Source organism: Calidris pugnax, unplaced genomic scaffold (assembly GCF_001431845.1).
Source record: "Calidris pugnax isolate Ruff unplaced genomic scaffold, ASM143184v1 scaffold806, whole genome shotgun sequence".
Classification (NCBI taxonomy): domain Eukaryota; kingdom Metazoa; phylum Chordata; class Aves; order Charadriiformes; family Scolopacidae; genus Calidris; species Calidris pugnax.
This window is the reverse complement of record NW_015092240.1, coordinates 960,358-1,104,536: the sequence shown is the minus strand read 5'-3', so window position 1 is coordinate 1,104,536 and position 144,179 is coordinate 960,358. Positions and strand designations below refer to the sequence as shown.

The window sequence follows — 144,179 nt, the reverse complement described above, 5'->3', positions numbered from 1 at the left end:
ACTTATGTTTATCTTTGTCAATGAATCTGTTACTCCAGTGGGTTTCTGACTCTTATTTTTCTTATTAGGGGAAGTACTTAAGAATACTGGAAGTAAAAAAATGCTCAACCCAATAGTAGAGAAATAAAGTAGAAGACTTCCTTGCAACTTGCAGAGGTCTCATGACTTCCTTAACAGCCTGAGGCATGAGAAAGGAAGAGATAGCGATGAAGATTTCAGAAAGCTATGGCTTGAACTGGCATGCAAAAAAGGTATGGTTTTAAAAATTATTCCATTAACTTCTAATTAGTCTGGCATTGAGTTGAAAAATTGGTCAGAGGGCTGTTCTTAAAATTCGCATTCCTTATCTGACATTTTTCTGCTTGTTCCATTGACTGAAGCTGCCTCTTTCCATGTGCAGCCTTACATAGGCAGACATAGAAGCCCTTTGTCCTGGAGTCCCTCTGTTTCCTGCATTCTTCTGTTTTCCTGTTAGCATCCCTAGTGTATTTACAAAGGTGTCTAAACATAATTAATAAAGTTCACAAAAGCAAGTTGACTTACCCTCTTCTCTCCACCACCTTTCCACTAAACAAATGTAATGACTCTCTCCATTAAGTAAATAGAATTCAAACTACTCATTCGGTTTAATCTGCAAGAACAAATAGGTAGAGAGACCTAATGTGATGACCTAAATGAATTCTTCACCAGCAGGAAAGTTACTTCATTCTTTCTGCTGATGTGGTTGCATTCCTGTCTTAGAAGTTTTCTTTGTTTCATTTTCCTTAACAATTTATTTTGTGGCACTAGAAATGTCAGGGTAACTCCAAATTTAGGAGTCTCTCCCCTCTCCTTATTTAAAATAAAGAAATACATAAATAAGTGTCACCTTGAAGCTGGTTAATTACTTAGGACATTCATGGCTAGGACATGATAACCCTGGTTTCTTCTGAGTTCGAAACTTTCCAACCAAAGTGCACTCAATATCTTCTTTGTCTTAAAAAGTGTTTAGTAGTATTAGAAACTAATTAAGGCTGAATTCATCATTATGCTTAAGCACGTTCCTCAGCTGGGGGACACAAGCAGTTCTACTGACTCCATGTTCTTATTTATAGGCTTAAATTTTAGTACCTTCCTGAATCAGAACAAATTACGAAGACGGTAAATGGGAAAAAAAAGTTCATTTGCTCTAAATGAAAAAAATATACAACACACATTTTGATTTCAGAAAATATATGCAGTTATCTCCCATTCCTCTGAAAAAAAACCCAGCATGTTACACTTGCCAGGTACCAAAGTGATATTAAGGACATATTACTTTCAAATTTAAAATCTACTTTTGATTTATCTTAGTTCAAAGCCTTAGAGCTGTAATAAATTGTTGAATGCTCTTATCTGGCTTCTGATATGTCCTTGGCAAGGGTACATATAGCAGGGAAATTAAAATCTTGGACTTTTGTAGGAGAACACTTATCCTGGGCTTCTGTAAATGAGAATCTTGTCTAGGAATTTAAACTAGCCTATAATGATGTATCAACCTGCTCGTATGCCAGATCTGACAAAATGTTGAGCATATGAAGCTTCCCAGAAACTAACTGAAATTACCGGTGTTTGATACACCAGGGATCACAACCCACATTTTTCTGTACAAGCTGTGATACATAATTTTGCAGTAAATGCCCAAGGTTCAGTATTATAAAGCAGAAGCAGAACCTCCCCACCCAAAGAAATCACACAAAATAATCAGATGATTTTGGCATTTCCCCCCACGCTCCATCTGCTGCAACATAACACTGTTTTTTACCTGCACTCCTCCCCTTTTTTCCATTCAAGAGTATCCTGTATCGTAGAAGGGCAGTCATCATCTGCCTCCCAGCAGTGAAGAATGCAAAGCAGATGGAAGCCAGTAAGTTAACAAGACCAGCAAGCATTGGCCTGGGTGAAAATAGGCATGTTATCTCATTTACTACACACTAAGATGGCTGTACCAAGGAAGTACTAATAATAGATGTGCAAGATTGAAAGATCTGTGTCTTTCATGTATTTTGGAAGTCCTATGCTTTGCCTTGATCTGACCACTCTCCTCCCAGACCCACAGTCTTAATGACTCACACAAGACCCTGAAATTAAGCTTTCAAGTTCTTCTGTAGTTCTTCCATGAATGCTTTAAAATTGCCCTCTATGTACAATTTTACTGCTCTCAGATCATCTTGTTTGAGTGTGGACGTGGTTCTCTTGTGGTAGGCTAGATCAAAAGAGCATGCAATTCACAGTTCTTCAAAAAAAAATTTAAGCTACAGGTTTAATGGCAGCTCTGGGATCTCTGGCTAAATTAGTTTTTCAGTAGGAACCTTCATGGATTCCGATCATGTTTATATATATTAGCAGAGGTGAAGGATGTTGGATAAAGATTTTAGCATTGTGAATTTGAATTGCTACATTATTTTTGAGTTCACAGTTTAAGCCTGTGCCCTTATGCAAATTTATTAAAGATTATTCCATTGCTTTTGAAAAGCACTCCAAGGGGGTGGTCTGTTCCCTGTACATCTAAGGGCATTTGGGACCAGCTAAGGTTATTCAAGACCTGCCATTTCTAAGAAATTCTGGGAAGGATCACCAGTCTAGACTGGGGTGGTGGAAGAAAGGAAATATAGGATTCTTAATGGTGAGCCATGAAAAATACATATTTTTACAACAGAAGGTAGTTCAAGACAAGGAGAAAACTTGTGATGATTTTCCCTTTAAAGTACTTCATGCATAAGCTACAGCAAAGATGAGGTCATAGATCATGAATTATCTGGATTCTACCTAGTGTAGTTTTTTGTTGTTTTTTTTTAAAGTTTTACAAGTTTTGGTATTAGAAACTTCTTTTCCTGTCAGTCTTTATGACTTACTCATCACAGTGGTTCACTAACTGATGACAACGATCGTATGTCATCCTTCAGGCACTGAGTCACTCCGGAAACGTGGATCTCCTGGCTTCTTCTCAAGAGAACAATATATTAAAAAGGCCAAATAGAGAAAATGGCGTAATGGCTTTTAACACTATATTTCTTAGGATATCAGTAGGAGAGAAATTATGATTGTAGGACTTAGGGTTGGCAACCCAAATACCTTTGTCCTTACAAAGTACACACTTAGTCTCTGAACTTCCCTCTGGGGCGGTAATGACTTGCATTAGAAGTCTTAGATACTTCCGTCAGATCCAGTCTGATAGCTGTAACAACCCCAGAGAACTCATTTGTTGGCATTAACATGGAAGTGCAGAAAGATTACACGTGATTAAGCTAAAAATTCCTAAAAGCAAGCAAAAAATTTCAGATGGCTGATGCTTTTGAATAAATTATAAAGAAAGACTGTTGACTGTGGTGGGTAGGCTATGGTCCAACTATTTACAAAGTCTACAAAAAGTGGATGTCATGGTATGCCCGGGGCACACAATCCCTTCTGGAAAATGGATGGGTTTGCTCTTGGGTATGCTGGAAGGATTCTATCCTATGGCTTTTCTTGAGGCAACAGAAAAAATAAGCCCTTACTACTCATGTTGTTCTTTTTCCTGGCTGTTGTGTAAGAATGGGTTTGCTGCCTGTATCTTGATGTACAACTTTCCTCAGTCTTGGACTCCATTCACAAATGTGTTCCTTGGGCCCTATAAATTAAGCATAGGATAAACAAAGCCAGCAAATCACACAATCAGATTATGAATGAATTCTGTTTCTGCAAGGTATGGAGTCCTTTCCTCAAGCTGCCAGAAGTATGTGAGTCAGTGGAAATGTAAGATCTTCCTAGGTGAGATTCTGTACTGAAAGCTGGCTCTAATTTATCATTCTCAAGAGAAAGTTCACTGTGGCTAGCAATCAGTTAATGAGAAACAAATTCTCCACATAAAAAGTAAAAAATATGACTTGATAGGTATGTTCCTTTTCACACAGCAGTTTGTGAATACATAATTAAACACTTATTCGACTGTGGGCTTGATTTATGGCAGACCAACTTGGGGATATAGAATCAAGTTCCAGTCTTGCCTGTTTAATTGATCGATGGGAAAGTAACTTGCTGTAATTTAATAAAACTGAAAGCATCAAAGGCTTTCAGAGTGTTGTTATTTTTCTTGGGAGACTGATCAGAACATATGCAAGAGGGCCCTCACGATTTGCTGGATCCAAAGGTCCAAGCTGCCTTTTATGCTTGGCTGTCTTTTTTTTTTTTTCCCCATAGCACATCTAAAAGCCTTGCATTTCTCTTTTTCAACATAGAGACTTAACATTTTCAGACCTGAAGTCACACGTTGTAAGCACTCAAACTGCGTTACTGTTTGGTTTTGGTTTTGGTTTTTGAGGGGTTATTTTTGGAGTGTTTTTTATGTTGCTGCTAATGTCATGTCCCTGCTTTGTCTCCATGAATCTATTAGTATTACTCCTTCTTGAAATCCTTATATCCACTGATCTCCATACCACCATTCATAGCAATTTTTAATGGAAAAAGAAATCATTACTGTTCTTCATTTCTTGAGATATTTGTAAGCCTTAACGTAAATCGTTTGTGCAAGCATTTTATTTTACTGTGTATGTAAGTTAGGCTATGACTAATGAAGAAGTCATTCAGTCAAAAGAAGTCTCAGAGCAGAAACCGTGCATTCTCTGGTGACACAAAACTCATTGTGTTTTTTAAGTGAACGTAGCACAATATCATTAGGGCTTTATTGCAAAATATTGCTGTGTATTGTTCAGTTATAAAGAAGGAACATAAATATTGTAGCTAAAGAGAAATAGCCAAAGGACATGCTCTACTTATTCTTGCTCTTAGAGAAATACGTTTGCCACTTATTACCTTTTGAAAGGGATTTGGTGCTGAGGTATTTTTTTATTTTGACTATTTCCTCCTTAGAATGAATTTCATTGTTAAAAAAACATGGTAACAGAGGACAGCCCTCATGCTAACAAATTTCCCAAATGAAAATGGCTGAGTACTCCTCATATATCTTGGTGGTGAGGACACCCTGCAGGACACGCTAGCACTCAGTGGAAAATTAGCAGCAGCAGCATCTATGGTGGGAGGTTGTAGAAGTGGGAAGGCACAACTACGGAATGCAACAACCCAATTTCCAGATGAACTGAAAAGACTTTTTAGGGAAAGATCCAAAGAAGGGTGACAATAAAATCTCCCCCATGACAGCAGCAAGGATTAGCATTGCCTAGCAGCTATTTATTTTGGTATTACAGAGATATAGGAATTATAGCTGTGTGTCAAACCATGCACAAAGAGTAATTAGTGCTAAAGGATAAAAATAACACAAATCCAAGAAAGGTGGTTGGAATCCAATCTTACTTTAGAAAGTGTTCCTCCTCTAACTAGCTAAATTTAATCAGATACTAATAATGCAGTGACCTTCTGAGGAATTCATCCCATAGATGTGATTTACTCTCAATGTGTCCAGAAAGCAATGTTCTAAAAATGATAAGCAAAAGTTTCAGACCACAGATAAACAAAAGTTACTGACATTGCTACTTATATACTTACAGATCCTTTACTGGAAGGGAGGAGCAGGCCTGTGATCTTACTTTGATATGAGATTCAAGGTAAGCCTGGATATACATCAGATCCTGTCAAGTAGAATATGCTCCAGCTTCAAATTGACCCATGTGTCTGAATCTATTTATTAGTTGTATTTTTAGGTCGTAAGGAATTAATACTGCGTCCCCCTACAGGAAAAAAATAAAATGCATCTATTCCTGCTTGTGTCATGATGTATGTAATAGCAGACATTGTTAGGTCCAACAAAACTATGTTGAATAAGTATCTTCTTTGCTGGGAGTATGTCTAGAAGTACAGCTGAGCCTGTCAAATAGCTGATACATCTGACACAAAGGCCAGTCCTTCTCTTTCTGCCTTCCAGTTAAGGTCATTTCTTTTTGGATTCCAGTACAGACTCATCAAGATGGTGTCCCATTCAATGGTGAATTTTTTCAGGGAGCTGAGCCAACGGAGGTTAGGCTACAGTTGTGCTAGTTTAGTGTTTGTGACTGGTTCACTGCAAATGGGATGAATGTTAAGGAAATAGCATATGGAAAATGGTGGGAGCACTTGGCTGCAGCTAAGGGTTAGTTTTCCTTAGCTGCAGTATGAAACTGCATCTCTAATGGCATATAAACGTATATGCATATATGTAACTACAAAACTAACAGAGTTTAAGGAAATGGCTGTATCAGTAGAACAGGACATTAGATGGACATAACTTCTCTGCCTTTATGTTTCTGACATCTGTTGTCATTTCTCTTCTGCTGTTTTCTTCCTCTTCTCCCCTGTGACTGGCACTTTTCCCAGTGGTATGACCCAAATGTCAGATTGATGTTCTAAGCCAACTGATTTCTGAACAGTTTGGGGAAAAAGAGGGAATCCCGTGCCATCCACAGCAGACGTGGCCGTGGCAGAAAGGCAGGCTTTTGACTTTAGCCATGGTCCTGTGCAGTGGGTGTACCAGGACAATCCTATTTTGCTAAAAAACAAGCCCAGGGACTGAGATCCAATATTGATCTCCTGACTGTCTGCATTACTTAACAGCAAGCTTGCTAACTGGCTCTGGTTTGGACCATCCCATCTCACTTTCTAAGGCTATGTCAGAGTGTCCTTAGTCATGTGGACACATGCCAGTCTGGCTTCTATTTAGCAATATAGACAGAGCTAGTATAATTTAGAGAAAAATCTCCAGGAAATATTGCTCTACATATCCTGCAGCAGTAATTTAATCTCAGCCCTTTTAAGCAATAATTACTTTTCATACTCCCACTGATGAGTCAACTACTTAGCTCAGCATGCAGGACTAGGGTGAAGTAGGTCCCGCTCCTGCATAAAGAGGCTGGGTTCTTGGGTGAAGACCCAAGTCACCCCCAAACCCATTTTATGTATGCAGAGAAAGAGAATGTTGCTCAGCAATTAGTTGGTACTCCTGATCTTGCCATTCAAATTATATTTACTATCCCGTTTGGGAATCTGGCAGAAGTTTGGGATAAAATCATGGAGTGTGTTTCCATGATGGTTTTTCCTCAGTCAAACCAGCTACTGAAAGAAACAGGGGTTTTATCTCGGTCACTGCTGAATAAGCCCTTAGGTCATGTTCTGGCACCCCTGCATACTAGGTACTTCTGTGCTGGTCCAGCAATCTCTTGCAGTTAGGTTAGTAATCACCCCAGGAAAACTAAAAACATCTGGGGCCTCATCAGCCTTTGGAAGGACAGTTTTCTAAGAGAAAAATAGCAATAGCAGAAAGTACTGGAGTAGTAATTTCAGCAGGTGCATCGGCAGTAATAAAAAGTCTAATTCTTCCTTATCATTGTCAAATGGGGGGGAAATTGTTCCTTCAGCCCTTCACTGTGAATCACCAGATTATCACAAATCAGTCCTTAAGTGCTATTCAAATAGCGTGAATTTGGGACACCACCAGTTTTCTGATGTACCCTCTATCTGTTCATTTAAAAATGGCTTTTTCCAGTGGATAATATGGGAAATTAACTTCCTACGTCCTCCTGGTGGCACCACAGCCACATTATTTGTGGGGAGCAATACCTCCCTGACATAAACAGTGCAGGGATGTTCAACCACTACATGTGACCATGAAGAGTATAACGCTAGCCGTACTAATTCCTGAGGGAACAAGAAACTTGAGATGGATCTAGAGGTCAGAAATGTATATTAATCATCCCGTTAAAAGGATGTTCATTTAGAATGGATGCTAATTGTAGCTGATTGATAGATGTATGAAAGGACAGCATTTCTTTAAAAGTAATTTGTTTATCCATTTTCTTTAGGAGAGCATTCCCTATGTCAGAGGTGTCTAAAATATATTTGAAGAAACATTGTTATCAGTTAGAGAGCCTTTATTTTTTTAAAGTATATTTTAAAGTCTTTTAGCAACTACAGTATCTAGCAAGCTCTCTAAGCACTGGGATCCACTGAAATGAAAGGTTTTATCAGAAGTTTCTTTCTTTTTGAGACAAACCAGTTTCAAGGAAAAAAAAAAAAAAAAAAAGTGGGACAAGGAGAGTGAGCAAGCTATTGACGAATTTCATAGAACAGCTGATATTGCTGAAAAAGACAAACTCTTGCTCATTCATGAATTCCTGGTACCCAAATATTTAACTGACTTAGCTCTGGCTATTGTGAAGTGTCAATCAAAAATATTAAAATGAGATTATTGGGAATGTTCTTTTAAATTTCTTGAATAACCCAAGCTACAATTTTTATAACATACCAGAATGTTAAAATTGGTTTACATGTAATTCAGATTTCTCTAACCTGTATAACTAATCCTATCTCTGCACAAAAAGCAGTGATTTATTTGTTCAGTCGTGTCTGTGGGATAGAAGTAAATATCACATACCAGGACTGAAATGTGCCTGTATCATAAGAGTTCACTGGCAAAGATACCCATGAGATGGAATAGCTGCCATTTCTCTTGAAATCAAAGAGATAAGATTGCTGTTGAGATGGCTGAATTTAATAAATGACTTTCCAGTCTACTTAAATAACTTAATACTAATGTTACCTTTAAATATTGAGAAAGGCCCCAAAGGAACACAATTTACTAACGTAGCTGGTTTCAAATAAAATCTGACATATTAGTGTCCCCAGCTTGATGAAATTTAAGAGTTGTTTAAACTCTAGCTGTCTGTTTAAGCCTTTATTTGGATTGGAATACTTCTTATCTCTTTTTCCCTGCCTTAAAATTCTGTATCACAAATGCAGCATAAAAAATTTAGAGGTTAGCAGCAGAACTATATATATAATGTCAGAGCAAGAGGAACACAGCAATTGCTTAGTTTGTCTCTTCCCACACTTATTTTAAAAACTGATTATTTAACACACTAGTTCAACCTTATTAGGCATATAAAAGCCTTACATAAAATCATATGCATAGCATCTTAATATATTGAAATAACAGGAGACTACATCTGTTTGAAATGGCTGGGGAGACATTTGCTTTATATTTTAAAATGAGTTTTTATGAAACTCCTACATGGGAATGAGAAGTTGGGTTAACAGCTCTTTTAAGTACTCTAGTGAACTAGTTTTAAAAACTAGTGCTTACTTTGCAATCACCTCTGCGTAGCACAGCTTGCATTTTCATGCAACACTTTCCTGTGTCATGTTGCATAAGTCATTGGATTTTGCACTTTTTCTCCAAAAAATATTTTGTGTGACTTGGTATTGGACACCTTTGGTGATAGTGAGCAAATTGCATTTCCCTGCAGCACAAGAGATTCATACACAAATGTCTTTATAGTGCATATTAATTTGAGGCAATGCATTGATTAAAAGCATTTGCATCAATGGGGCATGGAGTCTGTCACCTAGAGACAGAAGCTTGGAAGTTAAGTTCAAGTAAGCATTTATAGATTTTGATGTTTCTACTTTGCCAAAAATGGAATAGATGCTGAACTTTTATGTACAGTTGGAGCAACTGTACTTGAAAATGCACAAAAAACACCCACCACTCTTCATCCAAATTAGACAGTTCTGAAGCATATGGGGAAAAAGAAACAGCAACTTAACTTTTCTCTTTTTTTTTTTTTATTTTATTTTATTTAAAGCAATTTCTTCAGGAATGTGGGTGAAAATTATAGACAATAAAACCTTTTTCTTCCCCAGAACACATAGGTTCTGGAAATAACCTCTACAAACTTTCTGCAGGCTGACTTCCGAACCTGTCTTGATTGCAATAATCAGGAATCTTCTCGTGATCTCCATCCATGTTTGGTCATTCCTGTTGTTTCTACATAATAGCGTGTGTTCCCATAGTTGAGATGGGGTTGGTTCTGCTGTGACAGACAAATTTCCCTAGTGTCACACAGAAATAGGACAGTGACTGGGTGGCACTGGGGTGTCATCATGGGAGAGGTGGGTCAGACACCTTTGGCAGATAAATATCTGGCTAGAGTGTAAGAACCAAGTGTCTTGGTATTGTCTAAAAATAGATCCCAGCTTGATTGTTAAAGTAGTTGTAAGCTCAGCAGAAGATGTGCGTAACTGGCTGTTCTGGACCTTGTTTGAGCTCTCCCTTTCTGCATGCCCTATGTAACGTGGGGTATCTAACGTGGGGTATAGATTCTGCTTACATCCTATTTTGGTTGGAGCCTCAACTGCCTGTCTCGGCACAGTGTTTCTAGGACCTGGTGACTGCACACACACCAATAAGGGGAATAATGAGAGACAGGCTGGACCACGGCAGGTCCATTTTCCTCCCAGCTGCTGTATCTGAGATGCCAACTGCATGTGCAGAGGGGGAGTTTGCTCTCCAGAATACTACTTCTCTGGCCCTAACGAACATGCATGGAGTAAAACAGACTTCTTGAGTTTGTCAATATGTTTTCTCTTTCCTGATAGGAATAAAGAGACTCTAGCTGACTGAAGGAAAAATTTCGAATAGGTATATCCCTTTAAAATGAATCAACATTGGCAAAACTCTAATGATGAAATACACAATTCTGTTCAATATATGTAAGCCAATTTTCATGAATTTAATGTTGTTTTAATGGGAATTATATCCTTCTACCTTCAGGCAAACCTGTAAAATCAAATGGGACACATTCACTGGTTGGTTGCAATCGAGATAAGGCTTGGACACTATGGTGGTTTTTAATTTGTAAAGTCTATGGATTCCTCCCCTAAGGGTCTGAGAAATGGAACCATGAAAGTATTTTGTTAGTAGGCTTAATTTCACTCTATGTCTCCACTGGGAGGTTTTTAGAGGTCTGCAAATTGAAAAAAGTTGAAACCAAACTGCATTAGGTCATTATATAAAAGGAGGGACAGAAGGATGATAAAAAAGCGTATTTCAAATCTTTGTTTGGAAATCTGGGCCCTTTGTTGGAAACATAAAAGTGTACAAGTTAGAATGAGGAACATTGTGCTTTCATAGGTATGAGAAGAACTAGTGGTCCAGTCTGCATTTGTTTGTAGAATGTCTAAAGGGGGCCAAAGGCTTGCCTGGTGGGTTAGGGAGGAAGAGGAAGGCTGGCCACTGGCAGAATGCTTGTATCAGCCTACTTACAAACAACTTGAATGATTTTGAGATCTAATTGTATTGTAATTGCTGTATAATTAACTCATTTAAGTCGAGAGAAGTAGCTTTGTCATTTAAAATCTAAACAAACCTCTTCATCCATTAGGGGAAAAATACAGTATTTTGGGGTGTGTGTGCACTGTTGGAAAGCTTGGGCGTTTAACTGAACCTCCAGGTGGGCAGCTTTCATGCTGCCGGTTTTAGTGTCAAAACCCAACCCTTCAACCGGAGCATCGCTGCCCTGGAGGTGACTTTTCTGCAGAGCTAAGGCAGCTTCTGCTGGGCAGAGCATGACTCAGCCTTCAGCAGTCCCTCTCCTGGCCGAGTGTGTGAACAACCATTCCTTGAGCTCCACGAGACGCTTCTTTTTTTTTTTTTCTTTTTAAATCCTGATAATTGCTTTATTTTCCTGCAGAAAGGCATAGATTCTAGCTCCAAGCCTTATGAACGCCCTACTGCATTTATCACTGCGTATTCCGCCTTAAGATTAGGGTATTGTGTTTCAGAAAATCCGAGAATAACGTTTTGCACAAAGTTTTCTGTCTTTTCGGTACTTAAATTCCGGTTAAGGAACTGGAAGTGAGTACTATCAAATCACTTACAAGCTGTGCTGTTAACTGTATCCCATATAAATAACAGCCCATAGTAATTGCAAGCCTTTTTTTCCTCTGTATTTAGTCTTACCTGTTTCTCTTAACTAATCATGATTGAAAAGGCTCTAGATATAATATAGCGTAATATATCCCCTTGAAAGAAAGGAAGAGGGGAGGATTCCTGACCATCGAGAAGGGCTTTGTCAAATGATCCCACTGTAAGAAAACTGCTAATTTAAATCCAGCTTTAATGTAGCAAAAAACCAGAATCCAGTCTAGCTAGTAAAGAAGCTTTTTCAAGGAAGGAAATACTTTTGTCCCTCTTCCACCTCTGTAAAACTGATTTCTGCTAAAAAGTATTTGTGTTCTACATATTCCTGTTTCAATGACATACAATGCATGTCCAGGTATCGCTGAACCTCCAGTTTCTACTTTTAGCCTTTGATATCAAAGTTCCTAATTGAATTTGTGAGATAATTTTCTTTCCTTATTATGATCTTCCATTAACCTTTCTCATTTCTCTGAGATTTATTATCTATTCTTTGCTTGCCAGTGGCTGGAATACATTTGCCATTTGCTCTTGAAAGATCTGGGTACGGTAAGAGGATTATGGAGTCTGATCACATTAATACTTAAATAACTTTGCTAACCTTTTTCATTCATTTTTTACTTTCCTGATCCCTTTTGGGACGGAGATGAACAATGCATACCTGCTTAATCAAAATCAGGCCTAATCAATCACAGTTTTGTTAGAATCATCAAATCATAGAATGGTTAGAGTTGGAAGGGACCTTAAAGATCATCAAGTTCCAACTCCTCTGCCATGGGCAGGGACACCTCCACTAGAGCAGGTTGCTCAAAGCCCCATCCAGCCTGGCCTTAAACACTTCCAGGGATGGAAGTGAATCAAAATCAAGCCTGCTTAATCAAAGTCAGGCCAAATCAATCACAGATTTGTTTTATATATATATATCTCTAAATATATATATAAAAATCATGACTCACTGATGGAGAAAAAACAAATTTGAGGGAGTAGTACCTAAAACAAATTGAAGTTATGTTTTAGGACCAGCAATTCTTTCTATACAGTAAAATTATAGTAAGATGAAAATTATTAAAATATTGTTTTAAAAATACTTTTGCACTTTCATGAAAATACTCTCCTATTTGTCAGAAAATCCCTACATTTGATCTTCACCCATGCATACATTTTCATGAAACTTGAGAAACCTCACTTCTGATTTACGTAAGCACTTATTTTACCCTTCTGAGGAATTCAGAATACATATTTTTAGAAAATACACAACTGTGATGTCACTGAATACATTTTGAGCATTAAGGAGAATATCCTAAACTTATTAAACAAGGGAATAAACTGTACTCTGTTCCTTATGTCCTTTGAAAGAGGGTAGAGATTGTCTCAACCAGCTAAGAAATCTTTAAGCAAAAAAGAAGTCACTCTATGTTAAAAACTCTGGAGTAGACATGGTAAATATTTAGCATAATAAAAATGCTTATCCAACATATTTTAATAGTATATCGTTTCCTTAACCATAACCATCTGATGCAGTGAGGTTGCTTGGATAAGCCCAGGTTTCATGTCTATGCTTGAGATGGAATCAATATACATTATTTGTTCTACTAAAATATATTATTTAAATACCTGTGCAATAGAAGTTATCATTATTGGCAGACTGAGATTCATCCAAAGGGTCTGTGGGCCCTTATGATAAAGTGTGCTCCTCGATTTTGTATTGTTTTTATTATAAAGTTATTGATATCATTAATTCGTTTTTATTTTTCTTCTACCACCAAGCAACAGCGAAACATTCAAGATGTATAGAGGCACAACACTTTACTATGCTCCTGCCTAAAGCTTTTGCAGTCAACAGTGTCTTTCTGTAGACCATGCTGTTCAGGATGGTGAAAGAGGGTTTTCGAGTCAATTCTTTGAAGTTTAAACAAAGAATGAGAAACACGTCCCAAAATAGCCAAAATCCAGGAAAGGGAGATCTCTGTTCAAACTGCTGCTTTGCTCCCTTTTGCTTACTAACTGTTGTGTTTGTCCCTCTCACAGTCTCCTGCTGCAGCTCTCCCACTTTATTAGAAACCCTCTAATGTCTTGAGTACATCTATTCAGAACCTGTGGATACCCACTCCTTTTGTCCTTCAGTGGCAAGATCTCTTTTTTACTTTGGTGTTTCCTAGAGACACCCCATCAGAGTTTCCTTTCTCTGTTTGCTCCTCCTTCTTCAGCCTTCACTATAGTAGACACAAGAACTCAAGTCTCAACTTCTGCAATACGTGTAGCCCTGCCATTTTAGTGGCCCTTTTGGACACATTTTCCAGGTTTCAATTCGTCTTTCCAAAACACCAATTAAAAAACTGATCCTTATTATTCCTGACACAGTCACAAAAGCATCTTATACAGAGGTACTAATGCTTTATTTCTCCTGCAAAACCCTCCTGGTGTGTCCATTTGCTTTATGGTGCTACTTCACATCGGTGATTCAGAACCACCTTTCTTCTCTGTTTCTGATTAATGAACACCGAATTTAGCAACACTATAAAAGGAGCTACGTACAGATGTGGGACACGGTGTACACTGAAGAGACCCTGCCCCAGTGGAACAGCCATCAGGCACACCAGCTTAGGGGAACTGGGCATTCCTGGACCCCTGCACGTGTCCCTTCAATGGTCTCACCGCATCCATGGCCCTGTTCATACTGCAGTAGTAGTGGTCACTATCTCCTGAGTAGACTTTGAGGATCTCAAGGAATCTTGCCCTTCTATGAATACAATGAGAGCTTGTCCTTTATCTTTCCTATCACTTTGTACACACAGATTTATTATTATTCCTCTTGCCTTTGACGTTTTATGCCTTCTGAAAAGAATATAGCAATTCAGAAGGTCTTAAATACTCAAGGCCATAAATGCTGCATTTTGAACTGTTACCCTTGAAGTCTTTGAACTACCTCCAATTCAACATTAATTTTCCTGGGTTACTTGCTTTGAGTTAATTAGTTCTCTGTACTGTCTGCCCACATCTTTGATTTGTTTTAGAGGTTTCCTTACTTGCACGGAAAAAGATTTCTTCTTTCTGCATGTGAGTGAAGTGAAATAATGGTCTTCAGTATTCTGCTAGATTATTAATTCACGAAGTTGAAAATCATATTGTCATTCTCTATGGGGAAACCTATTATTATAGCACCATTAAGTACTGATTAAATATACATTGTCCTTGTATAAATATATTATGCTAATAATCCTTCCATGATCTTATAATACTTAAGGATTATTCCAAAACCAATACATGTAGAAAAATTCCATTTTTTTGAATTGATATTGTATTAATTTTCCTGTACATAGTCCATCAGAATACAGGTATAGGATTGAGATTGTGGAGCCCAGGCAAAACTTTGGCTTTAAAATATGTTTCATAAACACCGTATGAGCATCATAAAGTTTTTAGGCAGAGTCATCTTGAGATAGCCAGTATAGCATAATCTGCAGACAAACCCAAATTAATAGCGCTACAGCCACGGTTAGCTCAAGTTACCTCCCATTATGTGTTCAACCTGTCATATCAGAAGTGCCAATTTTATTTAGCAATTTTTGTAACTCATACTGCCAAATTCTGCACTGTTAACAGAATCTGAGCTATGTCAAAGCCTTCCCACATTTCTCTCCCAAATAACTGCAGTATAGGGATGCTCTCAAGCATAACTTCATTCAAATATGGCACAAGTATTTGGGTGGAATAATGTGCTAGTTCCTGCCATTCGTCTGTGAAAGATATCCAAAGGACTCACCTTCAAATCAGTCCCTGAAGTGAAAAACCTTGGAAAGAATTATGGGCTCTGTGGAAGACAAGAGCATTGATTTCAACGTGATTGGGATTTTAACACTACAGCTTGGTTTGCCAGATGACTGGAATGCAGAGATACGTAAGAGCTTGAGGAGATGTAGTAACAATGTGCAATTGGATGCATATGATTAAGATTAACATTTTACAAGGTGCGTTTATGAAAGAGTTGAAGTACAAGACATACAAAGTAATGAAAATTGCAAACACGCAGAGTTTGTTTAATAATGTGTTGCAATTGTATCCAGGATTAACTTACATTTACTCTGTCATTTTCATCCCAATAAATCATGTTGTGTCATTTGCGGAGAGTTACATGGCTTTACAAGTACTGTTCATGCCTTTTGAGACATATGTTTCAGCACTGTTGGTGTATTAGTGAAGTAAAAAATTCTTCATTGCAAGAATATTTTTTCAGTTTCTTTTAAGTGACGGAAAACCAAAGACTCATTTTCCATTTAAAAATATGTCCACAAAATTAGATGAAAAACATTGAATAATATTTAACTTTGAAATATTCTTTTTTCCAAAGTATTTATGATGTAACAGAGGAGAAACCTGAAGGCTGTGATTTCTTTCTTAAGATGGAACAGGATGGTAGAAAATGCAGGAAGCTCCAAAGAAAAATACCCTGAAGAAGGAAGGCAGTTGGGTAAGAGAGATGTATTTAAAGAAAAAGTTCCTTATGGTCACTTTGGGTACCTCAATCCATTGATTTGTTTTGGGGGGAGGGGGATGTTGTTTGTTTTTGTTGATTTTTTTTTTTTTTCTTCTTTTTACAGAATAAGAATGAATTTGAGGAAACACTGTGTTTATACCTGAATGAGAGACCTGCTGCTGCGCAGAAAAAATGAATTTAATATCCCACATTTCCTGAATGTGCTCAGGAAGATTAAGTGACACAAAACCAGGGAAGCACTCTGTTCTCTGCAACCCAAACTACTCCAGACTCCAGTGCAGTGCAGTGAAAATGCACAAAAGCTACAAGTGTGCCAAATTGGGCTACAGGTACATCTCTGAGTCGTTTAAACAGTGCACAAAGACTACTTTGTATATTACTTTATAATTTTTTGTACATAGGCTGTTGGTGTTTTTTGGTAGACTGATCTCTTAGTTGAATACTTACTATAATGTAGTCTTTAGGCTTGGTGCAATAGAAAGGTCTTTATGCAAACACAGCCCCCTGCTAGTCCTTTAAAATTTCAAAAATTAAATAAGATTCTATTCAGCTACAATTTTTTTTTCTTGAAGAGGAGCTGTGATTGGGAATCATAAAAAAGCCTTCTACACTTCTCTGTGGAAGTAATCCTGCTGGGAAAATACATAATTCAAAAACCCCACAAATAGTCAAGGATATGATGATATGAGGTTCCTGTTAAACCATTGCCTGTAATAAATGGGAAGTGAAAGAGAGGAGTGGGAATTTTGTGAAGAGTGTGGAACTGAAAGTTGAAGATACATGACTTAGCAAATTAGATTTAAAAATACTTTTTTTTTTTCCCCTGTCTGTGCTCATGTCTGCTTTTTGATACAGCAGCAATTTGGGGTTAGCCAAAAGCTTCCTTTGTCACATGTGGTACCACACTCCCCAGGCAGGTGGGAGGAGGAGTTGCCACTGTGCCCCCACAGCATCCCTCAGAGCTTCCCAGGAAAAAAAGGGACTTGTAATGCACCACATCAAGCCTATGAAGCTAGACAGTGCAGTGAGAAAATTGCATGGAGGACCACCAATGAATAGGGGAAAGCCTGTCACCAAGTTCCCAAAATGTGTCATGCAACTTTGTCCACCCATACCAGGGACTGGCCAAGCCAAGATGAGGACCTGTCCGAGTTCTTAGTTAGACATTAGGGACCATCAGCAAGAGCTCAGAACACAAAGCCAGGTACCACAGAATCAATTAGAAAGGACATAACAAGTTCTCTCTTTTCAAATAATCTTGGTGATGTTTCATAGAATTATAGAATGGTTTGAGTTAGAAGGGACCTTAAAGCATATTTGGTTCCAACCCTTCTGCCAGGGGCAGTGACATCTCCCACTAGACCAGGTTGCTCAAAGCCCCATCCAACCCCATCTTGAACACTTCCAGGGATGGGATATCCACAACTTCCCTGGGCAACCTGGGCCAGTGTCTCACCACCCTCACAGTAAAGAATTTCTTCATAATATCTAATCTAAGTCATCTATCTTTCAATTTAAAACCATTACGCCTCGTCCCATCACTATCCAGGCTGAACAACCCCAACTCTCTCAGCCTGTCCTCATAGGAGAGGTGCTCCAACCCTCTGAACATCTTTGTGATGCTTCTCCGGACTCACTCCAACAGGTCCATGTCCATTTTATGTTGGGGGTTCCAGAACTGGATGAGTACTCCAGGTGGGGTCTCACCAGAGCAGAGGGGTAGAATCACCTCCTTTGACCTGCTGGCCACACTTCTTTTGATGCAGCCCAGGATGTAGTTGCACAAATTGCTGGGTCATGTTGAGCTTCTGGAGCTTCTCATCCACCAACACCCCCAAGTCCTTCTCCTCAGGGCTGCTCTCATCCCATTCTCCACCCAGTCTCTTGCCCTGGGCACTCCTTTTTGTGTGGCAGATTTGAATAGTACCATACTTACCAGAGCTTTTGGGTAACACAGTGCTTACTTTGTAGACAGCAGGAAAATATTTTGCTAGCAGCCGCTTTGTTGCTCTCTGGTGTCAAGCAGTTGCTACCCAGATGCTCAATACAATATTGTACAATACTGTGTTGGCTCAAACTATCTGCCACATGCAACTATTTGTACATTATCACTATGTTAGTGACAGATGAGGGCAGCTCTGTTATTCCTTTAAAATCCCTTTGCACTTACAGACAGTTTTAACTCAGTGTCGTGGAAGTTAATATTAAAATGCATGCTAGTTTTCTCCCCCTTTAGAGCATGGACATCTACTGCGGCCTCACATGTGAAAGAGAAAGCATGCTTTGGATTCCCTTAGTGAGTCACCTCTATTTCACTGGTGATTCATTGCTTGAAAGGTGAGGAAGGCAAATCAGGCCTGTTTACACCAATTGTCACCCATTTATCTGGTTATTTATTTATTTTAGCCCAGGGCATTCTCAAAGCAATGGTGCAGCAAGGGGCAATTTAGGAAAGAGCAATACATGGAGCAAGTACTGAAATTTAGCCATTTGTTTATGCAAATGTCTTTACCATGATTTAATTTTCCTCCTGCATAATATGTCATCCGCATGGTGCAGAAAAGCTAAATTCTTCTTTTAAATATTTTAAAATACTATAATGGCAATTACTTAACCCAGATATGTTTATAAATAGCTCAATGTTTTTGCAAGATGTGAGCAAACTGTCACAGGCTACAGCTACATCCATAAGCAATTATGTGGTTTATGTTTTTTTCTAACAAACATGGGACACAGCACAACACTCGTCCTCCTAAATCCTACCATCCAGACTCCATAGACAAAGAAGCTACATTTGTGTTGACTCTGTAGGGAGCAATGTGATTTTCCTGTTGTTCTTGTTGAATCCAGGCAAGACATTTCATGTTAGAACTGTCTTTGGATTATTTGTTGTTAGTGATAGAAGAACACCTTCGCATGTGTTTTAGCTAACATTAGTCACAGACAGGAAGAAACTCTTTGAAGTCCCGGGAGGCAGAATCATTTTTAAAATGCAGATTTTTTTGCCACCCAAGATAAGGTAATCTTGGATCAGCAACAAAAGCTTTCCTGACTAGGATCAGTTATTGGACAGACTGCTAAATGAATTCTGGCCATTCTTTTAAGAAGCACTGAAATTAGGGCAAGGCCTGAAATTTTTTATGAGGACTTCAGAAAAGCATCCTTTTCTTTATTTATTTATTCAAAATTTAAATACCCTCTTAGTAGGAATTCAAAAAAACACACAACAATGTGCTTTTTTCTGCTCAAAATCTGTCACTGCCAGAACTGCCAATTTCAGCAGTTTTCAGGCAATCTGAAGGTCTGTATCATGCTTTTTGTTCTAGAGTGACTTGAGCTTGTTCACAAAAGACAACATCTTTTAAACAAGTTTGTCTGGAAAACTCATCCCTCAGTAATCCCTTTGTTTGTCATGCTACATTCCATTTAACTTTCTGCTTGTTTTTACTAATCTTTCATGCTACTGACTTTCTAAATGCAGAATATCATAGAATCATAGAATCATAGAATTTCCCAGGCCGGAAGGGACCTCCAAAGGTCATCTAGTCCGACCTCCCCGCAGTCAGCAGGGACACCCCCAACTAGACCAGGTTGCCCAGGGCCTCGTCGAGCCTCTCCTTGAATATCTCCAGGGATGGGGCCTCAACCACCTCCCTGGGCAACCTGTTCCAGTGCTCCACTACCCTCACAGTAAAGAACCCCCTTCTAATCTCCAATCTAAATCTGTTCCCCTCCAGCTTGAAGCCATTTCCCCTCGTCCTGTCACTACAGGCCTTTCTAAACAGACTCTCCCCAGCCTTCCTGTAGGCTCCCTTCAGGTACTGGAAGGCTGCTATTAGGCCTCCCCGGAGCCTCCTCTTCTCCAGGCTGAACAACCCCAGTTCCTTCAGCCTGTCCTTGTAGCAGAGGTGCTCCATCCCCTTGATCATCCTTGTGGCCCTCCTCTGGACCCTCTCCATCAGGTCCATGTCCTTCTTGTATTGAGGGCTCCAGACCTGCACACAGTACTCCAGGTGAGGTCTCACCAGAGCAGAGTAAAGTGGAAGAATTACCTCTCTGGACCTGCTGGCAACGCTTCTTTTGATGCAGCCCAGGATGCGATTGGCCTTCTGGGCTGCAGCTGCACACTGCCTGCTCATGTCCAGCTTCTCGTCCACCAGCACCCCCAAGTCCCTTTCCTCAGGGCTGCTTTCCAACACCTCACCCCCTAGTTTGTATTGGTGGCGAGGATTGTTCCGGCCCAGGTGCAGAACCTTGCACTTGCTCTTGTTGAACCTCATGTTGAATATAACTAATGAAGTATTTTAGACATAGACGTATCACTGCTCAGTTGCATCATCTGCCTACAAACTGCATTAAGGTGGGGGAAAAAGACACACAGAAGCACATCCTCTGGAAAATCATCTGAGGCCTTGAAGCTTAGGTAAGTCCTTTTGGTCATTGACAAATTCGTGTGTTGAACATCATTAGGATGGCCAACATTAGCCAGTGAAGAGGGCAAATGAGGCCTTTGCAAAAGCAAAGACAGCTATTGAAGAATGATCCCTAGTGTTTCCAGATTGCTAAATCACCACATGGCAATTTCGTGGGCAACACAAGGTGGCAGAAGTATAGCATCTCTCCAAATCTTTGTATTTCTGGAAAAATGGATGATCCTAACTGGCCCTATGTCTGTAAAATCATCTCTGAATATCAATCTCCTTGTAGCAATAGAAGAACATTTGTCTTTAAACTTCAAAATATATTAAAAAAAAAATGAACCTCAAAGTAGGCCCATGTAGTCATGGCAATATTTAGGAATGCTGAATATTTCTATCCCTCTAATAAACAAGGTTTGCTTGTCCCAGCGGGACACCTGGAACGTGAGACATCACAAATCTGTGTTGTGTTACATGAAAAACATCTTCAAAGTCCAAGGAACACTTGAGTGAATATCTGAAAGACAAAACAGACCGTATTTGTGCAAGTAGCACAAATGTAAAAACATTTATGAAATTTTCTTACATATATTTGCATTTTCTGCATTCTGTCTTGCCTACCCAGAGCAAAGGTCTTGTTTTGCTGTAAACTTATGTTCAGCTTGCTGTGATATGTGAGCTTGCCACAGATGTGAAAAGAGGAATTTGTAGCTGAAGAAAGTTATCGCTCTTTATCAAAGCAGATTTCCCCTTCCACTCACTCAAATCAAGAGTTATGAGCCCATTCCATGTATCTGATCTTCCCCATCCCAGCTGGTGCGTGTGTTGCATTGCCCTCTGCTGCTTGCCTTATGTTTGTCCCGCCAAGGAACACCTGCTCTAAAACGATGATGCAAGTGTCTGTACTCCTGGTAAATAGCAAGACTCTCTGCTCACTCTTTCTGTAGATCTCCATGTATTTGGAGAAGACTAAAAGATCCTCATGTGGGTTTTAAGATTCAAACTTGAGGGAAGGACAATCCTGAGAATCTCATCAATAGGTAAGATGGGAAAGCTGTTTCAGTTTCCTGTTGTGCTGAACTTCCCAGGGCACGTCGGGAAGTGACTTACAGCTGGTAACACACAGTTGAAACGAAGCTAGCACTGGCCATTTACTTCTGCTCTTCAATCAGGCAGTCTGCATGATAGTTAGAGCTTTTAAGCATGCACAGTAACTCTTCCCAGTCCTGGAGTGTCATAGTTAGATGGAATATCCCAAAGATTAAAGGCTGCTCAAGTACTTACTAGTAAAAGCGGCTACCACATAAAGCCATAAGATTTTTGTTGCTTCCTTGCTTATTATACTGGCATCTATAGTTGAATGGTGCATTTCAAAATAATTTCATCTCTCTGATGGATTTGGGGTGCAATCTTGCAGAAAGTCAGAGACTACAGGAGTTTTGAAGACCTGATTCTTCTTTTCTTACAGAAATCTTATTTCCATCCTCAGTTAAATGGGACGCAACGTGGAGCTGCTCCTGAAAGGATCCAGCTTGTTCTTTCTTTTTGCTCAGATTAGCATTCATGTAGCTGCAGGATGAACCAGTCTAGGGACTGACTTGGTCAAAAACCAATTCTTCCCTCAAGTTTTTATTTTGTTATTATTCATTTAATAAGACAAAATAAAATAAAGTAAAATAAAGTAAATGTTTAAAATTACAAAGACATATCTTGGTTATGTATCTTGAACCACTTGCATTTATACATGAACGGTTAACTATTTAATTCCTATAAATGTAAATTTTAGAAGGATAAATAAAATAGTCTTTCCAATGATTAATACCATATTGTTTGAGAGGTATGTTAGACACCTTGTTAGAGACTAAGGCATTTATAAAATTCATACTTTATAGTAAAAAAAGTCCCCTGCTATATCACATATAAACATTTCTGAAATATTACTTCAATTTTCACATATGTGTATCTCTTTACTGAACCCAAATAAGTATTGTTTTTATTCTTACAGCTAAGAGTGTTGCTGGCCTAGATATAAGGGTGAGGATTATTCTCAAGCAGCACAAAGTATATGACGATTACCTCAATCTGCCAAAGTTTTTACCTGGAACTAGTATACTGCAGCACGTACCCCAGATCAGCTCACTGTGGTAAGTTCTGTTTGGCATTGCTTGATTATGTCCATGACAGAAAATGTTTATTGCCACTTCCCTGATGGCTACAAAATGGAGGTATCATTTCTGAGTAATTTATTTTGCCTGAAGAATGGAGTAAGTTTTGTCTTCTAAATGACTTTTTTAAACAAAATGGTAAAGGAACCATTTGATTTAGTATTTTGCAGTACAGAGAATGGCTTGCCTGTGCTTAGCATCTCCTGTGATTCTGTTACTTCTAAAGTGGAAGAAGTGCTTACGAAATGTCACATACCTGTCCTGCTGTTCAATTTGTCCTCACAGAGGAGGTCTTTCCAATCTCACAAAGGTATTGTGAAAAACCATTTATCAGCACGTGCAGAGCTTTGAGATGCTTGGAAATAATAGTAAGTCCTTTTTTTAAAGATATTTTTAAATATCAAAATAGGGATTGAATTATAGCTTTATATTTCGGCACATACAGCAGGAAAGAAGCCTTTTAAGTAAAAGAATTTGTTTATACTCTGAAAATAGCAATTTGTAGACCTACTGCCTTCCAGTGGACTGTTTCAAGTCCTATTCAAACCAACGGCATGACTCCCTGTTTTCTAAAGCACTTGCCTCAGGGCTCAGGAGAGTCTCACAAATGCAGGTGATGTGTTGGATGCTGCACATGACTCAGAGCTAACTGAAATTCAATAAGGAATGACTGCATTCAATACCACTCTGCAGGTAATATCACAGAAGGGAAGAGAGAGGTCCCTCTTGACCACACACACCTGAGGGGGCTCAAGTGCGCTATTTCTAACCAACAAGAGCTAACACATCTAGTGTTTGTGAGCCATGCATGCATATGAGCCAAAAACCCAATAAAAACCCAGCAATAACACACTTTTCTCCTTAAATGCCTTCCAGTTCATCAGCAGCGTGGGTTATAAGGGTGTGGGAATATCACAAAGAACCTTCTCTCTGGTAGTAATTATATTGCCTCTGATCTCACGCAGTGCCTCAGTAATCTGTCCCTGTACTCAGCCTCCCTGTGATTTGGGATGCCGAGGGCTGTCCAACTTGTCTGAGAATGGGAATGAGGAGTTATTTTCAAGTTTCAGATACTTTTAAGGTGTGTGGTTTATCTGAAGTGTGACTTCAATGCATGAAGCTATGATAAATCTCAAAGAACATCACAAGCAATAATTGTGATTAGAGCCTAAAACCAAGCACATTTTTCTGGGGAAAGGCTTTGAGCAAAAGCTCATTTTAAATACATACCTACCCCATGTGGCTTTTGAAGAATGACAATATGCTATCACAGCAACAAGGAGCCACTGTGACTACTTTCCTTAACAACTGTGTTTTTGTATTTTTTGATGGAACTCACATACAAAGATTAGATTCTAGTTTCGGTATTATGGTTACTTGAAGTGTCTTTTGGGAAGGAGTGCTGCAAATACCTGCGGAAAACAAAAAGTATTTGGCTTCTATTATGTAAGGTATTTCACATAAGGATAAATCACCAAGGCTCTTCACTTTTTTTTTTTCTTTTTTGCATATTGATATTTGTGAAGTCACCCTTTCTTAGAACAAGTAGTTAAAAGCAGTTTTCTTTACTGTGAGGGTTGATCCTGCCCCTTGTTAATTTCTAATACATGGGGACTTACAGGGAGGTCCAAAGAAGACTTTAGATTGACCAGAGATGCTTAACTGATCAGACACAGAAGAACTGTGAGCAGAGCACATCTTCACATCTGGACAGAGAAAGATGAAGGCCTTGTACCTTAGACATGGCCAGGGTTAGATGCTGCTGAAGGAGTGTTTGTCAGATTTCAGGTTTTGCACTCATGTCCTTATCTTTGTCATTTCCCACACTTTGAGCTGTCATTTTACTGGTTATTTAAAAACAAGTTTGTTCCTTCTCTCTTCCCAGTCTTACTGAAAGTTATGAAATATCTTGAAGTTGGAAGTAACAGCTCGTCTTGACAGCCCGAGTGCTTTTCTTCCTCCTTTTGTCTCTCATGCTCTCCTGTGGAGTCACTAAGCCACTAGAGAAGGAAAACAAGGGGACCTCCAGTTGCAAGCAGCAACACTTTGGAAGCAGGAAACAAAGGAAACACAGCAGAAAGGAAAGTAGGAAAAAGAATCCCCCCATTGTTGTAGCTGATTCTGTAGTTAACTGAATTTTTTTTTCTTTTTTATTTTCCCTTCTTTTTTTTTTTTTTCACCATGTCTGTGCACGCAACTTCACAGGTTCATTTTGGAACCACTAATGATTCAGAAGCAAACTTCAGCGAATTAACTTCAAAAAAATAAGCAGGTAGGCCAGTGATGTTAAGAGGATAATTGAGAGCTGTGTTTTCGGCAATTAACAGATTGAAAGGAGATGGATGGAGCTTGGTTTAAAAAAAGAACAGTAACAAAAAAGCTGTGATGTTATGGCTGGTGTTATTTAATTATTTCGAAGTTAACAATGCAAAATGAGGGTACACTAAATATAAGCCCTCAATTGTCAAGCCTGTCCTGATCTACTTGTGCTGGAAAACCTAAAATCAACGGGAATGAATCCTAGCAGTTACTTCCAAAGGAGAACTGGGTATAAGAAAGGAGGGCAACGTGCTTTAAAAGACAATACAACACAAACTAACGCAATCCGAGCAAAAAAAAAAAAAAAAAAAAAAAAAAAGCAAGGTTTGTTTTCTTGGCTGCCTGCATCCTGAGCTCACTTTAAATGACAGGCTTCCCTTCTCTCTGCATTTCAATTAGACTGTGCCAATGGGCAAGTGGGGAAAGGAATATTAATGAGCCATCCTCGGCGGAGGGTGGGAGCCGGGCGCTGGCAGTTCTTCACTCCCCGAAAGGGCGCAGAGGGGTTGTTCGGGCTATGCCCTACCAACCCACCCCCTGCTTAACAAGAGGTGATTAAAAGGCTGACGGAAAACGCGGTGCCTCGTTCTTTCCCCCCCTCCTTCTGTTTACCCTTCGCGCAGCGGGGCGAAGTTACCGCGCCCGCGGAACATCCCACCACCCCCCCGTTATCCCCAGCAAGGAGCAGGGTGACTCGCATCCTCCCTACCGGCCCCGACACCACCCCCGCGGAGCAGGACCAGCAGCATCAGCATCAGCAGCACCGCGCCCGGCGGAGCCTCCGCCTCCGCGTACCGCCACCAGCGCGCGCGCGCGCGCTCCCCCCCCACCCCGGGCTCGCTCTCGCCGCCGCCGGCGCCCTCCGGTCCCTCCATCCCTTCCCTCCTTCCCCCCCTCCCTTCCCGCCCCCATCCCTTTCCCCGCTCCCAGGTAGGGGTCCCCGGGGCTCCGCTGCGGTCGGCAAGTTGTCGCCCTGCGGGGAGGAGAGGGCTTCCACCACCTCCTCCTCATCATCCTCCTCTGTTTTTATGCTTAGGGTTTTTTGGTTTTTCTTTTTTTATTATTATTATCTTTTTTTTTTTTTTAATTATTTATTTTTTTTTTGTTCCTTATCGTCTTGGGGCTTACGGCAAAGGAAAAGCATCTGATGCGTCTGCTCACATGCCACTTTTGATCATACGTTGCCTCTTTGCACAGAGCAGGATCGTTGGGAAAGATGGAGATACCCTAAGTTGCTAGGAGTGAAAAGTGCTGCAGAAAGCCAGTGGTTTTTCCTTTCTCCACTGAAGTGACATATTTTTTTCCTCGGGTTAAGTTGAAAGCACTGCTTGGCCGAGACTGACTGTAGCTGAGAGCGGGTTTGTGTTTTTCTTGCACGGTTAGGTTTTGCGAAGAGCAGCGATGAAGAGGAAGCTGGCACTCTCCGAGATGCAGTTGGTTCTCCTCGTTTTATTGGTGTGGCTACCAACAAGGTGAGAGGACGTTTAATTTTGTCGTTCAGTGCAAACATGTCTGTTACGATCTGCTAAGGAGAAGCTTGTGTGAGAGGTTATAAGAGTATAGTATGTAGTAATGTAATGTAATGAAAAAATCTTTCTTAGCTGTCTGAATGCAGTATTACATAGTTTCCAGAGCAGATGTACTAGAAGGTGGTCTAGGGACCCTGTAAGCCTACTCTCTTGCCCTTAAACGTTTTATGTTTTGACGTTGTATTTCACCATTAAAAAAATAATTGCTTTAAATGCCTTATTGACTCTTAAAGATTTACTGGAGTTACTGTATCACTGTGATTCTGTAGAATGCACAACAGTTAAGATGGAGAAACAGATTATCGTGAAGTCAAATAGTAAATCACAGTCTCTAAAATAATGCTCGCATATTTTTTAATACGGGCATGCCTTCTTTTTTTTTTGGTCATTTTTTTTGGTCAACATAACAATTCAAAATGATGCTTAAGCTTTAAACCTCTAGGTGGAGATAGCAGACAACTCCACAATCACATATAATAATAGCCTCATTTATTAATCAACTTTTCTTATGTTGTTTAAAGTTCTCCATTTCAAAAGTGACAACATAAGAGAAAGTAATTTTTATCTCGTAATAGTTTTGTGTTGCTCACCGTGCCTAAACATGCAGTTAATTGTAGTTTGTAACTTCTGTTTATTTGCTTTGGTTCTGACTGCAGTAGGTCTTGCCCTAATATGGTAAGGACCATAAGCTAAATAATGCAAGTTTCCCATGATTTTAAAAGCCTGCATTTTATTTTTGTCTAATTCCTAGTAAACGTAATATTTCCTGAAACTATGTTTCCTATTCCACTTTACGCTTAACAATGGTGCAATATTAGTTGAGTCACAGTGGGCCAGATCCTGCAAACCCTACTCAAGTGAGTAATCTCACTGACGTCAAAGAGACTACATGCGTAATTAAGGAGTTTATGCCTGAGTAAAGTTTGCAGGATTCAACCCTAATTTGATATAATTGTATGATCTATTTTTTTAGTGGTATCTTGAGTTCAAAAAAACTGTTGTATCTCAAAAAGAAGCTTAAAAATGGCAGAGACTGACAGTACGCAAATATATGCTAATGAGAAATGAGCCATCCAGTAATTAAAATTAAGAAGAAACTCACACATCCGTAAAATAATGCATGACGTTTTGGTATGTTTTTTATAAGTTATCTGATTTTGGCCGATTCTATGGTTTGTGTGATGGAAAGCACAGACTGCAATGATTTACATTTAAATACTTCCTCCATGCTGTTGAATTGGGTACCAACATAAAACTCTGTCTTTAATCATTTTATAGCTTGCTTTAGAGAAAATGTCACCCAAACCTACTTTTGATTTGGAGGAGGAAGAAAACATGCTTGTTTTTATGGCATTCGGAAAGCCTCGATCAAGTAGTTCATTTAGAGATGATAAATAAACATTTCAGGTTAAAGATTTACATGGCTGAAAAAGGCTGAAATGATAATGCCTGTAGCGTATGATGCTTTACTTCCTTGGTACTAATATTCCGGTATTAAGTAGGTAAGACTGATGAGCTTCTGCATTTCACATGCTTGGTGCTTAAAATTGTGGGTACAGTAACATTCACATGTGCCAGGCTTTCTGCATGGGAGTGTTTCCCCAGCACACCACCCCCTTGGTCGGGGTGTCCAGGTCTGGGAGGACTGTTCCTCACCACAGCCAGCTGGGCAGCAGATTTGTGCTCCAGCCCCTGGTGTTTTCCACCGAGATATGACCCATAAAGGCTGTAACATCTCATTCTTTATTGGGGAAGTTTGAAACAATCGATGATCTGTAGATTCTTCTTGACGTTTCATTTATGATATTTTTTTTCCTATCCAACTTTGGTTTGCCTGCGTCTAGTGGAACAGCAGATAGTGCTTTTTATAACAAAATAGCATTTTAGAGACATGAAGGCTGTCCACAGCTAGCTTGCTAGTCAGCATCGATGTTCCCACCCACCAAACACTGACATCAGAGGACTCCCTGAGCATGATCGCTGGAGTTTTCCCTCATGTTCCTTCCTCTGGTCATGTACGTTACATGACCATTGGGTGGAAGCATATCCACAGGATTTATCCAGAGATCGGGTATACCTAAGTGAGGACCGATAGGATAAAGCTGGAAGGAGACAGATTTGTGTGTGGGAACTGGGGTTATCAGTCCGGGAGTGACATGCCACCCAGCCCCGGGAAGATCTTTTAGGCTTTTGCACCTGCACCAAATGTGTTAGTGGAGCCTGAAGGAGCACTTGGGGTGATGCAATGTTGACTAGAAGCAGAGGCTACCAGAAAATGAATTCCTAGAAATTTTAAACAGTGTACCATCAACTCTTGCATTTCTGAACATATTATATATAAATTGTCTATTCATATACTTTTAACTGCACCTTTCCTGGTAGAGGGCAGCAAGTTAAATATTCAAGGCCAGCCTGCAACAGCTGCATGTTGAGTGTACATTAAAACATATCTAGCACTTTCTAAAATGTAAAATGTCCATTTAGATCAGTGCTGGCTGACTCCCTGGAAGACGAAGCTAAGAATAACATCACCATCTTTACAAGAATTCTAGACAGACTTCTGGATGGTTATGATAATCGTCTCAGACCTGGATTAGGAGGTAATAAAAACAATTAAAGATTGATTTTTAAAAAATCAGTTTTAATGTTCAGATTTTATGCAGTGATATTCTTCCTTCAGGGTTGGTTTTTTTTTTCTCCTAACAACTGGTATGTATCTTGATAAATTATTTATAACTCTATATTCACCCAGCTGAATCATTTGAAGTTTGAGGAAGATAACATCTATGAATGGAAAGGAGGCACTTTCACACATTTATCTTAAGTAAAAAGAAAAAAAAAATCTGGTGATTTAACATAGTAAACCAGAATGAGAACAAAAATAACATCTAAAGCTGTTATTCCAGTCAGGGAATTTTGGTTGAGCAAGGAATGCAGGCTTGATTGCCTGCAATGCGATGAGTCTATGTTTTCAGAAATCTGCACAAGTGTTTTGTGTGGTGTGTATAAAATCTACATTTTAGATTCATTCCTTGTCCCAGTAAATGCAATGGGAATGTTGTATTTTTGACTTCCTTGGAATGAGGGTTTCCCTGATAATTAGCAATTTTTTTTTCTGAATAACTTGCATGCACTTGGGCATTAAAAAAAAAAAAAAAGGGAATATTGGAGGACAGAGGTCACTGGACTCTTGTGCCATGACTGTCAGTTATTTTTAAAAATGCCAGTTCACATTTTCATTTTAAAGCTGTATGCCAGCTCATGTAAGTATGTAATCAAGAAATTTAAATAATTTGTTTGGTGTTTGAAGTATCCCTGTGCAAAAAGATCTCTGTGGTATGGGGAGGGGCAGAATATCCTGGTTTTGAGAAAATATTATCTACTATTATTGTTTATCTGCTATTTATACTATCTAACATAACTATTTACATATCTAATATGACACTGTTATTATTATTATTAGTACCAGTTTTGGTAATTGTAATTTTCAACCTGGAGACTGTTTCAGCTTGCTAAAACTAATTCTAGTGCAAAATCCCAGGAAGCCATTCCTGTTCCTGTTGATTTCAGTAAGACCTGGCCCAAAGCTAGAGACCTGCCCTAACTTCCATGGAAATTCATCTAACAACAACTCCATTTGATCAAATTGGAAATTAGTTAAAGCTCACAGTTTTTAGCCAACACTCTTCCAATCTGACCTGTGGCTCTGCTGCTGTTCTGGTTCTGGAGAATCTTGGCTTGCATCTGACACAGCATAAAGTGGGAGCTGGTGCTGGCTGGAAGCAGCTTTCTCATTATACATTAATCTTAACTTAGGCTATCTTTTCATTTCCATTTCTGGCCTCTGTACAAGTGGAGACTTGTGAAATACTTTATAGTTAAAGGCTTTTTAATTTAGATGATCCATAAAGTGAGAAATAGAGAACTGTTGATGTGAGAATTTATACAGTGATGTTTTTTTTTACATGGAGATTCAAGTTTTTTTGCAAAATGCCCAAATATAAGAATTTAGACATAGTATAAACATACAGTTCCTTGCAGGTGACTTACAGAAATATTTCATATCACAAAGCTGGTGTTTAATTGGAAGGCCTTATAAAATCATAGGTTTTATTAGAAAAATAATGAAAAATCCTTCTCTTGTTTACAAAAAGGAATGTGCTAGTTAATGAGAGCAGTCTGCAGTTCCTTTTCATATCATGCATTCTTTTTAATATTGAAATTTATATTGCTGAAAATATGAATTTCAAAAATTATTTTTCAAACAGATTTTTATTTTGGATTTTCTATTAAATCTGCTTCAAAATAAATCCCTCTTTTTCTTTGCCAAGCCTCCTAGGTAATTAAAGTATACTCTGGGAGCATAAAAATTAAAGAATTAACATCTGTTTGATATTGGCATACATGGCAATCAACCCAGGCAGAACATGTGTGAAATGAAACTATGTCATGCATATTAAACCGTGATGATTCATGATACATTAATCTTAATCTGCAAGAGTACTTCAGTTGTGGATGGACAGATTCTTATAGTTTAAAAGAAAGCTTGTAAAAGCCAGTTATGATAATCCATGGTACGAAAAATACCAAACAATGCTTTTGTACATAATGCTTAGTAATTATGGAGTTTCATATTTCAGGAATTCTGTAGCACTTCATTCCTTTTACTCTACTAAACTGTACTCTGAAAAGAAAAATTGAAATCATTCATCTTTCTTTTTTTTTTTTTTCTTAAACTCTATGTGCCTCATGAGTCCTGATAGTTTCTAAAAGTGTTTTTGCATAGACTACTGCATTTTGGTCATGCCACATGTCATTAATTTAATATATTCAGTCTCAGTTCTCTTCCACTTGCATTTACATGAATCTGAAATAATTTAGTTGAAGCCAGTAGAGCATTTACTTTGGCACAGCAGCTTGCATTATCCTGCTACACTACTATGACGGAGATCGCAATCTGGCCTGACGTGCTACAACACAAACAGACCGGGGTCTGAGATGGATTCTTTTAAAGTCCTCTGAAAGCAAGCCTTGTTCACCAGCCCACTTTCACCTGTTGTGAAAGACATTTTCAGAGATGTCTTACAGCAAGAAATTCAGCTCATTGTAAAGAATCATTAATCTCAAAAATGTTTTTAATAACAAAAAGTGTTAGCTTAACACTGGCATTTTAGCTAGTGATTCACCACCAACATGGAAATGTACAGGCTCCTTCAAAGACTTTATATAAATTCAACTAAGGAATTGTCTGTTTGAAAATTTGTTCTTGAATTTAGGGATAGACTTCGAATTAACTTTACTGGGAGACTTGGTGTGAGTACTTAACTGTATGTAACTTGATGCTTTACTGATATATTGATACACTTCAGAACGGAGTACTTTTTTCTGTCGACTGTTGAGGCAGCTTTAACTTTTACTGGTGATGCAGCTCTGTCATATAAACAGGTTTTGGCTGTTGGCTGTCCTACCAGCTGGGATCCTTGAAGGATGTATGAACACGATAGTGATGAAATAGCCTGCAAAATGGGTGTGGACAGAGAAAAGAAGACACTGCGCTGTCCCCTGAAGCCAGAGACATCTCATATGACTTAGATAATACCGTGACCTAGTCTGTTGATATGGATAGGCATGAGGGTATTCAAGGGGAGAGAAATTTTTCTCTGTACTCATTTTATGCTAAGTACAGGATTGCAGCTGGAACACTCTTGGCTGCACTTTCAGTTCTGACATGAACCATTTTACCCAAACACTCCATGCCATTTCTGTTTAGACATCAAAATAAATGGCAAGTTTGCTCTCAAAGTAAATTCCCTATGTCATTAGCACTAATTTGTATGAAATACAGACATGCAAATGACAAGTCATAAAGAGTTTTATTATTTATGTTTTTCTTCAAGATCATGTAGGTATTTTCTTCTATTTATTTGCTGTAATGTTTGCAAGACGCTTCAGGCAGCACTTTTCCATAAATCCTTTGATATTTTTATTAGCATATAGAAACAGAAATCCACAAAACAATGGACGCTAAACCTAAGCAAGGGACCAAAAGAGAATCATAGAATCGTAGGATGGTCCAGGCCGGAAGGGACCTCCAGAGGTCATCTAGTCCGGCCTCCCCGCAGTCAGCAGGGACACTCCCAACTAGACCAGGTTGCCCAGGGCCTCATCGAGCCTCACCTTGAGTATCTCCAGGGAAAAGGCTTCAACTACCTCCCTGGTCAACCTGTTCTAGCGTTCCACCACCCTCATAGTGAAGAACTTTTTCCTAATATCCAATCTAAATCTGCTGTTCTGGAACTTAAAGCCATTGTCCCTCGTCCTGTCACTGCAGGCCTTTGTAAACAGAATCTCCTCAGCCTTCCTGTAGGCCCCCCTCAGGTACTGGAAGGCCGTATCTTAGAAGAGTTTATATCTTCAAGTAATAACAGAATATCGAAGCTGAGATACAGATGTATGCAAATTGGGAAGGGGTTGAATTATCTGTCTGCTCCGTCTGCTTGCCTCTGCCTCATGGGCAGACATGATTAGAGGAAAAATGGGCATAGGTTAAGGTAACCCCTCTTTTAATGTGTTGTTCTTGTGTAGTAGATCTAGCAGCAAAAGCATAGATTTTTTTTTTAAATGGTAGCTTCTTTTTAAAGATAAAAAAGAGGAAGGAAGGGAGAAGGAATGTATATGGTGCTAGGATTTTGGTATTATGTTGGATACTTAGTAATCTTACCATCTCCATAAGCTATTAAGCCTGCTCCGCTTTCCCACATTTGAAATTGCTCATTTCCAGCAGCTATAGAACTTGTGTCTGTTCTGCTCTCCCAAATTTATCAAATATAATTGAATACAAGACTTAGAAAATTTAAATTTGAATTTTGAAAAAAAACACTGAGGGAAGTTACAAGGACAGAGGACTGGACTTCATAGCCTGAAGACCAGATTTTCAACTGCCTTATTGACATCGAAAACAGCTATGTAAATTTATACAATTTGAGGATCTTTCCACATGCTGTGGTCAGTCTCACCAGCTTCAGAATGGCATTCTCCCTGTAACCAAAGAGGTGAAGGTTGGTTATTAAAAAAATGAGGAAGATCAGACAGTAAGTAGGTGAAAACTAAATACCAGTGTGGTTCCATTTTTTAAAGATCCATCTCTGCTTCAAGGTGACTTTAAGATGTTCTGTTTACTTTAATCAAGAATCTCCATTGTGTTTCACTTAATAGATGTACCCAAACTTTTTCTTCCCATTTTGTAAATAAATTCAGCAGGAAAACTGAAGAGAATGGAGAGGATCATCGCTGTTTATTGCCACCAGAGAGATGGCGAGCAGTGAGCACTTGGGGGTGTGATCATTCACCTTTCAGCGCTGGGTATATTATTGCTCAGAACCGGTGTAGTAGTGTAGAGTATCAGACTCTGTGATCAAAAGTTGTATATGTGTTCACCAATATCAGCTCCATCACCAATATAATTTTTTCACAGAAAACACTTTTTTCCCCCCCTCCAGATCAAGAGATGTATATATGTATACATATATATATACACACACACAAATATATATGCATATGTGTGTGCAAATGTGTTTATCAGAGACTTATATGTCTTCAGTTGCCAGGAAACGAGGCCATGATCATATGCTGATAAGCCAGAATATGTTAAACTTAGGGCAGTATATTTATCTATGTCTGTGATTCAGAGTTTTTAATCAGCTTTAGAAGAATTTGTAGCACTAGCTGGGTGTTCAAAACTTAGCGGGGTTTGTCAGCCTCACCATGCTTGAAACATATTCAGAGTATCCTAAAAGAAGGTCCTTCAACTATTTTTGCTCCAAAACAGTACAGGAAAGTTTTCACTACTCTTTTTAAAGGAAAAAAAGTGCAGTTCCTCTGCTCAGTTCTGATTGCTTCCTTGGCCCTTCTTTGCTCCAACTTGGTCTTTTGGAAATGGTAATATCTCCCTGCCGGTGCTGGTGCAGAGAAATTCAGAGCAGCTCTTGCATTTACTGAAAGCCTGCTATCTATGTAGTTATGCTGGGATACAAAGGAGCAAACTATTGTATGCTCTTGGGCATACCTGGAAGGGTCACATGGAATCTGGCCATAATAGTACTTTCAGAGGAGTCAGCGAGAACCTCAGATTAATTTATGGTAGAGCTGTGGATAATATATATTGGCAAAAAGCATCCCTTGTAAAAAATGGAAAAGCAATAGAGAGGAGGATATGAAAATCTCATTTAATTAGTTATCCAGGGCATGCAGATGGTGCTGAAATCCAAGAACAGAACTAACTCAGTAGTTATAAGCATTCTAGGGAATGAATCATTAGGCAAGTGGAAGGATAAAAAAGCCGTCAGAAATTGTTGTGATACTGAAGAACAAACCAGTAAAAATGATGTAGGATAGGATAGTGGCTGAAGAGCTAAACAAAGCTTATTTGTTTATTTATTGGTTGATTCATTGAAAGCTTGTGGATAAGTCAATAGTGAAGATATATATAAAAAAAATCAATGTTACAGCTGCGCAGAGTATTGCAATCAGGGAAAGTGTTGCACTCTGCAAAGTGGCAAAATGCTATGCTTCACCACAGTTAACAAAAATCTGAGTACTTTACTGTACAGTTTGTATGCCTATAAAGGAGCTTGTCTGGGAGGATCTCCCAGTTCACTGAACATGTATATTCAGTTCGTTTGTGGGTGTTTTTTTTTCCTGGCAAAGCATCAGCATTTGCTTCTAATGCTAGAAATACTGCTGATGACACCAAGGCTGAATTAAGGCTTTGCTTACTTTTATCTCAGCTACAAGGAGGATGTGAAAGCAGATACTGCAGATTTCTGTGGAGCTTATTGGAGCTCATTGTAAATCAGGCTGATGGGATGATTTAATTTTTCAGCCAGATTTGATGGGCTAAGACAAACATCGCCCTTTTCTAGCGTTACATTTATTCTGGGTTATTTAGAAACTGGTTGAAAAATAGTGGCCCTGCTGATATCCAAGGTATTCTGCTGTTGACTGCTTCCCACTGAGGCCTTTATCATGTTACATAAATCTTGCAACGAGTTTGCTATCTGAAACATAGAGCTGCTTCTCACTCAGGCTGACTAATAGCCAACTATCAAAGGACTGCAATATTATAGTTCCAAAATTTTTATTACCCTTGTGAAATGATACAATTTGTGTAATGCCACCTGAATTGGAAATATAATTATTATTTAAATAATCTAAGTCCGAAACGTTTTCAGAAATATTTAAGCGCATTAGAAATTCATCCAGGGTATCTTTGGGGGATTTTAATGGATTTCATGGATTTTTAGTAGTGGATTTTAACCAACCAAAAAAGTGAATTTAAAATGTAGAAATCAATGTATATGTTGCTTAAAATGAAAAAAATGTTAGTCGTTCTGTAGCAACAAAGACACGTTTTGTAATGCAAATTTAATAGTATTCTGGGTTACACTAAAAGGTGTGCTTATAAACAGTATCAGGGAAATTCTTTAGTGGTTACTGCTGTGATGTAACCATAGTTTACTCAGTTTCGCAAATTCTTTACATGAGACACACAGAAAGTTACATTTAAAATCTTTTCTTTAGTAAGGTATACCAAAAAAAGAGTGCGAAGAATGTAAGAAGGAAGCTATAGAGATCTCTGATTCAATTGTGTAATCACCTAAAGGTATTACGTTTTGTTGAAGAACTATTAAACCAGCAGTTAATAAAAGCATTGATGCTCTTAGAATTTTTGGGTTTAGATATATAGGACACAGACGATACTCAGAATACGCTGTCCTTCACAGAGCTGGAAAAATGGACCTTAGGAGTATGTTTGATTTAAGAAAAAATAGTAGTTATATCATACTGTGATATGAGTCGGCATCATTGTTCTAGTGATATTGATTTCTGCTCGTGTGGCAGGAACCAATATTTAAGCAAGTAGTCATGCATAACTTGCAAGACAATTCACTCACAAGTTTTGATATTTTATTTTTAGTGGAAACTCCTTCAGCTTCTTTGTGTAGAAAAAGTTGGGTTTTTTTTAACCTTAGTTCTTGCAGCCTCTAATGGCAAATATATATTTAATATATATTTAAGTATATTTTCTGTATTTTAGCACCGCATAAATAAAAACTGCCATTAGACACACCTCTTACTATGTATTTATATCCTGCATAACAGGCTTCTACTCCATTCAAGGCCTGATTGTGGTGAAAACAATGGAACAATACCATCTTTATTTATGAGACATATGATAAAAAAAATTAAGAAAGACTACATTTTTTCCCCCTCTTCAGCTTTACTAGGCAAGCTCATAAGTATTAGGTCAATGATGGTGATTTTCAACACAATTGCAGGGGTAATGGTTGCTCAGAGAAGTGGTGGGGCCTCCATCTTTGTGGAGACATTTAAAATTTGTCAGATTATGTCCTGGGCAACCTGATCTGTCTTCAGAGCTGCCTCTGCTTTGGACCTTCCAAAGGGTGCTTTTTAAACTCAGTTATTCTAAGATTCTGTGACTTGAAACCAGCCAGACACTGAAATAATGGCTGAAGTTTTCCATCTTAATTGGCAACTCTGAAAAAAATAAATTTAGAATGTCACTTTTGGAAGATAAAGCTAATCAAAATACTTCTGTAAATGGAAGTTTTCTACTGCCTAAGGACAGCAGAATGCACAGTGTTGTACAACTCTTGAGCTTATTAGTCATAAACAATCCACTGTGATGAATGCAAGATTTGGGGTAAATAGGAAAGGTCTGGAAAAATACAACGGACGTACCTTTTTATGGTCTTTTCCCTGTATTTCCTAGCATTTAGAAGTAGCTGGGACTTGACTAATTGACTACAAGTGACTAGTCACATTTTTTTGTACTGTCACAATAACCTGGAGTTCTGAAAAGGGTTACATGTGGGAAAAGACAGTATTTTAAAGGGGACGGACTGTATTTCATTGGATTATTCCCAGTTTACCTGATCATCATTAGATGGGCAGCATACAGGGAACTGGAAAGCTGTACAACAATGCGTATCCTAGAACTCAACTCCTCCTCAGGAAGCACCCAGGAACCTCCAAACCCTGCCCTTCTCAAGTGTCCTGATGGAGGTCTTCCTTTTTTCTTCTTCTTTTTTTTTCATATTATTATTTTTTTTGTGTGTGTGGTATAAAACCTAGACTTATCTTACCCTTCTCCCAGGTACAGCTCCTTACATCCAGCTGCCTGAAGGATTTCATATCTAGTGAAACTGGACTGGGGAGGTTGAAATGATGCGAAGGCAGGCTGTGGGTAGGTAGAAAGCAAAGATCCTTCTCTGCCAACAGATTGTACGTCCTTCATTTTGTGCCAGTACAATTTTGTTGGTGGTGTTGAGTGGTCTGAGATAGATCTGTTTCTTCTGGCAGTACTCCTGACTACATGTTCCTGCTTCTGTTTTCCTGGAGTGCCACCATCTCATGACCATTTTTAACAGTAACCTTTTCAATGCACAATCTAGTGCATCCAATTTCTAGAATTAGTAGCGTGTAGAGAGAGAGGTATTTTATCAACAAGGATCATGCAGAAGGACACTGTAATTGCCTGTACATTAAAACTGCATCTACTTTGCTTTTTACAGTATTTTGGTCTGTATTAATTGTTGGTATTAGTAGCTCTTATTATTGACTAAAAGTAGTATCTAACAGTAGCTGCTAGAGTCTCCAAGAAACAGATACCAAGCTGAACATACTGTTTTTCAGTAACCTAGCATTAGGGAAATACAAGCCAAGGTAAAAAACCACCATAAGCAGGGAACAGGGGAAGGAGCAGGACAGAAAAGATGGAGAGTGATAGAGGGAAACAAAATGGTGATACCAAGCATTGGCCACTTTTAAACAAGTGGCAGATTAAGGTAGCTGAATGACAGGTAGTGATAGAGGGAAACAAAATGGTGATACCAAACATTGGCCACTTCTAAACAAGTGGCAGATTAAGGTAGCTGAATGATGTTTTTTTCAAATACCCTTTGGGAACTTGAAAGTAGAATAACATATGCAGTTTTATCATTATGGTATATGCATGCATTTAAATTTCTGACATTAATGTTTTTCAGCAATGAGTCATCTGTCTCAAAAAGCAGCTATAGAGGATATATCGGATAATGTTTTGTGTCGCTGTACAATTCACCAGCCTGCTAAATTAAAGCATCGGCAGAAGATTTTGAATTAATACTGTCAAAAGTCTAATAAATTTTAATGATAAGAATCAAAGCACTTTAATATGCCAAGATTAATCTTTAAACACATTTTTATGTCTGTTTTTTTCAGGTTAATGCTCAAATTAAATTAATCACAAGCTAAAGGAAGTTTTGTTTACCACTGTCATCCTAATAATAGTTTGCTTTATAATGCCGAGTATGTCAGCACTAGTTTTCTGAAATTGTCAGTATATCAGGAAGGTATGATTCTGCTAACCTTTTGGAAGCGGTGTTGCTATTTGGGAGCTATTGGTGTGATTACTTTGTAGCACATGGCTCTAGATTTACATTCCATAATTCCTTGCCATATGTTGAAGGCTATTTAATAATTAGAGCAGTTAACTCTGTGAAAGCAGGGTAAATCAATTTCCCTCTTACGTGGGATTATTGCGCGCATCAGAGGACATGAAACATTTTAGTAAAGTTGTGTAGCTGCAGTCAGAGATTGGATTTAGTTGCATCTGACCAAATTACATTTTTTTCTAATGTCCATACATGCGTATTTGGTCCTGCATCTGCATTTCTTTTTGTTGAATCAGTAGAGATCATGCATCCTAATCTGCAGTTGGTTTGGGGAAAACACGGATGCCCCGTCTTCCGTCTGCTTCATCTGTGTTTTTTACAAACTGTAGGTTAAGTATCTTGTAATCTTTTAGTGTTATGACTAATAGAGTTGATTGCAATCCAAATTCAGTGCTATGGATGACTGACCTTCACTATGGTCTGATACATACAGTTCAAAAGAATCAGTTAAAAACTGATGTATGCTGTAAAACCTACATGTCCATTATATATATGTCATGGCTTTTCTCACAACAGTGACACTGAAAATGTATCAGAGAACTTGGAGTACTTTGCAAAAGGGGGGACTTTTATATCTGAGTAAATACATCAGGTACATGAGGGTGAAGTAACCGGGAGGTATGATTCACCATTGGTAATAGAACAGATCCATGTCTCCAAGCCCAGTACGGTGCTGTTTCACAGGTCACATAATTTCTAACACAAATTTGACTTGAGTGGAGAGGTTTATACAGAAGATATATTCCAGCTGGAAAGATTACTTCCAATTTGAAGCTCCAAATTATTTTTTTCTTGAAGTATTTATGGCTTGCATTTGTGATCTTTCATGTGAATGTAGTTTCCTGGAGTTACCTATCTGTGTTTAATGCCTTCTTCTATTTTAATTTTAAAAATTGCATGCTCTTCATCTCTTAAATACCTGAATTCCAGAAAAGTAATGTATCCTCTGACTGGAAGGTCGCCCCTTCATTAGTTCTTCTCCTCTTTGTTGGTCTCTATTGCTTGGTGCTGATTCTCTCATCCAAGAGAGGTAATTGTCTCCCAACGCATTCCTTGCTTTTTCTTTCTTGTGTCCATTCTCAGTTGTCCTAAGATGATAGGTTCTTCAGACTGTTTGTATCAGGAGACTGGGAGTGATTTGAGCCATCCTTTTCCATTCCCTCAAGTGTGTGAGCCTTTCGGCACAACAACAGAGCCGAAAGGAAAGGGAGGGAGAAGGAGAGTCTGCAGTTACGTCTAAGAATTTAGAGGTGGGTTGAAGGGACAATTCCTGTCCTGAATACTCCACCCTAGTTTTCTAGGTATTTCCTTCTGCCTGAAGTCTAAAGGCTACTGCAGATGCCTTTTTATTCTGATTATTTGAAGCAATTTATATCTTTCACAATTTATATTTTTCACAATTTATAGGCTTGCAGAATGAGGAATGAAGTCCCTCTGGATGAGAGGAAGCTGAGGAGCAGTTGTAGTGTGGAGTATATACATGATGAAAAACAGGAGTTTGAGCCTTAGATTCAATGTGGTGTTGATAAAACGCCTCTGCCATCCTGAGGGCATGCTGTGGCATTTCACAGACTGTCCTTATCAGTGTCCAAACTGTTCATTGAGTATCAAACAGTGGACTTTTTTCTACTAGATCTTTAAATGTGAACTTGGTACTGCATTGCCTTGTGTGGTATCTGAACAAAAGGGAAGATATTTCCTTCTGGAAAACTAAGTAAATAAAGATGAGAAGGAAGAAATATAAATGCCTGTTGTTTGAGATAAGGGAATGGTCACATCCTTAAAAATCCCTTTCCATCTGCTGGGTGCTAAAGAGTGTCAGAGAATTCTTTATTTTTGTACCAGGCATTTTGTCTTTAGTTGACCATAAAAAAATGAACAGATGATCTTGTTTGCTACTGCATAATATCTATTTATAAAATAACCGATTGTTTTAAAATAGTATTCTGTAGTAGATGCTGTCTGCATTTTCACAAAGCCATAGTATCTGCTTAGAAGAATATGCGCTTTAAGAAACTGGATTCTAATTAAACTCATATTAGGCATTGTTTCAAAGAAAAAACATACACTGTTTTGTATTTTCTACCTGTAAAAAAAGAAAAATAATCATGCTGTTAATTTAATACTTAAAAGCAGATTCTTGTCACAAATATATAGCCTTTACACATATAGAAGCGTGATGGGTTCTGAAAGTCCCATGGACAGCCAGAGGGGAGTTCTCTTGTCACAAGCAACCATAAAAGACAAATTTGAGGCTGCTTAATCCAAGCTCTGGGAGTATCCTGGGAGTATGTTTTAGAGGAGATTCTGGGAAACACTGCTGTCTATAAAGTAGCTTGGAGACATTCAAGTGACTCAGCTGTGGGACTTTTGAGTGCTACAGTACACTTCTTGTAGGCACATTACACAGCCTTAATCGAAGACTTTTTTATTATTAACTATATAACAGAAGAATAATTGACATCTCAGTAACATGTTAAAATGGGGTTTAAAAAAGATCGCCCCATTACTGTCCAAGCATTTTATTATTTTTTGCTCCTTTGGGGAGTACTTGTTTGATTTAAGTATTAATATGGTTCTCTGTTGGGTCAAGCCATGAACTCGTTTGTCAGGAGTCCTGTTTAGGAAGAAGCTTATTATCCATGACCATCCCACGGGTTGTCCTGGCAAACAAAAAAATTGTTAAGAATTAAAAAAAAGCAGCTTGGCAGCCAGTCTGTTTTCTGTTGTGTCTCAAACCCCATACCTCTCTTCCTCTTTTCTCTGCATTTCAGCAACCCTGGAGATAAAGGAGGTATAAAGAAAAAAGTGTACCTACCTGCTCTTGTGCATCCTGAGTATTCAGGGTGTTAACATACACGCAGCCTCCAGCTGATCTTAGTAATCCATGCTAGCTTTTTTGAGAATATTAGAGTAGTCTGGATAAACATTAATTTCCTGTACTTCATAGTTATTTCACCTGGCTTAAAATAGGAACTGCTGGCTGGTTGATAGAAGGATTAGAATGCTGTCTAGTTTTTTTGACAGTGTGTCACAATCTTCTGAAATGCTATTACAGAATTTCATACAGCATTACCTATTAAAAATATATTAGAAGCTTCTGCTACAAAAAATGCATTAAGAGTGCCTGCTAATACACAGCTCTATTAAATAAAGGCACTACCTTTTTCTGCCATTGGTTCGTGTCATGCTTGAATGCAAAGAACAAGGCTAGCAAAAGATAAAAGAACTGTAGTTCCATTTTTAATGACTGTACAATCCAGGACTTTAGTAACCAGGCACAGACAGTAAAATTAGTCCATATGAAAGGATTATAATTTTCAATGCTCTCTTGAGTCTGTTGATCTCTAGAGGAGCTCCATCAGCCTTTGGGACTTGGGAACATGTGAATTTCATACTTTGCTCTGATAGCAGTGAGCTTTGGGAAGGTGTTGACCTCTGGTGACAGTGAGTGTTTGCCACAGAAGAAGTGTGGTTTCTGTCAGCTCCAGGGTGCCAGCTCTTTTTGCCATGGCTGACCACAGAGACAGGCATTCTCCAAATGCTTCCTCTGAAGTTGGCCAGCACCAGGATGAAGCCTTTTTCACTGACTTCAGTGGGCTCTGGCATGCTACCCAAATCTTCATTAAATAATTAACAAGGGTAATAAGTGCTGTGACAGTGTCTGTTTTGGCTTAGAAAAAATAGCGTGTAGCCAAAGGGTGAAATGCTTTATGTATTCTGTATGTATTATCACAGTTCCTTGGTCATGCCAGTGTGAATTCTGCAGCCATTTCACATGTCCATGATGTGGAAGGACTTTAACCTCTGTTTTTCTTCCAGGAGATTATGAGAATTTGTTTTTTTTTTTAACATTTGGTATGCGGGAAGGTACTGAAGGAGAACTGTCTGTCATAACTTGTGCTTTTACTGATGAGTTGACATGTTTACCAGCGTAAGCCAAAGGGGCTCCTGAAATCTAACCTGGAGAAAATCTAGACTTAGTGATCTTGGTTAGAAAAGCACCGGGGCCTGTGTAAGAGGAGATGAACAAGCAAATAAGCTGGCAACTAAAAGTCAAGTGAATCAGGAGCCACTGTGCAATAAAGGCATATCTTAAGAAGCCCAGACTTGGCGACTTCATGACTGTAAAGAGAAACTTGAAGCTGCTGCTTTTTTAAAATGATAATGCTGTTATGGGGAGATACGCTCTGGAGTACAGAGCTGGTAGAGCGAGTGTATCAAATGGGATGATTTATACATGCTGTGACTTGGAATACAGCACAGAGGTTAAACCTAAAATTAGCTTAGAAGGGTAGTGCAGGAGAATTTGACAGGGTATTCCATGACTCTAAGCACTGAGGTCATAAAATTCAAATATTTAAAAATAAAGAAAAGAGAAAAAGACTTATATTCAAGATTCTAAAATAATTTGGGGGATTTTTTCTGCCTTACCTGCATGTTATAGTTCCTTTCTAATAGCACAAACCTCTAAGCAGATTAGGTGGAAATATGGTTGCATGGGAATAGTAACTCTCCCATCCATATTTGTGTGATGACACTGATTCAGATCAGTCCAAATAATTACTGCTCCACTTAATCAGTCTGCTGACTTCCATTTCCAGACTTGAGTGCTCTTGTTCTCTTTGTCTTCCTCTGTCTCATTCTTCAGACAGTGTTGGGGCAGTCTGGTTCATTTTAGCTTTATCATGCTCATCCAGTTGATCTAAACAATGCAGTAGTCCCATTTGTTACTCAGCCTCGTTATTATACACAATCTCTTTGCATCCTGATGGAAGCTGTAGTGTCTAAAGGGATAAGGTTTAGTGCTGAGGTTTTATTTTTCATTTGAATGCCATGTAGTTTTGGTTTGCTGCCAAATGTGTTGTGTTAACTAAGTTCATTTTACTTCAACCTTTTAAGTAACCCCTCTCAGTAAGATCTCATTTCTTCCAGCCAAACTCAACTATGTTTTCACTTTCATGTTTTTATTGAACATTTTGTGCAACTCCAACTAAAAATGACTCACATTTGTTGTTTATTTTAGAGCTGAATGCTATTTAATTCTTTTTCCTTTTTTCTTGGTGTGTGAGAATGTAATGAAAAGGGAACAAATTGAGATTTGGTGGATTTCACAGTACTCTGGCTTTATGGGAACAGATTTCATATTACCCATGTGTTTAGATTGCCCTTCCCAATGATTTAATTCATTCCTCCTTATTCCTATTTTCAACATTTTGTTTCTCCCTTTGTTAATTGAACTGTAGTCAAGACTACTGTTTATAATTACTCAGTTGTCTCAAATGTTTATGCAGCTAAAGCGTCCAGTTATATGAATATCTTTGCAATGAACCTGTAAATTGGAGGAATACTTTGTTTAAAAGATTGGAAAAAAATTCAGAAAGATATCTAGGTTACATAATTACTCAGTTGTCTCAAATGTTTATGCGGCTAAAGCGTCCATGTTGTATGAGTATCTTCGCAATGAACCTGTAAATTGGAGGAAAATTGGAAAAAAATTCAGAAGGATATCTAGGTTAAGTAATTGCTGTCTTAATCTCTTGGCAATTGATACCTCTGAGACTGGCTTGAGGTGCCAAAATTCTATGAAGTCCAGAGGTAATGGCTAAGAGTATCTACATGTCTTTTCTCCATGCAAAGAACCAATTAAGTTATGCACTTCTGAGTTACTTCAAACTCTCTCATGTGTTTAAGTACCATCAGGATTCAAGCTAGACACTGGTTGATTGGTTGGCCTGAGGTGATATGGGCTGCACCAGTCAGTACTGTAGCCCTCTCATCAGGGATGAAGTATGTTCTAGCTTAAACTTATTTGTTCTCTACCTGATTTGTACGAGGTATCTGAATCCGTGTGTCCTACTTTCCGACTCTGTTAACTAGACACAAGGCTTTTGATCGTTTGGGGAGAGTGGTCTCTTCCACTGAAGATGTTTTACTTCATATGTTTTCATATGTGTCAGAGCATCGACTCAAACCTGTGTTATGTACTGCTGGACTGTAAAGCTAATCACAATATTTGGCCAATCAGCCCCATACAGACTGAAGGCTTAGATTTGGCAGTGCCTACATCTCCTGGACCCCATGTATAGTGGAATTCATTGCTTTAAACAGGTCTTCTTTGTGGAACATGGGGAAAGCTAGGTATGTTGGCACACCTCGGAAATCGTGTGGGCATAGCCTTAATTTTCTGCAAAAACAGTTCATAAAGTCAATAAACTGAGTGGGGATCTGTCAAGCGAACTTATCAAGAAATGCTGAAGAGAGGCATGCAGCTGAAGCATTTTCTTACCAACACAGGTGAAACAACCAAGCTTGGGTGGGAAAACATTATTGGTCTCCACTTCATCTGTTCACATTGTTGTGCCTGCTCTAGAGCTCATGCTGTTCCTCCTTTCCTGAAAAGAGCTGTCAGAGTAGCTGATAGCCTGGGATAATGGAAACTTGTGTGAGAGACAGCACCTCACGTCAAGTGTGTGCTCAGATTTAAAGCAGAGACGTGAACACCAGTTACTGTGTGTCAGGGTCTGTCTTGACCACAAAGATGAATTTTCTAAGATAGGGCATGCTTCCTCAGTCTTTGGAAGGACTGTTCTGCTTTGTGTAAATAATTAGATATTGAGCAGAGACTTCAATTTGTGTCTGCTACATCCCATGAGTACTGCTAGGCTGTGGAATTGGTCTCTTGCTTGTTTTCTTGCTTTCCCTCTCAAAGCCTTTCTGGCCCAGTAAATTTGTAATTATTTATAGTTTGAGGAACTCGTTGGGACTTGGTTGAGAGCCAGTTCTTTAAGCTGCTTGGCAGTATCAGGGTATTTTTGCCTTAAGGTGGAAATTTAAGCAGCCAGGGAATTTTAGGTACTGACAACGTTAGACAGGAATTTGGGACTAAAGGGGATTCAGACAAATGTAAGTGCAAAATTTAGTCATTATAATCTGGACCACAGAGACATTCAGATTAACTTTTATTGATTTAAGTGGAAACTTGGAGCTTAAATAATGTTGTGGAGCTTGTCCAATATACTTAAAGAGATAATTGGGCACCAAAACCAGTCTTTAGCCCTACCCTTGAGTGACTTTCTCAAACTTGTGGAGGAAACTGTGCCTCAAATGTCACTTGTATCCAAGACTCTTGGACCCTTTGGAAATGTGTTTAATTTTGTTACCTGAAGTAAGAAGGTCTGCAAATTAAAGGTTTCTTGGTAGAGGGAGAGAGAGAAAAAAAAGTAGTAAAGATAACGCTTGTGTATGTGATCTGCACTCTTTACTTATTTGAGTGACAGTTAAACCACAAAGATGTCATAAGCATGTGAAAATTGTCTTAGTAATGTGTAAATGTAACACTCAGCACAAAGAGAACTTTTAAATTTTCTGTTTTCTGGAAAGCAGCAAACTGTTAACTGGAAGCAGTGCTCTTACAGTTTGAACCAGTGTCTTTTACATACAGGACAAATCTGAGTAATTAAATGGCTGTGGAGATATATGACATTATTTGAGCTGCAGATATGCCTGCACTTCATTCTGTGCACATTTTGTGGGTAACCTACACCTAAAAAGATGTTAACTTGGCTAAAAACATATCTGAAAATGTTTTACCAAGTCTTATCTTTGCTACAGAAGAAAAGGATGTTGACGTTTAAGCTAATATTTTTTTTTTCTAGCTTAATGTGTGTTTTTTTAATGGTCACAGTGTCCCACTTGACCCTAAAGATACTCCAACTTTTAACTGAAGTTTTGTATTACAGTAATTTCTCTCTCAACTTTATACTTTCCTGCAATTTCAGAATAATAAATACCACTTTTCTGAAATAAAAAATTCCAGTTACAGATTTGGCTTGTACACAGGACCAGGTATTCAGTTAGTCTAAATGACATAATGATATTTATTTCAAGAGTACAGTATTGCTTCATGAGTTCTGTGTGGGCCTTTGGTGGATCTCTGATAGTCTTTTCATGGAGCTATCTAATTAGAATATGATATAATATCTGTTAATAGATATTAGCTCTTCAGAGGGAAATCAGTTGGGGTCTGTTAGCTTACTGGCTTTCAATTCCTGTGTCTTTCTCCAGACTATTTTCTCCAGAATATATTCTTGTTTCAGTCGATATTGTGAGAGATCAAGTGGAGTGCCTGATTCAGGTCTCATTTAAACCAAAGAGAATCAAGAGAGCAACTGTTAACAGTAACATTTACAGGTATTACTAGGTCTTACTGGTAAGCTTACTCTACATATGCTTCATTAAAGGTGGAGATTTGAAAGAGAATTTTATGGCTTATATTAAGAAATTGTCTTGCCAATAGACGAAGGATAGAGGGAGGCTATTGGAAACGAAGCACTGGTGTCATGGAGGGAAGTGAATTAGTTTCTTCTCACAGTTGGCTTTAATTTACAAATTGGAAGTTTATTTATGTAGGCACATGTGGCTTTGAAACTGTTGTGATTTAGCAGTGGATAATGAATGAAGATGCTGAGTAGCTGGATAGATAAAACTGTCACATAAAGCACCAAAACCAAACATAAAGAAGAACTGGCAGAGCAGTATTTTGAAATATCTGCATTCCTATGGATTTTGCTGCTCTTATGACTCCACGTCGCCTGACCTCCTCTGATCCCCATTCCCTGCCAGCCAGAGAGTGTCTTGAGCTGTCAACAGACACACTAAGGAGCTTGTCAGATAAGGGCAGCATGTTGAGTTGGAACAGCGTTTGATGGATTAAGACCCTGGCTGTTTCACCTGTGCAATTCCTGACTTGTATTATGAATGACAATTTCAAAGCCTTTGGGCAACATTGCCAAGCATGCCCTTAGAGACCATATTACAATGTCAGAACAATGTCAATTCCAGTTAAATAATTTTTTATAGCAAAATAATTAAAGTAACATCAAGCTTTTGACAGCATTTCCACAAAACCTCAGAAATCCTCAGCTTAGGCTCCCACAGCACTGCAACTTGACCTCCTTTTTTATTTTTTTTGTCAACATAATTAAGGAACAGTATTTTATTTTCACATTTTTTGCATGCTGTAGCAGCCTTTCAGTTACAGCCTTGCAGTGTTCTCCTGGGTACTATTTAGTCTACATTTAAAATAATGTTTGTAAGAAATTATTTCATGCTATGCATTAGGGCTGCATATGTATATTTTAAAAGCTCTGTCCCAGCAAGAATACTTATTTTAGCTGCCCAAACCCTGAATTTACAGTTTTATTGAACGAAAATCAAAATTAAATAATAAAAACCAGTCCATTCCAATCTACTAGCCTGTTTTCTTGTGAAGTTAGCCCTAACACATTAATGGATAATATAGCCAGCTTCATGCAAACAAACATTTGGAACCTTGCTGATGGTCCACTCTGAAGACTTCACAATGATCACACTCCTTTCTTCTCTTCTTTTAAACGTATCTAGAATGAGCCATGCATGTTTTGTCACTACTCTCTGTGCAGAAAGGATTGTAGATTATTCTGGTGACAGGAGAGAAGGAATGAGCAAAACACAGATGATTCTCAAATTTGAGATGTGTTCAGAAAAATTCTTTCAAGAATGATAATCCTGCCTCAAAGTTCTCCAGGAAAGAAAGGGAGAGCTCTCGGGTGTGCCCAGCCCTGCATGTCTAGCTGCCCCACATCGCAGACACTAGAATCTTGTGTACCCCTTCAGAGGTGCAGGCAGCTGAGAAGGGACATTTGAAGAAAGCAGAGAAATTTTGAAAACTGCCTGGCAAGCAGCAGTCCAAAGGAACTCATTCAAAATTGAATTGCCGCTGTGGAAATTTCCAATTTTGTCAAATTGGTAAATGCTGATGAGGAACCCTTTCATCCGACTTTTCTGACCATCTCCATTACTCAACCTGTGATTGATTTAGACTTCAGTCATTGCAAATTCTCTGCCAAGCAGCTTACTTCAGCTGAGCCAGCTCTTCTACCGAGGAACAAGTCAGCAGGACTTCAGACCATCAGAAAGGCTGTCCCAGCAGCAGGAGACTTGGTATAATGGAATGGACAAAGACACTGGTAACAACTTGAAGCTCTGAAGTCCTCTTCTAATTTTTGATGAGTCAATGATGTTGACATTTTCCAGTGTGGGTACTTAACGTTGAACAGCTGGAACAAGATTGGTAAACACCTGTACTTCACATTACTCACACTTTATTTAATCCTTCTGCCTCAGCTTCCCAAGTACGGAAAAATGAAGATAATAAAATTATTATCTTCAGAGAGAGGTTATTATAATTAGTGCTTGTAAAATCTCAAATGTAGTTAAAACACACAGTAAACCTTCCAGATAAGGATAGATAAATAAGGATCTATAAATCTTTAGCAATTTGATATGTTTATTGCTTTTTCTTAGTTTTTGATATTTTTTTTTTCAGTATTGTTGTCATGACGGTTCAAGTAAGAAAAGGGAATCAGAAGAAACCAGTGCTTGAGAACCATGTGAAACACAATCCTAATGCTTTTACTACTTCCACGGGATGTGTTTTGATTCCTCTCTTTACTCTTAGCTTATTTGACTTTTTTTGTTTTGTCAGTTTACCTTTGGCTTCCATCTTCTGAGAAATTGGCCTAAGCTAAGCCAGATAAGGCTTCTTATTTAACAATTATGGCCAAGGCAAGTTAGAAATGATGCTATAAGAGCGTTTACTGAATTTCAGAGCACTTCATGTGATGATGGCATCTACATGTCGTATTCTTTACTCGAGATTTTTTTCCCCTCAAAGAAGCAACAGAAATAGAAACTATATCCTTATCCTTTCCTGTTCCTGTTTCTTTGTTTAACCTTCAAAGGCAGTGATTCAGAATAACTTAAGAGCTCACAAGTATAACTGAGTCAGCCATCCCTCTTCCCAACAGAGAGTTCTTCTTTAAAAACTAGACTTTTCCAAAAGCAGAGGCCTCTACTTTTGAAAATCAGGCCTTTTAGTTGCATCTTTATATGTCAATTGAAGAAAAATATTCTATAATTCTAGTCAAAAAAACTTGTTCTTAATTTTTCTTAAAAAATAGACTCTCAATTTGTACACCAACACATGTTGCACCGAACATTTTTTAGCTGAGTACATTCCTTTGGCTCTCCCACAAGCGCTGATGATCCAGAACTGTTTGAATCTCCAGTGGGCTTGTTCTGTTCTTGACAGAACGTGAGTTATAAAAAGCCTGTAACTGTGGAGCCTGCTGGATGAATTCTGATTAGAGAGTCCATCTGAAGCTGTGCTTTGTGCTTCTGAATTTTTTTTCAGTAAGTTACTAGTGGGACAAAGTGGTATGTTTTAATACAGACTTTATTTGATGAGCATGCATTCCTTCAAAACAATTACTGCAATATCTGTTTTTAAAAAGCAGGGTTTATTTTTTTCCTTTTGTAGACGGTGATTCTGAAACTCTTGAGTTCAAGTTTGTAATTCAGAGGAATCCTTATTGTAACTGTGTAAAGTAACAAAGAAGAAACAGACACAAGGCCCAGACTGCTAACGCTAACAGATGGTAACAGGAATAATTCAAGATATATTATGTTTCAGCTTCCTTTGTCTTTAAGGATCAGTTTCTTTTTATGTAGGGTATGAATAGAAATTTAGAAAAAATGCAGAATTTTGAGAGAAAATAGGAGGCAAAGATAAAAATCTGCCAGTCCCTCTTGTGTGTACTTTCTTTTTTTTCACTGTCTTCCTTTGTTCTGTTTTCTCATCCTTCCTTTCCCTTCAGTCTTCTCATTTCTTGTAACTTTTCAGCTTCTCTTGTCTCTTTCATACCCTTTTTCAAGATGTTTTACCTATTCCCTTCACTCGCTGCTGTAGTGTGGCTCTCTCCTGAGGAGAAGCAGCCTCGTGGAGTGCCAGCCACCAGGATGAACCCTTACTTCAGGGGAGAGCAACTGGTTGGGTTGAAACTCACTGCTGTCACCATTGCCAGGAGCTGTGCTGGTTTAAGGCAGTTTTGGGAAAAAAAAAAAAAAAGAGATAAAAGTGCACAATTAATTTGCATCCATTCCCATTCCTGAGACTATCAGGGACTTTTTAGGTACATTGAAGTGCTTATCTAAATTATGACAACCTGAAATGAAGCTCTTGCACCTGAGAGTCAGTGGATAACAAGCGTCTTCTTCTTCCCATCCATCTCCCCCTCCACTCCTCAAGTCTTGATCCTTCACCCCAAGGATTTGCAGTGATTTGAAGCGAGTAATGCACACCAACAAGAGGAATCTGCAGACTGTTGTAATGGCATTCAATGATATGTTGCAGTCAGTTTGTTTGTTCTCAGCTCTGTCTTCTCTGTTCCTTTCTGATGGGAGGATGGATCCAGAAATGTGTGGAAATAATATGATAAGAATAGGGAACTTTTTTTTGTAATTAAAACTTAAAATGCAAGGCAAGCCTGAAGATTCCATGTCCCATAGTTTACTATACACAAAGCATAAGGTCATTCCCAGATTTCAAATAATACATCAGATGCAAGCAACTGATAGCAATAGGGTGAGGTTACAAGAGGATGATGCTTCCAACAATTTAAAAGGGGGGTGTGTGTGTGCAGGTTAAGAATTGCCAAGTGACTTTGTTGCCTATATAGGGTTCCTTCAGATTATACCAGTATATATAAAATTAGCCTTGGTTCTCTGCTGTCAGGATACTTGATTGTCAGTCATATTTTTCTAACACCAGTTCACTGTTTTTCATGGAATTTTAATTAAGATTTTGTGTTGTCATTATAGCACAGGCCAAATTTCACAGCACAGGCCAAATTTCACAGTTAGTCCCTGCAGCACTGTTTAACCCCCTGAAGAGAAGCTCTCTTGTCACTTCTCCATTTTAGCTCAGCCTGTGCCAGGTAACCATTTGGAGAGAATAATAATTTTTTTTTCTGGAGAGTCTCCCACAGGCAACATGCGGTCATTAGTCTTCTGAACTGCACCTGTGGTTTCTGTATGGCATTTCAGTCAGACCCAGGATGTGCAGGGGAACTGTGCTTTTGAACTTTCAGTGACACATACTAAGAGTCAGTCTTTATTTATTTGCTGAAAAAGCAGAGTAGATCTTTAGATTCTTTAGGGTGGGAAAGGCATCACAAAGACCGATATTTTAATAAGAGCGTCTAGTGTTTGGCTGGAAAAGGAAATACAGGTTTCCTTGAAGACAAGAGTGCAGGAATGTGCCTCCCCCACACTCCGTAAGTCTTCTGTAAGTACTGCATCATCCCATCTCTGCTTTGGGTGCAGCTACTTCCCTTTGAAAATACACTGCTCCCCGTGCTCACTGAACAGTCTTGCCTTTGCCTGGTGGCTGGTAGAGCATCCCCCATCATGGGTGGGCACTGCTGATCTCTCCCAATAGAGGGCAGGGATTATACTGTTGGCCTCGATACAATTCAATGTAAAATCTGCCTATGCCACGTATTTGTCAAAAGGTTGCTTTTAGGAATACAGAAACTATTAAGAATCCATATTAAATTTTGATTAAATATGGAAATCATAATATAACAGCAGGATCACTCATATAACAGGCAGCTGTAGTATTTTTTAGGAATGGGAAATTCTGGGGTGGGTCAAATTTGAGCTAGTTGTATTCAAATATTTCTTTTCCGGCCAGCAACTGGCTTTAAGGCAGAGAATTCCTCGTGTTGACTGTGTTCAAGGCAGACGGTAGTTGGCAATTGCTGTAAGAAATTTCCTGCAAGTGTCTGCTATCCCTCTTCGTCAATATTGTTCCATTTTGAGCCTAATTGAAAACTGAAGAGAGAAAACTCAGCAATTATTTTTCCCTGCAGTACAATATTTAATATTCTGATTTCATGGCTGTCTGACTGCAATGATTAGGAAGAACATTTTCTTATGGTATTTACAGTACCACAATAATATATCAGGAGCATCGTGTATCAAGGGAAGGAACTATTATGTTAAAATACATTCCACTTAAAAACATACCCTATTAAAAAGTAGGATGCTGTTGCGTGTTACATTTGGTTTAGTCAGTAATTGCTTTGTAAGCTTTTTCTTGTCTTTGGCTTTGAAAAAGCTATTCAGGATGAGGAAAGCAGCCTTGAACTAGAAAGGCTTTAATAGGAATGATCTGCAAGAACAGAGATCACACCTCTGCAACAAAGGCCTCTTCTGTTTAGAACTGTACTACTCTGTTAAGTCCAAGACAGCGTGGTTATTTTTGCTAATGGAGAAATGGGAAATATGTTTGTAGCTGCTGATGGCTGTATAGTCCTTTAACTGAAGCAAACTATTCACTGGGGCAAACTCTTGTCTGATAACCTCTGTGTTAAGTGGGGTAGAGACCCTTGGTATTTACAGCAGAATTCTGGTTAGAGGAAGTAAATAAGGACAGAAACTTGTTCAAAATGTCCCATAATTTTGCATAGAGAGTTTGAAGAAGTACTATAAATGTAAAATATTTGCTTGTTTTTTCTTTTTATATCAGATAGTATTACTGAAGTCTTCACTAACATCTACGTGACCAGTTTTGGACCTGTTTCAGATACTGATATGGTGAGTTTCTGAATCTTTTGCATATATAGTAAATGGTGTAAGATATATACTATTAAATTCCTTTAAACTTGTATTCTACTTTTACTTACTGTGGAAAAATTGGGAATCATTTCACTGAAGTCAGGAAGTGCCAAATCCCAGTAGTTCTAAAGATGGAAATTAGTTTATAGACCTACATGATAAGCACACTTGTATTAACTGTTTAGTTTGGACCAGTGAATATTATCATTGTCCCCACTGACTGTACTTTGGTTCGCATCCTGAAGCAGTCTTGAGATGGGTGAACTGGATTCCTCTTGGATGAAACTAGAGTGGACTGTAGGAGCACACTTAATGTTGGCAAAGATCTGTGGGACCTGACTAGAGTCAGTCTAAACTAAATTTCTTGAAAGATGGTGCTTAGAAGTTGGGTCGTCATCATGATTGTGGTGTTCTACACATCTATCATTCATAATTTGCACTATTTAGCAACCATTTAAAGGAAGTAAATGACATTAAAAAGAAATAAACTGTCAGAATATTGCTCTGGATTACAATTTTTCATGAAAAAGAGTGATGTTAAAAGCTCTAAGGCAAGGTGACTTTGCATGCTTACTGCAAATCATACACAGGTTAGGGAGAATTTGTTGCATCAGGGAGAAAGATCTTCATGGACATAACATCTCTAACAGGAAAGAAGGGAAGGACAATCTGAAAGTTACTGTAGCTGTACTTGCCAGTCCTGCATGCAATTATTTCCTGCATTAAATTATTTTTTGAAGTGTTTTGAACATTCATGATGATATATGAGACATAAAATGCTACCTATGTGCATCTCTAAGTATTAAAAAAATAAGGATTTTTTAAAATCAGGCAATATTTACTTTTTCTGTGAAAAGTTTCATGTTATGCATCATACAAAACAGGAAATATTTTGATGTTACAAGCTAGGTTGCAACAAAACTAAATATTTCATGGTATGGTGTACAATTTAAAAGTAACTTTCTCACTGACTAACAAGTAGTCATAGCTTTGGAGAATATATTCTGGTTTTTTGTGTTTGTTTCTTGTGTGTGATAGTTTCAGTTTTCAAGCTTTGTTTTGATTGTGATGAATACATTACTGAGGCTTCGCATGAAAAGCTATTTCATGGGAAAAATAGACATTTATGTTCTGTTACTGGATATGTTACTGATTCTCTTAAGGATTTTTTTTTTCTTAATGATGTTAAGTTTCTGAAATGATTCTTATTTTATTATTCATTATAAAAAACCCAGTGTCCACAGATATATGCAAAAGTGATATGACCATCTTGACCTTGTTAGTCTGGTATCTTATGTCTTCACAGTGTTATTCCTGTGAAATGGGGAGATGGTATTAACCCAATTCTAAAGATGTGGTACTGAGGCAAAAGGAGACTTACCGAAAGCTATGAAAGTCATCTGTGCTTAAAGGAGAATTTAATGAAAAGCTCTCTGAGCCTAATCCCTAGCTCCTGAAAGGCTTTTGACGTCAGTGTGTAAATGTGTGGAGAACTCTGGGTTTCCATTTGCACAGAGATGTGACGGCACAGGAAGGGGTCGGGTCATTCGATGCTCTAACAGCTCTGTGCAGAGGTGTCAATCGGTGCAGGGTGCAGTGCATCACAACGGCAGCTGGTACTCTCATGGGTAGGTCTATTTGCAGATAAGTAGATAGGTAAGTAACAGCAGATTAATACTTACTACTACAAGTTTCAGGGTTAATTTAGCTTGTTCAGTTGATAATTATAAAATCATTTTGAAACATATGACCAGTCAATTAGAAAATTTCAACATATGAGTTTTGAAATAATAGCTTCCAAACTATCACACATTCTGTCAAACATGAAGGTGACATACATTAGAGTTTTAACCATGAGTAGTCTTTCATTTAGGTATCACATTACTGAATTGATAATGTAAACTACTGAACAGAGGGTTTACTGATATTTTCTTCTATAAATGTTGGAAGCTCTGGAATATTCTCATTTTATAAGCTTCCTCCTTAGAAGGCTTCATGGGAAGAATAAGTTTGACTCTTGCCCATGTCCTCCTAAATCTCCAGAGGATCCCAAACTGATCTCAGATTTACTCAGTAAGGTTGGGTTCCAACCCCGTGAGGTCCTCTGCTTTCACAGTGTGAGGGGTGCTGCCCTCAGTCACACTAGGTTTTTAGGCTGAACACTGCTGTTGCCCAAAACTCTCCCAGTCATTGCTCCAACAGGATTCGTTCCATTGGGATTTTTCATAGCAATGAAACTCAGCAGATGTATGACTGCACCCCTTTGCATTATCTATTTGCCGGTTTGGGTTTTTTTTCCCCTTGGTTAGCATCTTGTGAAGGATAAGAAGAAAAGCCTGTTGAAAATAGGAAGGGGACTCACTGCCATGGGAGATAATTAATGTGATTATAGCATGGAAGAGGGAGGTGGCACACTCAAAATGGTGAGTGGACTGGAGCTAAGGACACAGTTGTCTTATAGCAGTGTTGATTCACAAAGTTGATAAAATGTCATTCTAACCTTCGTTGTTGTTGAATTGGTAACAATTTGTGAAGTTTCTGTTTTCCTCACTAAGTCTAGTAGTTCCCATTAATGATAATATAGCATCGTGTGCAATCTGGGACTCGGTGTGATTGCTAGAGTGTAGGTTTAATTCATATTCCCTGTATCTTTCCCGTATCACAGTTTTGCCAAAAAATAATTAAATACAGGGGAATTTTATTTTCTACTGATTTTAGACTTGCTGAAGTGTTGTTGAATTGGTAACAATTTGTGAAGTTTCTGTTTTCCTCACTAAGTCTAGTAGTTCCCATTAATGATAATATAGCATCGTGTGCAATCTGGGACTCGGTGTGATTGCTAGAGTGTAGGTTTAATTCACATTCCCTGTATCTTTCCCATATCAGTTTTGCCAAAAAATAATTAAATACAGGGGAATTTGATCTTCTACTGATTTTAGACTTTCTGAAATTGTCATTGGTAAATTTAGGAGGTAAAAGCTTAGGCTGAGATTTTTTGCTAAATGTGTTAAGAGTCAAAAACTTTTGATCCTTGTTGTGGATTAACATTTTGACTAAGTTAAAAAGATGCTACTCTCTGTTTTGCCCAAAATAGTCGGCCACCAAATTTGTTGACACTTGGCCAGAACTATGTTGCCAACTGTGCTTCAAATGAACTGCTGTGACTGAAATATCAGTGTATCTATATTAGCTGTGTCATAAAAATGTATATCATCGTGCGTCAACTGCAGTACTTAATTTCAAAGGAGATGCCAATATACAACAGGAATATTCAACTTCATTTTGCAAACTAATGAGAATCAAGGAAGGCAAACCAAAACACGGGATTAAACAAATTTTACTTTCACTGTTCTTTTTGAGCTGTTATTTCTCTGAAATGTTTAAGTTCAGTGTTATGATGCTATGCCTTATAGGCATCCAACCAGATCAGTGATATAAATGAACTGCTGTGACTGAAATATTGGTGTATCTATATTAGCTGTGTCATAAAAATGTATATCATTGTGCGTCAACTGCAGTACTTAATTTCAAAAGAAATGCCAATATACAACAGGAATTTTCAACTTCATTTTGCAAACTAATGACAATCAAGGAAGGCAAACCAAAACACGGGATTAAACAAATTTTACTTTCACTGTACTGTCTTTTTGAGCTGTTATTTCTCTGAAATGTTTAAGTTCAGTGTTATGATGCTATGCCTTATAGGCATCCAACCAGATCAGTGATATAAATTTATTTTGACATTAGCCTGAGAGAAGAAAAGCTGCATTGTTTAGAAAAACAAACAAACCAAAAATTGAACAGAACAGTTGAAAAACAAAGCATATCTGAATTTTCTAAAGATTTATAAGGCTAAATTATGATTAAAGAGGCTAATTAAAACATTTTTAATTAAATTAAAATATTTAATTTTGTAAATTATAAGGTGAAAGATAATTTGCACGGGATTAAACAAATTTTACTTTCACTGTACTGTCTTTTTGAGCTGTTATTTCTCTGAAATGTTTAAGTTCAGTGTTATGATGCTATGCCTTATAGGCATCCAACCAGATCAGTGATATAAATTTATTTTGACATTAGCCTGAGAGAAGAAAAGCTGCATTGTTTAGAAAAACAAACAAACCAAAAATTGAACAGAACAGTTGAAAAACAAAGCATATCTGAATTTTCTAAAGATTTATAAGGCTAAATTATGATTAAAGAGGCTAATTAAAACATTTTTAATTAAATTAAAATATTTAATTTTGTAAATTATAAGGTGAAAGATAATTTGGTTGGGTTATGATTTGTAGGATAAAAAAATGGAAACCATTTAATTTAAACGTTAAACCTGATTATTCGTCTGTTTTTTCCAAATTAATTATTTGAAGTCTGGCAGATTGATGTGGTTGGGTTATGATTTGTAGGATAAAAAAAATGGAAACCATTTAATTTAAACATTAAACCTGATTATTCATCTATTTTTTCCAAATTAATTGTTTGAAATCTGGCAGATTGATTTATCTTTATAACTATATGCTGCTAACTCTGATTTTAGCACTGCAAGCAAAGTACTTTTACAGTTTTTTCTCAGACTTACTTTCTTTCCAGGCTCTCATGACACTCTGGCTTCCAAAATTTCTCAGATAAGTGCTGATGTCCTTGCAAGCAAAGTACTTTTACAGTTTTTTCTCAGGCTTACTTTCTTTCCAGGCTCTCTTGACACTCTGGCTTCCAAAGTTTATTAGATAAGTGCTGATGTTCTTGATAGAAAAAAAAGAATGAAAAAAAAAGAAGAGAAAGATATTTATTCCTCAAGCAATAGTTACTGTATGTTAAGACAGAGCATATGGGCACTGAAAGCCTTTACAAGGTCTTCTGTAAAGAAAGCTTTGCCTAGATTTTGCCAAATTTTGCCTCAGAGCAGTCTTTCTAATTGTCACGGGGAATAGTCTTTCCTGCTTACCTCCAACACACAGTTAGTAGGTGGCAGGACCTGAATCAGTTCTACTTGAATATTAAAACTAAGAAACTTACTCAAGGTTTTGTGTTTCAACTTTCAACTTTAGCTTTTCATTGTGCTTGGGTAGTCTTTGTTTTCCCCAATTAGTTTGTACATAACATTTTTTTCCTAGTTTCTTGATGATAGACCTCTATTTTTTCACTCTAGAGTCAAGAAACATTAATATTTCTCTGTAGAGATGGTCATACCTAGCTAGTTCATCAATGCACACACTTCCATCTTGTCAGTTTTCAATTAAACTTTCAATAACTTTTTCTGATTTTTCAAATATAGCCAGAACAGACATTTTCAATGAAGGCTGAAGGTAAAATCCAGAAATAACCAAAAGTATTGTTACAGCAACTGTCACTACAACTGAGGATGGTCCTTTAGAGAGAGTGGATGAACTGGGAAGTGTTTCTTTTTTTGTGTCTGTTTTTCAGATTTCTTCATTCCATTTTTTTTTTTAATTTCAGGTGGTTTTTTTTTTCTATGAAACTTAATTTTTAGCTGTTTGAAAGTCTAGTTATTAGCTGTGGTTCCTAAATGGAGAGAAGCTTTACAAGCATTGTATGCTATGTAAGTCAGGACAGAATAAGGGAATGCACTGAGATGATTTTTTCACAAAGATTAAAAAAAGCACTGCAATTATTTTACTGTAGCTTTTATTTTAACTCAGTAGCAGAAGACTAAAGCATAAAAGGCAATCAGAAATGGTAAATACACTTGGCTTTCTTGGGTGTTGGAGACCATCTAGGTTGATGTTTTATCATTGATATGGTTCTGAAAAGTCAATAAATTGGTTGCTCTATTCTCTCTAAGGCTCAGCTCATCGCCTTTGCAAGTTGAATCCACAGGCTGAAATTTTGAGGATATCTCACACGATCTCTTGCAGATTTTCTGTCCTTTTATTGTGTTAGGAAGGCTTGTTCCCCCGTGCAGCATCCTGCCAAGTGGATCAATATTGGAGATTGATCTGTCAGAGGCTGTGTCCAAGCCCTTCACTGACATTACCTCTCAGTGTACCTCTTGCTTGGATTCCTGTCCCTGGCACCAGGCATCCAGTGTGTTTCAGGGTTGCTCTCTTTCCGTGTCTGAACAAAAAAGGGTAATGAGAAGTGTTTGTATTTTCAGACAGCAGTGTGGATAATATCCTGTAGTCTCTTTTCTAAGTAATCCCGATTTGTATCTTTCACATTCTTCTCTTATTCATCCTCAGTGCTTATTTTAGACTCAGAGTTTATTCTGCATCAGGTCTATGGAAAGAAAGAGGGAGAAAATAATTCAGAGAAGGTCCTTTTCATAAATGGATGTGAATAGGAAGACATTTTCTTCCCTAGACATTATCGTTCAAAGTGATTAAACACCTTTTTTTTTCCAGATTTTTTTCAAATACTTCATGTTTAGATTAAATGCTTAGACAAAAATGACTGAAGTTGGCAGATGAAGCAGAAATAAAAGGCTTGAAATGAGTTCTTCAAATAGAGGAAAATCACGCTACAAGTCCCTAGAAACATACCACATATTCTTTATAGTATTAAAGGTTGGATGTATCTGGCAGACATTATTTATGTATTTAAAAATGAATACATGTTCCTTTGAAATGCAGTGATGGGATAGTGTTAAATTTTTAACAGGGCTGTTAAGGGTTTTGATAAAAAATAACCAGCTGTGCAGTTTCATACCACAGCCCTCCTTCACAAAGGAGTTTATTCAGAATGTTTTCAAGAATTCTCTTCACTGGTGTATAATATCCACACCTTTCAAAGCCCAGAAAGGCATTTCTGGCTCTCTGCTATATCCTTCTGTGTTCTGTAGTTTGTACACATCAGAAGGTAAGTTTTGGCAAAGAACAAATTGACTGAGTTTCTACATCTGTGCAATGAGATTTGATGTTAGATACACAGCTAGTGAAGTACTTTTATAGAGCCTGAGAAGTCAGTGTTTGTGATTGGAGCGTTGAGGGGTTTTTGGGGAGAGAAGGATTGCATCCTGAACTTTTTCAGTCCTGATATTGTTAGACAATTTTTTTTATGTATTTATTATTTTTTTTGGAGAAAAGATAAGTAGAAAGTGAGATGGAGATGGTAGAAACATCATTTGTCCAGTATGGTAGACAGGCCTAGGTAAAGCCAAGCCATATAGTGGTGTACTTCAAGCACTATGGGGTTTTGCAAGCTGTTGTAGTGTTTGTAGCCCATTTGCCATCCATAACTGTATCCCACAGAGCATGAAATGATTATGACAAGAAACTAAGGATTTGATCCTCCCACTGAAAAGCTAATTTCAATATTCACTCAGAAGTTAGGTCCAAATGCTTATTGAGCAAGCTTGGTAAAGTCATTTGCAGAAGATTCATCACAAACTTGCACTCGTCAAACCCACAAATACAGAATTATAGCAAGAATGCATGTACTTGGCAGATTGTTTTGCTTTGAATGATTGTGGTTTTTTGAGTCTCCTTTTTAAAATTAAGAAATGTAAAATTAAATATTAATATGAAGTCCCTACATTGTTAGGTAAGATTTAGGTCCATGAATCAATGTATCAACCACAGTATTTCTGATTGTCTTTAGGGAATTAATAAAAAAGATATGTGTGCCATTTTACCTTTCCCTTTTTTTTTGTATTTGCATTTTTAAAGTTTTATATTTTACAGTATTTAAAATTTGCTTTCATGGCTATATATGTGTGTCAGTTAATGGCTTTAACAGTGGTCAAGAAATAGCCAAACTTTCTCTAGAGAATTGATTGAGAAAAATCTTTACAAGTAGGGAATGAGGAACTCTGGCCTGAACTATTCACTAAACAAAATGCTCTGTTCCAGAGGGCGATTAATAAAATGTTCAGTCTGCACCATGACAATACTGCTTGCTAATGGACATTCACAATATTTGAGATGTTTGGAACACTTCCATCTTTACCCCAGATGCAAAGACTGCCAATATCTGCCAACCATTAGCTGAGAGGATGAGAGTACATTTTTTGTCTGAACTTTTCCCATACAAATCTGGCCGTAGCAAAAAAGAAGACTGCCATGTAGTGAGGAGGGATTGCGTATATTCAGGTCAGTTAAAGCTTCTCCCAGAGAAGCTTTTTACCTTGCATACTGTTATGCACAACAACTGTGTATTAAAAGAAGAATGAAATTCTTAACACTGTAGTAAGAGTCTCATCATCTGCACCTAAAATGTCATGTAAGGTGGTATAATACATATCTGAAATATTTTGCTTAATTGTGCTAAATTGTGTTAGAGTCCACTGTTTCAGACACAAATCAGTAGGAAGCATTTCCTTGCCAAGAAATGTCCTTTGTGGTCCTGGAAGTATGCTCTTGTGATTTTGTGGAGATAATGCACTATATACTGGAGGGTGGTTTGGTAATGTCCAGAAACGGCACAGGTTTTTTCATCTAGGAAAATATCTGCAGATTGTATGAAACAAGTATCAGATATTAATTTAGTCTTTTTTTCTAGAGTCCAGATTTGCATTTCTAACAGAATATTAGTCTTGCTTGGAAAGTAAACCTCACGTAGTGTTTACCATGCAGTGGTACACATATCGAATAGGAATTAGTTACAAAGTCTTTTTGTGGCATCTTTTGATAAATGCTGCATTTTAATCTCATTGATTAAATTAAAAATACTTTAATAGTTTCCTGTTTTCTGCATTTGTGTTGCATGCTAACCATCATAGGGATAGTCATGATCATAGCTAGAAGAAATTTGGCTTAAAGGAGAACATGGGATCAGTGAATATAGCACCGGGATGCAAAATCGGGTTATTGTGGCCCAAGTGCAGAACCTGGCACTTGCCCTTGTTGAAACTCATACCACTGATGTTGGCCCATTGATCCAATCTATCTAAGTCTCTCTGTAGAGCTTCCCTATGCTCCTGGGAATCAACACTCCTGCTTAACTTGGTGTCATCTGCGAACTTGCTGATGATACACCCTCTGTCCTTATTGAGATCATCAATAAAGACGTTAAACAGAAATGGTCCTAACACTGAGCCCTGAGGCACACCACTTGTGACTGGCCGCCAGCTGGATTTAAATCCATTGAGCACAATTCAATGTGCTATAGCGTTAGTTTTAGTTAATATTTGTTTAACCATAATTTTAATCAGAAAAATGACAAAATTGTATTGTGGTAATGTAAGACCTCTTGATATAGCTAAAAATTGGTTTTTGTCTGGTTAGTTCATAAGTATCTTATCACACCATTCCAAAAAGATCTCCCCAAGAATCTGTCACAATTCCTAAAGACAATCGTTTCCTCTCCTGCCCTTGCCATGCTCCTTCAGGTAACAGAATTCTCTTTTCTTTATTCCACATTCTCATCTTCGCCTCTGGCCCTGGCCTGGAAAGGGTCCTCACAGCTCCTTGGCCCACAGATCGAAGGAGCTGAGAAAGGCCATCACTTCTCGCTGTCTGCTCAGCACTCCTTTTACCATCTGTATGATTGACCGAGAAAAAAAATGTCATGTAAGGTGGTATAATACATATCTGAAATATTTTGCTTAATTGTGCTAAATTGTGTTAGAGTCCACTGTTTCAGACACAAATCAGTAGGAAGCATTTCCTTGCCAAGAAATGTCCTTTGTGGTCCTGGAAGTATGCTCTTGTGATTTTGTGGAGATAATGCACTATATACTGGAGGGTGGTTTGGTAATGTCCAAATGGCACAGGTTTTTTCATCTAGGAGAATATCTGCAGATTGTATGAAACGAGTATCAGATATTAATTTAGTCTTTTTTTCTAGAGACCAGATTTGCATTTCTAACAGAATATTAGTCTTGCTTGGAAAGTATACCTTACGTAGTGTTTACCATGCAGTGGTACACATATCGAATAGGAAATAGTTACAAAGTCTTTTTGTGGCATCTTTTGATAAATGCTGCATTTTAATCTCATTAATTATATTCAAAATACTTTAATAGTTTCCTGTCTTCTTCATTTGTGTTGTATGCTAACCATCATAGCGATAGTCGTGAGCATAGCTAGAAGAAATTTGGCTTAAAGGGGAACATGGGATCAGTGAATATAGCACCGGGATGCAAAATCAGGTTGTTGTGGCCCAAGTGCAGAACCTGGCACTTGCCCTTGTTGAAACTCATACCACTGATGTTGGCCCAATGATCCAAGCAATCTAAGTCTCTGTAGAGCTTCCCTATGCTCCTGGGCATCAACACTCCTGCTTAACTTGGTGTCATCTGCGAACTTGCTGATGATACACCCTATGTCCTTATGAGATCATCAATAAAGACGTTAAACAGAAATGGTCCTAACACTGAGCCCTGAGGCACAGCACTTGTGACCGGCCGCCAGCTGGATTTAAATCCGTTGAGCACAATTCAGTGTGCTATAGCATTAGTTTTAATTAATATTTGTTTAACTATAATTTTAATCAGAAAAATGACAAAATTCTGTTGTGGTAATGTAAGACCTCTTGATATAGCTGAAAATTGGTTTTTGTCTGGTTAGTTCATAAGTATCTTATCACACCATTCCAAAAAGATCTCCCCAAGCATCTGTCACAGCTCCTAAAGACAACATTTTCTTCTCCTGCCCCTGCCATGTTCCTTCAGGTAACAGAATTTCTTTTCTTTATTCCACATTCTCGTCTTCGCCTCTGGCCCTGACCTGGGAAATATCACACCATTCCAAAAAGATCTCCCCAAGAATCTGTCACAATTCCTAAAGACAATCGTTTCCTCTCCTGCCCTTGCCATGCTCCTTCAGGTAACAGAATTCTCTTTTCTTTATTCCACATTCTCATCTTCGCCTCTGGCCCTGGCCTGGAAAGTCTGTTTAAAATGATAGTGCGATTTATGTCAAGGGCTCATGCAGTTCTTTCTTTTGCCTTCAGCTGTTTGCTGACTCTTCTCTCTCTCTACCCCTTGACTTCAGAAAAGCTTTGCTGGGGAGAGGGGGAATATAAGTGTGGAATATTTTGGGGTGGAAGGGTGGGAGGATATAGTGGGGAATACAATGACATGAACCACTGAGAGTACAGGAGGATGGGGCTGATGCTTGAGGCTGGATGAAGGGGAACAAAGACATCTAGAAAAAAATCTTCAGTCAGAGGAGACTTAAAAGATACTAAGGAGAAAACAAATCAAAAATAATGCGAAAGAAAAGTGTGAAAAACTTTCTTCAAATTGTTTTAAATTATTTTTATTGTATTAATCCCCATATTTGATATTGGGATATTTCTGTGGGTTTTTTTCACAAAATGAGTAAAAGTGAATGCATTGTTAACATACTGTCATGCTTACACATAAATAAAAATAATAATCACAAGTAACATGGAGAATGAGTAGCAGCAATCTTTTGAAAGAACACAAATGAGTTTTTTTTATATCTTCAATTCAAACTGTAAAAAAAAAAATTCAGAAAACTATGGAGCACAATCCTTTGAAAAATTAACTCTATTTTATGTGCTTTTGTAATGAACCTTTGAGAGCCATATAATCACACATGTACCTCAGAATATTATGAGAAGAAAATGACTGTTCTTAACAACCTGCAGTTACATAATTTATATTTTCATTTAAATGGCCTTTCCTCATAGTTTTGAGGTCAGCTCTTTCAGGTTTTTGATGTGATAAGTCAATGCCTTCCAAAGGAACACATAAAAGGGAAGAGCAAGAGCTGATTTTAATTTTAATTAGTTTAATATAACATTTCGGTTTCATCTCCCAAATCAGCATGAACTCTGTTCATTTCTGTGGAATTGATTTTCTTGTCCTGCTAACAGACTTAAACGCATAGCGGTCTTTTGCCTTTTAGGCTTACAGTACAAGCTGAATGTCCAATGCACTTGGAGGACTTCCCTATGGATGCTCACTCATGCCCACTGAAATTTGGCAGCTGTAAGTATACAGCAAGAAGTATAACCTTTCGTTAGTGAGTATCTTAACATTGCTCAGCATCACTTTGTCTCAACACAAGATGGTACTTTTAAAAATTTAAAATCTATAACCTGACACATTGAAATCTTGTTCCTCTATTCAGTCTTGTGTCTTCGAATGAGTTTTAAAGCTGTCTTGACTCCAGTTAACAATAAACACTGTACACCTTATTCAGCACCGAGTTGATCTACTTTTATTCCAGCATGCAAGCCCTGCCGATGAATGCAGACCGGGGTCCATGTAGCCTGAGTAGAATGTAGGTGATGTATTAATGAAGAGCCGATTAAAGACTTCAAAGAATGTTTATTTTCATTTATTGAAACATTGATTTTCTCTTTATTGTTAATGATATTTGTTTTACATTCTTAGTCAATTGAGGCAACGACAGATGGGTTCTTGTGACAAATTTAACTCGTTAGCGCATCTCCATGTTAGAGAGGTGGACTTTGATCTCACTAGTATTATTATTTTAATAGCAGCGTAACTTCATTTGCCTATATTACAGCCTTTCTTCTTCATGAATTAGGATCACATTATATGTATTTCCTGGATTTTGTACACTAAAATATTTTCTTTTTTCTTTTTGCCTTCAGCCTGCATTCTCTGCTGGGCCCAAGAGTGGTTTTTTTTAAGGAACTGGTTAATACCTTTAAATTTTGGCTAATTTTACATTAATTGCAGCCATCACAGGTTACAAAACGGGTGATATGCTGTCACTAAGGACATCATTAACCAGATAAGAGTACTGTGCACACTCTCTCCATAACATTCACATACCCCCTTTCCTTGGAGTTTGGAGCAAATTAAACAAATCCTGTGTTTCTGATGTTTCTACGCTGGAGGGAAATCTTAGTTATGGAGATAAAAGATCACTAGAATTAATAATATTTGTATCATAGAGACTTTTTTGCCCCCTAAATGTTATCTTTATGGTACATAATACAGCTTAATTAACACCAGAGATGTTAGCTGCAATCAGCTACTAACTAAATAATATTTACATATATGTGCATAGCAAGGTATGTTTGATTTATAAGGTGTCATGAGGGCAAAAGATTCACATGTAGCCTCAAAACAACTGCAAAACCCTGTAATAATGAAACTGCTGCTCAGGCCAACAAACTATTTTACAATATGACTTCATTTGCATTTTTAAGTTGGAAACCCTTCTGACTATGTTAGACTTTGTGTGAACAGTTTGGGTTTTTTTCCTTTTTTTTTCTCTCTCATTTGTTTGGTTAGTTGTGTGTGGTGGTGTTTTTTTTTTCCTTTCTAATTTGGTCTTTGTTCTTTGTCCATCGATTCTGATTTTCTAGTAAACTTGCATTTTTAAGTTGGAAACCCTTCTGACTAAGTATATTAGACTTTGTGTGAACAGTTTGGGTTTTTTTCCTTTTTTTTTTCTCTCTCGTTTGTTTGTTTGGTTGTGTGTGGTGTTTTTTTTTTCCCTTTCTAATTTGTTCTTTGTTCTTTGTCCATCGATTCAGGTTTTCTAGTAAACAGGGTAATTCAAACTGTGAGCAATGTGATTTCAGAAAAACCGTCTTTCGTTTCCCCTGCAGTCACTTGTGCTCCAGATGGTTGGCACATCCAGGGGACTCTGATTTCTGTTCATTTTGAATGGCTCCGTGATCGTTTTATTTCTTTACCTAGAACTTATTTCTAGACTACTGTTCATTTTTCAGCTTTTATTCTGGGACAGAATTTGAATGATGGATAGTGGTGAAAATAAGCAGGAATCCTGAGGATTTTGGTTTAGGTGAGGCAAGTCTACTGGTGGAATATATTCGTCACAGCTTTTCATATGCTGCTAATCTTAACATTGCTAGAAGGATCACCAGCCTGTACGAATCTCCCAGTTTTATTGTTACATGCAAGAGAAAAACCAAACTGAGTGTACTGGAGAAGATGTAGCTTAATAGATTGCCTTTCTTTATCCTCATCAAAAAGTCTCACCAGCAGTGGAGAGGATGAGGAGTAATCAGCAGTTGGCAGTACTGCTGGTTCACATTAAAGCAGAGGTCTTCTTGTGGGAAGCTGGAAAGATAGAAGGGGAGTGTTTAAAAAACTCCACATGCTACCCACCTGCCAGATTTTGTTAGTCATGCAATTTATGGCTAGTTGCATGAAGAATTTTCCATCTGGGCCTCCAGAGATTTCTCAAGTGAAAATGTTTGCAGCCCAACAGAAATGTTGCTTTTCATTTTCACTTCACTGCAGTTATAGTGTAAGACTTAAAATATGCTTGTCTCAATCAATCAAAATGAACACACACTTTTTTCCATCAGTGGTTTTCCCTTTTCCTCTCATATTCCATTTGGTTACTAGGGAACTAGACTGGAATAACTTGCAGGACGTACTCAGATTTTTTTCTTTCTTACTTACTGAAGAGGCTATCTAAAATACAGTGTTGATTTGCTTTCATTCTAGTATATTTTGACAGACCCTAGGCTAACTGTGTGTTTGATCATGAATGCACTGAGAGAGCAGCCTGCTTATTGTCAGCCGGTCCCACTAAAAGATGGAGTGAAATTTAAGAGGGTGTGCAGGGCAAGGCCCAGAGTCACTACAAGTTTAAGGGCATTGTCACTGGACCTGGCTTCCCATATTTAGGTGTGAATTTCAGCTAATAATAAAGTGCTTGGGATACATTCCTAAAGTGGAGAGTGGGGACAATGGAAAATCAGACCAATATAGGAATGAATGTTCAAAAATGCTGCGTGTCCTAAACCTTGCAAATCGTTGTTCTTTTCATCTGGCTTACCATGAGTTTTGGAATACATAAAATATTTAATCTTTGACAAGTTTTTTAATGGTGTAGAAAAGATGTTATTTTTAATTTCGTAGCAATAAATTGTGGCTAATCACAAATGAGTACCCTGTTGCCATGCTGTAATAATCATTTACCCTACAGTAAAGCTATTTTAAACGGCCAAACATATTTTTTTACCATATCACTTTAGGTTTTGCGGGTGGGTTTTTTTCTGAAAAACAGATAAGTAGCTTTCCTAATTCTATGAATTTTGATGGAAGCTGTTTAATTTTAATTTCTGACAAATTATTTTCTCTTATTTCCCACAGATGCATACACAACTTCAGAAGTGACATACATTTGGACTTACAATGCTTCAGATTCAGTGCAGGTGGCACCAGATGGTTCAAGATTGAATCAGTATGATCTTTTAGGCCAAACAATTGGAAAAGAGACCGTTAAATCAAGTACAGGTTAGTAAAAGATATTTTGAAAAAATAAAGGCACTCACTCAGCTATGACTAACATAGGCATTGCTGGTGGCGTTTGAAGGCTACTGGAAAAAACTGTTGCAAAATGTGAGCTATTAGGCAGAGTTTATTGATGTCCAAGTAACATGTAGCAGTACTTCACTGATTCTTTCAAGTTATATAACAAGTGATAGCAGAGGTGAACTTCTCCCCAGTGACTGTTTTTTTAATGCTATCTGGAGTTCAGTCTTGAATCCTAATATTTGCAACCCAAGACTCAGCTAATTCATATGAGAATAGCACTTTTTGTCTGCTAAATGGTGAAGTATGCTGGTTTCAACCATTTTTTCCTTCTATCATGTTATTGGCCTATCCATAAATACTGGATAATTCTGCCTGACTTTAGACTGTGTTCCTACATGCGGTAGATCCCCATTATTCTGACTGTAGATTAAGTGTTAGGGTGCTTCTGGGTGAATGCAGGGAGTTTTTTATGCGCAGAAGCATGGAGGACTGAAGTTCTTGTCAGGGCATACAACAGTTCTTGTAAGTTCCTGAACGCTAATCTTTCCTGTAGTTCAGTGGGAGTAAGATGCAGTAATACTAAAAAACTTTCTTATATTCTGTAGGATGCTTTCGATGACAACACGTTCTGTGCAATTTAACCCTAGCATATTTGGTTCTCATAAATGCACCAAACTTTCTTTTACCAAAGAAATGGACTTTCTTAAAATCATAACCTGTTGTTTCATTGCTGTTTTGTTTGTTTGTGGCATCTTAGGTGAATATACAGTAATGACGGCTCATTTTCACTTGAAGAGAAAAATTGGTTATTTTGTCATTCAGACTTATCTCCCCTGTATCATGACTGTCATTCTCTCTCAAGTGTCATTCTGGCTGAACAGAGAATCTGTGCCTGCCAGGACAGTCTTTGGTGAGTACACTGAGTAGCATCAGCTTCGTTTGCAACAGCTGAAGCTGTTGGGAAGCATTTCTGAAATCTGCTTGGTAAAGGGCTTTTTCATTCAAGTTAGTGTGCTTGTAGAATGCAATACTATTTCTAGTCCAAACAGCTTTCAACTTCAGCTTACAGATCTCCTGAGAATCACAAAGGTTTTTGGAAATTAGCACATACTAGAGTACTGTCTCTATATCCTTGTCTGTTTTGAGAGGAAAAAGTTTTTGCAGAATGGAAAAAGATGATAATGTTTCTATTTAAAAAGTAAGTTTAGATTATTTTCTGAAATATCTTACCTTGGTATTATCCAAATATTTTGGTACTTGGTAGATAAGCACATTTCTAAATAAATTTGTAAATTAATCAAATTAAATTTGAATTTCTTTAGTTATTTGAATCTATTAAACTTTACAAGCTGCAGTTCTTCAAAAGAAAGCCTATTCTAGGATCTGGACAAATCTTTCCCACTAATTTTGGTCGGAGTGTACTATAAGGCAGCCGACAGATTCAGCAGCCCAAAACAATGATGCTTTTCTTACATTAAGATTTTGCTCTCTTCTTTGTAAAAGCAAAGCAATGAATGTCTTTCTTATTTGCATAACAGCGTTCTTTTAATTTGTTTGTTTCTGAAGAAAAAGAGACTGGCATAACAAAAAGAAAGTAATGTCTGTGGAATCAGCCATGAGGAATGCTGCATCAAACTGGATTATTAGTCATCAGCAAACACCACACTCTCTTCAAAAAATAGGGCAAACTCAAATGCATATTAAGTATGATACACAGCAAAGCACTTACTGTCTCTCCTGGTGGAGGAAATGCCACACAAAACATTGTGAAAATTGCAGGTTTGAATATGAGCCTTATTAAAGTCAGATGAAATGGGTCAGTTGTTTTAGTGGGACCAGAATTCTGCCATGTTTTCCCAGCAGTTATCAGGCAGATTTTTTTTTCTTCAAAACCTTCTGTGAATTTGCCCATTTCTGCTTATGAAAATGCACTGTCCTGTTTGTCAGCTTTGCAAATACACTGTCAAATCCTTCTGTATCTCTGTCCTTCCCCTTTTCTGTACCCTTCTCCTATACATTTAGGAAACAGTAACCCATTTGTCCATAAAAGTCTCTCATCTTCTCTTCCTAAAAGGCACTTTCTGTTACTGTGTCACTGGTAACAAGGCACAAGGATAATTTTCCTGGAATATTATGTTCCTTCCTGCATGATTCTTTCTTGTTCTTGATTTATTGTTTATTTAAATTTTTCTGGTTTGGTTGGTTTGTTTTTTTTTTAAGAAGTACTATCTGCGTAGCAGCCTGCTGCTTTACTCTGCTGGGGCTTTAGCATAATATGGATAATGAACAGTGACCTGTTTCAAGATGTCTTGAGGGATCTGAGTAGGGTGAGTGCAAGAACCACCCACACCATCCAGTGACATAAATTCTAAAATCTGTTTGCTAAGCACAGTAGGTTTATTGAGGAGATAGCAATTTCTATGACAGTATTTTATTTCTGCAGCACAGATGTGCACCTCACACAGCAGTTGGGGCTCCCTCCCCTCCAGGGCAGCTTGGACTGGCACCGTGAACCCAGGGGAACGCGAGGTGTCCAGGCTTTGCCTGATGGAGCAGCCCAGACCCTGTGTGCAGCATTTGTGCCTCAGGCTTAGCCTTCTGTGTCAGGTTGGGTGTCCCCTGAGGAGCTGTTTCTTCACATTCTTTTACACTCTAGATGAAATTGTCAGCACAAGATGCCAATGGCTTCTCTAATCACATAGCCCCAGGCAAATCTCCCAGTTTTTTCTCCATACCAGTTGTCACTGGGATTGCTGATACACTCTGGTCTTCTGCCTAAATGTGTTACAAAAAAAATGTGTAGTTAGCCACAGTTTTGTAACAAAGTTCATCTGTTGCTTCTTACTGTTTTCTGCCTCATACTCAATTAATCTTGGCAGTTAGAGCTGGGCAGGTACACTCAAGGTTTTATTTGGATGGTACTTGCAGATAGACTACAACCAGTGACACATGAAGCCCATACTACAGCTGAGGTAATAAAATAAGCTACTTCGAGCAGGGAATATAAAAATCGCAGGAGTTTTACATTTTTATTGGTCATACTTAATTTTTAGTTTTGATATGGAGTAGTCACTTGGTAGGTACCCATCTTTGTGTTGTATAATAAATATATCAATGTTATAATATGATTAAGTAGAAAGAATTACTCTTGATAAAATGTTTTTCAGAACCAATGAGAAATTTATTTCAAGTACCTTCTTGAGAGCTACCAAGTCCTGGAAAGGACTAACTACTCCAATACTGTTCCTTTCAAAGAAAGTTATTCAAAGTATCACTTAACATTTATTATTTCATGTTTGAAAGAAGTTACTTTTCTTTCCCCTTTCTATTCTCTTCCAATGTAGTTTCAAGTTCTAGGTTAATATTAAGGGCTTGGTATAATGAGTCTTCTTTTATACTTGAGCTCTTTAATCCCTTTCCTTTATGGCATCTATTTAATATTGTTGACCTAAGATATCCCAAATGAATTATGGCCTAATGTTATATTGTTTCAACTTTGCTTTAAATTATTGGAAGAAGAACGTTTTATCATTGTTAATTAAATAAGTCTTGAATGTGTTTTCTCTAGCAGATAAATTTGAAAAGCATTTGATTGCATTTTTAACGAAAGGGAATAAGCCTGGTTCATAACGCCTTTATTTAGTGCAAGATTACAATCTGTTTCATTTAGTAATGTGTTTATTGTTACACATTTAGTGTCGACAATATTAGCAAAACTAATCTTGTGCAGCTTACTGAATTCCCTTTTCATTTTAATGGGTCATAACATTTAGAAAGCATCACATATTTGAATGGCAGTATTAGATGCAGGTGACAGAAAAAATCAGAAATTAGTTCTCTTAGTGCTACAGTTATCTTTGTGTTTTAACTCACACAGAGTACGAGTAAGAATGTAGGTAGATACATATTCTTTGATACCAAAAGCAGGCAAGAAAAAAAAAATAATAGTCGTATTATTTTTAGTACATTGACCAAGATGCAGAATTTTAAATTCACATAACTATGTTCTTTTATTGACTCTATGTAATAATTCCATTCTCATGCTGCATTCCTATCCCTGCATTTTGCTTGTTCTTGGTTTATCTTTTCCGAACCTATAATAATTAATGTACATTTTGAAGCAAAAAGCCATTTTGACCTGAAATAGACAGAGCTTTTAGTTATGCAGCTACAGAGAGGGGAGCCTAAGAAAAGTTCAGATTTGTTCTTTCATTATTTTTACATGGGAACTGAGTAACGTAGACCCTTCCTTTTGAACAATTCTGTATATTCAAAGCACTTTTTTCCATTTTTTTGAAACAAATCCAAGCTCTCTTTATTTACTTCTTTCACATGCTGCTGATTATCTTTTGTGCCTTTGGAGGTATCCCAGCAGTCACAATTTTGAGGCTATAATTTATTAATTGGGAATTTCTGCTAACTGTAGACATAACAGTCTAGTGGTAGGCAGTGGGCAAGCATACCTGGAAAGTTGTAGCCCTTCGTTAGAGACTGAGCTGGCTCAGTGGTGTGCCAAGACACTAGCTCATGTTCCAGTAGTGGCATAATGACACATGACTTTTACTGGAGCTGGGGTAAATAGACTTGCCGTTCAGCTTTGGGAATTAACTCAACTGTTGATCAATGGGAAACTCTGTTCCATTGCTCAGTATTAGTGCAGTAAAGTAACACAAGCACCGACTTCACGATATATATATGTAGCTTACCTGACTGACAGAATGCAGTTTTTCTGGACATACATTATGTTATGGTCCTTGGCCTCCCATGTTGTTTAAAAAGGTTTCTGGCTTTTTGTGTTGCTCTTTTAGTAAGATGTGTAGACAGAACACTTGAGCTATTTTCTACAATCGTTCTCTCAATGAGTGTTCGAACTTATCTCCCGGTGCCTAAGCAGAATCAATGTACACTCCTTTTACATTGTATTCTCAAGTAATAGATATACATTGCATGAGTAAAAAAGAAACAGTATGGTGTGCAGCCAAATGTTATGGTTTAATACTTTAAAATACTTTATGCAGAATTTTTAAGCTTTTGTTTAGAACTCTAAGCATTTACTCTTGGAGTGAAAAAATGAAGTAGTAAGCTGTACCTCTGTAAAAAGGACAAGAGTCTTTTAATTCTGCTATGCTATTTGTATTTATAAGTCTATTCATGTTTTGGACCAGGTTGAGTGATCTAATTACCTAAAAAATTTGCAATTACTGTTAAGAAAAAAAAGGAGTGAAATAATAGAGCAATGGAATTAGCTTCCTAATTAAAAAAAAAAAAAAAGTAGTAATATATCAATCCTTTTATGATATCTTCTTCAACCATTATGTGTATCTTTGCAAAGCGCTGTGATGATAAAATTGTGGGAGGAGTAGCATGACATTATAAGAAATGGAACACATTTTAGGCATTTTGTACAAATTATTTGCAAAGCTGAGCTACCTGTTTTATTACGGAAACATCCTTTGGTAACTCATTATTTAGGCCTTTTACTTTCATTTTCAAATGAGATGTCCCCATTCTAACATGAGATGGCCAGGGCATGATTTAGTTGACTAAAATCTGTTCAAATTAGAAAAATTGGTTGATACACAAGAGGTGACTTTAGGGTCCAAAAGAACTTGTCTCTGCCAAGGAATAGCCTGACTTTTGCACACAAATGTTGGCATAAACTAGTCACCATGACAGATTTTAACTGTATGTTTTAGTTAGGCATGTCTACTTTTCCAGTTTAGCTCTTCCGCTGTTGTGTGGCAGTGCCCTACAGCATTGAGTAACAGCAATTGTTTGCCCGAATGTCTCTGTCTAACTTTAAACACATCTTGAATGGTATCCATCTGTCCTGTAATCTGAAATATGACACAGTTTGTATTTTCCACACATATATAAGTTTAGTGCCAGCGAAAAGTGTTGAATTTACAGCCCTGGAGATGGATATCCTCCCTCCAGTGAGGAGATGCCGTTTCAAAACGGCAACATAAAAAAAAAAATCTTAGGCAATCAAATAGCTCCAGGCTTGGTCTGAATGGATAAACCTGTAGTGATGGAAGATATTTATCTTTTATAGGCATGCACTGCTGAGAACAAAAGTTGTTATGATGTTGAGGTGTATTTACTGTCAAGTATAAAATGCTTGGTTCTCTTCAGAGAAGGGAAACGTCAATGGTTTATTTTTTTTGATCACTTTCAAAGACAAACTGAGGACTGCTCATGGTCATTTACAAGATGACACCTGTCTGTGTCCTTCTGTCACCTGTGCAGTGCCACATCTGCTGGGTGCTGGGCTATAGAAGATAGTTCTTGACCTGTGTGTAAACTGTGATCATTCTACATCATAGTGAGGTATCATGCAGTTTTAACATAGCCTGTTAAATTATTTAGGCTATTCAGAGTAGTATAGGATTTAGAGGAGAAGATGGCTTTCCTCTTAATATTTTGACTACCCTGTTGTAGGGAGACAACCTATATTCACTGGTTTAAATACCAAATTTAGTTCACTAGTATTATGAAGTAGATAATGCAATGTTTTTGATCTGGTTACTGTGTGGGTTTAGTGGGGTTTTATGTTAATCTTTGTGAACTAAACATGTTTAGATTTACAGGTTGGCCGTATTCCTAAACGTTAATAATTTTTCAGTCCTCTCAAGTTTAGCAGTGACAAGAAGGCAGGTTATTTCCATTAGGTCCTTTTTTTCATAGAGAAGACTTGGTAATACTAATTTTTGAAGTTAACTGTAATGTGCAAAATCATCTGTCTTTTGACTGAAGAAGCGCAGCAAGTATAAAAATACTAGAGATTCCTAAATTGACAGGTATCTCAGATTAAATTTTCTGTCCAATTTTTTTCCCACTCTATTCAGGTAAAATGACTGTGGTAGCTGGAATATAAGTGAATTTTTAGAGTGAAGGAATAAATGAAAGCGCACTGGCAATTGCCTGACAATGTGCTGTTTGATTAGCAGTTGGGTCACGAAGTGGTGTGGCTTGCTGAACTTTTTAGAGAAATTGTCAACTGGTAGCAAGACACAAGATGTAAATTCATGGTGTTTTAATTGAGACTAGAAAAGGTCAGCAGTTAATTTTAAATTAGATTTCTGAAGAAGCCAATGGGGCTTCCAGAAGACTAGTTTATTCTAAAAGGTAGGACTTAAACAGAAGAGTACCTTAGCAACTGTATATATTTACATGTGGATAAGGTCACCTTATCTCTGAGAAACAATCACTTTACTGATACTTCTGTGTAATTAAAATGATTTATCTGCAGCTCAGGACTGGTGTTAAAATTTGCATGTGATAATTTTAAATGTAAGATAGACTGCCTTTTCCCTGAGGTGCTGAAAATAATTAAGCCATATGTTGTGTAAGTGTTACGAGAGAATAAGTTCTTTACAAAATATATTGCCTAGACATTTTCATACAGTATAGTATGATAGCTGCTTCCTTGTCATTGTATAGGCTAGTAGATCCCAACAGTGTCACGACCAAATCCACTTCTTTAATTTACGGAGGCTGAAAAGTAGCAATTAGAGAATTATGTTTGCTAAGGTGTTTGGATACTGTGTGACTCAGCAGGATGTTTCTGTGCCCTGTTTTCCCTGCCGCCCAGGCCTTTGGAAGCGCATCAAGGGAGAGCAGCGCTGAGGCTGAGGCCACTTAGCATTGCTCTGTCATCCTTTGTAGCACCCTCAGAGATGGAGATTTTTTGCAGGAGGGATGGAAATTCCAAAGCCTGAAGAGGCCTGAGTAGGTGTAGTTGTTGCCTCTCTTCCCCCTTAAAAATGCTTCTCTTGAAGCAGAAGGAAAATATGAGCTAGGTGGATGCTGAAGAACCCAGGTGGCAGATTGCTCACCGCGGAGGATACGGCTTAGGGAGAGTGACTCGACTTTCCCTTGGGAATCCTCTTACACCAATTTAGGAGCGTGGAGTTGTTGAAGCTGTGATGTGCTGTTACTAATATTTCTGCCATGGCGTCTCCTTTGCCTGTCACAGTGGAGTGCAGGTTTGCTGCTCTGTGCTAAGTATATCGCTTTGCATTGCTTTTTATTCTGGAGACATGTTTAATGGCATGCCACAAGGGGAATAGTTTAGTTTGTCTAAGTGTGATTCAGCCTGAGGTGGGAGAACTGATTTGCTTAAGGAATGGAGACTGCATTTGTGGCTGTGGGTTTCTGCGTGCTAAAACTGATTTGGAAAAATGTTCTTCTCTTCATTTCCTCCCATGTATCTTTTTTTTTCTGATTTTTTGGAGCATAATTCCTGGCTTCCTACTGGGTTTTCATTACGTACAAAGTACTGTAAAGTGCTTTTAATAACAACCACAGTGAAAGAACAATCTTCCCAGATCATTAAGTCTTGTTTTCTGATATATAATACACAGTTATAATAATCTGACTTTTCAAATCAATATGCCGTTCTAGAAAAAATCCGTGTTACCTGAATGAAAACTTAAACTGTTTGTCTTCAAGTATGTCACTATGTTAGTGAGAAAGCTACTTAGGAAAAAAAAAAAAGCCATTGTTTCTAATAACAAAGGTAAATGGTTGTGTTACTGTCAATAACGATGGGTGCCAGACCTGCAGCCATTGCAGTGAAGCCAGACACCAAACATTAACATATTAATTGTTATTACTGTAATTCTGCACAATATTATGGTTCCATTAGGGAATTGTTAATTTTGTCTCTTACCTGTCCTGATAGCTAAAAAAAAATAAATAAAATATTATCTATCTTCTATAAGTAAAATTTGCAGCTGATTAAAAAAGGGAAGCTTAGACAACAAAATTGAACTAAAATACTTGAAAGGAGACTGCAGATGCAGCCTTTAATAAGGTTCTGGCAGTTTGTCACCAACTTAGATAAGCAAATTTTCCATTATGTTTCACAAACATACCATAATAATTTTTGGTTTGGTCAACATTCAAAATTCAAGTAAAATTGATGATGTTCTCCTTTTTTGTCCCCTTGCAGGAGTAACAACTGTGTTGACAATGACAACGCTGAGCATCAGTGCTCGAAATTCACTCCCCAAAGTAGCATATGCAACAGCTATGGATTGGTTTATTGCTGTTTGTTATGCGTTTGTATTCTCTGCATTAATTGAGTTTGCAACTGTAAATTATTTCACAAAACGAGGATGGGCCTGGGATGGAAAAAGTGTAGTGAATGATAAGGTAAGTCCTAAGGAAATAGCCCTATTTCCAGCCAATTGCACTGAAATAGCTGTAATATATTGTTTTGAGAAAATTTGCTGTATAAAAAACCCCAATACACGATGCTTTAAATCAAAAGCATGTAGATGTATGTTCTGTCCTGAAAAAAAAAGATAAATCTGCCCTGATGTAGCTAATCTTACTTGGTCCCAGTAATCCACCTTTAGTTATCAAGCACATTGGTTTTTTATGTTAGCAACTGTCTGACTTCTTTCTTGACTCCTCAGATACAACTGTTCATCTGCTAATTCAGAAAATTTTATCCAGGTTATGTTGGTTGATCACTTTGTTATTATTTAATCCAACTGAGTTGGAAATAAGAAAAAGATTACAGTAAGATATAATATATATTAATTTTCCTAGTAACTAAGGATCAGAAGAACAACCAAATGCCCATATGCGCCAACTGTTAATAACAAAATCTAGAATTTTTAAACATTTTCAGTATTCTGAAACTTATCGATAATGATATGTAGACATAATTTTTTAAATTAATTTAAATAGCAGTTGCAGCTGCACATCACTTCTTCACCTGTGATGTACTGATATGCTGAGCTCACAGAAACTTGCCTTTATTTTCTGGTATTTGTAGCAGTGTAAGTGTGATAGCATGAAGAAATTTTTACATGATAGAATTTATTATTTTGTGAACAAGATGACCTGGTGAAACGCCTAAATTTTTGTCAAGCTTAATCTGTTTATAATTTTAATAACACAGAACAAATGTTAAACCTGACTTGTTTTGACTGACTGACTATATTATATACCCCAGTCCCTGATTCTACCAATGGAAAAGGATTTCTTCTGACAAATATTCTGTGGTTCTCCTTAAAATAGGATAGGATATTGTTTCCTTCCTAGATAATAATAGTAGACATGAAGCACAGTTTAATTAACTGATGGTTTCTCAGCACTTTGAAAGCATAAAGCACAGTGCTTAAAGAAGCAAAATGTTAAGTTAATGGTGAAGGAAAATGAGAGGAAATTAGTACATTGTTTATAATTCCCCGTGGCTTCCAGGGCATGAACAATCCATAGCTACAGGATCTGGACCCTCATGCTAGAAGTAGATACCGAATCACTAAAAGTTTATCACTGTGTCATGAGTGAAGCTTTTCAGACTGGCACATTGCCCTGGCATTGTAATAATGTAGGTAGCCCCTATAAACTCTCTAATTTTCCTTTGGCTGTTCCTTTAAATTAATGTAATGGTGTTGTCACGTGATTCTAGAAGTGGCAGCTGTTTAACAGCTGTATTCCTTCCCTAGGAATGACAAAATTAGCCATTCCATTTTAAGATTTATATATTATTGACACGGCCAGATCCCTATTTTCTTCAAACTGACATAACAAAAAGCTAAACTTTTAACATATTCATAGTTTCTCATACAAAAATATGATTAATCTTTATTATGTGGGTCTCATAAATAGTGTTACAGGTACTTTTTAAAAACATACTGTGTGTCTGAAAGAAAGGAATTATAGATCAGAATGTTCCTCTTGTAATTGTTGATGTTACATGGAAATTGCCATTTAAGTGCTGTCAAAATGAAAGTTGTCTCAGGAAAGGAGGTATGGGGACAAGCCACATATTTGACCAGCCCTTTTTCACACTTCAGTCAACAAGGAACAATGCTGAATTCCCGCCCAATCCCAGATTTTCTTTTTACGTGACACCATTTCCTGAGACAAGATATTTGGGGCACAGCACCTAACCATGGAGATCTTATCGAGATTTGTAGATAGCCCTGATAAATATCAAATTGGAGCTAATATAAAACCAAAATTGAAAATTGGTTAGATTGCTCCCAGTGGAAGGAAAAAATTGGAATGGGCCTGTATGGGAATTGTCACAAGAGTTTCCTCACTTGTGCCACTTCCATTAGATTAAAAATAAAACTAAACCAATTCAACAGCTGATGATTCCAACTTATCTTCATCTGTTTAATTCTGTATTTTGAGGAAGAGATGGACTGAATCTAAAATTAATTCGCCTGCTTCTAAATTATATATGGAGAGCATTTTCTGCTGTATTGCTGAGGTTGGAAGGGACCTCTGGAGATTGCCTAGTTCAACCCCCTTACTCCAAGCAGAGTCAGCTAGGGACAATTGCTCAGGGTCATATCCAGGTGGTTTTTTATTATCTCCAAGGGTGGAGACTACACAACCTCTCTGGGCAACCTATTCCTGTGCTCAGTCACACTCACAGTAAAAGAGGGGGTTTTGTATGTTTGAGTGGAATATTCTGTATTTCAGTTTGTGCCCATTACCTCTTCTCCTTCCACTGGATATCACTGAGAAGAGTCTGGTCTAGTCCTCTACTCTCTCCCACCAGACATTTGTAGCTATATACATATAAATACATACATATTTCTTTAGAATATTTAGAAAATGTAGAACATTAGTGAAATTCCTTTATTTATTTGTGTTACATTATGAGATGTTCAAATAATACTGATGTGAGATTTACGTGGGAAAGATGGCCTCATTTTCATTTTATTACAATGCCAGGTAATTTATTTTTTTTTTCCCAGTGTACCTGTTCATTCATTCTAGTTCTCTTAATAGAGAACATTTTAAAGACCTTGCAGTTCTGTTGTAAGGAGCCAGATACAAAACAGCTAAAGAAAGTCCAATGTTTTCCTTACAATCTCAGTAACAGACCCTTCCTTGTATACCTTCAGAAGTGTATTTGATGGTGCAAGAGTCTGTGTTTTTAGAGCATTCTCATGTTACCTGTACCTTCTTTTTAGATAGACTGGAAGTATCTCTCTTTATATTTTCATTTATCAGTATGGTATTCCTGGTATTTATTTTAACATACTCACTCATAGTCATTTGTTGATTTTGCATTTGAAATGATGTTTTATTGAGTTTATTCTGGCAAATACACATTAAATATTTAACTTCATGCTGTCTTCCAATAGAAAAAAGAAAAAGCATCTGTCATTAAGAAAAACAATGCCTATGCAGTGGCTGTTGCCAACTATGCTCCAAATATTACCAAGGACTCAGTGCTACCAACCATCTCCAAGAGTGCTACAACTGCAGAACCCAACAAGGCAAAACCAGAAGCGAAGCCGCAGGAAGCAAAGAAGACATTCAACAGTGTTAGCAAAATTGACAGAATGTCTAGAATAGTGTTTCCAGTCTTATTTGGTACTTTCAATCTAGTGTATTGGGCTACGTATTTAAACAGGGAGCCTGTCTTACTTGGCTTTGCGCCATCAACCTAAAAGCTGAATTGCACTGAGGACTTAAAGCATCATTCTAATCAGATAGGTTGTTCGCTATGTACAGTACGACTAATAACTGCTAATCTGTGAACCATTATGTACAGAGTGTATATAGATGTCTTATCTGTGTATCTCCAAAGGAGGGACACAGTGTTAATTCATGGGTCTGTAAACAGATAGCACCCATGGCAAATATAGCCAGCTCTTTAAAAGTTATACCCAGGGGAGTTCTGTTAAACTAGCATTCAAATACACAGAATTATATTCTCTCCGTACAATGAAATGAAGATATGATCCTACATAATTATTTAGGAACAGTATTTTTTTAATTTAAAGTTAAAATATTTTTCTATAAAGTAACTAATTCTACTTTAATGAAATAAACTGTCATTTAAAAAAAGTGATTTTTTTAAAAAGGTGTAATTGTTTCATACAATAGCAGTACCCATGTACATAACAGAGTACGGAGGTCGTACAGTTCTACTGTTCACAAACATTCAGGATACTAGTTAGGCTGAAGAGGTAGTAAAGACTACTGTATGGCAAAAGCCATGAGTTTCTTACTTCTGTCCTGTTTGAAGTTGTTAATAAACTCTTCTAATTGATTTCAGGGAAAAGCCAATGTTAATCAAATCTCCAATATCAACCAACTTCCACTAGTAAAACTCTTATTCTTTTCAGAGTTTTATTTATTTATTTATTAACCAGGTTGTCTGGTTCAGCAAAGTTGGATTTTTTTGCTTTTTGATTTTGTTCTTAATTGGATTATTGTCAGGTTCAACAAGCACTCAGAAATTTTTCAGGGTTAAGTATATTAGTAATATAATACACTCTTTTTCCTTGCATAATGTTATCCTAAAACTTGCCATTAAAATATTTACTTGTATTTGTCCCAGAAAGCATTGTTCTCAAGGAAACAAGAACCATGATTTAAGTTCAGGAAATTGTCCATATAATAAAATTTACTGCTGCTTTTGTAAATTGCAACTTTACATTTCGCTGACATAACTTTACAACAACTTTGTATACTAGAAATGGTTTTGCTAAGATTTGAATGTTATTTTTTTAATAAAAGGTCATGCATCATCAGTAGGTATCAACTGTATTTCATATACACAAATATAACAAAATTGGAGCTGCCATTTGCAATTTTATATGAACATTTAATACTGATCAGTAAAATTGTTTTTCATCTGAGCCTTTGCAAAGATTCTTTATGACCCCAAAGGCCTGGTAAATCATGACATAAATAATAATTGTGTACTGTATTTAGAATTTAATATACTTGGCCAATCAAAAATATTTTGATTCACACATACATTAGCAGTTATTAGTTGACCTTTAATAAAAGATACACCTTTATGATGATGTCTTCTAGTAGAGACATATGTAGTCGTATAGTGTCATTTATTGCAGTTTTGTACAGTACTTGAGTATAGTGCATAAAATAGGTATGTTCAGAGTTTAACAAAGTTGTACAAATATTTCTAAAATCAAATAAAAGAGTATCTTAAGACATGGAAATGTGCTGAAAACAACAAAGAGATACACTGCTTTCATTCGCTGTTTTATTTTCTTGCTTTTTCTTTGCTTTTAATGTGATTCTGTTTTGTACTTTGTGTGACAGTATAGATGCCAAGGTCACAAATACATATTATGAATAGAATTAATAGTTAAGACAGAGTTGACATCAGTAAAAAGGTACTTTGTAAGTTATAAATGAAAGGGAGAAGCATGGACAAGGTGTGTATCCCTTGAAGTCCCTCTAATTAAACCATCAGATTAAACCTTTCTCATCAACAGTAGTTAAAAAATGAGCACTTTACTTGCAACATTAAAATAAAAATATCCTTATTTTCATATATATTTATATATAAATGTAGATCTTCCATGTAACATGGAGAAGTGTGCAATAGTGTGATTATGAGCATAAGGCTGGAAGGCAAGCAATAAAAAAAGTTTATTTCATGGTATAATTATACATTTTTAAAATGTTTCATTTGTAAATTATAAATTATCCCTTTAACATCGCATTGTCCAGGTATGAATAAATATATAAATATGTACATATGTACAAATAATTGTAAATAATTAGAACTGTAGAAAAATCCCTTCACTTTTAACTCTGTTTTTGGCAAAGGGCTCTGACTGTATAGTTTAATGGAGGCCCATGCTAAATTGCTCTTGAACTCGAGTGGCTCAATTATGTTTTCTGTAGCTGACGTCTCCTTTGTGTGACCTAGTGGGAGCTCTTACCTTCCTTTCATGTCAGCAAGGTCTAGGGACGCTCCGAACGTCACTGGACTGGGGCATGAGAAACAGAGGTTTGTTTTTCACCCTTGGTCACACCCCAGGTACTCCAAACCCTTCACAGTGTTTAATCAATGTTCTGTGTTGCTGCGTGCACGACGCTGTGTAGTCAGAACTCTCCCCTCTGCAATCAGGAGTGTGCTCGGAGGCTTGTTGGGTTACCTGATAAGGAAGGATTTTGCATCCTCCTCCAAGAACAGGCACCCTCAAATGTTTTTAACAGTCCACGTCTTCTCCAACAAGACCTCTTCTCTGGAAGATAACATCTGTGTAATTCAGAGCTGCATGCGGAAAGCGTATCTTCAGTTTGCACAAGAAGGCTGATGCTGTCTCACGTTAGTCAGCTCTGCTGCTGCTGCAGCTTTTATTGGGTGCAATTATTTTGTCATTCACTGACTGTTTTCCCTATGCTTGTGTTATGCTCAGTCAGACAAAAGAGCAGGTGTTTATCACAGGCTAAAGATACATTTATCACATTAATATGGAAAAATAGGCATACTATATAAATTCACTCAGTGAAAAATAACACATTCTAAATATCCACATGCAGTTACTGTGGGCATCACCAAGGCTTTTGAGTGTCTGCGCTACAGAAAAGTTTCACTTTTACATTTAGCTCACTTGTTCTGTGTTAAAGCAAGCTCCTGGGGGAGGAAGGTGTGTGTTTTATTGTTTCACTGCAGAAACGTTTATAGTGAGTAAACTGACCACACACAAGTTGCAAATTGTAAGACTGACAAGTGGATAGCTGAATTTGAATGTAAACATTTAAGTGAACACAAGCATCGTGCAGGGAAAACCAGAATACAAGAGTTAGGCCTTATTTCCATTAACAGTACAGAATTTGTGTCTGGGATTTTAAAGCTGTTCTTACAAATTTATGTGCCAAATACCTAAAAGTTTCATTTAATTTGAGTAAAACTTGCTGGTCTTAAATACTTAAAGCACAGAGAGAGGGCACAAGTGAGCAAATGCAAGTCACTTCACTATCAAAGACTTGCACGTGGAATCTACTGGCAAATTGTTTTGTTGACGTGCTAATCTAATTTTTTCCCCACTTTATTCTTGGGTCAGGGTGTCATGGTTTATGTGACCTAGGAAATTCATACAATAAATACAATGATACAATACTGTGGTAAATTTGGATTGGAATTGCCATAATTCTGAACATGGTTTATGAAATAGTTTCCAGTGTAGTACTGGGGCATGCACTTCTGGGTGCACGTGGTCAGTAATTTAACAGTAATTTATAAATCAGCATGAAGAATATAGAGATCAGCAGGGCTTATCAGGAAGGGCTGTCTGCTAGAGATTTCTTAACAGATTGCTTTTAAAAGAGTGGCTTCCAAACTTCTCAATTATGTTGTAGCCAATGAAATTAACTTCACCTTCCACATCTGGGTTAATTCAATTTGTTACTGCTGTATTGTTGAGCATCTTTAGAAAAATTAGTATGGTAGATGTTCTGAGATAAGAGCTTTAGCTTGGGAGACTACTCATACCACCAAACATTATGCTAAATTGAGGAGCTAGTCTGCCTTTTATAGTTGTGGGAGAGAGCATGAAACAGGTTTGCGAGGCAGCAAAGAGGAGCCTCGCTGAATCACCTTCCCCTCCCAGTGATTATAGATAACACATGTGGTGGTGAGACTTTAAAAGTGGGATGACCATAAACTGTCTGTGTGAAAGGTAACAGAAGCAGCTGGGAGGAGGCAGGGATATACAGGGGAGGAAAGGGGGAAAAGAAGAATAAAATGGCTTTGTTACTGTGTCAGTGGATTGTGAGATGATTGAGGAAGAAGCCATTGAAGGAGGTAATATGTATTTTTGTTTCAGCTTCAGTTTTGAGCCTTCAATACCATATGTGAGTTGCAGGAAAGTAACTTTTAGAGCACATGGATTGAAATACTGCTTGTTTATTTCTGCTCAACTTGAGGGGTGTTGTGCCTTTGAAACTGAGAGGCTTCTGCTGACTGCTGCGTTTCAAACTTGCAATGTGGTGTGCTTCCTGCTGCATGGGCCACCCAGGGTGGAGGGGGGAAAGATGCTTCAGGAATTAAATGGAACTTTGTTAATTCCAGGTTTTGTTTCCTTAAGAGGTATGGCTTTCACTTAAGCACAGACATCCAGCATTCATCCTCTGGACCTCTCATTCCTATTCTGAAAGCTTAGTGATGCACAAGTTTTTGCCTTGATCTTTCACAAAATGGATGAAGTCTATGCTTTTGAACATTTCCATTCCTAACAAATTTGCATGAAAGATTATTTCAGTATGGATATGAAGCTATCATTAGTCTATGCCCCATTATGGGCAGACACATAATGCTAAAATTTAGAAAGCAATGCAATGGGTTTTAAGCAGGGGAAGAAAATATTTTAAAATGAGCTAAGAAAGTTAAATAGCTTCATTTAAAAAAAAAAACCCAGCATGATAGATGTACAAGTGTCTAAACACATCTAAATAGAATCTCTGAGTGTGGTATAATTTGATGTCGTGTCTAAAGTTTTTGTCTTCAAGACTTTGAAACATTGAAGTAATTAAGTGAATTTATGTGAAAGTCAGCTCGCACTTCAGCCTCCAGTAAAGGGAGTGGTTCTTTAGCAAGCAGAGTTCTAGGATTCCTTCCACCTCTTCCCAACAACAATGTACCTTCTGCTAGAACGCTCTCAGTTTCCAATATAACTTCAAGTATCTCTTTAACATTACCTTCTCTTGTTTCTCAACCCAAACTCCCTAACAACCAGAACTGTTAATTCTATTCTGAATTCAATTGTTAATTCCAGCCATCTGAGAATCAGTGAGTGATTTGTCACTTCAGACCTTTAGTAGTAGAAACTAAAGGCTCATAAGTATGTTTCAACGTAAGGCAAATGTTAATCACAAAAAATGTTTGTTTTCCTCTGATTTAAACCATTTAATTTTCTAGATTCAGATCTCTCTAGCTGAATCCTTGAAGTCTGTGATTGCATCTTATTGGAAGAAGCTAAACTTTGAGGGCTTTACCTCTCTGACTGAGATCAGGGCAAAATTTGCACCAAATTTAAAATAAAACTGATTAGGATCCTCAGGATATTCATCTGTGTCACTGAAATCAGAAGGGATTTTTTACAGAAGGGGAGTGCACCTGAGAGTACACTTGGACTCTCCTTTGGCTAGAGGTGCTTAGTTCTTTAACCCATGAAAATAAGCCCTTGAAAGAAGAGCCAACCATACTGAAATTCGGTACTTGATGTCTGATTCATTCCTGGTATATATTAATGCCTTTTAAGAATATTTTGAAAGTGCTATGAGTTAGGAATAGGTGATAACACTCACAAAAAGGATTTTGGAGGATGTTTTAAAATATGCAAGATGATGTATACTCTTCCTATATTGTCAGTGTCTACATAAATATATATGAATATATTTTTATTGTTGGATGATTTAGAAGTTATATTTTGCTTTCAGATTTTAATTCCTTATATAATGTGAATACTTCACTCAATCAAGTGTCCTGGAGCATGTCTTTATGCGTTCAAGGTTTTTAATGATTGCACTAAGTGCTTTCATTCATCTGATATTCGAAGAGGTGAGCTTCAACAGGTTGAAGTGTTAACATTTGTTTTCCAGTACTTCATCCATCTACCTATGCTGTCGAGGATGGATGAAAATAAAGAATGGAACAAGATATTACTTTGATCAACTGCTTTTGATATTCTTTATTAGATGTTCATTTTGGCTGGATTTATCAGTTTATAGGCTACAATAGCTTAGCATTAGCACGGAATGCAATGTAGTACTTTACATCTATTAGAATACATATGTACAATATGCACCATATCTATAAACTGTTAAAAAATCAGTTCCTAAACAGCACCCCTTCACCCTCTCCCCTCCAAATAGTCACTTTATTAGGAAAAAAATTGAAGGCACTTTAATTTTAATGGAAGTGATTACACTAAATCTTGTTACACTTGATTAGAAAAAAAAAATGTAAAAATAATGTGGAGTCTGATTCAGACATTGTTAGCAATTTCTCAGATGGGCTGGAGTCAGAGAGCATTTATGTGCTGGATGACAAATCTACTTTAGTGAGTCACTTAGGTGTGAAAACGTATAGGACTTTGAAAATTGATGCTTCCAGTATATCAACAAGGAATAAAGAAACAGGAAGAACAAAACCAATAATTTTAAAGAAAATTAAACACCAATCAAATATGCACAGTAAGAAACTGCATGATAAATGTAAGTATACTTAACCTTGAACATCAACGTCATATAAAATCTTCTGGGTGACAGTTCACTTATTTAGTAGGCTTCATAGTTATAAATAATTAAAGAGGATGATAATATTCTGTAATTTGTGACCTTGTTTTAACTGGAAAAAGTTGTTACTTTTCTAAAATGTAAAAGAAATAACTGGATTTATGTTTGAATGTGTCACTGCTTGCTGTTGAAGAATATTTATTAACCACATGCAAAATATTGCTTAACATTATCTTTTTGTACTTCTTATTAAAGTTAATTTAAATATAGCACATGTATTTTTGTTTTTAATGTTTTGACAGCACAATTGTTTAATTCTCCTCGTGGCTTTCCTCTCAGGATTTGTGTGTGGGTTTTTTGTTTGTTTGTTTTTGTTTACTTGTTTTTAAGCAACCCATTACAGCCTCTACGAAGGCACTTTTTTATTAAGGATAGAGTTTCCCAAAGAAAACAAACAATATATTGGAAGGAAAATATTTTCTACACTAGTGAGAGTTTAACAGGGTTTTCTATTTATATAATGAGAATGTCTTCATGTATTCATATTACACACAACAATGTTTCATGTTTTCAGAAGGTTATAAAACATATTGCTGCAGGGTATACATTAACCACCTGTTGATGTGGAACATAAGAAACCTTTTACTAGAGAGAAGGGTTCATCGATGGGAGTAGATGGGGCAAAAAACCTTACTCGGAAACAACCCCAAATGTATATGCTGTTAGTAGGGTTTAGTTTCCTGTTTTAAAATGAATGTTCTGAGTTCCAAGTCTTTCAGTGGAAAAGCTATAAATATTTCAGAAATGGCCCATTCTTTTCCTGTGTGCAGCAGCTTCACGTGACAAACACATAAATGTACTTCATGGATGATGGAAGTAATTTTATTTATCAGAAGGGATCTGGGGCTCCTTGTATCTGGGTGGGGCTATGTAATGCTCTCCCGAATACCTGGGAATGCCAGGACAGTGTGTGAGCAATCTATGTTGCAAATAAATAAATAGAGTTGTAATAATTTATATTGGAAAGGATCTCTGGAGATCATCGTGTCAAATCCCCTGCTCAGAGCACAGCCATAATACAGCAAGTTGTATGAGGCCTTGTCCAGTCAAATGTTGAGCATCTCCAAGAGTGGAGATCGAAGAGCTTCCCTGGGTCACTGTTCCTCTGTCACCACACTCATGGCATAAAAACATTTCTTTGTATTTAATTGGAATTTCCCATGTTGCACATTGTGCCTGTTGCTACTTGCTGTATCGTTTTGGACTGCTGAGATGTGTCCCCGTGTCTATAGTCCAAACTATAGCCCTAAGTGCTTTGGCTTTATTGGTAATTTAGATTGAAAATGTTAACATTTGAGCTTGGGCTTCACCACAAGACTGGATTTCCTTGGGTTTTCTGTGCAAGATTTCTGCTTAGTACTACTTACTTATGACTTGCTTGTACCCCAAATAGTGGATAGCAAACTCTACCTGCCTCTCTGAATCAGGACAACATCTTTTGCATGTGTATGATGACTTCTGTCAATTAACAAGACACAGTAGAAGAGCCTTGCCATTGCATATCTTCACATAATCAAACTGGGCGATTTTGCCCTTGCTTTCCCACAGTAAATTCTCAGGTACTGAGACGATATGAAATATGTATCAGGTGAGGAGAAATCTCCCTTTTCTGTGTCAGAGACTGACACAAAAGTACAACACTCTCAGTGAACTCTACTCCTACGACAAGACTGCTGCCAACGCTGTTCCCAAGGAAAAGCCTAGGAAGAGCACACACGCTGCATAGTGAACAATATATTGGGCAGTGTGTGGGCCTGGCTCTTATTATAGAGCTCTTATAGCTTGCCATTTCTTTGCCTCTGCTCCAAAACAAACAGCCCTCCCTTGAAGTGGTTCCAAGAGTTGGGCTGACCCATGAAACGTGGGATTCACACTGTGGTGGTGCCGGCAAGAGGCTGGACGTGGCTGTTCAAACACACTGTTAGGTACGTGTTTGTGTTATTTGGGCATTGCTCCCTGCTTTTCTCTAGAGCTGTAAATCAGTAGCTTTTGAGCATGTACCGACAGGATCCAATCTCAGTGGCATGACCAGTACATTTCATATGTATCTACTCAGGATATTTGCTTATTAAGAGATTTACTGATTTATTAGGACACTGCAAATAACACCTCCTGGAGCCACCGGATGGATTTGACTTCTTTTTCATTTCTCCCCCTTCAGAGAGAATGTTGTAATATAAAGCAAGACAACATCCTAAGATAAAAATAAGGATGAAGTTACTGGTGAAGAAACAGTCCGTTCTGCTTGTCTCTTTATATATTTCCTTCTTCGTGGATGCAAAAATATATGCAGACAAAGTATGCTTGGAGGGCAAAATATGCTTGTAATGCTCTCTTATTAGCAATTGTCAGAAGATAGCTATTGTTCCATTGGAAAGTGTTTTTCTTCAATTAGAATATTTTTTCTGAATATTTCACCAGTATCAAGGAATATTTTCATGCTCTTATAGAATGCTGAGGGATTGATAGCCACGCAGAAAATGGTCTATAATGTAGTATATTTTTCCCAGAAACTTTTAACCCAAAAATCGGATTGTAATGAAGGAGGATTTCTTTATGGACAGATACAAAGTAAACAGGGGACCTGAGTAATATTTGCAGAGCTGACAAATCATATGGGAGAAGAGAAGCATTTAACTAAAACCAGTATGGAAAACATTTTGAACAGTCATCCTTTGCATTTGTGGTGGATAGGAGCCACAGTAAATGTGAAAAATGAATATTCATAACATTTTAAATATTGAAAAGCAACCCTGCTTTCAATTTCTTTGCAGATCTTTTGAGACCCTGGTATAAATTATTAAAGAGGAAGGAATTCTGTGTCTCTTCCCCTTTCTAAAAGCTAGTATCATTTTTTGCTAATACTGGACATGAGTAGAAAGTGCCAAAACGACTGAATTTTTTGAAGATTACTGTTTTGTGCAAAGCAATGTATTCAACTGCTGCACCCCTCTCCCTCCCCGTCCCCCAAGTCAATTGCTAATATTTTGAGATAGGAGAATTTTCATTGCCAGTTCTGACTAAGTTGTGGCTTGGCACATTGCTGCTAAACCTTTCTGATGGAACACATTATCCTTCAAAATCCCTTTCCGTTCTTCCTTTCTATCACAAATACAAGTATGCATGCGATCTTCAAATTCTAAAACACAAAGAAAGGGTTGTGCACAACAAAGAGAATGTAGTCCATTTCTATATGGGAACACAGATCATTATAGTCCAGCCAGTGATTTGCTTTCTCCTTTAGAAATTGAGGAGCCTGATATGAGGGGGTCATTGAGCGTGACTAAAGACAACGGATTCAACACAGCTTTAGTTAACACATGAACCTTGCTAATTTGCCAAATCTGACCAAATTGCTAGCCTTCCATAGCCTTTGGTTAGTACTTGCTTAGCATAGCTTTGATCCCACCTCTTTCAGCTGTGTCTGCTCTGTTGCAGTTTAAATCCTTGGGTGAAATCCTGGCCTGATTCCTGCAAGTTGTGAAGCTCCTTTTATCTCCAGGGTTTGTCCCCCACCTTGTTACCAGCATATATTTTTGTTTGTAATTTAGCCTTTTAAAAAAATATCATAAACGTTTGATATTTTTCATAGGAGACATATTTTCTGCCTATCAGCAGCTCCTTTATCAACGGAGTTCTCTTTATATTCAGTGGCATGCTCCTACAGTCTGCTTGGTTAGCCAGCCAGAAAAGCAGAATTGGCTTTCTAGACCCCATGGCCCATATCCTGCTAGAGAGAGGAATAAGTGCACTTCTGCTAGCAGGTCCATTGTACTCCAGGGACAATTTGCGTATGTGACATTGCATGTCAAAGTGCAGCAACAAGGGCTGTATCTTTTCCAGCATTAGCTGCATGTAGTAGGACAATACTGTGAGGGGTGCTAGGATTTTTGCTAATTTTGCAGACAATTTTTTCATACGTTAAGTGAATTTAGGAAAAATCAACCTGGATGTCTTGCATACCCACAACAGTCCACACAGTAGGCAACCCATCACTATTGCCCTGTTTCTTACCATGTTCACTGATGTCCCATTTTTCCTTAGAACAACAGCTTCTATTCCTTGCAGTTGCAAAGAAAACCTCTGAGTTGTACACTCAACATCAAAAGTTACAGCACTCCCTGAATCTGCAGACAACCTGAACCAATGAGAAGTGTCATCTTAGTGTGTTGTGGACTAATCAGTTAATCATTTAAGTGGTACTCCAATTAAGATAATTTAAATCATTTGAGCAAGGAAGAGGTTTGTTTCCTCTGCTAGGCTACAAATACATACTTTTAACTGTCTGTAGTGTTTAGGAGGTGGGAAAGAGGAAGTCACAAAAAGCTACACTATAATGAATCAAAAAAACCTAAGTACTGCAGGTTGTAAGGTAAGGAAGAACTTATTTAAAAGTACCTACAAAAGTTATTAGAAAGTTATAGATCCTTGTCCTCTAATGAGGAACATTTCCCACAGCTGGGGACAGACTAGCATTGCAGCTACACCTTTTTTTGGTGGTGGGAGGGAGAATTCTTTTGTTTACCACACAAAAGATGGTGTGTGAGGAGGCTTTTCACATGTTTCATGTTATCAGCAGTTTTTTCTTTATTGTCTTATGACATTTTTATATCTTCTATTTATCAGTCTAAAGTTGCATGAAATTGTCCTTTTTATGTTAAAATCCTGCAACTGGATCAATGTTTTACCTGCTATTCATTCTCCATTTTCACAATGAAAATTTCTAATGTGTCCAATTGCTCTTGTAGAACATTAATGACAATCAGATGGCTTCCATTTGTTCTGAGCTTATCAGAATGCCATAAAGAGCTGACTACTTGAAATTATTGCCTGACTGCTCACACATTACACTTGTTGCTAAAGCCTAAGTATTTATGCCTGAAGGGTAGTTACTTTGTTGCTAAGTTATAATAACGGCAACATGTTAACTTTCAAGGCCAGTGAGTATGATGCACATATTAATGTTTTTTTAATTCTTTTGGTGTTGTTGAAATAGTGATCATCAATGCTAAAGGAATAATCCTAACTAAATGAGAACTTGCTGTGAGTGATATTTTGTAAATTTTAACAGTGCTTTTGGGTTATGACAGGACATATGTTTTTGCTATTCCTTCCCCTACTAACTTTTGTTGCAGATCTTGATCTTTTCTGTTCAGTTTCTACCTGTTTTTATTAACTGGATTTTTTTATAAAGGTGGATAAACTCTTCCCTTTCCACATATGAGAATTACTTATGGCATTTATTTTTTTATGGGTGTTGGCATTTGATTTGTCATGGTAGTAATTATACCTGAATCCCTTACACCTGCTCAAGTGCCAATTGACTATTATATCCTTGCACCCAATTACATTTTCCAGCAACAATTAATTATTTTTTTTCCATTGTGGTATGTGATGCAATTACAGATTGAATACAGCTGTTTAGAATATTCATAAGTCTTCTTCATCAGAATTTATTTTGATCAATGGTGAAGGAATCTTATAAGTTTTGACACTGTAATTAATACACAATACCTATATTATTCACATTGATTAATGGTTTAATTTGCCAGTTCACTTATTCGTTACAATTTCTAAAATGTAGACCATATATAAAATCTGTAACAAAAGGCTCACTCCACCTACCTTCAGTGGGGTAATGGGTCACTGCATATCAGAATTACATACTCTATTAGAAGAAATTACCATTCAGATGATAAAGTCTGCTTTGTATCTATTCCTTGAGGAAAATAATACTATTTGATTTTGGAATTACAAAACAATCAAGGAGGCTGGAGCTGCCCAGGCAAGTAAGCATTTTTGATCTGGTGAGCACTTGGCTTTTGGATCTATGTGATATTCTCTTATGTAATTGTCTGCTTGTTAAATTTCATTTAAGGAAAATATAAAATCAAAAAATGTAAAGTACCAGTCCTTCACCTCGTACCTCACCAGCTCAGACTTCTGCTTGAATTGCAGAGCAAGCCCCCCCTAAGTTGCAGCTGAAGAAGGCAGGTTTGGGTTGCATTCCTACCTTGGTGAACTTCAAAGGCTCCCTGCCATGGAGTCATTTCAGCCTCTGACAACAGTGTCCAAAATATTCTTCAGAAGGAGACACTCAGTAGCCCTACATTTAAGGGAAACTTGTAGTGACTCAAACACAGAGACAGATTCTGTTGAATTATTTCAGGTCTGATTTGTTCAGGTGCTCATTTGGTGGTTACTTTCATCAAGTAATCCTGTTTAAATTAATGGAGCTCCTCACAAAGCACTTTCCTGCCCAGGTGGGCTGTGAGGGCATGTCTGGTCTATGTGACTTCAGTTTTCCCCTCCAGGTTCTCAGGTTCCCTTCAAGACCAGCAGGCATCTCATGGGACCTCCTTTGTAGGAGAGCAAAGCTTAATGGCTGTCTGTCCTACATCTTGTGGAGTCCTGGTTATATCTGAGAGTTTATTAGGTTTGTTACATAGTAAAGTGGCCACTGATAACTGGCTGAGGAAGATAAGCACCTTGCTGATCACCCTCTCATGGTGCAGGTATACAGCAGGAAGGGAAGGTGAGGGTTGCCTCTCTGCTGTCAGATCTTCCCATTCATGAGCTTAATTGTAGTCCCAAAGGAAGCAGGACAGCATGCAGTGAGGGTGAGGCCGTTGCGTTGTCCTCCCATTGTCAGCAGTTCATAGTGTGGTCTTGTTGCAGGAAAGACAATGGCCTTTATTTCATAGGAATTGTACTGAGAATTGCCTTCAATCTACCTAATCAAGGAATGACGCTAACAGTTAAGCCTGAAGGCATTATCTAGCCTTCAGGGACCATTATTGTTCATGTTTTGCTGTTTTGTATAAGAGCTTTTAAAATATAATGCAAAGTTGAGGCTGTAAAAGAACCTGGAAGTCTGTTCAGCATCCCACTCAAATGATATCTCACTGAATTCCCTACAAAAAAAAGAAAAAGAAAAAAAAGAAAGAAAAATGGTTTAAATGAAAGACCAAAAAACTAAGGAAATCACATCTGTTGTATGGTACAGTACCACAGGGAATCAAAGAAAAGGAAAATGTGCAAAGCGGCTAAGAAAATAATTACTTTAATTGGGAAATAATTGGAAGGGGGGAATCATCCACAAAGAATACTTCAGAGCATGAGTCACACTATTTTCACAGCAAGTTACAAAAAAAAATTGCTTAGAAATTTGGTATTTTACTTGTATGTTAAAGTATTTGGAATGTTTGTTTTTTTAAAAAAAATATCTTAGAAAATGTTCTTATTTCTAGTCTGGACTGCCTCCCAGTCTGACCTACCTTCAAAGAACTCATGTTTTTATTTTCTTTTGCACTTCAGAAAAATCTGACTGCATAAAGGAATATGATTTATTGATATGCTTGTTTTAAAAAGTAATTCAGTAAAAAGCACAACAGACATTTTTCTTGCCAAGCCAGAAATATGACCATTTTAGTAAAGTGTTAAATTAGAATTATAGAATGGTTTGAGTTGGAAGGGACCTTAAAGATCACCTACTTCCAATCATCCTGTCCTGGGCAGGGACACCTCCCACCAGACCAGGTTGCTCAAAGCCCCATCCAGCCTGGCCTTGAACACTTCCAGGGATGGGGCGTCCACAGCTTCTCTGGGCAACTTGTTCCAGTGTCTCACCGCCCTCATAGTAAAGAATTTCTTCCTAGTATCTAATTTAAATCTACCCTCTTTTACTTTAAAACCATTATCCCTCATCCTATCACTACACTCCCTTATAAAGAGTCCCTCCCCATCTTTCCTGTAGGCCCCCTTTAGGTACTGGAAGGATGCTATGAGGTCTCCCTGGAGCCTTCTCTTCTCCAGCTGAACAACCCCAGCTCTCTCAGCCTGTCCTCATAGGAGAGATACTCCAGCCCTCTGATCATCTTTGTGGCCTTCCTCTGGATGTGCTCCAACAGATCCATGTCCTTCTTTGTTGGGAGCCCCTGAACTGGATGCAGTACTCCAGGTGGGATCTCATGAGAGCAGAGCAGAGGGACAGAATCACATCCCTTGATCTGCTGGCCATGCTTCTTTTGATGCAGCCCAGATGCGGTTGGCTTTCTGGGTTGTGAATGCACATTGACAGGTCATGTTGAGCTTCTCATCAACCCATGTCCCTGAGTCCCTCTCCTTAGGTCTGCTCTTAATCCATTCTCTGCCCAGCCTGTGTTTGTGTTTGGGATTGCCTTGACCCATGTGCAGGACCTTGCACTTGGCCTTCTTGAATTTTATGAGGTTTGTATGGGCCCAACTCTTGAGCCTATTAAGGTTTCTCTGGATGCCATCCCTTCCCTCCATGTCAGCCGCACCAGCAAAGCTTGTTGTCATCAGCAAACTTGCTGAGGGATGCACTCAATTCCATTGTCCATGTTGCAAACAAAGATGTTAAGCAACACCTATAACCAAAAAAAGTGACAAAAATCTTCTATGAGTGGTATCACTGACGCTTTAAGGATTATTTTTAAAGTAATCATCATTGATATTTAGAACAATAAAAAGCCTATATAACTTTTCCATCCTCCCTGCTCATGCATCTGTATAATACTCTTTAAAGCATAAAAATATTTAACAGGCAACTGGATTTCAGTAAATTTAATGTGGGATGAGAGTTGTATTTTCATTTCATGGTATATTTCCCTCATTGTGAATCACAAATTCAGTCTAGGGAATTGTCATTAGTTAGATAATTAAGCAGTAACTCAAATTTATCCCACACCCAATGCAGCAGAATATGAATATTAGTACCTGTATTATTTGTGAATAATATAAAATAAGTGTTTAGAAAAATGTATTGCTGACTTCTATGGCAACTCATATCCTGTTGAAATTTCTGAATAAATGGACCCTTGATTTCATTTCTTCCCCAGGCTGATGATGGTGCAGAGGTGTAGCTCTCTCTTGGACATGTTTCCCTCTGATACAAGCACTCATGAGGAAAGAGAAATGCAGATTTTTTTAAAACTCATGCAAAAGCATTTCTCTTCTTGTGAGTTTCTCTTTCTTCTTCTATCCCTTTTTCTTCCCCAGAAGATTAATACTTAGATGTGTTTTTTATTCAGAAGCCATACCACTGAGATTTAGGAAAAGGGGGCTGCACTGAATCCGACTTTACTTGAACAGAGAGCTCTTGTTGCAGTTGACTTTTAGAAAACCTTCCTCTCCTTAAAGTGCCTCCCTTTTTGTTCTTGCAGCCTTCTATCAGCTTACAAGAGGCTATATAACAAAGGCGAGGTTATGTAACAATGTACCGCTTCAACTAAAATGTATTTCATATTCATTCTTCAGTACTATATATCCCTTTCATAGCCATACTTGATAGTCACCATAAATAAATTCAGGGTTAGATTGTACCTCTCAAGGTGACTTTTGCAGGATAAAGGCAGTTGTTATTGTGTTTCAGCTCTTTGTAACGCGTGTAGAAGGCAAGGAGGGTTTTATCAAAAGAAAAATATTTCAGTTTTGTGGGCTTTTTTCATAACAGGTAGTCAGACAAACAGGAAACTATTGAACTTGCACTTTCTCAAAGAAAATTTGCTGAGCAATTGATGGCGAATAGCTTTTTCCCAAATCAGTTTGTTAAAATTTCATTTGGTTAAGGATTCTCTGATTGGTTTTGTTTTTCCCTAGAGCATTACATCCTAGTGATTTTTTTCCTTAGATTAGTGAAAAGAATTCTTCCTTAGTGTCAGGCTTTTCCAGATCTCTTCCAATCTTTTACAGCTTAAAGCTTTTCCACAATTGCTTTGTTTCAATTCCATTTGTTTGGGGGTTTCAGGTTTGGCTTCTTTTGATGTGGGTTTTGATTGTTTTCCTAACATGTTTCATTCTAGCGAATTCCTTCTTAGCTTTGTGAAATGATTTTTTCCTTGGCTTCAATACTTAACAACATATTTCTTACTATAAAATTGTGAGAGATTACAAGAGCATTTCCAAGTCCCCTATTTCCCCCCAAACCCAAGGAAGATGATATTCAATGCACCTCTTACTTCTGAGTCTCAGAACTCTGAGGAAGAAACACTTATTTTCAGAAACTTCTGCATGCATCAGAAAGAAGTCAATAACAGGCAAACCTCAACTACATAACACCCTTTGCACTTAGTTTGAAGGTATGAAAGCGTAAGCATTTATAATATATGTAAAGCCATAATCCTTTCCTTCACTTTTCTGAATCATCTGAAAAATTCTGCCTTGTTCCCCTACGCTGGTTGAGCCACAGGATCAGGGAGGGGATAAAGCAAGGGCTTTTGAAGCTGCAGGTGGGTGCCAAAGGTGTGGTGAGCCCCTGCTCCTGCAAGGCAGCAAGGGCAGGCTGGGGACTGCCACTACTTCTGCTACACCTGAGCAGCCAAGCTGTTTGCTGTCCCCTCTTTCTCTTTTGCAAACTGACTTCAGACTGCACAAGACAGGCTGCACATTAGTGTGTCCCATCATTTTGCAGAAGAAGAGCAAGCTCAAGTACAATGAAACTGCAGTAATGAAAGTTATTCCAAACATCTGCGGTGAAGATATACAGTGAGTTTCCTAGAGAGAGTGGGAGAATGTCATAGAATCATAGAATTGTCTAGGTTGGAAGGGACCTTTAAGATCACCAAGTCCAATCATTAATGTAGCACTGCCAAAATCACTACTAAATCATGTCCCTCAGCACCATGTCTATACATATTTAAATACCTCCAGGGATGGTGACACAACCACTTCCCTGGGCAGCCTGTTCCAATGCTTGACAAGCCTTTCAGTGAAGAAATTTTTCCTAATATCCATCCTAGGCATTCCCTGGCACAACTTGAGGCCATTTCCTCTTGGCTTATCACCTGTGACTTGGGAGAAGAGACTGACCCCCACCTTGCTACAACCTCCTTCCAGGTAGTTGAAAGGAGTGAGGTCTCCCCTCAGCTTCCTTTTCTTCAGGCTAAACAACCTCAAATCCTTCAGCCACTCCGCACAAGACTTGTTCTTCAGACCCCTCAATAGCTTCCTTGTCCTTCTCTGGACACGCTCCAGCACCTCAATGTCTTTCTTGTAGTGAGGGGCCCAAAACTGGACACAATATTCGAGGTGAGGCCTCACCAATGCCGAGTACAGGGGGACAATCACTGCCCTAGTCCTGATCACCACACTCTTTCTGATACAGGCCAGGATGCTGTTGGCCTTCTTGGCCACCTGGGCACACTGCTGGCTCATGTTCAGCTGACAGTCAACCAACACCCCCAGGTCCTTTCCTGCCGGGCAGCTCTCAACCACTCTTCCCCAGGCCTGTAGTGCTGCATGGAGTTGGTGTGACCCAAGTGCAGGACTTGGCACTTGACCTTGTTGAACCTCATCCCATTGGCCTTGGCCCATTGATCCAGCCTGTCCAGATCCTCTGCAAGGCCTTTCTACCCTCAAGCAGATTGACACTCCCAGCCAACTCGGTGTCATCTGCAAACTTACTGAGGGTGCACTCGATCCCCTTGTCCAGATCATTGATAAAGATATTAAAGAGAACTGGCCCAAATACTGAGCCCTGGAGGACACCATTCATGACTGGCTGCCAACTGGATTTAATTCCATTCACTACCACTCTCTGAGCCTGGCCCTCCAGCCAGTTTTTAACCCAGCAAAGCGTACACCCATCCAAGCCACGGGCAGTTTCTCCAGGAGAATGCTGTGGGAAATAGTGTCAAAGACTTTGCTAAAATCCAGGTAAAAAACATCCACTGCCTTTCCCTCATCCATCGAGCAGGTCACTTTGTCATAGAAGGAGATCAGGTTGGTCAAGAAGGACCTGCCTTTCATGAACCTGTGCTGGCTGGGCCTGATCGACTGGTTGTCCTTTGTGCCACAGAGTGGCCCTCAGGATGACCTGCACCATAGCCTTCTCCGGCACCAAGGTCAGACTGACAGGCCTGTAGTTACCCAGATCATCCTTCCAGCCCTTCTTGTGAATGAATGTAAACATTTTTTAACTGCCAGTCAACTGGGACCTCCCCGGTTTGCCAGGGCTGCTGGTAGATGATGGAAAGTGGGTTGGTGAGCACTTCCACAGCTCCCTCAGTACCCTTGGGTGGATCCCATCCAGTCCCATAGACCTGTGTGTGTCTAAGTGCTGTAGCAGCTTACCAAGACATAAAAGAGAACATGTATTTAAGTCAATCAGAGGTTTCATGTCATTAGATGTTTTTTTTCTACAGAAACTAAAATTTGCCCAGAAAGGAAAGTGAGGCCTAGGGATGATTCAAACCCTTAGTAATTCCCAGCAAATCCCGTGCTAGTACTCTGTAATAAAAATGATCGAGTACATTTGTTCTGAAAGCAAGATTGTAGGTGCCTTAGAAGTGCCTTTGAGAATAAAATTCCCTCTACGTGCATCAGATGTTAGCAATCATTTTACTTGATGTATTTTGGCAAAGTAGCTTGCTGTATTTTTTCATTTAGAAGCAACTGGAATTGTTTAACTATTGGAATAATGTGGGACACAATTAGAAATTGTAACAAGTATTAAATAGCCCTAAAGGAGCTTCTTGGCTCATAAAACTCACAGTATTCTGACAAGGGATATTTAACTTAAGTCTATTTAAGATATTTTGTACCTCCTCCAACTTGCCTGGTGTCTCAAATTATTTCTGAAATGTAGAGTGAGAGAGTATATTATTCCTTGCACTTGAATGCCTTGGACTGATCTCCAGGGAATTCTCTTAAAGCAGATCACATTGTAGCTTTTGATAAAATACAGCTCAGACTTATACAATTTCCTTTGCTTCAGCATTTCCATACCCAATTCAGTTAGTCTGAATTGCATAAAAATTAGTTTTATTTTGCTTGTCCTGTAATTTGCCTCACAAGAATTCTTCTCAGTTTGCATGTACAAAACACCGGTCTGTACTTTTTTTTTTTTTTGCCTGGCAGGAAGAGTGAAATGATCCCATCATTTCCTCCTTGAGAAATAACAACAAAGAAATGTAATCTTCAAAATCTCTTTCTCTCTGGTTTCTCTTCTTAAGTTTGTTTCTGAGGTTTATGAGGCTTTTGCTAACCCATGAGGCTCCTCCCTCTAGCACTCTAAGGTTCCTAGGAGTCTGCCCACAGGCAGTGCCCTGCCACTCAGCTTCAGCCCTGGAAAAGTCATTGTTGGGGTAAGGTGTCACAAAATGTCATTCCTCAGGTCTGCTATGGATTTCTGTTTCTAGTAAATTACCTACACAATTTGCTTGCATTTTAATTGTGTTTTCACTGGCATGAGCATTTTATTTTTACTGGCAAAAGAACATTTATAACTCATCGTCTGTAAACAGAGAGATTTTTTTCAGGGTGTTAGAGCTGCTACACAATATCCAGTCACCACGGCATCTTCAAGATGCTGTGTTTAAAGCTCAGCTGGTAACTTTGCAATGAATTTTAAGTGGGAACGGTTTGTTTTCCATCAGAGCAAACTTTACACATCAACAGGTACAGTTGGGAGATGACTAAGCAGGAGTCAAGTTCAGTGCTGCGTAGTGTAAATGATGAGGGAGCACAAGCCGCCGTTCTTATCCCAGGCACTTCCATTTAGAATGTACGAAAAATGACTGGAGACATATATTAATATCCAGGTAGTGACTGTGCTCTGCAAGAGCTGTCTTTTGAAATACTTGTTTGTCTACTATAGTATCCAACAGTTATTTTTTTTTTTTCCTAAAATGAGTTTCCACACTTAGATGTCATTTCAGTCTTGAAGAACTACTATTTTAATCTGCTGAATGCTGGATGGTCCCTGAGGGATTTTAGGACACCACTTAAAGTCATCTTTTATAGCTCTTTTATGCTTTATGACTAACACAGCTATTTTGAAGTGGAAAGAATGCCTACAAAGTAGATACAGGAGGGGAAAAAATATGCTTAGGCAATTCAGAATAGGGAAAGGAACAAGCAAACACATTAATAATTTGCCATATTTAATCACAAGCTACTGTATTACTCCCTTGAAGGGAAATTTCCTGAGGATATCCTCCTTAAAGATTATTGACTTATGTTAGGATGACAGATTATTTAAGAACTTCTGTGAACTGAAGGACTCAGACATGTGAGGGAGGTAAAATGACACCAATTCCCTGGAAAGAATTTTTGTGGGGGTTATGTGTTTAAGGGGTTGCTATATTTAAAGATACATTACAAAAATATGCTGTGGTATATGAAGTGATTTGTTGTTCTTCAGTAACTGTGTTTTGGTCTGACTTGCTGTGATTTTTATCAAGGATTCCACAGCTCATTTCATAAGTATTTACCACTATTTTATAAACATTTATTTTCCCTAAACTGCCTCTACTAGTGAAAAACTATAACTATACCCAAATAAATATCAAAGATACAAGGAATGTTTTTTGTCCGATTTTCTCATTTACATCTCAGAAACATTATAATTTCAGAGGGAAGCCTTCTGCATTCAGGAGAAATAAGGGCTTTCTGTGCAAAAGGAAGAGTTTGACCTCTTCAGGCGCTCTATGGGAGCATCAGAAGAGGAATTGTGGCTGGACAACACTTAGACAAACAAACCTTCCAGCCAACCTCCATCAAGATGGGGATGCCTCACCATCTGCATCTGCAGCAACAAGAGCAGGCAGGCATTTCAGAGATGGCCAGGAGGTCAAATGATGTCTGTATGGATGAACTGAGGGTACAGGTAAGTTGTTTGCATGTGACATGGGGCTCCTTATTCATGTGATTTAGAAAGCACTGCTCAGAGACTGCAGCCAGCTAATGCTATGAACGTTTGTGCTTTTAACTTTTGCTATCCCTGGTTGTTTCCAGAGCATCAGGGGCTCGGGCGCAACCATGACAGTCTTTTCACCACATTGCCACTATTCTCATTTTGATTGTCGTGGCATAAAAAGTGATGAAACACGCCTACTCTCTAGGCCCCCATATACACACAGCACTTCATTAAAAAAAAAGATATCCTGTTAATTTGTCTATGATTACATTAGATGTATATGTGAAGAAGCAAAAGAAAAAAAGACACCTGAGATATGCTACGTATCTTTAAAGAGCAATGCATCCAAATTTCAATCACACCTCAAAGGTGGGGTACCAGACCAAACTCTCTGTGCAGAGTGTGTGGGCTAAAGAAGCACACCACATGCAAAGCCAATAATTTGTTGTTAGTCCAATTAAAGTATTAGAAATTTAATCAGAGACCTACTACTAATCTAGTTACAATGATCCTAACATGCACAGTTGAAATTGTGCAATTACAGCTATTTGTCATACACAGACTCCTTAGTATCTATCCTTATCTCTTTTTTTGCTCACCTTTTTTTATTCTAGGTCAGTGGACTGATGGCGTTGCTGTTCTTTAAGCAGAGTAGATAATAAAGGAGCAGAGTTTTACCAAGGAACCAGTGTCTCAAGTACTCCACTGGCAGAAACATGGGGGCTATAGTAGGACTTCTTCCTCTTTATTTCTGGTATCACTTGGGGTTATTTTTATATGTTTGCTGACACACTTATCTGCTATTTCTTTAATGGTCTGCAAATTCCATGTTATCATTGGGTTTTAGTTTATCTAGTGTGTTTCTCATGTGTTGAATGCATGTCTTTTGCTGCATTTTTTATCCCTAAATCCATTACTACCCCTGTCTGCAGCCCTAAGGCTTCTGCTGTGATCTTGCTCTTGCACTTTCAAGGCCCATTCTGTCATTTTGTGTTTGAATTTTTCGAAGCCCTGTTTTTTCTTCAACAGCCTTGGAGCACTTCTTTCCCAATAATGTAATTAACATTATATTAGCACAACCTAGTCAAGCATACATCCTTGTCCAAGGGCTATTCAAGAGTTCACTCCACAAAAAGAATGCTGCACAGGCACATCTATTTGTATACCGATCTGCTTTGGTAACTACTTGTTATTAATACCTATTTGTTATGTCAGTGTCACTGTTATCAAAATTGCTTTACGACCAGAGGGATTTCAGTCACTAGAATTGGAGTAGCTATTTTAAAAAGTTTATAGTTTGTTACTTTTGTTGAGCATTCTAATGTGTGTTTATAACTTGTCAGTGCAAGTTAGTGGCTTCTAGAGCTCGGAGCAGATTTGAACAGTTGAACTCAAATCCTTAGTGAACTTTACACATTGTCAAAAGCTGTGTAGGATTAATGGTGGAGTAATTCTGTTTGAGTGCACTGTATAGGCAAAATTCATTGGTAGGTATCACTGGGATGTGATTCCTAACTCATTGATTCCAGCTTATTGTTATTAGAAACATGATTTAATTCTGGTAGCAAACTTAACAGTAGTTTAAAATCCATTAATGTTTTCCACGGGTAATGACACCACCTGAAGCAGGTTGGAAATGTAGAATAAGGGCAGCCTGACATGCCTGTTACCGAGTCCTCTCCCATCCAAGACCAGACATTTTGACAGTTACATATTCCAAATGTGATTTGGAGTTTCTTACTGAAAACTGTGGACTGGCTCCATTAGGAGAAAGAACTATGAAAATAAAATATCCCAGGTACCAGGAAAAGTTCTGGGAAGAAGTAAACCTTGTTGCAGAGAAGAAGTTGAACTGGGAAGCAAACTCCTAAGAGCTACATTAGTAGAAGCTCTTCAGGGGACAAGATTTTTAAATGATTTTTGAAAAGATTATTTGAATAAACGGAGTTGAACAGGATTTAGTGAAAGACTTAAAGGCATTAAAAGGTACTAAAACTTACAGCATTTGATGGAAAAATAGTGTCTGAAGAACTGGTGGCAGAACACTCCCCTGGTGTTTTGAGAATTCTGCTCCAAAAAGTCAACCGTTCTTCAGAGCTTCAGGCACCAAACATCTTAGTCCAGCAAGCAAAAATTCAGAGAGCTATTTAAACCTAAAATTCTTGTTCAGAACCACATTGCAAATGGATCATTAAACCAGTCTACCTTGTCTCCTACCTCCTGTAGTTCTTTGTTGAACAAGTGCTAAGTGCTCTTTGCTTTCAACTTGTCTGTTTGACAAATATAACTATGTTAAATCCAAAGCAACTGCACTTAACCTCTGTTTTGCTTGGAACTTTTCATAATTTTTTCAGACTTGGTGATGACATTGCATACTTGCAAGCTTGTGTGCTTTCTCCAGCTATTTCAGCTGCTCTAATACAGTATCTTACATTTGTATCCCACAGAAAAGACAAAAAAATAGTCACAACAGATGTGTTTTTGGTATCCTGGGTGGTAAAGCAACATAGGTGTAAGGTTGGACAATCTGCATGCAACATAAGATTCCAGGCCTGCAAGCCTAACCAATATTTTGGGCTCCTGCACAAAATCTGGACTACATCACTCCTCCTCACAAGTATTTTGCACCTGCAGCAGGCTCTGACAATCCCTGGTATTTGTGCTGCTATGACTCACGTTATCTGGGGTTTACACAGGGACTACTGCTTGGCATAATGTGGGTGGCAGTCACTCAAGGTCAAGAGATAGCATGAAGGTGTCTTTTCCATTGGTGTTACATTTATTCCAAGGGGCAGATCTTCTGTTGCAGACCCAGTCTATGGAGTCAACAAAGTCTGGGACTGGCTAAAAGCAGTCTCTCATTCTTGCCATGATTCACCTAGAGAGTGCAGCTGGACTTCAGGTAATGCTCACAACCCGGGCTATAAATGTCAAAATCTGTAGGCAGGTCTTTATCAGAAGGTGAAATAACAATTTACCAGAAGAAATTTGTAGAATGAGTAAAGGTTTTTGACGGAAACAAGTCTGTGCAGAAAGACAAAGCTGACAAGAGTGACTGCCTTTGTATCTGTCTGTCTTTTTAGATAGCATGAAGGTGTCTTTTCCATTGGTGCTACATTTATTCCAAGGGGCAGATCTCCTTCTGTTGCAGACCCAGTCTATGGAGTCAACAAAGTCTGGGACTGGCTAAAAGCAGTCTCTCATTCTTGCCATGATTCACCTAGAGAGTGCAGCTGGACTTCAGGTAATGCTCACAACCCGGGCTATAAATGTCAAAATCTGTAGGCAGGTCTTTATCAGAAGGTGAAATAACAATTTACCAGAAGAAATTTGTAGAATGAGTAAAGGTTTTTGACGGAAACAAGTCTGTGCAGAAAGACAAAGCTGACAAGAGTGACTGCCTTTGTATCTGTCTGTCTTTTTTTGTCTCTCCATAAGATTTTAACACTTAAACCCTGCACTTTTGAGTAAGTGGAGGGTGTGCACCCACCACTGAAATTTAACAAGGAAGTTTAAGAAAATATACAAAATGTGACTTTGTGATACTCTAGTAGATACCTTGAAGAAATTCTGGGCTGAGAAAGATACAAGTTGGAAAAGTCGAAGTGGGAATACTGTCCTCTTAAAATAATCTTTTCTTAGCGGAAAAGCAGTATGATCCAGGGGAAGCCGCAAACTTTCTTGCATATAGACATCCAGGTCCTGGTATTGATCTGGAAGGAAGTGGGCACTATGATAAAGAGCTGTGGAAATTGCCCAGCTGTAGGACTCACTGTCAAATTCTGCATGAATGGCAGCTTCTACTTGATACCTGTCATAAGCCTGTGACACACTGAGGCTGGCAGCTATTAACATACTGCAGTCTGTGCAACACTTCCTAAAAAGAGAGGCTAGCCTCTGGGTGGACAACACTCTACCAGGAGCTAATGAGTATTTAATGGTGAAAACGGATAAGTAGTTTAGAAGAAATATTTTAAAGTAAAGGAACTACAAAACAAAATAGATTAGAAAATTAATTTTAATTTTATTAAATTATAATGATATTTTTCAGATTAAATAAAGAATCCATTTTACATGGCTAATACTGTATGGTAATTGAGGTGAAGCTTCACAAAAACATGCAATGCTTTTAACAGCTATTAGGGAAATCAAAGACTAACATCCAGACTATCACTTGCAACACAGCTGAAGCAGAAGATAATATGAGCATCACCAATCTTGTCAGTGGAATTATTTTAGAAGATACTTTCAAGAGAATGGTTGAATTACCCCAGAGAAGAACCGAACTCAAGATAATAGAGTCATCAATGATACAAACTGAAGCAGCTGTTCCATTAGTCTCCCATCAAAAGGGTAAATTGGTATTGATAATCATAACTGATAACGACCTTCCTGAGAGCATACGATAAACTATAAGACAATTCTTCCACTTTTAAAAATACTTGATTTCTATGTCATTCACTAGAATTATCTCTGCACAGTAACAATTTTTTGTCATGCCAGAATGATGAATTTTCATCATATGTAGATGCTAGAATATGCAAGTCAGTGATTAAAGACAACTGCAGAAGCAAGAATTTGTCTAGGAGAAAAAGACTTAAGACTAAGTGTCTTCTAGTCCTAGTTTCTGGTACTGTTTGAGAGAGAAAAATATTCTTCTCTGGGACATGTTAAAAAACAAAATCAAAGCACTTTTATATGGATGACGCAATGAAGTAGTTTTGAAAATGTACCATGAAATAAGTCTTTAAAAGATTAGCAGACTTCTGCATTTTGATGCAGTGGAATATGCATTTCTCCTTTAAACTCCATGCTCTCTAAATTCTGCTTAATGCTGACATGTTTGATATCACCAGCAAATGATTACTGGTAATTAACAGCATTTCCTTTACACAATCTAGTGAGGACCTGTCATGACACACTACTTGGAAGGTTGGGGTGTTTTTTCTTTTTCTCTCAATAATTAAGCTTGGAAGCAATGCTGGTTTTAAATGAGGTATTTTGACTGATTCCCACCACTGCGAACAAATCCATTGACCTGACAGCCATTTACACCAAGCTATATTGTAGGACAGTTCTGTTTGATTATGTAGTGAATACACAATAACAATTAAAATAATTTGAAGGCCAGCCAGATCTTGGCTTATTTCTCTAGTAAGCACAGGAGACACTGATCATTGTGATGTATTCAAAATGGAAATTAAACTTTTTCTTTTTTTTTTTTTTTGAAGTGTTCTATAGAAACCAATACCAGGAAGATGGAAAAAGAACCTTAAGAAGAAAGAAGGAGATGCGAAAGAAAAGGAGAAAATTAGTGCAACTTCAGAGAATGTATACCTTCTGTAAAAGGCAGCAAAATACAGTCTAATACACCAAAAAGAATCTCTAAATATCTCAGGCTTTTGCTACAATTGAGAGGTCTAGAGGTCAATTAATAACAATTATAGAAGTTCAGCAAGTGACATAATATATTGCAGAGAGAGTGTTAATGTTCTGAACAGCAATTATATCACCCTTCATTTAGATTTGCTATTGGATTCTGTTACCAAGAGTTTAAATCGGTATTCTGGAGAGAATATTTTTCAATTATCAGACAGACCAGTCTTATGAAGAGACCTTTTTATGTCTTGTGCTTTGCAGACTAAAAAACTTCTTATGCTCCAAGGAGGATTGGTCAGGATAGGGTAGACTGAAAAGCCACTTTCAACTTTCAACAAAGGCTGAGCCAAGTATCAACTGAATCTTTTTGAAACTGGAAAAAGTACAGACCACAGTCTTTTGCCTGCCCCATTATTTTTCATTTTCACATGTCTTTGTCCTCCTGATCTGGCTGGAACAGTAAGTGCTCGCAGTAGTCAGGTAGAACAGTTGCCCTGTTAGCCTTTAAAAAAATAAGACCAGACAGATAATCAAATATTAGTCTCCTGAGAGCATGCTATAAGCCATGAAACAATTCTTATTCTTACCATTTGCAGGGAATTTCCATCCTACCTGGAGACAAGAGGAATCAGCAAAACGAAAAGACTTCTTTACTATATGATTTCAAAGCATGGAAGCCCCTACGCTGACAGGCTGATTTTCCATGATTCCTGCCAGGGTCCTAGTCCCCTAATAATTCACGTGGCTTTGGCTACACTGGCAAATACTGTGATGAAATAGAACCAGATCTTCAGAGAGAATCAGCTGGCGCTGAGAACCCAACACCCACAGAAAGTGTGTTTTGCGGGGGGTTTACTTTGAACTACCACTAATCTAAACCCCTAAACTGAAGACTCGTTAGTGCTGGAGCTCGGTAGGTTCCAGCACTCTCGGAAGAACCTCCGAAGAGATGCTGAGCACATCTTCATGTGCTCCAGGGCCTCTTTGTTATGCCAGATAAAGCTGGTAGAGATGATTGGGAGGCTCTCGTTGAAAGCGCACTCATCATATGAAGTGCCAATATATATAATGTACTCTCTGTACATTTGCACCACCGTGGTTCACTGGGTTGAACTGGAACATGTCGTTCCCTTGCCAAGGAAAATAGAGCATAGACTGGAGAAGAGTTTGAACCAGTGCTCACCTCCTGCCTGTGACATTGCAGTAGTCCAAGCTGGACTGAATTTCCTAAATGAACTAGAGTACATCTTGGTGCCCCAGTCCCCTGTAAGACTCCTTGCCTTGTCTGCAGCATACACATGCCTCACACTAACAAATATCCTTCTTCTCGTCGGTCATCGCATTCCCTAGGAAAGTCTGCTGTCTTTGAAGATGTGTCTTGGCAGATGGGAAATCTAGGCTCCTGGCCTCCGTTTTTTGGGAAATTGGCTGAAAGGTAAGCAAGAGGCAAAAATAAAATTGCATTCGTAGGGAGAACAAGAGGGAGGGATTGTGGATTTATGCCCTGCAAAGCAGGAAAGATCAAAATGTATTTATTTGCTGTTTTCTGTCTCATGTTGCAAACACTTGGAAGTCTAGTGAAAGCCAATGACAATAGTCATAGACCAAGGCAATACTTGTCTTTTGAAGTTATCTTTTTGTACCTAAGCATTTCAGCCCAGTTACCACAGATCTGCCTACACTTCAATTTGTTTTTCATTTCATCATAGCTTAAATGGAGAAAAGGGGTGACATGCTAAATGTAAAGGAATATCATTTTACATGCTCTAACCCTTCCCCTTTCCCCTGGAGGCACAGATGGGTGTAGTCTTCTCCTTTCCTACATACGACATTCTCTACTTGAGATTACTTCTCTCATTTAATTTTTAAGTGCTGCTAAAGTTGTGCTGTTAGTAATCATTTTAATGAATAACATAAGTGAGTGAGCAGTTAAATCAATGTATTGGAGATGAAATCTTAATTAAAATGGTATTTAGCTATGGGAAGTGAGAGATTTATAATTTATTTTCTATTAAGATGTTGACTGTTTCACTGAATGTAATTATTTTGTGGTTTTAATCACAATATGAAAGCTGCACTGAAGTGACGTTTCTGCGTCTTTCAGTTGTCCCATGGAGATCCACCATCCTCATCTTTAAAACTCACTTTAAAATATAGTGATATTAGCTAGTTTTGGGGTATTTTTCCCTCCTATTCCTCCTGTTTGGACTTCAGCTTTAAGCAGAAAAATTCCTTCCCATGTCATTTTAGATGCCTTAAAGATTGTAGGTACCTTGAAGTTGGCTTCCAGACTGGAAATCACAAGCTTATTCTAATTGCCTTTGCTCCTTTTACAGTACCAGTGGGTTAGGTGTATTTTTATGGAATCCAAATCAATTCCAATACTTTTAAGAAGTTAGGAAAGGAATGACCTACCCTTGCTGTGTTTTAGGGGACTTTTACGTTGCATTTCATTATCCTATTATATTGCACTCCTCAGACCTAGAGGGTAGAGAAAGATTTCAGATGAACTTGGGCAGAATTCAGGTGCTGAGGTACTCAAACTAGTGCTGTTCTGGGTGTTTGTATGGGTGCTGCTCTACAGTCCTGGAGAAATTTCACAGTTAAATATATATGTGTTTTCTGGATCTTCCACTATTTGGTAGCAGCAGAGCTGAGAGCTGAGATGTGATTTTATACTTAGGAACTTAAAATCTTTACCAAATTCAACCCTTCAATTATTTTTCTTTTTCTGTTTGCCAACATGCCATTGCTTCCCATTTTATAATTTCCTATGCTCTGATGAATTAATCAATATTTTCTATTTTTTTTTCTGAAGACATAACCAAACTGAAACTTTCATCTCCAAATTTTCCTATTTCTTGTCTTTAAAACCATGATTTCAGTGAGGAATCAGTTCAATAAAAGAATCTCAAGAACAGATTCATAAGAACTCATGATTCATCTTTTAAATGTGGAAAGTTAACCACTCTGATAGTAGTCTCAAGGATGAAGGATGGCATTACTTTCCCACTCACCCTATAACTGTGCAGCTCCTTCAACAAATAACTGATAGACTTAAAAAGGTTTTGAAGGACAGTGAATTACTTAGCCCTGTTCTTCTATTCACGGGCTCATTAAATATGATTGAAGAAGTTAGAGACAGTGGTTTTCCTTTGCAGGAGCCATTCTGGTTTGTGCCTCTTCAGTAATAACAGTGATCTGAATCCTGCAGTTTTGCTTGTACATTAACATTGCTCAATTTGCTGCTTCTGCAGTGATGCCTACCAGGTTTGAAATTCCACTGTTAACCCCTCTCTTCACCTCCCTTCTTTTTTTTTTTTTTTAAAAGACAGCCCTCCTACTCTGAGTAGGAGAAGGTGGTTTTAACTGAGAATTTAAATATTATTAGGTCAGCTGTTCCAGGACCAAGTGGCTGATGAATATCAGCAGGCCTTGGTAATTCACTGTCATTTAGTTTATTATCCTGTATCAGCATCTCCTTCTTTTGACAGTCATCTAGGTAATTTCCCCAGTTTTTCTTCAATAGCCTCTTTTCCATTTTGCAGTTTTCCTTTATTGCTTCTTTTGTTCCTTAGGAATACAGGCAACCTGAGATTATTTTTTTTTCCCTCAAGTTTTCTTCTGGTACTTAAAGAACTTTTATTACTTTTGTTTCCTGTTTCCTTTTCAAAAATTTTAAACCTATTTTTCACCTAGTATTTTATTTACTCATGGAATATTTTCCTCTCTACTTTTGAGAGGGATGGATTTCTATTATTTACATTAAAGTACAAGGAAAATTCTGATTTGGGACTTTCTGAAACCAGCTTGTCCTGATGTCATCCTTAGTCCTGTGTCATTTGAGAAATCTCACTGGCACTGATTTTATTTTAAATTAATTTTAATGGCATTTTTATGTCCCTTAGCATTCTAAACCCAGAAATCATATGAAAAATAGAATTTTCTCACTGTTTTTTTTTTTTTTTTAGCTGTAATCCTCCACCTCTTTCAGTGCAAGGAAGCTGCTGGACCTACACAGGGGTGAAATTAAGTGTTTTTAAGTAGATGCTCCAAACTGCTCATGTAGAAAGAAGATGTCTCGTAATCCTGTAAGTACCCTTAAACTTCTTATGTCAAACTTTCTCAGTAGTCACATTAATTATGTAATATATTTTAGTAACAGGATGAAGTTTTATAGATTAGTAAAGAGTTTTAATGGCTCCATAAACAACAGAATGCAAAGGCATAAAGAAATGTCCACGGCATATTTTGTGAACTGCAGTCAATTTTGACAGATCAATCCATAATAAACTTAAAGACCATGGCCATTTTCAGGGCAAAAGGACTTCCCAGAGAGAAGGGGACTTGGGGAACGGGCTGTGCTTATTTTCTTGCTGAGGGGGACAGTAATCCTGCATCTTGGAGCCAGTGCCACCAGCTGCAGCAGGGGAGCTGCTTCTGCACTTACTCTGTAATAAATGCATGTTCTCTCCTCTGAGCTCATGCCTCTGCCATCACACTAGGACGCTGCCTGCTGTGTTAATCCGCCAATGAGGAGACCTCAGGTCATATAATAATATGTGCCTTTACCTTCTGCCAGTACCCCCAGGACTGGCTTTTAATTGTCAAGTCGTTGAATTTTCACTTAACGTTCTGCAGCTCTCTGAAGCCTGGTGAGTTGCTTTAACCATTAAAGCAGCTGTAAACTGTATATATAAAATAATAACCAGATGCTGACGTGTAAAGAAGCAGGAGAACCCAAAACAAAGCACTGCCTTTCCTCCATACAACCGCTGAATGGGGGGTTATTTACATTTCTGTGCAGTTGCAGTTTGACTCAAAGGACGACGGTGATGATGATGATAACAAACCGGTTTGCTTCTCACGCTGAGCATCAGGCAGCGCAGGTTACTCCGGGAGCGCCCCATAACGAGCTGCAAGAGGGGACACCTCCGGCGCATAGGGAACTGAGCTGGAGAGGGATCCAGGGGCTATCCGACCCCAAAGCAAATCCGAGCAAACTACTACCGCTTTATTTAAGCACTATTCCCGCCGGGCCATAACCCCCCCACCCCCGCATCCCACCCCCGCGCCGGGGGGAGAGAGCTGCAGGTGCGAAACCTGCGCCGCGCCCCCGCGGTTGCTTTACCTGTCTCGGGATTGCTTTTGGTGGGGGTTATATTAGAGTATTATTTTTTTGTCTTTTGGCTACTTTCCCCCCTAGGTCTCCCGAGAGAGGCAGGAGGAGGAAGCAGCAGAGGGGAGACAAGAAGAAGGAAAAAAAAAAAAAATTTTTTTTTAAAAAAAGCTTTTTAGTATGTTGTAGCAAGCCCCCGGCTCATTTCATAGCGCAACACCGCGCATTGCGCGCGTTCCTCCCCCTTCCCCCCCGGGGGCGCTCCGCGGCCGCGCAGAGCCACCTGCAGCCTGCGGGCTTGCGCGACCCTCATTTCTTGGGTGCGCGGAACTCCCGCGGTTGCACTTGCGCGCCGAGCGCTGCTTATAGGGACGGCGGTTGCGGGGGGTGCGCCCCTTCTCCCCTGGGGACGGAAGAGGGGCTGGAGGGGACCCTCTGCCCCGACGCTGGTGCCGTCCTCCCCAAAACCCGCGGAGCTGCCGCGCAGTCCCCGCGGGTGTTCCGCGCACATCTCCTGGCTCTTCTCCTCCCGGCGGTGGGTCTCCTCTCGGCAGGGCCGAGGGGCTGCTTCTCAGATTGCAAGCCGCCCCATAAGTAGCTTTAAAAAATAAAGATTTATATATATATACACGTAGCTTTAAATATATATTTAACATTTTATGTATTATGCATATTTATAGATAGATAAGATCTATTTTATTTCCCTCTTCGGAGAAAATAGCAAATCAATGCCACCCTTTCTCCCAAGCATGTTTCCCTTCTAGTAAAGGAGGCTCCACCTCTGCTAGGGATTGATTCGCCCAGCAGTTTTTAGGATAATTTATGGAGCAACCTGATGAGCCTATTGGGCGAGTTGCTCGGTCCTTGTAGAGTGGGCTCCTACCTGTTTGGGTGTTTTATATCCCCCCCCTACTCCCCCTTTCCTCCCCCTCCCCTTTCTTTCCCTTCCCCTCCCTCTGCCTGCCGTGTGCCGGAGGGGGGGGGACGGTGGGATTGGCAGGGTCGCTATTCCCCAGCCTCTCCGGAGAAAACTCGGGGAAGGGACAGAGCCTTCACGCCCATGGATGCCTGGGGGGGACCCGCACCCCGCTGGAGCCGCCGCCACCGCGGGGCCCGGCTTCTGCTGCTGCTGCTCACCGTGCGGCTGGGGAGCGGGTGAGTACGGCGGGGACCCCCGCACCGGTACCGGTACCTCGCCCTCCCGGCTCCCTGAGCATCGTTCCCCGGGCTGAGCTCCGGCGGGGCTTGGGGAAGGGGGGAAGGAAGGGAAAAGGGGGCGTGCTACGCGCTGCGAAACTTAAAAAAAAAAAAAAAAAAAAAAAGATAAAAAGAAAGATAAAAAAAAATAAAGGTCCCGGTGCTGCGGCGGCGGGTCGGGCGGGCGGCTGCGGGGGAAGCTGGTGCCGGCGAAGTAAAACTTCTGCCGCATCCCACTTGTTCGCTGAGCGAGTTGGTGAGTCCGGGCTCAGCTCGGTGCTGGGGAAAGCCTGTGTCCCCCCCCTCCAACAACTCCCGCCCCCCCGGAGGGGAACGGCAGGGCCGGGGGGGGGCGGCCCGGGGCAGCCGGTGGGACGGGCAGCCCCGCGGGCCGAGGAGGGGCGGCGGTGCGGGGCCTCCCGCAGCTCCCCGCAGCGCCCGCCGCCCTCCCTGGCCGGCCCCGGTGTCTCGGCGGCGGCTGGGGGGAGAGAGGAGGCAGCGGCGCCGCTGGAGGATGCTCGGGAAGAGGCTGGTCCAGCCGTCGGTGGTAACGCTGGGGGCACAGCTGGTGGGGCTGGCACTGTGTCACCGTGCTGTCCCCGCAGCGGGACATCCTCCTCCGCAGCCCTGGGGAGCGGGGCTGGGCCAGGGCCCGGGGTGGTCCCGGGGCAACCGGCCGCTGGAGTCCCAGAAGTTGGAAACGTGCGTTTTTTTGGGAGGGAGTTGCAAAATTGGTCTGAAGGGCTCTGGAGAAACAACAGTTTGGTACCGCTGTGTAATTGCGTTAACACCCGTAACAACGGAAAGCAATCTGGTCGTCCAACTCCATTAATAATTCAGAGCTAATCTGAATCATTCCACAGGTTACACTCCTAAAAATCACAAGACGGTGTTGAAAGGGTGTTTGAGTGTTGCCCAGTGTGTCTTTCTTTTTGTTGATAGACCAAATTATCATTCTAAGAGGGTACAACAAAATGTGTAGTATAAAGTCTGGCAAAAAGAAAAGAAAAAGCTATTAACGTTTTTTTGTAAGTTTGTCAGACTCTGGACCCCTTCCCCATAGTGAATGGTGATTTATCAATCTGTGTGAAGTGTGTTGATCTCAGCTCATCTCTCATCTTCAGAAGGCTGCTGTTATCCTAGTTAGAAACGCCACTGATTATACTTTTCTTATTCTGTGTCTTTTAAAACCTTGGCATATTATGGAAATATTTTTCAAAAGCATTGATGGAAATTATACCAGTGCAGCTGTGCATCTTCAGAATGTTTCTTAATGAACATATTGTACCTCAGGTATGAAGGAAATTATCAAGTGGTTTGAGAGAAAAGAATATGCATGCTAATTTATCAGTTCAAAGACTTAGTTACAAAGGAGGAAGACTAGCTAAAAAAAAAGTTATAATTTTTTTTTGTTTGTCAAAGTGTGGTTGTGATTACAGGACTAGGTGTAGATTATTATGTATACATCTCATGAAGAGTAGCTTTTATAAATAAGTTGATATGGAGTCTTCAGTGAGATGAAGAGGTAACTTACATGCATTATTTTATTTTGTGTTCCAGAACATCTCAGATGAAATGGAACCTTGCCTTTCATTCACAGGCTACATGGGAAAAGGATGGTTGAGAGGGTTTTCTTTTTTTTTTTTTTTTTCTTCTTTTTTTTTCTTAAGAGACCACAAATGGACATGTTTTTCAGATCCTGATTTTCTGGTATGCAGTGCATTACAACTCAGGGGTGTTTGCAGAGAGCTCAGCAGCTCTAGTGCCCTTTAGCAGCCTGCCATAAAGTAGGATGGAAATACTGTTTTTCTGCTTCTTTGGATGCCTTTCTGTAGTTTAGCCCGAGCTTTTCCTTGAAGTTCAAACTAAAACACAGAAGTAATGCTTTTCTCAATAATAGACCAGGCTGCACCACTTCTGGCTGTTTTTCTAAAAACATCTTGCAGGGGCCAACCCACCTTCTCAACACATACTTTTAAAAGGTTGCAGATAGCATCACTTCTGGTATGTATGCATTTATACACAAAGTGCTTTGTGCTGAGTGAGAGTGAAGTTACTTCAGGTGTAGCAAATGGAGCTAAAGCCATTTAGCTTGAGGTAAATGGAAGGACATTAGGAGTTGAGCCCCACCCTGAGTTTATGCTTTTAACGTACTGTCCCAAAGGCTGTAGCATGACATTAGACTGTACTTTCTTTACCAAAGGGATTCACTGCAGTTGGACTGTGTCCCATAAAACAGTTGTTTTCCCCCAGTTCTACACGTGCACCACAAACAGACCAAAGCACTCCATGTAGCTTCCTGAGTCGGGGTTTTGAAGGACTCTTTCTGTCAATAGCTGACATCTCCTCTGCAGCAGAAGTTGGGCTGTGAGCCTTTCTATAAGGTATGTGCAGGAAAAGTGTAGCTACTCAGCAGTCACTGCAGTCCTAAATGTTCCGCAAAGCCATTATTCTTGTTGCACTCAAATAAATAGATAATTCATAGGAAGAGCAGAAGAGCTGACAATATAATTAATATTATTTCCTTCGTCCTAACCATACCGGTGCAGCATAACTGTAGTACTTCTTCTAATTTATACTAATTTATACTGCTTCAAATAGTATGTGCTGGTCAGCACCCCTAACAGCATATTGTAAGCTAACTTAATTTTAGTTTGGTTTTGTAACCTGATGTTCTAAAAAAATTATAGATGCTCCATTGCAATGTAAGTCTCAGCAGGTGCAAATGTCAACTAATATTTTCTTTTCCATTTCAAAGTATCTCTTAGGAAAATACTTATATAATACAGCCTATGTTTTCTTGTATAAATTCCTGGATTGGAGTTAAGCCTGTCATAACAACATGGGTTTCTTAATGCTTGATAATAGTGATTTACTGTTTCATTTGAACATCTGTGATGTTTATTCATTATTATCCTCACTCTTATGTGCTTTGTTCATGATGTGACAGTGAAGAACTTGTTATTTAGCATCCCCAGTGGTTTAAAATATCGTTTATTTTGTTGAAAGTTTATTAATATTTTCTTTTGTTTTTATAAAGTTTAATGAGACATAAATATTGAGAAATACTTGTATTCTTTGCATATAATTTTCTTGCAGTGGATTTAAAAGAAACCTTCAAACTATGGCAATCCATTCAAAAAAGGCTCTCATAGCAAATTGAGCTACATTTTCAATTAGTTTTAACTTTCTGGTTTTTTAAATATACCTGATGTTAGATAAGAGCACCCTTGCTGCCAGTTCAAGCCTTTCTGAGCTGGATAGAAAAGGTTAGAGATGAGCATTCGTTGACTTCGTTCAACTTTTTTCTCGATACATAAGCCTGGCCATAGAGTAAATTACAAGGAGTTTGAGGGATCCATGGTTTTTCTTTGAAGCTGTGGAGGAAATGTACTTACCTGGGTTGAATACAACAACCAGTTGCTCTGGCCAGCAGGCAGGACTATTTAAATGGGCTTGGCATATGCACTGTTTGAAAGTGAGTTGTCTTGGTTTGTGCTATTATATACATACTAAAAAAGGCATGTGTGTTGAACTCACAGAAGAACAGAGGTGAGCATCCCCCAAGATGGGCAAAGAGCCGTTTTTTTGCTAACATTTATGAGAGAAGAATACTAGGCCTTTTTTTAATTACCTGCATAGCCCTTCCTTGCACTGCATACTAAATTGAGCGTGTACTTAGGTAAAATAACAATATCATAACTTATTTGGTAAAGAGCAGCAGGGAGAAGTGGTAATTATAAATGACAGCATGTAGTACACTGACAGGAACCTTTCAAAGGGTGGATGACAGTGACAGTAACTTTTATTTCTTAGCAATTTCTCTGAATGGTAATAATTTGTAAGGAATAATTCAGATGCAATTGAATTAACCTGGAGATGACACGGAAGTCCTGATTTTGCAGTTTTACACATGCGAATGTTTTTAATAAGGCTGAAAATAGTGTCATGGCTTCAGTGGCCTGCTGGCCTATCTAAAAACTTGATTCTACGTATCTAAATGTAAAATGGTAAATCATGCAAAAACACTGAACTAGTACAGGTAACTGGACAGAAAGGTCATCAGGAGTTGACCAGAAGAAAACTTGCTTCAAAGAAGAGGGAAATCTTAGTGATATGGCAAAGATGGAAAGAAATAGTTTCTAAAATATGCTTTCATCAGTGGATGTTCAGGTGAGTAGGATCTGTTGTGATACATCAAGTCTGATATCAGAATAAACAAGACTGGAGGATTTACCCTGGCTTTTGCATCAGGTTTGTTGCTTCGTTATAACTGTTCTAAATCCCTGCATAAAGATTTGAGGAGGAGGAATCCAATGAAGTATTGTACAGTATTTCTAGCCTGAGGTTTCTTTGGATTCCAGCTGGTGGATCTCCTGTCTTTCTCTGCTAGCTGAAAAAAACTCTGATTTTTGTCCCAGTACCACTTGCTACAGCTGACTTAGCCGCCAGAGTCCACATCCATGTCCTCATGGGGGAATCCTGGTCTTGGTTCATACCTCTGGCATGAACCTCATACCCCATGGGTGCTGACCCATGGCTCTTCAGGAATGGAGCATGGTCTGCAGCCGGCTGCTTTTCAACAGGAAAGCTGGTCACCAAAGCTCTTCCTTGCCCTTTCTGCCTCTGCTAAGTTTTGCCTTGAGAACTCAGAGCACCTCAAATGGATCCTGAGTATTCTTAAAGTAATCAGCGTTTTGGTCAGAAAACATGCCACTGTTTTTCTTTCCAGCCTGGTATTTCATGATATGTTGCAGATTATTTGCTCAGAGAAACCTCCTTACCTCTTGGAGAAGAGAAGCTGCTGTGCAGTTACATGCCTAGGAGTTGTTGCAGGATGAATGATCTAGTCCAAAATGAAAGTTTTATACAAATATGTCACAACTGGAGATACTCTATGCAGAATGGAAATTTCCGTTGAATTGGATTTACCCACGCTACGGTCATACTAACTATTCTTAGAAGTATTTCCCTGGTATATGTAGTTTAAGAGGCAACTTGATAGCATCTTACATTTTTTCTCTCAGATAAGTAAAATGAGCTACTAACATTTCTTCAGAAAATTGTGAATTGTTTGTTTAACCATTTTGTAAAACCTTTTGATTTTTTCTTGAAGAACAGACCTAAAAAATGGGTAGCTTATATAAATATTAGCCTCATTAATGGCGGATACACACAGAATATTACTTCCCTACTACTGCTTCATATTGCTGAGATAGCCTGTCCCAGGATTAGCTCCAGTACCGCCCTGGTGTACCTCGTGTTCTTTTGCTTTCTGCCTTGATCCTCAGATCCTTTCCACGTGCCTGCATTCATCTCTGGTAAGGTGCAAATGGCTAATTCTATATTTCTAAATTTATATGCAGTTATTTTTCTTATTTTCAGGAACACAGGCAGATAGAGTGAATAGGAAAGATCTAAGGTAACATGAGATACATCCCTTTTGTATTAAATTATTTGAGGTCTTAAATAGATTGTTAGTCCTTTCATTTAATATGGTTTTCTTCTTATTTAAGGCGGTGTACCATGAGGGATGAAGTCTTATTATTATTAAATCTTATTATTATTAATGTAATATTATGGTCCAATTTATCTTTCAGAATAAAGTTCAGCTGGATGGAAGTTATTTTAGGAAAAAGTTGTAGTATTAAGTATTAATTTAGGTAGCTAACTGTCGCTATAAGGCATGAAAAAATTTTTTTCTTCATTGTCTGATGCCAGATTTGCATAGCAGAATAAATTATATAAATGCTTTTAAAAATAAAGGAGCCTCAGTGTTTTCCATGGGAGAGAAAAGTACTTGATCGCACCAGCATACAGCCAACAAATATGGCATGTGTTGTATCAGACCTGCTGCAGGTGAGCTATGGACTTGTACCTTGGGTTGTTGCTTTGTCAGTGAAGGCCATCCCGCTGCTGGCCTCCAGGTTGCATCTAGGAGGGGACCACTCTGGCGACCATCTGACAAGAGGTGGAATACTCCTGTTGTAAAAGATATGTATTACATTTATTACACAATAAATTACACACTGGAGAAAAGATAATTTTACTTGCAGAGAGAGAGCGAGAGAGCAAGCTTTTTATTGCATGTGTTGGGTATTTACATTAGCCCTCACGGAATATATTCACCTCTTTGTACAATTATTCATTAAATTCCTTGACCTTCGGATTACTCCATAATTGCCTAATGACAGTTACACTAAAATTTCAGTAGAACCCATTCATTGTGTTTCTCTTGGGGACGTGCTGTCATTGCCTGGTTATTGTAGTTGTATGACTTTTTCTATGATTTTAAGCCAGATTCACCTATATGCCACAATTATAGTGTGCAGTTCAGTGGAAGTCTCTGGTTCTGTTGCTACTTCAGTCTGTACGTGTTTCTTTGCCTCCAGTGGGAGGAGACTGATACCTGCTCACAAGTCTACCAAAATTCGGAAGTATTTCAAGTAAGCTTGTTTTTGTGAAGGGCTGTACTAGATTCCTAGTTACATGATGATTTTGCAGGAACTATGCAATGAATTGTGTAAGAACAAATGTTGACATGAATATGTTGAAGTACCAGCAGCTTAAATGATTGAAAATACTTCATAAATGAGAACTCATTTTATATATTTCTTGAGATGCTGGTGGCATTTAAAAGTAGATATCTAATGAAGTTGACTTTGGAATTTCATGAATGTTACAGTGACTGTGGGATGGCATTTAATTGGGGTAACTGCTTTTTATTGAGGTTATGGTTCTCAGCATTCATTTATGCTAGGTTTGTTTTAAGTCTAGATCCACTATGGAAAGTGTTTCTTGGATCAAGGCCCCTAACCCATCAACAGTCTTTCCGGTCACTCTCAACTTGATGACAATTAACCTTTCATCAGTCAAGTGTAGACAGGGATCTGCAGTGTCTTGAACAGGTGCTGACACGTGGCACAGGGATTTGTGTGTATCTGTCTTTGTGTGATGTTCCTACTCTGAAACTTCCAGGAGATCTGATACTGCTACGGTTAGTACACCTTACAGATAACCAGAGAGGTGACAACTTTTCATCATCATGTCCTTCCTTAGCAGTTTGGGGATATTTATCCTTTGTTTCATACCATTTGTCCCTTTTCAGTTATACCCACTTAGGCACCATAATTTCTATGGTTACCCTTTTATTCTCTGTTCTCTGAATCTTCATTTATTCCCTGCTTTTTGGTCTGGACAAACAGTGGAATATGGCTACTTACATTTTAATTATTTGGTTGCATGGTCTGGTCAAAACCCACAAAGACTTACCAATTTATATTTCTAGGTTTCATTCAAATCCATCTGAAATAAATCTCCCTGAGAATTTTAGTAGGTTTACACTTCAGTTTCAGCCAAGGCAGTACAGATTATCCTAAGGTCTACTTTATCTTCCTGATAAATTTTAGTTTATGTTGCATGCAATGGCTGGAAGGCTTTCCTTAGAAGTCATCTGTCACACAGAGGAAGATGAATATATATTTGTCTGAAAATTTTACAATTACAAAATGCATTTGATCTCTAAGATTAAAATATAGTTGCCATAAAGGCCCCTACTAATTTTTCAGCTAGTATTAGCAATGTTTGTACTAGAAGAAAGGAAGGACCTACTTACTGAAGATAATGGGTACTTTCAAGTACTTTCCTAGGCAAAGAACTGCTTTAAGATCTTGTAATAATGATTTTCTCAGAACAGAGGAAGCGGTGTACTTATACTGCAAGTGTGGGTGTTATAATCAATTAGTTACCCAGTTTTTGTCAGTCAAAACAAAACACACAACACATTCTGCAAGTTTGTAATCAGAAAGTGGAATAATGGATGTGAGGCAAGAGAAGTGTCCTGTTTCTTCACTTGTCTGAGGTGGAACAAGAACTGCTCGGAGCACCAGGAATAACGATATTAGCATAGCCTTTCCTGGAGACAATTTATTTTTTTCCACATTGAAAGATTGTTTTTGTTAAGCTCATATGTTTGTGGACAAGACTGCTATTCAGAGGGAACTGGAGGGGATGGGAGAATGGGTTGACAGGATCATGATTAAATTTATCAGGGAATGAGTGTAAAGTCCTGCACCTGGATGGAAAGCCTCCCTCAGCAGGACAGACTGGAGACTTAACTGGCTGGGGAGCAGCTCTGCCAAAAAGAACCTGGAGATCCTGGTGGACAGCATAGCAGCAAAGAGGGAGAGCAGCCTCCAGGGCACACTCAGGATGTTGAGGGAAGTGATTGTCTGTCTCACTTAACAAGTGCTCTGCACTTCTTAAACTACATCTAGATACTGCATTCAGTTTGGGGTTTAAACTGGAGGGAGCTCAGCAGAGGGCTGCCAAGCTGGTCAGGGAGGAGCACTGGCCCTGTGAGGAGAAGGCTATTCAGCCTGGAGAAGAGCTGGCTTTGGAGGGACCCAAGAGCAGACCACAGCACTTATGGAGAAGGGATTGAGAAGACAGAGATAGGCTATTCGCAGTGCTACTTGGTAAGAGGATGAGGAGCAATGGTGATGAATTGCAACAGGAAATCCCAATAAGGTATAGAGAAAAAAAATTCACTGCAAGGATAATTAAACAGTGGAACAAGCTGTCCAGTGAGGTTGCAGGATCTCTGTCCATGGAGTTTTCAAAGACCTGGCTGGACTAAGGTCTAAGCATCCTGGTCTGAATTCAGTATCAGCCCTCCTTCAAGTAGAAGGCAATGCCAAGGATCCCTCCTAAATTGCATGATTCTGTGGAAAATGATGGGAATCAGCTTAGGGGTTTTTTCCTCTTTTTTTTTTTTTTTTTTTTTTTTTTTTTTTTTTTTTTGTGGCTTGCTGTCTTACTCGTGCAAGGTTCTTGCTCTCTATTGTATAGCGTAAAAGAGAGGGGTGAAGAAACAGGTAGTTGTCTCTACCAGGTCTGCAAAACCAGGAAGAACATTTTTGTCATCACATATGAAGGTAAAGAGCTATTTTTACTAAGGTGGTCAAATCTTCTATTTGAGAAGAGATCGCTAAACTAATCAAGATGAATATGTTTGAGAATCCAGCAGCTCTGAACTGGCTCAGAGAATTACCTGTACTTGGCTAGATAGATGTGAGGAAAATTCTGAATTGATTTCTGGACTTCAATTTGATAGGACTAGAGGCAGCAGTTATACTGGTCTGAGGATATCAATACTTGGGTGAACTTTCAAGGAGAGAAGATTAACTCTGTATTATATGAGAAGACTTCTGGATAAAGAATATCTGTGATGCTATGAGTCCAGATGACTATTTTTGTGAGATGTTTAAAAGACATTTGAATTAATAACAAATTTGACCAGTGCAATTTCAAATAATATGTAATAATACCTGTTGTTCTTAATGTTAAAAATTCAGATTTCTATAAATATTCTTTGCAGTCAGGCGGTGCTCTTATTAAGTGTTCAGAGTCAACTCTGGTCATTGTTCAGTGAAGTTTTTGTTATATTAGTATCGCAGAGATGTTGAAGATCATTTTATAAGAAATGTGGTAATGCTTTTAAGTAAAGGTCTTGCTGGGACTAAAATTAATTGTACTGAAGTTATTGCATGTGGGAGAAAATGTTTCATATCTTTCAGATATGTACTTCAAAGCTGTAATGACTCAAAAGAGCTTGATCACCTGATGCTTGCAATATGTGTTAAGATATCACAAGTTTGATAGTTGAAACACTCAAATAAGTAGGCAACACTTTTCGTTACAGGGAGTGAACCGCAGAGGTACCTGCTTTTATTCTGCTAGTGCTATGATTGTTTGGTTTAACAAAGCTTTGCTTATTTAGTACTAAGTGAACTTTTGTGTATCTTGTCCTAAAAATCTAATGTGTCTTTCTGTATTAGAATTTTTGATATTTTTCCACACTTTTTCCCTGACAATTTTACTTAATTTACTTAATGTCCGGATTCATCCCTTCAGTAAAAACTCAGTAAGGAGAAAGGAAAGAGGAAACAGGGCAGAGGATATAAGCAGCCAGACAAATATGAGATTAAAGATGGTAAAGAGCACAAGAAATATGTGCATCCAGAAGAAGAATCAACCTAATGTATGTGGTAGGTATACTGGAAAAAAGATGTAGGGAATAAATGAAACATACTTCAGTGGGAGAGAGAAATACATTTTGACACACAAAAGAATATGCCAGAGTCTGGCAAGGCAGAATGAGGGGGAAATAGATTGATAAGCGCATCTGAGATGGAATGGGTGGGGGGAAGAAAAAAGAGGTTTTTGTCAAGAGATTGTCTAAACCAGTTTAGGATAGACGAAGATGAAGGAATACAACATCAGTGACTCTAAATCCCACAGGATTAAAAAGAGCAAGCAATGCTTTCTGGACACATATTTTCAGTAGCTGCATTTCTTTGCTTGCAGTTATGCTTATTTTCCCAGAAATTTTCTGTGATGAATAGAGCATATCAGTGAAGAAGCTGATGATGAAATGCAAAAGGGAGTTCATTTCTGCAGAAATGATGAGTATGAAGTCAGCCATCAAGTTTAGAAGGTAAATCTTGAGAGATGTTTAAACTGTCCAGCATTGACAGCTAGCAGTGGAAGAAAGCTTTCAAGAAAACCTTTTGAAGAAAAATGTAATTGTGTCCTATTCTAGCAGTCATGATGATGTGGTCCTGCTGCTACTGAAAAGAAGTAATATTTGTGTATGTGCAGGGTTCCAGTCCTTTTTCAGCTTCTGAAGAATACTTCAAGTCTGTCTGAGGCTCTTGTTTTATCTCGGGGAGATGCAAGGAAATATGTAAATATGTATTTTAAATTGCTGAGGTAAGAGTAATTGCTGATTCCTACTGTGTTGAAGTTGCATTTTTTGTTCTTTTTAAGAAAGTTCCTTCTGTCTCAGGCACTGCTCAAACTTACCATCCATCTGGAGTTCAGATTTTCTTCTGTACGTGGTCCTGCATGTACCACATGCCGAAGTACTTACTTTTTTAGCTTCTGAATTAGAAACATCACCAGCATTTGTAAAAATATCTGACTCTGGACTTGGGACTGTCAGTGACCATGTTTTGTTTTTCAACAGTGCTCTAGGTTTTTTTTTCATGTGTGGGATTCAGCTACATAAGATGACCTTTGAACTATTGTTGATGGGACTATAAAATATACTTTACCGCATATGGGCATACCATGTTCAGTGTTCTGGAGTAAGGTCGAGTCTGGTTAGATGTCTGACAGGTTGGAAACCTTCCCTGGAAACGTTGTCTGTCTTGACTGACTTCTTATGAGGCATTATCTAGTCAAGCACAGTGTTTTGACAATTATTGTTTACTAACAAAGTATTCTGCCATGTTTATAATTTGGGAAACATTAACATTTTGTCTAAAAGTTGAGAAAAACAGTAACTTTTTTTTTTTTTTGTACTGGAAAACACAAGTTAAATTGTATAATACCTAGAAAAGGGACTTAAATGTAATATGCTGGGAAGCACGACCAGTGAATAACAGCTGTCATAAGGCATGTTTTGTGATTTAGAGAAGTGTCACTGTGCCCTACCACTGTATTGATAAAAATTCTGATTCAACTGCTTTGGGCTACTGTTGGAGAAGATCCTCAGCTAAATGAACTAACACAACTAGTCTCATGGTTTTCATTGAAATGTATAAGGCAAAAATGAAAATGTCATGTTCCTTTCAGCTCTTGCAGTATAGAAATTATGTGAAACACTGACTTTTCTTCTTATTTGTCATTTATTTATTAATTAAATGACCATGAGAGCATTCCTTGTATGGAAGGACCACTGTATCTCCAATTAGACAGAACTACTGTGCAGTGTTGTTTAAACCTCCGGGCCACTGAGGGCTTGATTGAGGTGCTTGTGCACAGGCATGAGATGTTGGTGAAGATGACTAAGGTTCCCAGCCCAATCTCTCCTGCTTCTCCATAACTCTATAGGTTCCCTATAAATCAACCCTGCTTGGAGGACTGGGCATCCTCAGGTGTGTTGAATGAGAGCAGGAGCCTGGGAATGGACAGCTAAATTAATCCCTAGCTGTGTTTTAAATATTCCCATCTATGCTATATGTGTAGTTCTATGTGCAATACTTTGATATGTGTGATGCAAATAGCACAAGGAGCACTCTCACTGTATCCATTTTTTTCTAGTTCATTACCTAACCTGACAGATGTTAATTGCAACTTAAAGCTCATCTGATTGTTTTTTTCTCATATTTAAAGGAGAACAAAGACCTATGATATTAATGTCTGAAGATGAGCATGTTGCCTGATGTTGAAAAGACTTATTTAGTCATTAGTCACTTGTGTTCAGGGATTTATTAGTCATGGTAATGTCTCCAATTAGTTGAAGGACAGAGAGCATAATTAGGGCACTTTTTGTCTAATTACTGTTAACTGTAGACATGCAGTTTACTGTTGAGTTTATGAGGCTAGCTGAAATGTTATAACGTGTTAAGAAGTTAGGTCTCTTTCTTATTTATAAAATCATTAAAATTAAATTAATACCCACAGTAATAGATGTAAAATAGCATTGTGTCATGGAACAGAAAGGTTTTAATGTCTGATGTCATATTTTTGTTCTAAATCATTGTCTCTACAGGCATTCTGAAAAAGACCGAGTGAACTTTGTTGAACAAGATATATTTTACAGTAAATGGAGAGAGGATCAAGTATTATCTTCTCTGTATAGTGAAATAACCTTTAGATGAACTTGGAAAGGAAAAGAATTCCTCTTTAATTAAGTTTGCCTTTCTTCCTGTGGTTGTGAGAGAGAGGGGAAAGTGCTACTGTTAAAGTTAGGATGGAGTTAATTGACATTAATCTTCATGGGCTTGTTAGATTTATTTTAACTGCAAAGATGTAAAAAGGTGCTCAGCCCAAGTTAACCGTTGCTAAATATTTGAATGGTACAGCTCAATTTAACATTCCAAACCCTGGGGAAAAACCTGGACTCTGCCATGTGAGACACACAGAAACTCAGGTAAAAGGTCAACAGTTTTGAACCATCTTATTTTCCAAAGTGAATGTTTCTTTTAAAGAACATGGTATCGCAACCTGGTCTCGCAACCTTCGTTAGATCTCAGTAACACCATCTCAACTGGTCCTGCCCACTGTGTAATTCTGAAGGGATTTCTACCTTTGAAACAGAGTAGGTCAAATCTATTTAGTATGACAAAGACCAGCAATTCAAAATTGAATATGTACAGTGTCTGTTCTGTTGCCTTTGTGTGTTTATGTGCTTTTTTGGGGGGAGCCCAGCTGCTCTATGCAACTTCTCCCGAAACCTCTGGATTGAAAATTCAGGTTGGCAGATGCTGTGCTCTCTGCTTCACTGGAAGACATACAGAAGACTTTCTATATATTCTGGTCACTTCCTTTTTCCAGCCAGCATCATTCCTTCCTTATCTGAGTCCTGTGGCTGCACATCAGTGGCTACAGCTTAAGAATCAAAAGTGTAATACTGGGTGCCATCAGCACTGCAGAGATATTATAGTCTTTATTGCATGCTCAATGTCCTTGGGCGCATTTCAAAGAAGAGTTAAAAAAATGGTATTCTGGTAGCAAGATGGGTTAATCACAGCCATTCATCTCTAAAAAGGCCAGTAAGAGAGGTATAGAAAGAGTGAGAACAGCTCCTTTTGCTGTGTTGAACAGCAGTAGTCCAGTTCCTCCACATTTGGTTATCTTAATTCATGGTTTTTGTTGGTAGATTTGCTGGTTTAGCTAATGGATTAGCAAGCCTCAAGCTCTTGTTAACCTAGTGTACTGATATGGATGTCTAATGTATTTCTTTTCTAGCAGCTGGCACTTTTTTCCTGTATAATATTTTCTAGGTAAAACAGGGTAGTTCCATGTAAAGAGCAGGAAATGCGCATTTTAAGTGAAGACTCTTGTCAGATACTGAGTAAAGAAATGTTATTTCTAATATAAGTGCCTCTTTAAACAGATTTACTTATTAGTGACTGGAAAGCTGTCAGATGTTGGGATGGAATCTTTCCCTCTCCCCCTGGTATTGCATTATTAGTAGCTTTCTGTAAGCTATCAGTATCCTCATCTGTATACCTATTTGTAGTTCAGAGTTTTAAAACCAGAGGTCCTCCAATCAAGCAAGAAAGTAAGTGAAAATCTATTTTCTTTCTTGTTAATTCCAAGTTTATTTAAACATGCTATATAGGAAAAGAGAGAAGTGGAGAGCAGGTTGCTGAGAGAGCTTGTGCAGTTTCCATTCTTGGTGGTTTGCAAGATTTGGTCCAGTCCAGCCCTGAGCAGCCTGATCTGACCTCAAAGCTGGCCCTGCTTTAAGCAGGAGGCTGGACTGGAGACCTCCCACAGTCCCTTCCCACCTGACTTGTCCTATGAATCTATAAATAAAATTAGGTACTCTTCAAAATGTCAAGATATTCAAGCGACTATGAGTGGAGGGGTCATGGTTGTAAATCCTCTCGGGTTTAGATGGGTGTGGGCCTTTGGCATGACCTCTTATACTTAGCTCCTTTTGGCTAAATCTGTGCTGTTCTTAATAACAATGTGGAAAGAACATTAAAATGAGACAACATTGTGTCATCGCCACTTCAAATGATCTGCAAATAATTAGGCTGATCCTAAGAGTCAGGTACCCTGGGTCTGTACAGTGCCCTGGTGGTTTTGCTGTACTTTCTGCTGTTTGTAGGATGGAGGACAAAAACAGGAAGAAGAAAAGGTTAGTTTTAGAGTGGGCATGTCTCTTTCCTTAGAGAGCTGGTTATAAATTAAGTTTTACTCCTCATCATCTTAATGCCCCTGGGGAAAGGCTGGGATTGCCTCTGCATTATTAGCAAGCGTAAGCTAATTTATCTAATTAGATGACATAAAGTGCAAGCAGACCAAAAATATATTTAAAAAAAAAAAAAAAGGGCCGCGTATTAACAAAACATGAAAGAGATGGCAATAGGTAGCTTTGAGGGAAAAAGAGTGTACATTTACAAAACTTAGCTTCCTACTTCTTTTAGTGTTCCCATTAGTGGGATCCTGCTAATGGGAAATGTTAAATATTTAATATCTGACATTTCTATAATGTCTACGTAGTGCAGTAAAGATTAAGTATTTTACAGTGCATTTCAATTTAAAAGAATGAAAGTGCTTTTCAGACTGTTACAGGGGAAGCTGTCAGTAAACCTTGTATTTAGATTGGGTATTCCTTTCAGCTATAATAGACTCTTGCAACTCATTTGCAGCAAGCCAAGTATGAAAGTTCCAATATCTGACGGCTTTTTGTTCATCCCCTGGGAACCTATTGAGCTGTGGCAAGCTCCCTGTTGCACTTCCCAAATTAAGCAGGCATGCCAAAACCACCGAGCAGTTTCCACAGCCATAGAATCATGGAATCATTTAGGTTGGAAGGGACATTTCAGATCATCTCATCCAATCATCAACCTCACAGTGGCTAAAACCATCACTGAACCATGTCCCTCAGCACCAAGTCTACCCGTCTTTTAAATACCTCCATGGATGGTGATTCAACCACTTCCCTGGACCGTGTGTTCCAATGTTTGATAATGTCTTGATTTTCAGTGAGACTCATTAGTGTTGTCTAAGCGGTAATGGGAGGTCTTACAAATGCAGACTCTTTTGGTGCATTCCCAGAAAGGAGTAAAATAAAACCTCAGTATGCCTACTCCAGCTCTGTCCTTTCCTGACTTTTTCTGTCCTTTCCCCCTGAAGGCGTAGTGTTGTCTTCACATGGAACACGCTGGTGGTCTTCATTCCTGTAGGAAATTTACTGAAAAATTCCACCCTTAGTTTTGAGGGCAGCGTATGTCTGTGTAATTTAGAAGCCCTTAAACCCCTTTCTAGTAATATAGCAGTAACGTTTTAGGTTCGGTGTACAATACAAATTGGTACAAGGACAGTAATTTAATTCCTTTCTTTTCCTGGAATATCTGTGCTTATATTAATGTTGGAACTGATTTATATGGATTGCATACATTCTGTAATAATTGCTAGCCAATGTCCATTTGTGAAGACAACATTGTGTGACTGTCAGAGTTACTGCTATCAGTCTGATGCACTTTGCTTGACTTGAAGCCCATAGCAGTTCCCTGAAATAAACTGGATGAGTAATATAGATTGCAAACTTTAGCACTGGAGGAATACTTAAGTCCACACTCATTTGATTCAAATGGAAAGAGAACTACTTCCAGGCATTCTTTGACCTTTTGGTGATATCTGAGTGAATCTGCAGATGCAACCAAGGTATTGTGATTTTTTTGTAATGACTTAGCAATTAACTATATGTTGCTGCTTATTTAATTAAAGATAAGCAATAAATGAATGTGGAATTGTTTTTCTTTTATATTTGTTTCATCTTAGTAAAATAGGTAGCTAGCAAATGATCTTAACTGAGGGGAATGGTACAGCATTTTAACTATGCGATGTATACATGGAGTCACATAATTGATAATGACTGCAGTCTCTGTGAATGTTTAGTCATGGCACATGGATGTAATGTTTGTTTTTTTCTTAAATTTTGAATGGAGCTGAATAAGTACACAAGTCTTGTGTATTTATATCGTAGCTAGAATGGAGGCTACTGGGAAGGAGATTCTGTTAATGTTCTTGACATGAAGATGTATCTACAATCATGATTAAGCATCTCTTAGGCATATTAGTACCATGATTTGAAAATGAAATACATGCAGGGAAAAGTTTGGGAATTAAATTTTGTGTCTTAAAACAGGAAAAGCCTGACAGTAAGAGCCTACTGCTGCTTTCATGGTTTTGACTCATGGCTTGAGTTGTGCTGTATGGATGATGTGCTAATGCCTCTCTTGACATGTTTATTAGCTTACACTCTCTACTGCCATAAACCAAAGTATTGGTGTTTTAAATAAGGGCCTGCCTGTTTCTGTTGGCACCAGAAAGCATTTAGATTTTTATAAAATACTCTAGTGTTCAAAATCTTAGCATTCTTCTTGACCTCTTGTGTATTTAGTTTCACTGTTTGTTGTTTTTTTTTCCTAACCTTGCTTTTTTCATTCACTCACCATAGAGCAGACAAAACAGATGATGAGGATGATGAAGATCTAACTGTGAATAAAACATGGGTCCTTGCACCAAAGATTCATGGTGGGGATGTAACTCACATACTGGACTCCTTACTTCAAGGATACGACAATAAGCTTCGGCCAGATATTGGGGGTAAGCCCAAGAAATAATTCAGTAAATAGAAGATGTGAACCAGAGAGGGCTTGCATTTTGTTAATGATGGCAAAAATCCTCTTAATGCAATTTTTAAAACTTAATATAGCAAGCTAAATATAGCAATAGAATGCAATGGTTTTCTGGAATTGGTAAAAAATAATGTCCTATGCAAGAGTAGACTTTATGTTCTATTAACAGTCTCTTTTTCTTATGTAAATTATTGCATTCTGGGGACAGTGGGCAATCTATAATAAATTTTTAAAAGGCAATTACAGTTTGCATAGTTTAACTATGATCTTCTGACAGATATAAACCAGCCATGGCTATTTAAGAATTTGATCTTGAGTTTGTAGGAGTTTATTAAAGAATTATTCCTGGATACTTTTACTTTAGAAAATGCATTGTAAGTGTGTATTTTGAGCAAATTTAACTCAACACAGTTCTCTTCTTCCCTTAGGTCAGATTTTTAAAAACAATCTAAAAATAAAACTTGGGCTATATCTTTTCTAAAGGAGGGAAGAGTGCATTGCTGTAGATGAAACTGTGCAGCCAGTAGGAAGGCAATTTTGTCTTTCAATAGCCAAAGCATCAATTTGCATATAGCTATTAAGTGTAAATATTTGGAAGAATCTTGTGTTGAAAACATGGAGTACATGAACCCTTGCCAGTTCTTATCTACCATATGTATGCTGGATGAAACTAAGAAAAATAATTTATTTTCTCTGAGTTTGTTCCCTGAACTGTGAAGTGAGAGGTGGAGGACATAATTATTTGTTAAATACTTGGCGTTCCCCATCAAAAGAATGCCATGTAAGACATAAGCTGCTTATACAATAAACAATACAACAATCTAGATTTGTTTTATATGTGTAGGAGAACAGAAAGATGCAGTCTCAAACTAAGTATTTTCTTTTGAAAGCTTCTGACAAATTTTCTTCCCCAGATTTCTTAGTTCTGTTTTATTGTTGACTGTTATCCTGAAGAAGTTGAATGGCAATTTTTCTCTCACTGTCTTAATATAAACACATGTGAATTTCATGAAGTTTCTTGTAAGTCTTTGCCTTCACATTCATTTAATTGAATTACTGCAAACATTTAGACAACAAGAAAGGTCTTCCAGCATGTTTTTCCTTATATTCTCCCTGTGTGACAGATGTATAGCACCACTATTTTTTTTCCCCTGACTGCTTGATTCAACAGACCGCAAAGGGATTATGAGGGAATAAACTGTCTCCACTAGGATTTCTTCTAACGTTTAGCTGGTAGGTGGGGATGAAAGAAGAGAGAATTCTGTTTCTCTTCTCTCCCCCTAAAACTTAGAAATAAATGGAGAGAAAACAGAGAGGAATAGGAGTTTATTCTGACATGTCAAACGGATTTAGATGGACACGGAAGAATTTTGGTGTAATCCTTACCTTCACATTTCTGTTTATGTACTGAGTTTTGACAGGGCAAGAAATGTGTCTTTTTTTGAGTAACTCGGCATACAGCCTTTTGGATTCCAAATATTGGTTCCTGAATGAAGACACTTGGTTCTAGCTTCTCTTGCACAAATGCTCCCTTTCTTCTTCTTCTTCTTCACTCTCTTGTTGCAATACTTCTGTACCAATCTGACCTTTGTTATCTGGGACCTGCCTACATCCAATATTATAAAACATAAGGTTCACGAATAATCATCCAGAGTGATAAGAAGAGGAGACATTTGGGAGTATTCACTTTGATGCCAGGAGAGCAAATGTTACGACTGACTCTCTTCGGGATGGTGGGGAAGTTGCAGACTTCTGCCACAAGGCAGAAATTTTGAACAACATAAGATGAAATTTCCAGCTTTGAGTGAAGGCACTGCACTCTGTCCACCTACTTGGGAACTGCAGCAGATATGAAAAACAAAATCAGACTATTTGCATTCATTTTAGTCTGCTTCAATTATGTGGATAAAATCTGGTGTTAGATTCCACATCTTCAGAGTCTATGTCAGTACTTGTACAACAAGGTTATTTAACTGGAATCCTAATTATTTTTCAGAGCAATAATATCGCACAGAACATTTTTACTATTGAATTGCAAAGCTCAGTTACAATAGCAATATTTTTTGTTTTGAACCTGGACTTTTTGGGTTTGAATACCAGAGCAGAATTTTGTTTTCTTCCTGATGTTGACACATAATTTCAGCTTCCCAGAGTGAGATAAGGGGGTTCATTGTTGAACATACAGTTAGTTGAGGGAGATCGTAGAGGAGAGCCAAATGAAAATTGTAACCTCAGAGGCAATACTGACATTTAATAGGAGAATTCCACACTGTTGTTTTCTATTTGTCTCATTCAAATATCCCCAAGTTGTAGTAACTTCTTAATTGTTACCCTTTGCTATGTTTATTAATCTTACTAGTCCTTAACTCAATTTATGTAACATATTTTGAGGTGTTTGGAGCATAAAGGAGCATAAAGTATTAAAGTGCCTTCTGCTCAGTATGAAGTAATAGTACTTACCAGATGAAGTCTCTTATCTGTAGATCTTATCTGTATAAAATCCTTTTACGGATACAACCTTGCAGTGTTGATATATTAATAAAGCAGTATTATTCTCACTGTAACATTACCTTTTAGTTACCCGATTTTATCACCACACTGTTTTAGCATCAGTCCTGAATCAAACTAGCTCCATTTTTCAACATTCCTTTTTAAAAGACAGAATTCAGGCTGCACACTGTTCCACCTCTCACACCTTAGGGACATCTACATATTAATATTAGTCTATCAATTTACAGCACATTTTTTTCCAGATGTGTCTCATGTCCAATATTGGGTATTATGTGGATGAAACAAAACTGATCAATCTGAAAGTTTAATTAAAAATAGGGAATATTCATCACATATCTACAACTCTAATGGAGTGTTTTCAGTTGACAGTTTGAGGAAAGTCATTGATAGAAATTTTAAGAAGAGTGAGGATGGTTGCTCATAGACATAGAGAAATTGAATACCTAGAGAAATTTGGCTAGTTGTAATTGCTCTATCAGCAGGGCATGGGTAAGTAGTTGCAACTCAGTGCACTAATGTGAAAGCATCACAGACTCAGGGATATAAAGAATGCACGAACAAAAAGTGGACTTTCAAGAGAGTAACAGAAGCACTAATTCTGAAAAGATAAAGATATTAGGGGGTATGCTGTTGAACAGGTGCTCTTAATGTAACATTGATGAAAGGATGATGGAGGCAGGAAAGTAATAGCCCGAATAAGCAGTAAAATATCAGGTAAATGTAGAGAGGTATGTATTCTGAGATGAAGAATATTTTGCAAGTATTGAAGGAAATATAAGAGCAGGATGTAGAAGAGCATATGCAGTGAATGTTAAAGATACTGGATGTGTGCACTGCATATAAAATGATGGAAATAATAAAAGATGTGGGGTAGGGTTATTTACTAAAGATGGGCTTCTTTTACATGAAAAGGTGAAAGTGTGGAAAACAGGGCTCTCTTTTCACCAGAATCACTTTGAAAAAATTCTTCAGAGATGGAGTTGAAAGTCTGCTGTAGACACTTGATGCCAAATTTTCAACATAGATAGCCATATAAGTAATATTCTTAGATAACTGGTTGTGAGAATTGTATTATTCCATTAAAAACTATTACAAATTGAAGGCCTCTGTTATGCCTGAATGTAGTAGTCACCTAATTTGTTTGCCAAATAACTGCTTTATCACCAAGAAGAGATGCTTCTTTAGGCATTAATGAGGAGTTATAGAAAACATGCTCAAAGAAAATAAGCCTGGATTAAGTTATCAAAGCGGTTTTAGATTAAATAGCATAAGTAATAACAATAAAAAAAGGCAATATATCTTAGACCACCATTCCAAAATGGGGAATTGTGTTAAACTATGGGAACTGGTTAGTGAATTTAGATGCACTAACACCCTCTTGGGTAATATTCAGGATTGGAGTAATGAAAACGGAGCAATACTAAACAATAAAAAGTGCAATGTTCTGCACTTTTACAATAATGATAATAATTTCTGTCAGGAGATGAGGGTTTATAAGCTGAGAATAACTGATAAGGAGAGCTCTTCAATGTAGCAGACAGAGATATTTCAAGTATGAAAAGCTACAAATTAGGTCTGGATAAATACGGGCTAAAAAAGAGGCACTTTTGATAGCAAGTGTAATTACTAAAATAATTTGTCAACGATTGAGGTAGATTTTTATCACTACAATTTTTCAAATCAAGAGTAAACATTTTTCAAAATGCAAATTTTGAACTCAAACGGGTTCAGAATATGCCTGGGTGTTTTTCGGAAAGCAGCGATTCATGCCTGCTGAGAGAGGCTACTTTCCAGGTCTTTTTGCTTGTCAGGAAGTTCATTCTTGCTCTTGAATTCCAGGCACATATTTATTATTTACTATATTTATTTCCTGGGACAAGCCTGTCCTTAGCTATGTGCTTGTGTGAGGTGATGCTCAATACAAGTCAAACCTTTTAAACCAGAAGTTTGGTCTAGTAAAGAAAAGGTGTCAAAGCAGGAAATCAGAAAGTGTGAGTAGATCTCCATAGATTGGGCTTGGCACAGGTTCCCTGTGTGCTTCAGCCATGTTAAGAACTGATGAACTATCTCTTGGGGGCAGTTGCCCCTTGGTGCTGTTCTCTTTCTCTACTGAGGGTGCAATCTGTTGTATTGTAACCTTCTTACTCTAGCCTGGCTTGTATTGTCTTTCAGGGTAAGTATTTGAAGTGTGCTGTCTTTCTCCTCTTCCTTAGAAGCTTCTGTAAGTTTACAGTACTGTTTTGCACTTCACGCAGGATGTCTTAAATGGATTTCTTCCTGCTCCCAGTGTTTTCAAGGCTGATACCAAATTTTTTGAGTAAAATAAGAAATATTCACTGTAGAAACATCTCAAAACAACCTTCTCAGTTAGCTCTTTGTGAGGAGTAAATGAACAATAGTGATTACATGGATGTAAAATGAGTATCAAAACTGTATTTTACTCCAGCATTTGTCATTTATATAGACTCATATCACTTCTAGTTCAAGAATACGAGAAGAATGAATTCTTTCTTCTCATTCAGAGAAGTGCTTTGCTCTGTACCATACAGAAGGTCTTAGATAACAAAACAGCCTCTTCCAGTCTTCTTGAATTGGATCTTTTTCTCTGGATCATTTGGGTCAATTAAAATAATTTCAACTGAGGCAGATTTTCAGATTCTTTGCTGGCTCTTAATAGCTCTAATAATCTTACTCAGAGCAGTATGGAAAAGGCAAATTGAACTCTGTGGCACATTACAGGAGAGCCCTTGTGGCAGATCAAGTACTGCTCGCTGCAAGCTGGAGTTTCATAAAATTGACAGAGCCTCCATTAAAAACTGGCTTACTGACAGATCTCAAAATTTAGTTGTTAATAAGGAAATATCAGTGGTTGGGGTGTCTATAGTAGGTCTCATAGGAAAGTCTTGATAAAAAATAATGATGTTTTGAAAGATTTCAGCAATTAATTTTGTAATAAAGTTGGCAGATGACACAAAGACTGCTGGAAAGGGAGAGATTGTATCTGCAGCGTAATAATTTGCTCCTTCAGTAAAACTGGAGACACAAAAAGGACACAGGAGGTGGAGGGAAGGAAGCCTGGGGGTCATATTGCAAGGTGAGAGATTCTGGATAGTAAAGCAGTGATTTAGGGAAAAACTTAGATATTTTGTGTAGTATAAAATCTTAGATATGTATCTCTGAGCGTTGTCCTGAGACAAGTCCCCTTTTGAAAAGGAACACAGTGAGTAGAAATCTAGAAATGTTCAAGCAGCGCTGATAACACTGTTACAAAAATTTCCAGTCCTGGTGTCCGCATTTCAAGATGGATCTGGAAACAATGGAGCAGCTTTAGAAATTGAAGCCGAACAGATGATCTGTAGGTTGCATTTGCAGTATGAGGCATGAACTGTCCAGCACACTGTAGGCAAGTTTCAGAGGTGACCTTAGCCACCGTGTGTAGGTACCTGTGTCTGAAGAAGAGGTGCGAAAAATGGCTGGGGAGGGCTGAAAGTTGGAGTCAAAGACTTGAACCTCAGAATAAAACAAGATTTCCTAACACAGAGAAGAATTAAACCTTTTCTACTAATACGGGGAAAAAATAGTGGGCTCAGCATTGCTTGAGGAATGAGGCAAGATACACTTTGATCCACCTCCTTGTCTAGCAGTGGGGTTGCTGTTAGATAGATAAACAGGGTTGCAGAATTAAAGGAAGAAGATACCTATTTGTGAGGTGTGGCATATGTAAAAGATATTATACATATTTGTCTGCGCACATGGATTATAGTTGTTTGTTTTTTTTTTCCTTCTCCCTGATTTTTCAATCTGTGGATATTAGTTCTTGTGTTGCCCCTCTTCCTTTATGAGCCCAGCAGACACTGAAAACACCTGCAGCTCAGGAAGTACTTATTTTTTATTTTTTTTTCCCAGGAAAGAAATTGGTTTCCAGAGTCTGTTTAAACTTTCTGTGAAACATGCTGGGGACAAGCTGGTGATCAAGTGACTCTGTGCTCTGTGGTCGTACAGAAAATCCTTTGTGCAGCCTCAGTGGTGTGTCTTGCTGTCAGGCTCAGGGTCACACCAGTAATCGGATTTGGAACCCTCCCAAGTGAGATTGGCAGGGAAAAGGTATCGTAGGATATTTAGAAAATGGATCTTGCCTGCCATTGTGGCTGGCAATGATGCTAATGATATCCTGTTTCTTTTTGTATGTCTGTTCAAGTTTTAGATATTTGAGATTTGAAAAATCCTCTTAGTTAAGATTTTAGGTTTGCTAAAGAACACTTAAGCGATCTCTGATGGTCTGCAGTATAAAGAAATCAAATCTGATGACCTAGGGTCCCTCTCCTATGAATCAAAGTGCCTTTTTGTTTGTACCTTCCCCCTTTTCCATCTGCAGATGGACAGAAATGCTTCATTTTAACGTACCTGATTGTGAGAGAAAGATCCAGCAGAGCTTTATTATTAACCCTCTTCGTTCCAGTGGGGATTAGGACATATGTCCTCTTGTGTCCGCATTCTGGCTTTCCAGTACAAGCTAGAAGAAAATGCTTAGTAAATTAATGAAGTTAAAATGCATCCTGACCTTTTCCACTTGTACCTTTTTCCCCTATATCCAGTTAGAAAGAAAAAACAGAATTGACAGAGGTACCTGTACTTCAGATGTGACTTCTGTGGGAAGTCACTTAGACACTGTGCCTGTCTATAAGTGTACAAAGTAAGAGAGTATATTCTGTAAGAGAATATATATTTAAAACAGTTAATTTTTGTCTGCTCAGTGAGAGTGGTTTCACTATGCATTTTAAGGAAAAATAAATTTGGAGATCACATTGATATGGGGTTGTTCAACTTCAAAATGACTTTCACTTGAGGAGCTTTCAATTTGGTATTTGAAGCTGTGTATTAATCAAGCTGATGAAAGGACAAACAGCTAACAATTACACGTTAGTAATCCTTAGGTATGCTATAGTTGATTGAATTGAAGAAATCCGTGGTGAAAAGTTATTTTAATTTTGTTACACGTTTTCGGTAGGAATTGACAGAAAGCACTACATATTGATTCCTTCCAGCTGATAAATACATCTGCTTCCAGTCCTCATGGTTTGTTGTACAAGCAATTTTTTCTGATTTTTTTTTTTCCTGTTTCTGATTAAATTTTTATGTTGGAAGACAGTTTTTGGTTTGGGTTTTTTTCCCCTTCCTTTACTTTTTATATCTATGTTATATCTGTTCAGAAAGCACAGGCGCAGTCTGCATTATGAAATAAAAAATTCATGTTGATAAGTCTAACAATTTGTGTGAAACAAGAGAGCCAAATCATATATGATCCTTCACAGAATGAACAAACCAGAGATTTAATTATTCTGAATCTAATAAAAGAATATCAGATTTGTTCTTACTTTAGTAAATAGGTTAAATTACACTAACAATGTACAGAGTTAATTTAATATATAATCATTGTGGTTACTGTTTTGTTTAGTGAGAACTACGGTAATTGAAACAGATGTCTATGTTAACAGCATTGGCCCAGTTGACCCAATCAATATGGTAAGTTCTGATTATTGACAGCAAATGTTATCTGAATGATGCTATGGGTTAATAATATGAACTAATTCTAATCTCATTCAAATAAGCTTCTTTATTTCTTACAGTGTATCCTTATGCTGTTGGATATGATTGTGATTATTGCAGAAACATGTTTAGATTCTATTTGAAATTGTTGTAATTTAAAAAATATATTTCTTATTTTAAAAAAATGAGGTTACAAAGGGGACATTGTATCAGATCTTTTTTTTTTGTTTGTGTTGAACATTTTCACTGGCCCAGTATAATTTCCTGGAGCTACTCTTGAGGTTAAGAAAAATAACAACTAACCTGGCATTTGCAAATAAAACTATTTTCAGTGCAGCGTTTTTTATTATTTTTCAAATTCATAGATAGAAAAATTTGAAATTGACTCTTTTGTCCTCCTTTCTCCATGTTTTCTTTAGTCTTATGTGTCCTCTTCCGGAAAGGGGGAGAGCAAGAGATGGTGGGCACAGGTGTGTGAGTGTGTGTAGCACACATAGCTGTTTTTTTCAGAAGTTAAGCAATGAGTCTCATCTAGTTTCTGGTAAACCTATTGAGATCTGACCTATCTATTTGGTACCACCACTGAAGTAATAGCACTTATGAGGAAGTTGAGTCTGTGGCCTTTTCTTAAATCACTTAGATTTTCTGTCACTATGTGTGTTGTATGCAATGGGCATTTGGTGTAAGCACAGTAGATTATTATTAAGGATCTTGTAATTTACACGTATGTCATCATGCTTGGGTAGGGAATATTGACTTCCAGTACTGGGAAGCCAAGCAGGAAAAAATGATGATACTTAGATACTATGGGTAAAGGTGCCACAAGCAGATGAGGCAGATCGGTTGCAAAGGGTATTCATTCCAGCACAATGGTCTAACAAGCTTAGGGTTATCATTACCTGGGGCTGTGGCGGGGAAGTCCATGTCTCAGGCCAGGGCTGTATGTACAGAAATGCATGAAAGAGCAGAAGAGTGATGGGGTGGGGGAAACTTTCCCGTTTCCATGTCTAGTGTAAGTGGTGTCTTCAGTTTTGTCTGCCTTCAACTGCAGTCATTCTCTTTTGCTTCTCTCCATCCTATGCTCTTCAGAAGAAACTTATTGTGGAAGCAAAATGGATGGACAGACAGCTACCTGTAAGGAGGATATAGCAAATGGTAGAGGCTTCCTTTTGCAGTAATCAATGTGAGTCCTTCATCCTGTAGCCAGTAGGCATTGCATACACTGGAACTGAAAACGAGAAATGCTTACAGCTTCAGTTTTCCAGTTATAAAGAACCAGCACGTGGCAGGCTTTGCAGGGTAGCCCTGCTCCGTGTCCCATGCCCTCTTCTTGTCTCTGCAACCCCTGGGCAACCTGCTGCTATATACCACAGCTATCTTCTGCTTGCTCAGCCCAGAGCCTGGGAGACAACGTTGCCATGTGCCACACTTAAAGTGTGTATCAGCCACAGAACTATTTCATATCACTCGTTTAGAGGTCTCCCCGCACCTGCTAGAGCTGTCCTAGTGGTGATGCTCTTGCCATGGCGCTAATAGAAGTCAGTCATACTGGCTTTGAGTCCAAGGTAAGGATAGCACCATATTGAAAAGGCAAATTACTTCATTAGAGAGCAGGATCCTAACAGTTATAATGTACATTAACTGAACGGTTATTTCTCTAACCTCCTGACTTCTGTTAAAACAAAAAAGATAATAATGAAGCATGCCATCAAAGGGTAATAATGTAAATGCCATTAAGACATAGAACTTTAAAAACTATTATATGGTTTGTTGTTTTTTTTTAAACTACTTAGTAATTTAAATTGTAGTCTAAGGACACTATGACTTTCTTAAAAGAGCAATTGCTTTCACTGGGCTTGGACTCCAGGAATCTGGATCATAAGAGCATCTAACATGACTACAAAAATCAAATGTTTGTGAAAATAAATAAAACCATACATATATGCAAATAATTTGATTAAGGTTTCAAAAAAAAAAAGGTTTTAATCTGGGAAACAACATTCTCAGCAAAAAAATAATTACAGATTTGACCCCATAAACTCTTTTTATGTGAGCTGTTGATTTCATTAGGAAGGCAGTTTCCCTGGAGTCAGTATTGTTTGAGATTGTTAACTGCTAACCCAAAAATTGCTTCCATTTCAAGGGCTGTCCTTAGCCCTTCATTTGATCACTTGCTGTGAGAACACATATCTGTGATTCCCCATTGGATTACTCATTTGCCAGATACGTTAATTTACTCTGGCAAATGATGCCCTTTAACTATTTAGTTTGGATACAATATGGCATGATATAGAGAGCATTTTTCCTAAGAATGATGCTGAAGCACCACATCAAGGGAGTATGTTTGTCTGAAAGCTTCAGAGGACACATGTGAAACTGATTTATTTTTATAATTCAGTCTGTTTTCCTTTTGCTGTCTGATAGACTTTCACTTCCGTAAAAGGGACACTTTAAGTGTATGCATGACATTCATTAGAATTTGTTTTGAAGTCTGTTGTGTTTTGCCTTCACTATTTATCAAAGATCTACACAAAATTCTAGACAATATAGACAACCCATATTTAAGAGATATTTTTCTACAGCCTGTGATCTCTTGAGGCATCTGTAATCTGAGTAAACTTTTTTAATAAGTGTCTGGATCAGTGGAGTGTTTAAGCTTCTAATACTCATTAAGTCTAAAGATTTTTGAATCTGTCTTTTAGAGCTAACCTATGCTATGCATTGTGCAACAGTCATGTAAAATGCAGATAAGTACATTCTTATGGCCAAAGTCTTGATCTTCAATAGCTCTGCAGTGGTCTAGGGATTTCTTAGCAGAATGTAGACATGTGATGAATATTTAGAGCCTGCTTTACCTCTGTGTAGAATCTCATTCAGTTGGGCACTTAATGTAGATGTACTACGCTCTTACTATCTTTCTCTTTCCTTCCAAACTATGGCCAAGATGAAAAAAAACACTCTTTGGTGGTATAAGTAGCAGAGCCTGATGTGTTGTCCCTGTGTAGAAATGCATGTTTTTCCATGTTGACTGCGACCTCATTAGCTTCCTCTGCCCTGTATTCATCCCCCAAACCCTATATGTTCATAAATACATAATGTTTTGTGCTATTGCTGTCCCAAGGGGTCCAGGGGAGAACTGTGCCAGTGCCACAGCTTTTGTGGCTTGATAAGACCACATGAGTCTGCAGTTCAGTGGGTTGGGAGAGGCATGGCAGCCCTCCAAGGAATTTTAACCTTCCTTTAACTAAGCAAATATCTGATCTTGCAACTTCTGTTTGATCAAAACTCTCATGACAATAAAAGACTGCTACCCCAAGTGAAAGAAATTTTTAGAGAAGGAATCCAGGAGCAGTTCCTTAAGCAAGAAGCAGCATTGCATCATTGTGTCAAAAATGAAGAGCAAAGCGAAATTTTATACTTTCCCTGTCCTTAATGTCTATTTAATTGAGTTTCATAGATTAAATAGTGGAGCAATACTCAAGTAACAAAAATGGGGAAAGAGTTAGAAAGAGGCAGATGATTTCCATAGAGACGCCTAGGCATCAGGACTGATAGGCAGATTAAAATCTAGCCAAAAGAAAATGCTCCACCTGTCTGTCTATATCCGTCTCTGTGTAAGTGTACACATATATAAATATGTATGTTTGCAGAAACAAAATTACATTTTAAAATTCCTTTGCTTCTTCATGTGTTTTTAAGTTGTGATTTAATATTTTGAAACATTATGTTATCGTTACTATTTCAGTGTTTGAAAACCACATATTTTTGTCTTCCCTTGTTGTGGATGCAGATGATCTTCTCTGTTCAGCTTTTGTATTTATTAATGGAACTTGGTGTTAGAAGATCCAGACTGAAAATTGTAGGATAAATTTCTAGGACTGCACTTCACTGATGCAGTTCCATTTTTGTTGTTATTTCTCAACATTTCTGTCTCTTCTGAGGATGATTTAGCTTTTGTTGCATGATCTTTGCCAGTTACCAATTGAAGGCTACTCTGGCCACCAGCTGAAGGCCATACTTTGAAGCCTAGCACTCTTATTTTAACAAGATAGATAAACCACTGAGCAAATTAGATATTCCCTGAATACACAATGTGCTGCTTTGGTGCACGGACTGCATGGCCCAGACACTGTTAGGATACAATTTTTCCTGCCATATTGTACCATTTATGACTTTGTGTAGAATGTGCTGATGGTGAATTTTAAGTATCCTTTAGCTTCTAAATTCTGTTTCATTCTCAAGTTGCAGTAACTAGCAGCAGGCTTTTTAAATTTTTTTAAGGTATTCAAGTGTCAACATGATCAGTGTCCTAATACAGATTCCTCAATGTTACTGTATCTGTGGAGGATGCTTTGTGGTCAGGTGTGTCACTGCACTTATTCTACTAGTCACTAAGTTTGTATTGAAGGTTTTGTACTCTTACTTTACAGTGCCAGGTAATTTACATTAAGCATACTAGAATATGAGTAATCATGACCCAAAGATACATTATCTGAAAGCTACCCTGAAATCCAGTACTCAAAGATGTACGCTGTTTGTGTGCATTACTTTGTAAACCAGTGACTCTTTAACTCTTTTTTTTGAATAATATTAAATGTTTTGTTACTGAATACATAGTAATTAGCATAAAGGAAAGAGGAGTCTTAGAGACAGAAATAGATGCTGGAATTAAGAAGGTGCTGAAACATACTGAAGCATGTATTTTTAGTTTATGTGTGAACCAAGTCATGTTGACTTAGGGATTTAACAAACAATATAGGAAAAAAAATCCAAAGAAAGAAGTG

General features: G+C 38.2%; 2 protein-coding genes across 2 annotated transcripts in view; both read left to right on the top strand.

Annotated features, from left to right (window-relative positions):
* Window positions 1-25,959: 25,959 nt before the first annotated feature.
* On the top strand, window positions 25,960-88,029 carry GABRA2 (gamma-aminobutyric acid (GABA) A receptor, alpha 2). The gene is made up of 10 exons (XM_014962304.1): window positions 25,960-26,007; window positions 26,461-26,549; window positions 29,091-29,206; window positions 53,535-53,602; window positions 55,139-55,251; window positions 65,380-65,480; window positions 68,601-68,744; window positions 69,523-69,675; window positions 77,722-77,924; window positions 80,891-88,029. Exons 2-10 carry the CDS (start codon window positions 26,479-26,481, stop codon window positions 81,197-81,199), a joined length of 1,278 nt encoding a protein of 425 aa, XP_014817790.1. The 5' UTR covers window positions 25,960-26,007; window positions 26,461-26,478; the 3' UTR covers window positions 81,200-88,029.
* A 25,932-nt stretch (window positions 88,030-113,961) lies between these two features.
* The window catches only part of GABRG1 (gamma-aminobutyric acid (GABA) A receptor, gamma 1), a 55,578-nt gene continuing 25,360 nt past the window's right edge, over window positions 113,962-144,179 (top strand). The window contains exons 1-3 of the mRNA XM_014962312.1: window positions 113,962-114,127; window positions 131,157-131,305; window positions 139,304-139,371. Of these exons, the coding sequence (XP_014817798.1) occupies window positions 114,033-114,127; window positions 131,157-131,305; window positions 139,304-139,371 (312 nt within the window). The 5' untranslated portion in view covers window positions 113,962-114,032. The remainder of the gene's footprint in view (window positions 114,128-131,156; window positions 131,306-139,303; window positions 139,372-144,179) is intronic.

Coding starts and splice junctions, on each gene's coding strand:
- GABRA2 (XM_014962304.1), top strand. CDS start 26,479: ATGAAGAGGAAGCTGGCACTCTCCGAGATGCAGTTGGTTCTCCTCGTT. Junction 26,550..29,090: donor TTGGTGTGGCTACCAACAAG/GTGAGAGGACGT, acceptor ATGTCCATTTAG/ATCAGTGCTGGCTGACTCCC. Junction 53,603..55,138: donor CTGTTTCAGATACTGATATG/GTGAGTTTCTGA, acceptor CCATTTGCACAG/AGATGTGACGGCACAGGAAG.